Source organism: Anopheles coluzzii, chromosome 2 (genome assembly GCF_943734685.1).
Source record: "Anopheles coluzzii chromosome 2, AcolN3, whole genome shotgun sequence".
Taxonomy (NCBI): Eukaryota; Metazoa; Arthropoda; class Insecta; order Diptera; family Culicidae; genus Anopheles; species Anopheles coluzzii.
Window position 1 is genome coordinate 117,680,135 of NC_064670.1, and position 121,801 is coordinate 117,801,935.

The 121,801-nt window shown below is 45.4% G+C and overlaps 5 protein-coding genes across 6 annotated transcripts in view; 2 read left to right on the top strand and 3 right to left on the bottom strand.

Annotated features, from left to right (window-relative positions):
• Positions 1-14,372: 14,372 nt before the first annotated feature.
• Positions 14,373-74,506, bottom strand: LOC120950614 (protein scabrous). The gene is made up of 4 exons (XM_040368796.2): positions 73,168-74,506; positions 61,585-61,912; positions 28,063-28,680; positions 14,373-17,172 (listed from the first exon to the last, which is right to left on the bottom strand). Exons 1-4 carry the CDS (start codon positions 73,608-73,610, stop codon positions 16,225-16,227), a joined length of 2,337 nt encoding a protein of 778 aa, XP_040224730.2. The 5' UTR covers positions 73,611-74,506; the 3' UTR covers positions 14,373-16,224.
• A 23,221-nt stretch (positions 74,507-97,727) lies between these two features.
• LOC120950844 (breast cancer type 2 susceptibility protein homolog) lies at positions 97,728-105,152 on the top strand. 2 transcript variants are annotated; one of them, XM_040369200.2, is made up of 4 exons: positions 97,728-98,443; positions 98,522-101,900; positions 101,960-102,962; positions 103,036-105,152. In XM_040369200.2, exons 1-4 carry the CDS (start codon positions 97,777-97,779, stop codon positions 104,098-104,100), a joined length of 6,114 nt encoding a protein of 2,037 aa, XP_040225134.2. In that variant the 5' UTR covers positions 97,728-97,776; the 3' UTR covers positions 104,101-105,152. The 2 variants fall into 2 exon arrangements, with proteins under 2 accessions (XP_040225134.2, XP_040225133.2); XM_040369199.2 differs by having other exon boundaries at positions 98,516-101,900; positions 103,036-105,151.
• A 3,664-nt stretch (positions 105,153-108,816) lies between these two features.
• LOC120949505 (WD repeat-containing protein on Y chromosome) lies at positions 108,817-110,388 on the top strand. Its single transcript, XM_040366849.2, has 2 exons — positions 108,817-110,193; positions 110,252-110,388. Exons 1-2 carry the CDS (start codon positions 110,029-110,031, stop codon positions 110,366-110,368), a joined length of 282 nt encoding a protein of 93 aa, XP_040222783.2. The 5' UTR covers positions 108,817-110,028; the 3' UTR covers positions 110,369-110,388.
• An 89-nt stretch (positions 110,389-110,477) lies between these two features.
• Positions 110,478-112,970, bottom strand: LOC125906833 (uncharacterized). Its single transcript, XM_049607455.1, has 2 exons — positions 112,803-112,970; positions 110,478-112,719 (listed from the first exon to the last, which is right to left on the bottom strand). Exons 1-2 carry the CDS (start codon positions 112,832-112,834, stop codon positions 110,583-110,585), a joined length of 2,169 nt encoding a protein of 722 aa, XP_049463412.1. The 5' UTR covers positions 112,835-112,970; the 3' UTR covers positions 110,478-110,582.
• Positions 112,971-119,613: 6,643 nt separating this feature from the next.
• LOC125908431 (uncharacterized) overlaps positions 119,614-121,801 on the bottom strand; it is a 6,132-nt gene continuing 3,944 nt past the window's right edge. Inside the window, exons 2-3 of the mRNA XM_049611201.1 lie at positions 121,390-121,597; positions 119,614-121,308 (exon numbers count right to left, since the gene is read on the bottom strand). Of these exons, the coding sequence (XP_049467158.1) occupies positions 119,676-121,308; positions 121,390-121,597 (1,841 nt within the window). The 3' untranslated portion in view covers positions 119,614-119,675. The remainder of the gene's footprint in view (positions 121,309-121,389; positions 121,598-121,801) is intronic.

Here is a 121,801-nt window from a genome sequence, read left to right on the forward strand (position 1 = left end):
TTGTTGGAGTGGTGCTTTCAGCACGACGCAGGTAATTGCGGGGGAAATGTTTGACAAATTAAACATTTGTCAGCAGATTCGCTTTTACTTCCCACTGCCCTGTCTACGTCCTGTAGGGGGGCGCTGTTTCCCAATAGCAACCGGGGAACGTTAAACGTTTTGGGGTTGATTTCGATCTACAGCAATTAATTTCGATAATACGATCGTGCAAATTAAACCATTCGTATAAACGCTTGCATTAGTTCATTAATCTGCAGGCGGTGGTGATGGTGGTGGTGATCTGTGCTTGTAAGGGGGGAGGTTGAAAAGGTTGGAAAGTTCATGTTTGGTTGCATCGATGGAGTGACGATCAGTTGCAATTGTGTTTTGTATTTGTTTGTACAGGGAAGGTAATTAGGCGGTGAATTAATGGGAAAGGTACAGCCAGCCAGGGGTGATGGAACTTCTTTTGTGAAAATTAGTGAATTGCTATTTACCATATTTCAATGCACCTTTAAAAGGCTAGTGTTAATTTAAAACTTGTTTTTAGGCACAAATGAGTGTACTGTTTCGCTTCATCGTTGCTTCATATCCTGGTCACGGCACCTTACGGTTCAAAAATGTTTTTTTTATTGTCTCTTTACATTGATATTACATTGATAGTATTAAGTATGCTCTTTGAACAAATAATTTGTAAAATATTATATATATTTTAACCCAAATGGTGCGTACACTTTTTGCTGTATTTAGATGGCTTAAAGCAGCAGCAAAATTGCTTTCGCTGCTTACTTTCCAAGAGTGTACTCCTCAACATTCAAAGCATTTGCTACATAAAAACAGGTATTATACCGACTTGTAAGCCACTTCCAAAGCAAAGGGTAACCACGCACCAGAAGGACCAGTATCGTTGAAATTCCTTTCGTGTAACCTTCACCCCCAAAAAGGAGGTGAGTTTACGCGGATCTTTTCGTTTTCATTGAATGGTTTTGTGTCTGATTTAACCGTCGCGGAAGCCCCAAAATAAGCCAACAGTTTTTCTCTTCGCCTATTTTTGCGTAAAAAATGCGCAAAACAAAGTAGAGAGCAGAAGGCCAAAAAATGGTACCAATTGCGTTAAAAATACCTGTTTGAAAGGTACGAGGAGGTATATCTAGGAAAGCCCGCAAAAAAAAACAAAAAAGGAGACTTGGTAAAATGAGCTTTTTTACGGTTGAATGAAAATGGAAATTTTGTGCCATCGGTTCCAGGTTCAGGGCCGCTGGGGGGCCACTTGAGCTTACGTTTGGTTTCAGGAAATGTCCAAATCCTTTCTGTGTTTCTTTTTTCTGCTGTTGTTGATACCTCTTTGCGAAAGGGGAGACAAAGTTTCAGTCTACAAAAATCGAACTAACCGGAAATTGTTCTGGTTCAGCTGGTTAGACGGAGGGCAGAAAAACAGGCAAAAGGACACTTTGTACTTTTTTTTGTGTGTGCCGTGGAAGCACGCATTCGCACGGAAACCTTAAACGAGGACCGGCAGAGCCCGGAGAGGGTGATGATTTTCTTGATTAGATTTCCCAAACATACGAACGAGCGCTGGTTCGCCCGATCGTGGGTGCCTTTTGCGCGCCATAAAAGTACGCTGTTGCCTTTATTTTGCGTGCTGCTTTACGTACCCACGGAATGAAGGTGAAGGTAGAGGTATAGTGTGGGAGTATAGTGGTGTGTGGGTGGGTGTTTTTTTAAGAAGTAGGTCTCGACCTCAGCGTCTAGGGTGCACTCGCGTGAGCATTAGCATTATTCTACAACAAATCTTTCCGGAAAAGGAGTGAACAAAAAAACGTAGTTTCTGTCCCATCTCTCGTTACGGTGTGAAAGGCGCACGTATTGACGAAAAAGGACAGGAAGCTTTTGGGGTTGTTTCATTTCCACCCACACACCCCGTAAAAGGGGACAAAGCGTCCTCGCCCTTCAGCTCACAGGATGTTTAAATTAAACAAATTGCCTCCGAGTACAAGTCAGCGACGAGCGACGAGAGCGAAGGGATGAAGGTATCTGCCCAGCCAATAGAGGGACCATACGGCAACAAGAGTTTGTCGCTGATTTATACACTCTTCCGGGGTTTCGCTACCCTGTACGTCCCACCGTCACGATGGAAAGGGGTTTCAAAGTAGTAACGAGTTCCGGGAACGGTCGTTCCAAGAACACTCTTTGGACCTTGGTGGAAGCAACAAAACGGGGCAGCTAAATCGCCTTGTCCGTTCCGTGTGCGTGCTTTCTCCACTGGTTTCGGGAGTTTAGCGAGGGTGAGCGTACTTTCCAGGGCGAGCGTGGGATGGAAGGCGTCCCATCGGTTTCACTAGCGGGTAAGGCGATGCTAGGGGACGGCATCTTCGGTACATAAATTTAGCCCCTCGTGTCTGTTTCGGTCCCTTATTGCTTACGGATGAGTGAAATTGTGTTTTCGGCCAGGCTAAATTGTTGACTGTTCATTTGCTCGATAAATTTCGTCGCCAGCAGCACGCCAGCAGCTGGCAGTGTTGATCTGTCGAGCGCATCGGAGTAGAAGTTAGGGAGGAGTGGGTTGTGTGTGATCGTCAAACAAGGTGCAAATGCATTTAAGTGGGAGCAGTGGTATTATTGAATGGTTTTATTAGATTGGTGTGGAATTAATAGCTTAGCAAGCTTTAATTTGACGAAAACGAGTCGTTTGTATCCCGTTGATAAGATGCTCTCGTTATGCGATCTGTTTAATTTGTTAATGTTCATCGTATCCAACGATTAAACGCTTTTTGGTGTTCCAGTGCAACTTACTCTAGTGTTTGATGTTTTCTTGCTGTTGTTTTTCGTAGCACAAAATTTAAAACGCGTTGTATTCTTTAAATCCACTCATAGGGGTTTTTAGAGTTTCTCATAATTTTAGGAAAATTAGACACATTCGTGTCTTTATATAACAAGAAGTGAAGTTTTTGTGACTACGACAGCTTTTTTGGGCCACTAGGAATTTTCAATGCCATTCATCATAATCTTCACATTCAACTTCAAATATCGTTTTTGTTTGTTATGATCACCGTTCAGGCTATTGTTTGGATGCATTTAATTGTAGTTTATTTCTGCTGTCTGAAAATAAGATAAATTATGTTTGGTTTTCCTGATGGAATCTTATAAGTGTTGATAACTAAGATAATTTTCGACGTACTTCAATGCATCTGGATAGGAAAATTAATTTTAATGATGATAAGTCGCAACTCTTACCCCAACACAGGTTTGAGAAAGACGAATGTATCTATCAGATAATTCTACTCGAATAGTTGAAACTACCCGTGTCATACACACACCCAAGACGATCAACATAGTTCCATCATGGGAAAACGGGTCTTATTCATCGAATATAAAGGAATTCTCTAGCATCTTTTACTAAGCTCGCCAAGATCCAACTAATGGATCCGGCGCACTACTCATCAGGATACAACTGCGACATGCATTTTAATGGGAATCAAATTACTCTGGAGTCAAATTGAAGTTAAACTGATTAAACTACCACCGATCGTGAAATGATGTACAGAAAATATTTATTCACTGTGATAACAGGGCCTTCACACTTTAAATTGATTTTAGTATATCTTGGAAATAATGCAAATTTAAGAAGCGGTAGGGCATTGGAAGAGATTCGTTTAAAACCGTGACGAATGTTCAGAATTTGCATCTGCCCGTATAATGAATCAAAACGAAATTCTTGCCGATGAAATCCAACATATACTCCCCGAAGTATCATCCAAAGAATAACACTCATTTCTACAAATTGCAGAGATGCTTTATGGTCTATTGATTGGAAATACTCACTACTTCAAATAATGAGATAAGTGTTACATGACAAAACCGATACATAAACAGGAGTTTAGTATTTCTGAGGATAAACTTATACACATTCTTAAGAATTTCATCCTTGCCATGGTCTGAATGCTATCAATTCTGAGGAAGTATCTGTAATACTCTAGGTAGGTCGTGTTACGAAGAAATAATGGCGCTTTAATTAAGTTTTGCAATAAAACTATGTTACTCAAATGCATATGGGGAATAAGACATAGACAGCGTGTTTATACACGTTATAGGTTTCCTGGTATTATGAAGTTTTCTTCGACGAACAACACGTTTGATAGTGTTGCTATGTTGTTGAAATTGCAATGTCTTCTATACTAGTTGGTTTTGGTAACAAGCCCTCTGGAAAGGAGAAAGCATGACACGAGATTGCTCCTATTGTAACACTTCGGAAAGAAAATTTCCCCATGGGGGAAGGCTTAAAGTATACGCAAATTTGCGCAAAGTTGCACCATTAAAGGCAGCAGTGCGATTAGTTTCGGTTTCGTTGGGGGTATCTTCGAGTGTAGTTTGCTAAATACCATTGTTAGCAGGAAGAATTGAACAAAGCACGCTCTTTGCGTAGTGTAATAAACGAGATTGTTTTCAAGATTACCGGCAAATCCATGGCCCAACAGTTTGCTAAGACCGAGATCAACAGAAACAGAGCACTTCAGGGAGTCCCGGGGAGCTTTTTGTTTATAGGTTTTCCTTCCCCCAGAAACGGTCCATCGATCGAACAATAGACCTGACCTATTCCAACTCCGGTGGCCGGGAGAGGGGAATAGAAACCTCGCCAAAGACGCGACGGTGCAAATCACGATTGCATAAAATTTGCGGCACGGTTTCCGCTAAAAATCCGTGTCCCTTTAGAAAAGTCGGTCGCCCGCGCTGGAGTTAACGAAATTTTCGCACAATTTGCAGTTTCTGCTGGTGCTTTCTTCGAATGAGCGAATTTTTTGCCTCACTGTCCGATCTCCCGTTCTTTCGCTCCTCGCTGACTTGAAAATGCACGGCCGATTTGCCGGCTTTGTCCGTGGCTGAATTCTTTAGCGAAGACATCGACAATATTTGCTACGAGTGAAATTGGAAAAGTTTGGCTGAATAGGGAAAAGGCAAGGCAAACGGTGTGACATTGTGGTATCATGATTAAACTTTCCCTTCAAGCTGTCGAGAAATATCGGAAGGTACGGTCGCGTGGGCTTCATGTTCGCCTATCTTGCCGACTTTTCCTTGTTCTATCTCACTCCTTCTCTTTTTCTCTCTGTCTCTCTATGTCTCTCCCTGCCTATAGGGGAAACCGATTTTTCGAGGCGGTTTTGTTTGGAAGATTTGGCCGATTTGGAGGGAAATTTTCCAGCTTTTTGATTTCTCACAACTCGGCACTCAGCGGCACTTTTCCGAAGAATCGGAAAAATGGCAGAATGGGAAGAAGAGGCCACTCGAAACTAATCTGCTGTAAGTGAAATTCGAACTTCGGAAGTTTCCGGTGGTGGATGTTTGGGTATGCCACATTTTTGCGCAAAGCACTTCCGGTTGTGGCAAAACCGTGTGCCAGCACAATAAACTTCCCCGAGAGAACTAGTGTGTTGCGGAAGGAGGCATTTCCGACCCTTCCTCTCTGGCCTTTTCCGTTGCTGATGAATTGAAAAGCGTCACCTTTGTTGAGAGGGTGCAAAAGCCATGAAGCCAAAAATGTGTCACAAACTTGAATGTGCGGGATCGTTTCGAACAAATGTAGCAAAACGAAAATAAAAATAGAAAGATGTCTGCATCGTAAGAAAAACTCCAATCCTCTTAAAACGCCTCAACGGTGACACGGGAACGCTGGTAGGTGGGAGGAAAAATATCGGTATTATAATTACCCTCGTTGTCGGTTTATCGCCTGCTCATCAAGCGCTGAAACTTAATTAATTCTATGGTAATCTGTATAATTCGATTAAAACTAACTTTTCTTTCCGTTTTGCTTTCCGCCGGTGCTTGCTTGCCACAGCTTTGATGCCGGTGTTGTCGTCGTGAGGCTGCTGCTGCTGCGGCTGATAGCAGGAACAATGTCCATCATAGAACACCGGGATGGAAAGGAGATAGATAGAAGAACGATATTGCATTATTGCATGTATTTTCTGCCCCAACCGAGCACCTTCTCCTTGGGCACTGACGCTTCTTGCGACGTTTGCTCAGGGCGGGTTTTGTGTCATGTTACCGGCGAATTACGTACCTCTAAATGAATCACGTCTCGGCCAAAAGCAAATCATATGCAAGAGCAGGTTGAGTGTGAGCTGGCGATATTAATGCCATTATATAGAGGTACTTTTTAATGGAATTTGATGTGACATTATCTTTGAAGATATTAATAGTTTACTGTGTTATTGCTGTATGAATGCTTACTTTTAACATTCTTTCTATTAGATTAAAAATTATTTTAAAAGAAACTATGTTGATTGAATGGTCTTGGTGCAAAGCAGAATTAGATATTGTGTTTATTCATTCGGGAATGAAATTATTTTTATTGAAGTTCATCCTTCTCAATAACATAAAGAAAGGCAATTGAATGTGTGTTGAAAGTTAAAAAATAAGCTGAATAAATATTTACAAGCTATAAACCAACTAAAATATCTTTTTTTTTTCAAACTATCTCTATTTAGACCAGCAAAAGAACACAGCGTTCTTATGCTGATTCTAAGGAACTTCCATTGAAATTGAATTTTATTATAGGGTAGAATATCATCACCATAATGCATCGTAAAAGCATGCATTTTTCTGAACACCACAGCATAATTGCACCTAAAAGCACTGGAAAAGAAAGCTGCCAGCGCCTTTCAACAGAATCACCCGCCCAGTATACTGCATTCTTTTGCATACCAAAGTTCATGCAAACATGCAAGATGGAAAAATAGCTTTATGCTCGATAGTCATGTTTGTTATCTTAACGCTATGTTTGATCACCTTTGGTATTTTTTCCTCTTACTCTCTCCTTCGCTTTTTTCCTTTAAATCCGTAATGGAAAAAGCTTAACCAAAGCCTGAAAGTGACCTTCAGGCAGCAGCTGCTGTGATGGTGTGTGAATTTGCCTGCAGGAAACTCACAACCCACGCGGCTAGACGGTGGGTAGAGTGGCTGGGCGCACGAACTTCCATGCCCGAATCTAAGTGAAACACAATAACCATAAAGATAGTGAGGTTATTTGTTTACTGTATTATGCTAAAACTCAACCAGCCGTCCCCCGCCGACCGAACTCGTTTGCTTGCGAGCTTGCCCTCCCATATTGGTCCCATTCGCACTGGCAGATTGAGGTTATGGTCTTCCACACGCTTTACTCCATTGTGAGCGGGTGAGAAAAGGAGAGAGAGAGAGAGCGCACCAAAATTGGTTGAAATGTCCCTCGGTAGTCGGTAGTCACGATCGCCTATATGGCGGAACCGTATGGTGCCCTAGTGGATAAGGTAAGTTTTACGCTCATTTCGTTTGCCTTTTTTATTTACACTCCATTTTCTCCCCTCCCCGTGTTTAGTCGTTTTTCTTCGTTTGTACGTTTTTGTGGGGTTTTGTGCTCCTCACCACCGGCACCATAAAAGAAAGGGTTGGTCGTGGTAGGTGCGCTGGCTGAAGCCGAGCAAAACGCTAAGTGCGCTTTTCTTCAGCACAGTTAAGGAAGGAGAACGGAAAACTTTGCGTCTCGATTTCTGCGGTTTACTGTGCGGCAGAAGCTCCAAACGCACACATACACACACACTCACACACAGCCGAGCAACCGGAGAAGTCAATTTTTCCCACTTTGCCGCAAAGTTTGTTACGGCTTTTACTATCCTTCGGAGATTAACTTTGAAGACGGAAGTGTTGAAATTGGAGCGTTTGAAACCGATGTGCAAAAGTGTTCCCCTTTTTCCAAGCTTTTCCTCTCTTTTCCTCCTCAGCACGTGTAATGTGCATCATCCGGTGTTGGGGCTGGGTGAGGGCGAGCGGAACTGCTGCGTCTCCGTCCCTAATTGGTGGTTACAACAACCGTACAGCTTGTAGTACCAATTTCCGCCGCAAAAAGCTGGCGGAGAAATTCGGCTCATCGGATTTAAAACTCATCCCGGATGTTTAAGTCGACTGTCGCCATCCCACCACCGGTAACGATGGTGGCACACGCGTGAACGGTACACGCGTAACTTTACGCTTCGTCCGGGTCGTTCCTAACATTCCTGGGCGTTGGTTACCGCTGAATGCCAGCGTGGATGGAGGCGCCTGGTGGCCTGGTATCCGTGTACGGTGGGAACGCGAGTTCGGTTCCCCCTCCTAGAAGAAGGTGGTGATAATTTTCGGCTTACGTTTCTAATATCATGTATCAACTTTACGACTTTGCAAATAATTTAGCGTTCTCTGGGCGCGCGCGCGCGCGAACAGTGTTGTACCGCAGCGCACCGTGGGGGAAAAATAACTCTTGCTCCGTTTGTACAGTTCTGCTTGCCTGACAAGGTGGTGTGTGCAGGATTGGTAGGATGGTTTCGCGTTTGGTGGATTTTGGCGAAGATTTTTTTATTATTATTTCTATTCCTGCTTCTTTCCGTATGTTACTTTTGTGTTGCTGGGGATGCTCTCGTGGGAGGATTAGACTAGAAGGAAGTAAAGTTTATCGCTGCCCGCATTCGAGCGCAGGTACCGAGGGTAAGATAGCGATTTAAATCGCGTTAAATTTGTGCGGTACGGGAAAAAGTTTGGCCAAAACGAATTGTGTCATATTTTGAAAGGCAGCATGTAAGTGTAAAGGTGCGTGTGTGTTGGAAAAAGCAGTGTGTTTTGTGCTTGAAATAAAAATTCAAAGTACGATGAAATTAATCTGCTTTGACGCGTGATGAGAAAGCAACAAAATTTACCTTGAAATGTTTGTGAAAAGTTGTGACATTTACAAATATGCTTGTAGAGTAAAAAACGAAACGAAATGAAATGACCGGCGATATTTGTAACGCAACTAACGAAATAAATATTTTAAAACAGATATTAGTTGAATAACTAGTTTAAGTTCAAGCTGCAATTAAAATGTTAAAAATACTCTTTTTTTTAATTTTCACAATATAGAAAAGTGACAAAACTCGAAAGAACACTTTGTATGTTAGTGAACGATAATGAAAATAATAAAGATCCCAGCAGAAGTTCTTTCGTTTCAGTTTCTGAAACGCCCAAAAGATTTAATTAACTCCATCGTTTCATCCGTTTGATTACGCGCGCATACATCACGCAGAAACACACTTCATGCCATCTGAAGCAGCAAGCGCGCCCCCTGCCATATGGAAAGGTGAACAAAGAACATAATATAAAACATGAAACATGCTAATAGACTTCTCTCGCCCGGCCCTGCTCGCCCTGCAAGTTTTGCTCTCATGCGCTACGAAGAACGTAATTTAATTCCACATTATGCAGCGATCTTCGTGCGCTTGTCGGACTCGGACTTAAAAACCAATTATAGCGCACACGCAACAGCTCTCGAAGCGGTGTCGAAAAGGTGCCGAAAAACGTGCACACGGATCGAGAAACAATTTGTCTGTGTGTGTGGATTGGGGGGAAAAAAACAAGCAAAAGGAAAGGACAACAAAAATGCATCCCTCCCTACTACATTAATGCATCCACTTGCTGTGAGTGTTTTAAGCAGTGACATAATCCATATTTGCCATCCACTTTGACAGTGCTTCTTGGAGGTTTTTTGTTGTTGTTGCATGCATTAACATGTGTGGGGGTGTATGCAGATGAAGGGAAAAGGCGTTGTTGTTTTTATAGCATTTGTGTTTAATGTTTTTATGAGAGCAGCATCCATTTTTGACTCGCTTATGTGCTGCCCGTGTGCCCTTTTACCATCTTTCGCTATGGAGTGGGGGCGAGTTTAAAATGGAGCAAAAATTAAAATTGCAAAATTTGCATTCAAAATGCAACGCTAGCAACAACAGCAATAAAAAAAAAGTCACCCAGACATCACCCTGTCATAAATCATTTTCATCGCCTGAACGATTAATGGAGCTCTCGATTGCAGCAGGCGGTCGGTCATTTGTCAGGACGGGCAAAATGTGACAGTTTTAGTAGTGCCCGGACATATTGGTCGGAAACCGGGCCAGCTTGTCGGTGCTGTCAATAAAAGGTAAAACAAAACCCGGTAATTGGTGTTTATTAGAATCAGTGTAAACAATGTTTTAAGTACTCCTTCCTCCCACAGCCTTTAACGAGCAAACAGGACCGATTGGTTGGAGGTTGATTTTGGCTCGTATTTGGCTCAATGACTGTCGAGCAGGGTGTCAATTTAGCAAACGCACTTGCGCTACTCGACAGCTATCGTGTATGTAAATTGATGGAATCTTATTAGATGTCCCCCGTTTATCGGCACTCGGCAAAACGGGAAAGTGTGGATCCGTCCAACACTACGGACGCGCCACATTTGTGAAGAGGATTTGAATTCCACGGTCGGCGGACACACCTGAACTAGGGAAGGAACCCCCGGTTTGAGCGTAAGTTCGTTTGTGTAAATGGAATAAAAATGTATTAAAATTGAGTGTAAACTTCGTTATAACCCGGTAGCGTACCGAGCAACGGGTGCGATGTGATGCGGATGTGTTTTTTTTTTTGCTACGCTCCTTATCGGTGTCAACCGATAGCGAAGATTTATGAAAGGTGTCAAATGCCACCTGAACGAAATAGGTCGAAAAGGGAGAAATATAGGGAGTGAAAGAGAGACTTCCTTTAACGATTTTACCTCCATCATCAGCATACACAATCATTTCGGTGCTGTGTTTGGAAGCGTTTGGTCCTGATTGCTTTCCAGTTGAAGGGTCGCTCTAGGTTGTAGTAAACCCGGTAGAGGCGCACAAAACATGTAACAAATGATAAATCGATCTAGAGCGAATGGTGAGCTCAGCGTGCCATTGTAGTGGTGAGGTTTTTCTTCCTTCCCAGGGCAGCTTTTATTATCTCACCGAGGACTGACAGGAGTTCAATTTATTTTCGCATGGCTTTGTGGTTCAATGGTGGCGAAGTTCAGAGGTTGGTTTGCGCAACAGGAATCATGGATTTCATTAACAATCTATTCAAACTAACCGAGTGCTGTGTTTCACTCGCAGGGATTGTTTATTAGCGTCGGCGTAATTGAATATCTTTCCTCCAGTCCTGTGTTGCAGTCTAGCGCCTGGAGGTATGTAAAATGGAATGAAATAGCTGTATTAAAACATGCTCTCGTGTCTTACATTGTGAAGCTCCTGAAAGTATGCAATATTAGGATTTTTGTACAATGGTTTTGCAATGTTTTATTAAACATTACCTGTCGATTGTTTATAGCAGAAGCTGTTAAAGAGTGATTTAAATTATAAAACCCTAAACGAATCATGTTTCTTGTACAACATATTGTTGATGCTACTGAGAAATATTAAAAAACAAAGAAAAATAAAACTTTGCATACATTTAGGCAAGCCTAACTTTTTTGGAATTTTATTAGTCAATTATTTTCTGCAAAATGGTACCATTTTTTCATTGCAATTGTCTAACGACTACACTAATCGAAAGGAATATGGTATGGTACTTTCAATTTATTTGCCCCATTGAAAGCGATTTAATAGCAGTAATTGCACCCTTTTTCTCGCATTTCTCGAAAACATTTATTTAAATTCTAATCATGTCGTTTCATTCCGAAGATTTTGCTGTTTTCATCACCATTTGATCAGGCCACTACCTCTTCCCCCCCCCCCCCCCCCAGTGCCATTGGCAATTGGTGAAGCCAGCAGTGACAGATCAGAATTGAAACATACCAAACGTCCCTCCCGGAAAATAAACAAAGGCCTGCAATCGACTCCTGTACAGGGGGTTGGGCCGCTTGCGGTACCCCAAGGGGTTTGAAATCGGTATCCCCCCTCCCCTCGGTCGGGGACCCAAAGCGATAGTCCCAAAATATCGGACGCTTATAATGGGTTCAAAATAAAACATCGACCATTTTCGGGGCACAAATTAACGATCGTTTCAATAACAAAGCTTTCCGCTTAAGCCGGGAACGGTGGGTTTGGGGGAAGCGTTTTCATCGTGCTCCATGTCCTTCCGAGTATTCTCACGGCAATCCTAAGCAGTGGGCCGGGGCAATGAAAAGCCTATTAAGTTTTCATTTCCGTTCGCAGAACTAGTTTGGCATGGGTCGTCCTGGAAAGCGAGAAGCGCGGCGTGTGCTCAACCAATAGTCCCCAAAGTGACATTTGCGGATCCCTTAATGGTGTATCGTAGGGGTTTTGAGCAGTTTCGGGGAAAAGATAGCTTTCAGCGCGGCTTTGGTGATGCTTTTATTTCCTTCCTCCTACTCGTTATCTCGTTACGCCCGTTGATGAGAACATGGTGGTGGTTTATGCTGTGGCCGGTTGGGAGTTCTCTTAAGAAGATGTGTGTTTGCGGGTCTGTAAAACCGTTCAATGGCACATTATGGGGTGTTTGGGTGCGCACGAATGCGAAAGCGCGGGTGAGAGCGGATCCTGGGGTAGTTCAATAATACCGGAAGGTTTATTGTATTGGCTGTGACAAATTGGTTTTGCGACGTGGCACAATCAATCGATTGGGCGGTGGGGCGTTCCTTTTTATGGGCGACTGCAATTATTGACCGCATTAATTTGTCAAAACGAGTGTTTAAGAATCAATTTTAGTAGCCATTAAATAGCGATTGATTCAACAGGTGGAATGCTATGAACTAATGAGGCGTGAATTTTTGTACTTGTAAATTTGTCTTCACAAATGCTTGTGTGTAGTTACGGTACTTTTAAAGTGCAAAAACGTAGTAAAATGTATTTTATATGTATTTTTACTTACCATATTACAGAAATATAAAATGAACCTGATCTTTTCTTTCAGTTTTTAAGTAAGCATATAAGACGGAACATTTAGAAAAAGTTCGATAGCATTTTTATTGTTACAGTTTCCTTAAACTATTAGATCCTTATCATGATTTAGTTGTTGTGTGTTTGTTTTACTGATTGGTTGCTTCAGAAGTGGGGGATCGCTCCCCGTACTTGTTTGTCATTTGGTTTTCGTGCCCTTTATGAGTGTGTTTATGTGGTTTGTGTAACATAAGTTTGATTGAAAGCATTTCACTGCACGCTTTTTTTTACTATTTTGTCGTTTTATTTTCTTTTCCTTTTCTTTACTTTTACTTTCATTGCTAATAGTTCTGTGATGTTGTTAGTGTGGGTGTGTGTGTGTATATTGTGAATGTTTGCTACTTTTACGCACAAATTGGATCTATTGAGAATGATTTGTGGGGATGGGACCTATCGGTGTGCATGCTCAGTGTTGGATGCCGATGCTATTGTAGCATTACATATTATGTTTTCTACACGACAAAACAGAGCCAGCAGTACCGCATATCGCACTGATTGCTGCGTTCTCTGCAAATGCTGTATACAGCACGGTTCTCTGCACACAATATGGGTTGCGGTATGTACAAGGGTATCGGGGTGAAGACGATGTTGCTTTTTAAACGTAAATATTCATAATAACTTAATAAGCTTTGCATTCACTTTGCGATAAAGTTTGATTTCCTAAAACAGCTTTCTCACTTACTTGTTAATTGTTTACGCCTAGGTGAAATCATTTCAATGTACTCCCATTTCATCTGTTCAAATTCGTCCCGCTTTCATGTCACTTTTTTTTTAAATGATACAGCTTCCTTTTGTGTGTTATTTCTTCTGTTGAAAAAACACTTTTTCTAGAAGTCAAAATTCAATACGATTTTGCTAGCAGAAATCAACCATACCCAACACATAACTTTAGTGCATCAAATCGGGACGTTGACGAAATGTGTTCTCATTTTACTTCCGCCTCCCCGATCTAACAATATTTGGTACGATAGTTTTTACTTTTACTCTTTTTTGTGAAATTTTCTCCAATCGACACGACCTTACATTCCACGACCTTTTGATTTCTTTCCGCGTGGCATTTGTTTTTACATCAGCGATCTGTGATTTGCTTTGTATTTTAATTCGTCATTGGTTTATTTACATGTCTTGTGTTCGCGCATATGCTCGACTCCATTCGGTTTGCAAATCGTGCTGATTTTGTGCAGCTTTTTGTGTGTTTTACTTCCTTCCATTACTTATACGCTACTAATGAGGGAATGCGATTAAGGAAGGTGGGGAATGCGGGAATGTGTTTTGGGGTACTTTGACTTAATGGTGTTATTTAAATTAAATAAAGGAAAGGTCGTAAAAATTATTTAAAAAAAAAAAACAGAATTAGCCATACAATGCCATAAATTGTTGAATAGTTTCATGAGTTAATTTTATCTTTTCTCTGTTTGATTTGTTTGCTCACGTTGTATGAAAAACAATAGTCCAGAAGAGACGCGAAATAAAGTTCTCATTTGTGATGGCCAATGCATAAGGTTCGATGCTATTGGTCAGATTTTAATTTGTCGTAAATTCTTTGGTATTTGGTTTATCGTTCTGTTTGTGGGTCCATTTTGTTTTGTGTGGTTGTTGTTTATTTTGTTTTAGTAAAAGGTTTGGCTTGAGTCCATTGTCAATTTCCTGTTTCAAAGCAAGCAGCTTATATTAATTTGTTAAAACTACGCCGCTCCATCAATGTGAAAACGTAAGCGCCTAAATGTAGACTATGTCGTTGTTCATTCGTCTCCTAAAAACTGAAGCTTAACGCTTACGAGCTGTTCAGCTACACTGTGATAAAACTAAATCATCGCTGAAGCAGCTCAAATTACATTTAAGACCGTGAGCGAGCTGGAAACGATTCCTCTCTTTTGACGGTGCCGGCTTGTAAGATAAAAGGGTATGGTGGCGCTATAATTTATCACTCTGAAACGGCAATCCGTGTGACGACAGTAACGTAAAACCGGAACCGGTTACGGCACGGCCTGTGTTGGTAGTTTGCTTCATTCCTGCCGAGGCTGGAATAGTTACGGAAACGTTAAAAATTGGGTTTGCAGATGCCGAATGTGTGGTGGTACAATTTTTCAGCCATTATTAGCCGTTAGCTGCACATGCACACGACTGTCGACAAAATGCTGACCGAAAAGACCAAAAAAAAAACTGAACCTCCAACACGTAAAAAGGTCTTCAGATGGTAGGTAACATATGGATGAACGTGCTACGAATCGAATCCGGTAGAATATTCTCGCATAGACACACACACACACACACGGAAAAAAGCGGTGAAAAATGTAGCCCCAGGCTAGGTGCGAAAAATTGGGAAAAAGTAATAAATGGGCCTTTCCGGGTTCGCTTCTGCCCCAGACAGGAAACTTTTAATGCATCCCGAACGCTAGGAGGCTTGTGCTCCATTACCTCGTGCTTTTACGCTTTCCTCAACGCCTGGACACACAAGCCTACGTCCGCTTATAGGATGGTTGCTCCGCCCGAGCACTTTTACTTTCCACCGATGCTCGGAGGATCTTTTCGCGGGATGGGAAAAGACAATGAAGCGCGGGTGAAGCGCGGTTTGCTTTCACCATTTTCCGTTGATGTTCGGTAATTTGAAGTTCACTTTACTGGCCGCCAATCAAATCGATGCGGCGGTCCCTATCACGTGGCCATCGCCGTTCGCTACTACCCAGGATCTTGATAGTCACGGAGGCGTTAAATCATCTTTGTTCGAGCGCACGGAAAAGGCCCCGTCCCGGCGGAAAGAAAAGGTGTTGCAAGAGTGAAAGAGAAGAGAAAAAACTTTTACCCGAAAGCAAAAAAAGAAAAAACCCGACGATAAATAAAGAAAACAGTGAAAGTGAAACATTTTACCAAATTTCCTGCACGTTGACGTTGATGAATGCTACGAATAGATTCGTGTTCGTGCGTTTGGACCGGAGGCTTCGCCCGGTTGGGCAACAGCAACAACAACAAAAAGGAAGGAGTGCGAAACGAAATATACTTTGCCGACCTCAATCCAATCAACGGAGTAATCTCACTTTTCAATCACGCAAACGCAACGCGTGCCTGCTGTCCTTCCTTGGTGGGCCCGAAACGATCACGAGGGTGGGCACAGCGAGCGAATCTTTGATGGAGACCATCAATTAGATTGTACCATTTACGTCACACAATCGGCTCTAAACAGGAGCCACAAAATGAAGTTTGCGTGAAAATTGGAAAATCGATTTTGTGCGTTTCCCGAAGCAAAGAGGAAGACCGCTACCGCTCAAAAAGGAGTTCGTCGTCTGCGCTCTATCGCTCACGCTCCAATCAGCGTCTCTTTGTCCTGGTCCTGTAAAACGTCGTAGTGTGATGCTTAAAGCGAAAGCGTAAAATCGTCATTAAACGTGTGATTCCGATGACAAATCCGATGAAAGACGAGCAAGAAGCTGCCGAGGTAACCGATCGGGATGATGATTTGGGTTTAGTGGGGTTTTAAGGGCGTCAAGCATCTGCTTTCCCGGGGGGGGCGGAAGGATTAGCGACCTGCCAGCGGTGTTACTTACGCGAACGTCGGCACAGTCGTGGTACCATGCGGCCGTCGCCCTTCATCGTTGGTCTCGTGCCGATCACTCCTCGCCCCATTGGCGGGCGTGGAAGCGTCGGCGCCCAGCCCGCTCGTCGTGAGCAGCGTGGCTGCCGCCACCGGCTCCATCACCGGCAACTCCGTAACGTTCGCATCACAGTCCGGCCGGCGGGCAATCATCATGTGGCTCGATTTCACCGCAATCCACTCATTACGGGACGCATCGAACCAGGTCAGCCCCAGGTTGTAGCGGCCGTTCAGGTTCGCGTGCTGGCAGTGCGAGAACCACCAGCCACCCTCGTAGTTGCCGGCGCAGTGCGTGTTCGAGATGTCCCGGTCGACGTCTATCGCCGAGAACTGCATGTGATTTTGGTACTCGAACGCGTCCGACGCGTTACCACTGTACCCGCCCAGGTCCAGCCGGAAGCCACCGTCCCGCGAATCGATCCGGAAGCTGCCGTAATCGGCGAACCAGGTGTTGTCGTAGATGTCCTGCATGACGATGCGCAGCCGGGAACAGTTGTCCTGCGTCAGGTGGTGCAGCGCCTGGTTGCCGATCCAGAACTCGCCGGCCGGTGTGCCGAACCCTTGGGCGTACTCTTCCCACGAGCGGTTAAAGTCGACCGTACCGTCCTGGCGCCGCTGCACCGTCGTCCACTCGCCGAAGCACTGTGTCATTAGCGGGTGGTGCTGTTCGGCGGGCGCTATTAGGTAGAGGCCACCGTCGCCGGGCTGGTTGGCCGTGCCGGCCGTTCGCATCCGCTCGATCTGGCTGCAGTCGCGCGGCAGCTTGTTGATGATCGACTCGTACTCGTGCTCGACCGACTCGAGCTGCTGCACCAGCTTGGTCGTCCGCTCCAGCTCGGTTAGTGGGCGGGGCGGCACGCTGCTACCGTTGTAATCGGACTTCGAGCCGGCCTCCAGCTGCAAAATAGGCAAATAGGAAACGGAGCGGGTGAGTAAGAAAGCTACACGGGCAGTGGTAGGAACGCGGGAAGGAAAATATCAAATGTACAACAACGCAAAGCACGCAGGATTTGCATCCTGCGGTATAGGGTGAGCGAGTAATTAAATCGAGCAAAAACGACCATTTACCATTAGTCATTGCACGGGGAAGAGAATGGAACACTGCGCCCACCACAGAAAAGGAGAGAGCGGAAGCAGAGAGCAATCAGAAGAATGTTTGACGTTAAACGAGCACCGAGTGCAAAACTTGCTTTTTCCCATCGTGCACGGACGGACAGCAACAACGTTGCAGTAGTCCGATAATGAGACAGGAGGACAGCTCGTGAAAGAAGTGAATAAGCTCTTTCGGTGCATTTACCGTCCCCGGTCGTGATGGTTGGGAATAATGAACCAGTGGTAGTGCTTTGTATCATACTTTACCATCGTGCATGAGGAGTGGCAAAAAGGGAACAGTCATGGCAGGGCGGGTAAATATTTCCAACGCTCTTTCGCTTTCTGGGAAATTTACTTACTGTAAGTTGTTCATTGGATTTCTACTTATTTATTTTTTGTCGGTTTGCATGCGCAACGTAACCATCTTTGTGCGGTACGTTCCGTTTCGCAGAAACCCTATGAATGCCCACTGGAAATTCCGTTCGTGCAAGGGTCAAGTACACAAGAGTGTATGCAGCAGCACATTTCTTGGGTACGGGAACATGGGGCCAAATGGTCATGTTAAGTCATTTTACGTTTAATTTTATTGGATTAAGCATTTAAAAGGGATGTTAAGACAATCATCGAAGCTTTGACACTTTATGTGCGGTATGAAACAAATAAAAAATGTAATAGTGTGGCATTAAAACACGAAACGTTCTTTTAAATCCGCTTCATCTTAAGGAATTAAATATAATTATTTAGTTTAAAAAAACCCAAAACATGGATAAATTATGTATGATTTAAGAATTAATTATTTTAAAAAGTTTGTAGCTTGAAATATTGTTTTTTTTTCTGTTATATTTCCATACTTTTTAATTATTTTTGCAGTCAAATTGAAGGCAAAATTTTAAATTGTTTAACGTACAATTTGAAATCAAAGATCAAACGGCTCCTTTGACAGCAGGTAGAATTTAGTGTATTTTTGGTCTAACTACAACCAAATGAAAAATAAAGCTTGTTAATGTCACCATGCAACCAGACAATTTCGATTTCACACCGTGAACCGTGAAAAATTAACCAAAAACAACATGGCTGAAACATCTCACGCCTAAATGTATGTACCCAGCTGTCATCCTGTATGGTGCGATGACATTCGATGAAATGTCACAATTTGACATGACATGAATCTTCCAAGAAATCACTAAAACTTTTGTTAAATTGTTGGTTTGCGCTGTAGAACAAAGAAAATAGCAATGTAGTTTGGACTTCGCTTCACCAATTGGTGGAACGAAATTGAACGATAAAAAATAAGCGTTATGAAGCGTTACATTTCATCTGTAAATTTTATTTTATTATTTATTTTTGTCATTTTGCAAATGAATTGAATTATTGAATTCGCTTAATTATGAAGAAATCTTAACTATCACTGATCAATTCCATCAATCAGTCTGCTCATAAACAGCCTTTGCAATCATAATAAACGTGTGCAACGAATACACGTTTGATGGCATTACAGGTAACCATTTAGCCGCGTGTACCCCTAAACCCTCCGATGATATCAGCCAAACCTCTTCATTCGCTTCGTATAACATTTTCTCAAAGGAATGATGTTTTTCCTACTCTTTCTAAAATAAAAAGAACACGAACTCACCACCGGACGGGCAGGTATTGAGGCGCACGGAAGTAACCAAGTGATACATTCCTTGGTGCGCTCCGGTGTGCAGCCCGAATTATGAACAAAGTTTGCCGAAAGATAATCCCTAATCCTCCGGTTCCGGCAATCTGGGCCGAGACCAAGGGATAAGGAAGTGTTCCATGTTGCCCTCCTTTAGCCAAAAGAAACATTCCACTTTCATCTTCTGCACAGAGAATGCCGGCACACAGTGCCGGATTGCTTTCTCATGTCTCGGGATGAAACGTTGAGCTGGGAGGCTACCAGCCTTTGGGGTTTCCAGCTTACGAAACCCTTCTATACCACCTCAAAGGAATGAGTACCTGCCCCTGGATGGGGGGCTTTTGCTGCCCCTTTGCTATTTATATTGATGCTACCCACCGATGCTCGTTGCGCATACAATGTATTCCTGTTCTGGGGCGTTTTGTGAACCTTGTGAGTGTAGAGTTTCCCGCAAACTGCTCACACCCCTGCTGCTTCTGCTGCTGGCATGGCATGCTGGATGATACCAAACAGCATCACCATCACCAACGAGCCCCTTATCGACTATCCGGGCCGTAAGCTATGATGGTTCACCACCAACAGCGCCACACCTCGCACTGTACATCGGGTTTTCGCCGGAACGATCCATTGCATCCCGCTCCTTGCAGGGTGTATGTGAGCCGGTGGTGCTACCAGCACCATTGCGTGGCATTGCAATCATAAATCGATAGTGGTAAAATGTGTCAATGATGGGAAAAGCGGGTGCATTTTTGGCATCCAATCGCCAGAGATCGTCTTTTGCCCGCGCGATGGTCTGCAATTGAGTGGATCCGGTACTAGAACGCTCAAAATATTCAATTCAATTTTTCGACACGCTTTTGTTGCGCCAGAGGGAAGCGGAAGGAAAAACCGGTCCAGTGCGCCACGTTCTGCACCCAATTGTTGTACACCCGAAAATGGGGCCGTGTATGGGTCAACTCATTCCCATGGAATGGAAATATTGTGAGAGTGGTTTTGTATCGACAAGTTCCCCATGCCAGGTCGCGTGTTGGGAAAATGAGGAAATTGGAATTTAGTGTCCCGTTGATATGCAGCGGGTAAAATAGAATATGCCGATGGCTCACACAAGATAACAAAACGAGCGACAGCCATCGGCAAGCGAGATGGACCGGCACCGTACGTAACAAATGTCGAATACTCAAGCGGACTTCTCACCCACCCTAATGTTAAGGGGTGGGAGGAAGCTTACATGACAATCTCATTTGCAACAGCTGGCGTCGTTTGATTGATGACGAGCGACCATTCGAGCTGTTCGAGGCACAATCATTGTGTGCCGCTTGTGCTCACACCATCCCCATCATCATCACATTGCGAAAGTGCACTCCTGCTTCGGCACGTTGAATTAAGCGTCCGAACTTCGATTCGCAACCAAATTGAGTGACCAAAGCTTCATCCATCACACAGCATTGGGTGTCTATGTTGCATTCCGGAGTTCTCCATTCAATCAAGCTTGTATGATTTTCTAATCTTTCACCATCGATGGATGCATTTGGGACGAGCCAATCGCATCGGTGTGATGTTTCGAAGCAGGAGAACGTTTCGATACAATCCCCTCCCCATACAAATTGCATCGTGCAATATTGTGTACATGTTTTAGGACACAAAGTTCGCCGTAAGAAAGGCGTGTTTGAGGAAGGTTAATTAGATTTTTCTGTAAGTTGTTGATCGATGAGGTGTTGCAAATCAATTTGAGCCGAGCGGGCGTGTGTTTCGTTTCCGATAAAGCTGCAATTAGACTAATGTAGTGGAGTTTCGGTTGGTGTATGCAATGCTATTTCGGTAGCTAATGCTGTGCCATTACAACCGACACTGCTGCTGCTGCAATGGGGTTGTAAATTCGAAGCACCAAATTCGTTCCCGTAAATAAAGCAAAGCCAAATTTGCCTCTCAAAGTGGTGGTGCAGTGCCAGGTCTCAAGTGAAAAGTGAATCCTTATTTGTGTGACCCAAATTTTCCCCAAGCCCAACCAAGTGCGCCGGGCTAAACTTTGTGCAGTGTCTGTGGTCGATGTGGTTGAGCGAATTTGGCGAATACATCTTCCATAACCGCGTTCGTTGCTAGCAGCAAACGAAAGCAGATCTACCAGTAAAATCCCATCCTCTACCCAGCGAGCGTTGCCGGCAACGGGCTTTTCGCTTCGCGTGGCGAAAATGTAATCTCCTTGATGCATTTTCTTCATCGTGGAATTTCGCGTAAGCGCTCGTATGCAAATGCATTGCCAATGCAACACCTAAAACGCGCCGGCACCGGGCACAGTAAACAACACGTCAACTTCAAAACTTTGCGCTGGTGCGAAAACATTTCAGATGTCTCACACTGCTCTTCCCCAACCACAGCCTGTACACATCCGTTACATATCTCGCCGTGCTATAAATCTCATTTTCTTTAGTTTATTTAGTCTTCCATCTGCACCGTGAAGTACCCGAGTGTCGCTTGAATGCTTCGGTTATGGTGCAGTTGTTTTTGCATAACTCGCCCGGAATTATTTGGACAACAGAGGTAATGGAGCTCTACCTCTCTCTTTCTCTCTCTCTGTCTCTCTGTCTCTCTCTCTCTCTTTCTCTCTCTCTTGCTTAGGCAGCGTCAAGTGCCACACTTCCGAAGACGTTAGGTCGCAGCGGGACAATGTATTCACGCCAACATTGCAGTCGGAAGAAAGTGCAGTGCAAGACAGTTTGTTACTGCTGCTGCTGTCCGCATTCCGTATCGCTTGTGCGGTGAAACAATAGTGAAATCTCATCTGTCGCTAGAGCTACGAGGAGAGTGGTTTTTTTGTGTGTTCTATTTGTTGCATATTTTTTGCATGCAAATGCACTTTACAATGCACTCAATCGCTTGGTGTGATGCAGCCGCTTGCTGAAGAAGAGGTTCTGCATTCATATCACCCACGATGACAAACACACACACACACGCACACTCATGTGCATATTGCATGCACGACCGAGCAGCGTGGTTGTTTGCATACTGTTTCCGTTTGAAGTTGTGACCATCTTGTTGTGAGACGGTGGACGGTGTGCACTTGTCAGAAAGATTGACTCTCGCATGACGGTGCGGTGTCACACAGTATCCTTCACCCGTCGTGGGGTCCTGGCTTATGATGGGATTATTCCCCATATGTGTGTGTGTGTGTGTGTTGCACTCAACTCTTAACCTTACCCCGTAGAGAAAACAGCGAGAAGGCATAGTGCTTTCTAAACAAACAAAAACACTACTACGAAAGCAATTCAATCCATCAGACCACTGCCCTGCCAACAAGACGGCGAAGGATTGTGTCGAGCGTTTCGGAGCGTGGAAAATAAAAGCCAGCTCACGTCCGTCGGCTTCTTGTGAAACGAATAAAATCATTTTTATTTCTTGTCCCCTTTCCCGTGAGCGTGGGTTCAGTGTGTTTTTCGCAGCATAAAGAGTTAAAGTTGTTCCTTCCCCAAACCCTATTACTCTTGCTGGCTTGTCCTGTTTGCACATTGCTCGTAGGGATGCTTGGATGGGGCTTCACAGCAATGGCTGACAGTGGCCGGTACCTTTTCCCAGTGCGGGACTGTTCACAGCCATCGGTGCCGTGTTCGTCGCCCGCTGCCAATCATTCTACCATCAAAGCGGATGGGGCCAGGATCAAACGAAACGACTGCGAGCGATGGATTTTTAATACTTCTCCGAGTATTGTATCTACTCGTCTCCGTAATCCGTAATACGATAATACAATTTTTTCCCTTCTTCAACACTCTTGCGAACCTTTTTGCCTTCACACCGATAGACCGCACCGAACCGTACCGAACCGGCCATGGCATAATGCGTAATTTCATAATACATTCCGATTGTCCTCGGGATCCTTTCCCTGAGCCTGGCGGCAGCCTGAGTCGATCAGGTGGGGCCGGTGTGTGGTACAGCACCGCTACGGCATCGCTACACAGTGATTCGATGGTATCGCTCCGGGTCCCGGGCATAACGATATTAAGCGATCATGCATAAATTTCTTCGCCCGGTAGCCGCCGTTCCCCGCATCCCTTATTGCGCTGGGAAAATTGAGTGAGCACTACAGCACACTGTCCGTGGAAAAACGTGGTCGGAAAGCTGAAATGAATCAGCCCTTTTTCCAATCAAGACAGCCGAGGGAGATGGTTGGAGCACTCTCACGACCACGACTACACACCGACGATGATGATGATGGATCGCTTCACTGGGGTATGTATGGTGCGCTGGGAAGTTGTTCTCGGTATTGCTTTCCTCTTTGTTAGCATTACCATACCATTGAAATTAGGGGAACGGGAGAAGCTCACTTATGTAAAAGATCAGAGCAATTGGAATGTGAAATGGTGAGGTTGTCATAAGTTTATTCGCGCTTATGGAATTCAGCGGAACACGGGAAGCAGAAACGATGAATTGGAACCTCTTGCGCATCACCCATAAATCTTGGCGTGGCGTGTACGACGCGCAAGAATTACGTGCAGTTTGCTTATGGCGCTTTTCTGTGTAATTCTTCCCCTCCAAGGCACTCACCATTCTGGTACGCCAACGGTGGCAGGGTTCATTGAACAATCATCATTCGCCGAAGCACTTCATCTCAAGATCAACGATTTATCGAGATGTTGCCCTCCTTGACAAAAACTGATTGAATGTGCGTTTTTGTGTTCGGTTTTTTTCTTCCTCCGCTCTGTTATTGCTTCAGCCAAGGGACCAGCCGCAAACACAAGCACCATTCGCACACCGACCGGGGCTTGTAAGGATGCGTCCACTTGGGTGTGTGTGAGTGAGTGAGTTAAGGGTTCGAGATCTGGGCGTGATAGAGCAAGTCACACGTGAAGAAGTTTTGCTTCCTTTTCCCCGGCTGCGGAGGATTCGGTGCGGCAGACGCCGATAGCAGCACTTCGACACGTTCCGGCTCATATGGTGCACGCTTCAACACGCCGCTCAATGAGCGGGAAACGATGAATTGGCGAAAACAGCGAGGATGGCGAAAGGATGGCGCAAGGCACCCGTTAAGATGACACTCGACGCCACGGCTGTAGTGGGTGTGTGTGTGTGTACGATGAACTTTTGGCTTTTTTTTGCAACTCACACTCGATCTTTCCTTGTGCTAGATAGCGGTGTGCCGCTAGAGAATGGTTTTGCTTTAAGAAAATTGGAATTTCCTTCCAAAATTGCAAATGCGAGAATGCGAACGGATTTTCCGACAAATAATTTGCCTACGCACGTGGGCAATATCACGATGTGATAAGACATTCGGAATCCCGAAAACCGATTGCGAAATTGGAACGTGCCAAACGGCTTCATTGAAAGGATAATTCACTTCCCGGGGACAAACTAGGCGGGACCGAAGCGGTACGGGGGCCTGGGAAAGCAATCACCATTACCGCAAAACGTCACCCGTGCTTTGTAATCATGGGCCGGTTCGCAATTCAATTAAATCGACTCATAAAATGGTTTTGGGACGCAATGGCGAAGCCGAGGCTGGTACGAGATATGTATACATATGTGTGTGTCGTTTAATAATTCCAAAATTGATGAAATAGGGCCGTTTACAATTGAACGATGCAGTTAAAGCAGTGAGTACATTAGGCTCATTTAAATTACGTATGCGAAGGAGCGAATGCTGTTGGTGGTGGGCGTGAAATTCAATTGTAAGTGAATGAATTCTTCGTCGGATCAGGTCGGGTAGGCATGATTGGATGGTAGTGGAAACAACGTGTTTGGAGACGGTAACATGCTGCGGTATTGAGCTGTATATTAAAGCGTTTGCATAGACATCGCAGGAGTGCGATCGCTTGAAACATTTCAGGGGTTTTATGTATGCATTTTGCAACAACTTAGAGGACGATGAGAGTACAAAACCGTTTCCAACGAATCATTTTATGTGATGAAACCTCAATAAAAGAGTGCTCAAAGGAATTGACATAGTTACTGGTGATATCCTTTTGAGTTTTAAGTCATAAATAAATAGGGCGTTATATCCTGAAGATAATAAATTGATGTTCTAGGTTTAAAACTATAGAACTATAAAAGGAATTACACGACTTTCTGGGGTCCGCCTTCATAGTGTATACCAAAGAAAACGTGTGTTTTAGTGAATTTGTCACCAAGTATACATTTTCTGTTGAGAAACATTGAGCAATTCATGCAAAATTATGTATCTTGTTCAATCAAACCCAATTCATGCATAGCGTTTCAATGCAAATCCTTCGTCATACTCCAATTGAGACCGCAATGATGAAACGATACGATGAAGCCTCCTACCGAGCAGTCGGTACTCCATACAAAGAATTCACACGGCGGCACGGTGTGCTTGCCGTATCCATCTCCGTAGGACTCCGTAATGCGTCGAAGCCACATTTTACGACGCCCCACACTAATTTGCATCGCTACCGTACAATTTCGAGACAAATGTTTATTCCCAGGCGGAATGAATTTCCCGCCCCATCCCTCGCCCAGACAGCCCATCGCCCATCATGATGTGCTGGTGTACGGGGCAGGCGTACGTCGGTATTATTGTACCGTCTCAGGTTATCGCGCTCACCTGAGTGGAGTGCTCCCAGCGCTCAACGCACTGGGGACGGTGCAGTAGTGTCCTCCCGTGCGGTGCGGTTTGCTGCTGCCATCAATCAATAGGAGGAAAGTTATTTCAGCTTTCCAGCGATGCGATTTCCCTTGCGAAAAGCTCACTCAGGTGAGCTTGCTGTCCGTGCGACGCAGATGCGATCCTGTGCACACAGCCGTTAAATCCCATGACTGGGCCTTTTCCCTTTGGGATGCTTCAGGGCACAAAAAGTGTACCGAGCGATAGGGAACCATCCCCGTTCCCGAGTGAGAATGAAGTGAGCGAGAGATAGACACAACCACACAGCACATTCAAAAAGAATCCCGAAAGCCAAAAAACAATCACAAAGAAAAGTCACGGCGCCGATCCCGCCAGTCGACCGATGAGCGACTACACCCGGTGGACACTGGGCGTGCTGGCGAGCGTTTTTGTGTGCCGCAGCATTTCCGGCAAATCCGCGTGAAGGTAATTTAAATTTCACGCTTGTCAGCTTTTCGATCATTCGCGTTATTTCCTTCCGCACCGCGCGCTTGCGCCTCCCACCTAAACATTGTTTTCCGTTTCATATCTTCAGTTTTAGGTAGAAAGGTGCGTTTTTTGTCAGGTGTGCAATCTCATAAAAATAGAAGAAGAGGAAAAAAAAACGAGTTTTTGGGTATGAAATCACGAACCTTACAACGTTCGCAGGTACACGGAAACCTGGCCGTGTCGAACCCCGGGAAGCTGATGTTTGGCTAATGAATGTGCACACACACACACACCGTGTTTGCGGGACCGTCAAATGTTTCATACGGCCATAGCGAATCCCACCAAACCCACGACACGGCACGGCTCTGGTGTGTCGCCTAGAAGCTATGGTACGGATAAGGACGCTTGTCGACCCGTTTGTTCGCGTCGTCGAGTGCGCTCGGGAGCTGTGCATGGTTTACATGACGCGCATCGCATCGCACTGCAGCGTGAGCGATGAAGCACGGGATGGAGCATTGGAAAACATTGTCCCCTTGTAGGAAAATATCGAAACAAGTGAAGCATACCACTCTACTAAGCGCAGCGAGCTGCGGAGCTTTTTGTTGCTTCCCGGAAACCGGTTTAACAACGATCGCGCCATCGCCCTGGAACTGTTTCGCAAAGCTAACCTTGCGTCGTTGCAATGCCATCCAGTTTGGTGCACTTATAGAAACGTACCAAATTTGTGTCTGCCGTGTACGTGTATGTGTGTGAGTGCGTACATCGATCTATTGATCGCTGGAGGGCTGTGTAGTAGCGCCGAGACGATCCTTGTACCAGCGCTAGCGTTACGCGCCGTTTCGCTTGATTATAAAATTTTGCGATGAACAATTTTTCATTAAAATGTGTGTGTATGTGTCTCCGGCAAACTAACGCTCCTCAGCGAATCGATATTTCAGCCTCGTATTGTCATGGGGCGTACCGTACTGTAAGCCGATGTTGTTGCAGTAGCTTCGGTCGAGCTACAACGGCCACCGGTAAATCATTAATGGATAACAGCATAGGGGATGAACCATTTCGGGGTTGCAGCGCGAATAAGCTTTAGCATCGTGGCCCTTTTTTTTGCTCGTCGATACCGTGAGCGTTCATTTGTGTCAACTAAAATGTCAATGTGATGCCTAAAAATAGCCGACTCATCGATTCGATGCGAGATGGGCAGAAGTTTTACACGGTTTTCGGGCAAACATGTTCACACATAAATGCTGCCTTGTCGCTCAATATGTCTAAATTGCTATTCAATTTCGTCATTTTGTTTTGTACAGCAAGCATACACACGGAGCGCAATTGCTAGTGCTTCCGGGTGATGTCCGAAACAGGCGCTCTATGTGTAGCATATGAAAATTGTACCATCGAACGGTAACGTTAGCGACAAAAACTCGGACAAATTTTGTAACCTAGAACAGTGATTAAAAACTGTTTGCCAAAGTAAGAGTCTGAAAAACTGGACGTTTTTCGTATAAAGCTATTTCAAACAGCCGTAAAAGCGTTGGGTGCGTTGTCACGACAGCTGACAAATTTGACCACTTTGGAGTAGCTGCTTTTGGCCCCTGCAAAAAAGAGCTTGCTCTTGAACAACTTGAACGACAAAAGGCTATGCCATTTTGATAGAAACCGGACAGAAACTCCAGCCTAATGTTAGTGGACGTCAATAAAAACATCCATAACAGGAAGATTCTTCTGAGTTCCAAGATTGTTTGTTCATTTGTAATGAATTTCAATGGAAAAATTTCAATAAATCGTAAATATTCAAAAATATTTCAGAAACAATCAATCAATTGTGCATTGTTGGGTGCGACAAACCACGAAAACCTTTTCAACTGGAAACAAGAATGAAAACAAACACAGAATGAGTTTCAGCAATATTTCTACCGCAATTCTAAGGTCCTTGAAAACATTGAGCAAACCTTACTTTTTTAGGTTAGGTTAGGTTTCCCATTTCTCAAACCCCTCTCGAACTTACCTTCTCCAGCCGGTTGTGTGCCATCTCGCGGTGCAGCACGGCCGCGGACCGGATCCGGGCCAGCTCGCCCTTCAGCTCGTGCACCTCGCCCTTCAGCTCGTGCACCTCGCCCTGCAGCCGCTTGACCGTGTCGCGCTCCTCCTGCAGCGCGCTCACGCTGACCGCCATCGCCTGGATGCTTTTGGCCGCGTTGTGCACCTCCTCCCGCACCAGCCCCTGCTCGGAGGCGGCCTGCGCGACGCTGAACTCTACCTTGGCGATTTCGCGCCGCATGTCCGGTACCGTCTTCTCGAACTTGCCCTGTATCGCTTCCACGTCCTCGAGCAGCTCCAGCATCGAGCCGTGCAGCTTGTCCAGCCCGGCGATCTGTCGGCTGACGTTGAAGTTGGCGCCCGCCAGCCGGCGCTGCTCGATCTCGACGCTGCGCAGCCGGTCCGCTAGCCGGTGGCCGTGCAGTTCGCTCAGCTGGCGCTTCAGCACGCTCTGCTTCACCTCGAGCTCGTGCAGCTGCTGGCGGATGAAGCGCTGGTGCCGCATGCGGTGGTCCGCCTCCGGCTCGACAAAATCGATCGTGTGGGGCAGGATCGATTTCTCGTGTGGTTCCGACTTGAACGCGTCCTGTGTGTGCAAAAGAGAGCAGGGAAAGGAAAACATCATTAGTGGGGGAAGGTTCTGGCTCGCTTGGGCGGAAAAATCGCTTTAAAAAGAGGTTGAGTCCATTGGAATCCATTCCAATGCTCAGCCAAGTGACCCAAACACCCTGAGTGGAAGCGAAGATTAAATTTATACCTCTTTACGCCACGCAAATTACTAATTCAGTTGTGTGTTCCCATTTCGGCAAAAGAAAACTGGTGGCCACCAGCTAAACTAAACGTATTGACCATTTGCCCCTCCTCTCCTCGCGCCAAATTGCTTGGTGGGATGCGCACACATGGGAGTTTTGGGGTTTTGCTCTTCCCCCCAAAAATTTACAACTGTACCCGCTGTTCCCATTTTGGATAGCCATGAGTTAGCTGTGTGGGTTTGTCGGTAAGAAGGTGAATGTGCGTGTGTGAGAGCACCAGTTTGAATTAATAATTAACATTCCGTGCAGCAAAATGCGCAACCGTTGATCACGTCCGTACCGGGTTGCGTACGGGCAAATGGAACTCTCCAAGGTCGGCTGGTGGGTTGGTTGGTTAGCTGTCTTTCCCCTTTTTCCTCGTCCAACATTCCTTTTCGAAATAAAAAAAACATACACACACACACACACACACACACACACACACACACACACTTTAAATGGGGTGAAGTTTTTCGAATTTACAAAATCACTGTGTCTAAACAGGGCGGTTAGTGGCCCCGATGGGTCCCGATCGTCTGCAATGCGTTTGCCTTTTGCCGGAGCAAAACCAAAACAAAAAGAAAAGGAAGCAGTACTGGGAATGGTTCGGAATTGAATTTATAATAATGCCTCGTCCAAGCGAAGGGAGCGAAGGGATTGGTTAATGGTGGTAGCAATAACATTCGGAAGAAATGGTTCGTTTTATTATTCAGCAGGTTTTGACCTTTCGAGCAGTGGCCTGCGGCCGCAGGTCACGTGCCAGTGGCCTCGGACTCGTCTCTGCCAAGGATTTAGAGCGGGCACTGGTACCAACAGAAACATAGCAGCAACTACGCCATCGTCTGTCTTGCTTTTGCCCCTTTAATACCAAGAGAGGGGGGCCCTACCTGGAGTGAGCATTAGTTGTAAAATGCGTCCAGCTGGCTGCCCTTTTACGCCTAGTCGCTCCGGAAGGTTATTATTGCTAGTTCGGCGAACTGAAATTATACAATTACGACCGTTTTCCATTTCACTTTTACGTAGCCAAACTGAAAGTGATACCTGATGATGCTCCCCAATAGACGGTTTTTGAGGGAGCTATTTGGGCCCGACGCCCGATGTAATAAATACGCCGCAATTCGTTCCACTCCGGCTCACTAGCATTCCCTAATGAAGCAACACACAAATACCAAAAACCCGCCTCTGAAACTCCAAAAACAAGGTATACAACAGTGCTACAAATGGTGCCGGTTTGAATGCTGTGTGTAACTTCATCTCCAGCCCAGGGATGAGTGTTAATTCCGGGAAGCACAAATTCCGAAAAGCACAAAGACAATGCACGAAAGGCTCGCCAGCACAGGCGGTGGGGTGAAATGTAATACCGGCACGCGTCTATCGCTCTCCCGTCGTGTGTATGTGTGTGTGTGAGTGGCTATCCCTAGTGTAAAATAAACATTTCACATGCCCGGTATTCTACGCCCTTTTGCCACAAGGCAGAAGCAAGTCGGCAGGGCGGTATCAAATTATGTCCGTAATTAAGGCTGGTGTACTGCTCAGCTAACAACGAGAGACACGCACAGCTCCACACTTCCAGCTAGCTCGTGCAGAGGTAATGCAATGAGAAAGGGAGGATTTGGAGCTGTTTTCGGAATGTACTTGCAAATGCAGGCGATGCAGGGAAAATGCAAAATGAGCAAAATGCAAAGAGATGAAGCATTCGAGCATTCAATCAACTTAATTAGCCACAAATAAAGATTCATCTTGAAACATTTGCCAGCTTGGTTTGTTTATTTTTTGTGTACTGAGTGTGCGAATTGATAATGTACCATTTCACCTTTGGAGCAGAAGGAGCACCAAACGTGAAACAATTACAGTAATCGGATTGTTTGACAGTAAAGGAGGTTCTGTGAGTAGCAGTAGCAGCACCATCAGCAGTGGCACGTGCCGTTTGATTGGCCAAATCATCCACCGAAGTCGATTGCTAACGGGTTAAAAGCCAGCCGGTAGACAAAGTTTGACTTGGTCGGGCGAAAGTTCAACCCACGACAACGGCGAGCGAGCATCAAACAACCGTAGGGCAGAAGTGGATTGATGACGCTCGTTGATTTTTGGAATCCAATTTCATCGCCCCAGCCACTCGAATGTAAAGCTCGCTGCTTCACAGGTCGGATGTTTCACGGTTTGAAGGGTGCTTGAAGGGAAGGATTGCCCACTTTCCGTGCCCGCTTTTTCCTCTCCCATTTCCCCCCACCCTCTCAATTCGGAGAAGAAGCTGCTCGGGGCCAGTTATTGGACAGATATGAAACTATCTTTTGCGTTTGAGTTTTAGAAGTGACTTGGTCCTTTTTTCTTTCTCTCTTTACATGCCTTTGTAGCTTTGTGTGAGGGCGGTAGGTGTTAAGGATCCTTATCGATTGGGTTTGGCAAAGTGTTTTGGAAGCAGAAAACGATAAGCTTCTTCAGGAAAGATGGTTTCAATCGCTGGCTGAAAGGTCAAACTTTGGGCAGTGCAAATGCAAAACTTTAGCTCGCAGGCACGGATCGCGTGGGTTGAGTTGATGCAGAGGAACGCGAAGGAATATGCGTCCCACGCAGTGGGCGAAATGAGTTTCGTTTGCAGGTTGGGATGACCGGTTGTGCAGACGGCACGTACCGGAAATACATCTTCCCGCACGAATTAAAACCGGTGCTAGTACGAGCCGCACCTCCCTAGGAAGGCAGGTGGTGCGCGTTTGCAATGCACAAGACTAAAGCACAAGAAACTGCTGCCCCGATGACAAAATGGTGGCAATTTGGGGAACGTGCGGAGCGCAGCTAACGAGCAGATGAAAGGGCAACGGGCTGCTTCCATTACACTCAGGGAAGCAGCGAAAAAAAGGGGGAAAAACCAAGGAAAAACTCGCACAAGTAATGAAAACGTTCACGTAGCTACTTGGCCGTTGTGCCGCGTAAATGAGTTTCTTGGGCGAGTGCTTTCCTTGCCGTAGCGCCCGCAGAGGTTGAAATGGGTTTTCTGTAGCGAAAGATTAACTATTTTTTTTTACCCCTAGCCACTTTCTCCCATTACGTAAAGACGATAGAAGGGGGGGTGCAGCACCTCTGGCCTTTGGTCTTTTCTGTTTGTTCGTGGAGAAAATGTAAGAGTGAACAAAGGAAAACATATTGGCACCTGAGCGCACATCTGAGGTGCAATATGGAGGGCTTTTTCTTTTTTTTTGTTTCGCCTACCACCGTCGTTTTTCCACTGTTTTTCCTCCCCCCGCTGCTGCCCATTTCAATTTTTTACGTGTTCTAATGTTTGCTGTTTGCACAACTTCCCGGTTGCGAAAAAGTGCAACTCTGGTGGAACCATTAGCCCGCTCGTTGCCAAGTGCCATCTTTGGCTTGTGCTTTGCATCAGAGTGGTTGAAAACACACACACACAAACACACACACACACACACACACACACACACACACACACACATAGTGACCGTGCATGTGTGTACAATAATTGAACCACCCGGCGACGCTGTGCAAACCCTCCTTACCCCTTTAAAAAGGTATGAAATTAAGCGCAGGAAGAAAGATAGAGATAGAAAGAGATAGTTAGAGAGAGAAAGAGAGAGAGAGAGAGAGAGAAGGAGGAAGGATAACGAAAAAAAGAGCTGCAGACAAAGGTGTAAAGATCCGTTGGTTCACTTTCGCTCGGTGGAAACAGCAACACACCGCCACAGCAACAAGGTCCCCGTGTGGTAGGTGGATTTTGCCTAGCGAACCGGAAACGTTCGCCCGACGGCACATCGTACACCGAGCGGCTTTTGTGTGGAGCAGATTTTTGCGGTTTTTCTGCACGATGAAGCCCGGATGCGTCCTAACGAGGTTGAAAATTAGGATGTAAGGCTAGGATGGTTGCCGCTGCCGCACGGAAATAGTGGGTACGTGTGGATGAAAAACCCCTGACCGGAGGGAAAAACATTTCCACCCTTGCCTCCCCTAGGAGGTATATACTGTTATGATTGTGTGAATGTGTTTTTGTAATGTCTGTTTGCACACTTGCCCGATGGAAACCACATTTCTGGCTGCGTAAGTGGTGAGTGTGTGTGTGTGTTTTGATTTTTTTTGCTGTAATTTTCGCACAAGGTGACTCAAACAAAGGAGTTACAAAATTGTATTTGCATGTACCAGTTGGTCGGTGCAAAATTGTGCTACTCTTTGTGCGGGTAACCCCTTCTAATAGGAGTTTTCCGTGTGTGTGTGTGTGTGTGTGTGTGTGTGTGTGTGTGTGTGTGTGTGTGTGTGTGTGTGTGTGTGTTAAGACTATGAACTATGAAACTATGATTAATCTTCTGTAACGTTTTGCACCTCAAACCACTGCTGCCCTCGAAAGAAAGTTTGCGCATAAGTCGTGAAGAATTAATGCATCGCTTTTGGGGGCACGAGTGGTCGAAAACGGCAAACTTTTAAATTGAATCGTTTGCAGCAAAACCCTTTGTGCCGAAAATCGTTTCCGTGCTACCGCCCACACCTGGATGCATTAATTTATCGTTTGGGTAATGGATCGCTTTTTGTTTGCCAAAGCGAGTGTGAGAGAAGAAAAGAAAAACAGCAAAGAAAGCGGTCATACATTTGTGCGGACGTGTAAATGATGACAGCACACCGAGCATTTATTCTCGTTGCGCTACATTAACGCGTCGCACACGTCGTCGTCGGTGGTGAGGGAATTTATCATCATTAGCCCCCGGTTGGCTGCAAGTACGCAGCCAGATTGCACCGGACGCGTACTGGGCGTCTCCATCGCAGAAACGAGTACGTTCCGTGGTGGTTTTCAGTTTTCAGTGCAGCACACATGCACATCGGGTTTTTTGTTTTTAACTGCAGCTGCTTCTTCGCCCCCCCCCCAGTTGGAATGTCGGTTGTAGTGGGGGGGGGGGGGGCTGAAGCACAGTATAATGAAATTAAAACAAATCGCTTAAATTGCACTTTTCAGGTGAATAAACAAATCCGTGCGAGCGGTGCACCGAGATTGAACCGTACGGTGTGTGCTGGATTTGAAGGGCAGAGGGAATATGTGCCGGTGTGTGATGGTGGGAGCACAGGAATCGTAAGAACGAAACGAGTGAGAGCTCGAAATAACCAACCGTACATATATCACGATCACCCCGCGCGGTGGCAAGCGCACACGCCAATTTTCGGCCATTTTTCTCCACCAGATTGCCTCCACCGTCAGTGGGAGCGGGGGGAAAGGTGGCTGTGAAATGGGTCGTGTTTTTCAGCATGGGCACTCAATAATCGGTTCACGGTCGAAAAAACATTCCCGTTTGCTCCGCACACGAGGGCTGAGAAGCGTGCACTGAGCGAGGTGTGTTTGGAAGAAACTTAATTAAAAATGCAAATAAAAATGTGCACGTCCGGTCGGGGTGCTATGGTGGGATGGTGGGCAAATGCAGCGTGCTGTTTTTTCACGTACATGAAACACGAAAAAATCAAAGAACACCCGTACCTCCGCACATTGGACAGGTTACAGTGAAATAGAAACGCAAAGAATTCGGAGTCGAGTTTAGGAGCAAAGGGAAAGCAAGAGCAACTGGGAGCAATGTTAGGATTGGTCGTGCCTATGACCTGTTGTTTCAGTTGGCTGCAAACTAGATTGTTGAGCGCGGTTGAGCGAAAAGCGTTTTTGTTTTCACAGGCTGGCCCACAGTGTGTTGATTTCTAAAGAGCGCGCGCGCGCGCGCGCGGAATTTCATTTCGATCGCGAACACTCACGTTTGCGTGCTAACCAAGCTAGACATGCGGGCCCGGAACCAATCAATCATAGTGGAGGGTGATTTCTGTTGCAAGTTGTTTTAGTGGAATTTTAGAGGAGTTTGGTATTTGCAACTATTTGCTTTGTAAATACTCATACAAAATAAGAGCGCAATTTTGCAATTTCAACCGTAGCAAATTTAGCCTGTAAAAGGAACTGTTCCTTTATCATTTACATTTTTATTACTTTATAGTGTGATAATTTCGCCAGAAACGAACATTATTTCCCCTCCCTGCACAGTGTTAATGAACAGCTTTAATTTGATCCATTTAAAAGCATTTGATTTATACCATTGCACTGCAGTTTGTTGGCATGGGGCATACATTCAGGGGCATTTTCAAATGAACAACGTAAAACGAGAAAACCTCCAACCGAGGTTGGTGCGCTGCAATACCACACACTTGAAATTGTATTCCTGTTTTTTTTTCGGACGGTTTTTTTGCGCGTTTCCACGAATTTAACCAAACTGTCCGAGCACCTTTTCAATTGCTGAATGGGCTATGGGCAGTTCTTTGAAATCGGTCGAAGTAGAGCAGCCTGTCCCCATTCAAGTGGTGAGAGTTATGAGGAATTCCAGCAGCAAAAGGTTCATAGAAAGGACAGTGGGGTATTGTAAAGTTCACACATTTATTTTGCACGTGGTGTTCTTTACAAACGAAACATGAAACGCCTGTTGTTATGTAACTTACAGTTTATAAATTAATATCTCAGTCCACGCGTTTTTGATTGCATAAAGCTTATGCACGTTTTGTGGCTTTTCCCGGTAAAAGATAAAAACATGAAGCCCACTTTTGGACGACCAACAGTTGTGCAGAATTCATTTTTCAGAACTTTTTATGACAAAAACAACGGAGTTTCTGGGCATGTTGCGCAAAAGGTTTATTTTCAGCAATAGAACATACCTTTTTCATAACCAGTCCGTTCATTTTGTCTTATTTCTAAGAAACGTTTGATGAAAATGGGTTCGTTTGTTGCACGATGAAAGCGAACGGAATATGCTTTTCTGCTTATAATGTGTCCCTCGTGCCATGGCTGGCGCAGTTTGGCAGTGTGGCAAACGAGATTTCTGTCCTCATTGGTGATGTGTGTGTTACAGAAATTTGTGTTCCCCATTTTAACCCTTCACGCCCCTGTCGATTACAGTTCACTGGGAAAAGGTGCATAATGCTAACAAAAACCTCAACCTTCAAAAAAGAAGGGAACAACAAAAACTAAGCTCGCTCTTGTACCACCACGTAACGTGGCACATCTCGTGTATTGTCACACCTTTACCCTTTCTACGAAACAAGACTTGGAGCTCGCTCGGGAAGCCTCTTGCAAGCTAGGGAAGCTCAGGATTATCCTACGAAGCTGCACACTGCAGCTTGCTGCTGTGGACGGATAGCAAAAAACGAGGATAGCAGTTGTGTGTTCGGTTTGCATTACAGCGTGCTTTCAATAGGGCAGCGCGTGTCGTACCGGCAAATGCCTTTGAAGTTCTTGCTCCTACTCTCTTACCCCTCACGTGCCCGTTGTGTGTCAGTGTGTGAATGGTTCGCTTTATGGTGGTCGGAGCACGGAACACACTTATGCCCTCGCTGCTAGATGCGCTCGTGTAAATGACACCGACCGAGGCAAACGGATCGCCGGAATGATCCATACATGCAAAGGAGATCGGTACTGGGGTTTGAATGCCGGTAGATGACATAGAAATACACACCGGAGAGGGAGAGAGCTTTGTGGTGCTTTTTGATGCTGTGGTGCTGATCGCTTTGGTTGCAACAGTTTGCAACCTTTGGAGCGAGCAGCGTTTGATGTTTTTTAGTTTTATTTCCAAAAGTTAAAAGATGTTCGTATGTTTTCAAGTGCTGCTGGAAAGCATTCTACCGTGTCTCTATTTTTGTTAACCCATGTAACGATTTTTAAGTGTTTATTCACCGTTGCGTTACAGTGTGAACGCTCACGAGGGTTAACCCTCCAAAGAGAAATGTCATCTCCCGGAAGGCAATCGTGTCCATCTATGTAAGTTGCATCTTATCGCAAAAGGTTACATACACAAGCACCCCTGTGTGTGTGCGAATGGCCAGTGCAAAAGCGATCAAAATATCGCTCAGAAAATGACACCCACATGGCCCCACATGTCGAAGCAAAGGGATAAGCTGCCAACGTTTGCACTGCGTGCAAAAGCGAGACGATGGAACCGAAGTTGGGGCTGAAAGTTCAACCCATTAAACGTACCCCCGGGAGCACTCGGGTGGACGCAGCACGGGGCCCGTGGGGCATGAGCGGTACGTATTGAATATTTTATCGAGGCTGCATGGATTTATTTGCTCGCCTGAAACGATGCACCACACTAATCGGTTGCACGCGGGGAATAGGGTATGGTGTGGGCAGCATGTTTATGCGGAGGGTGTGCTGTTGTCCTTGTGGTGCTTGGGAGATGGGCACCAGATAGCCAGATGGTTGTTTCAATTTGTCGTAACCGGGAAAATCTCAGCCCCATCTTACCGGTGTACAACCGCCGTGAGGTGTCAATTGCAAAGTGCAGACGGTTCGGTCATGGTCAGCTGTAAGCTGTGTAATATCTCCCCTGGCGTGTGTATGTGTGTGCTGGAAAGCGTAAGAAAGTTTACAATTCCAGGTAATCTGGATAGGTGGGTTAGAACTCAATTCTACCGTGCAGGCAGCTAGAATTGGAAATTGGGGCAATGGTGTAAGGAGGATCCAGGAAAAAGCAAACAAACTCCCTGTGCTGGCATCTTCTTCCAATACGAACCGTGCCCGGTAGGTAGTGTTTCGTGAACAAGTTGTCCGGTTGGGTAGCTTCCCATCTAGGAGCTAGAAGCTGGCTGATTACGTGCATACCTTCACAGCACAACTGGAGGCAAAACTAATCATAGCGTCGTAAATAATGTTTGCACAAAACTTTTTCATTTCCAGCTCCGTGCAGCACGTGGCACGCTTTTTTCTTGTGCCGCACCCACCACCCTGATGAAAGCAGTCGAATGCTGTACAGTGTGGAGTGGGGAGAAAAGGCCACATTCTCACTAATAGTTGCATATTGACAGGGCTCAGGACGCGTTGCAAAGTCGCGCTTGTTTGTGGGGCGTGCAGCAGCTTGCCTTTTGTTGCGCGTGTTCGCGCTTTTCTCTACTGACCGGGACACTTTTTCCTTATCGATAAGTGAAGAAGGAAAATAATAAAGTTACGCCTGTGACAGAGAGCTGCAATGCAAAACTGTCCGGTGCAGTGTCGCCCCGGGTCACTCCAGCGGCACCAGCAGCAGCCGGAATCTGGCGCAGCCGGTTTTCCGAAGGTGCTTACGACAATAATAGAAAAATGGCGGATATAAATTGGATAAAATGTAATCGAAAAAAAAGGCGAGTAAAGTGAGAGTTGTAGAGTATTGGATTTTCTCTACAAAACACAAACACACACACTAACACACAAATATAAACAGGTACATCCTTGAGCAAAGGGAACACACACACAAAAAAAACAGAGATTACGAAGAAAGCGAACGACCGTCTGGATGATCCGGAAATTCAATTTGAAAGTTTTCCGGCACTCTGAAGCCCGCGGGAGTTTTCCCCTTCATTTTTTGCTTCATTTTCCCCATTCTTAACCCTGCAACGCGGCGTGACGGGTGTCCTCGCCGCATTCTTGGCGTGCTTTTTTCCGATGCCAACGCCGCTTCAACGCTTTGCATTCATGGCGGTGTGTGCAGTGTTGGCTTCGTTTTAGGCTGCACGAGTTCAATCCTGCTGCGTGTATTGCGCTGTGTGTTCTGTGAAGTTTCGGTCAGTGTTGTGAGACGAGAGAGCAAGCGAGAGAGTGAAACATAGACCTGGCGTAGGAGTTTGGTTAGAGAAAAAAAAAAGTTCCAGCTCAAACGGTCTTGCCAAGTGGTGCGCAGTGACCGAAAAGAAAATGTTGCATGAGAACGGGGAGTCAAAAACAAAAAAAGGGCACAGACAGAACGCAAAGAGATTGATTCATGCAAGGTTTCGTGGGAGCGGATGGGAGAGGATTGGATAAAAGCAACACAAAATGTAGACATTCTGTCTCGACAGCAAAACAAAAAACAAAAAGCAGAAAGGCTGAAAGTGTACGTAGCCACACAAAAACAAAGCCCAAAACTGGAAACAGCCATAACCCACGCGGTCAGCACCGGGTGAGGTTAAAAACGGATAAAATTCCATAAGGTCACTTGATGAAATAAAAGCTCCGAAACCGAAACCGCATACGTTGTGTGATTGGAGTCGTTTTTGTTCGTGGGTGCTTTCGGCAAGAAGCTATTTCGAGCGTCCTTCGGAGAAGACAGATAGCGCAAAATGCGTAACATGGTGATTGGACGGGGGCTTGTTTCGAGGGAATTGATTCGGAAAAGCGTTTAACATTGGGCTGAATACTTAGAGGAATTTGCTTTGTTTGGCCCGCCAAACCATCAATGCTCGAACGAAGATCGCACGTGCTAAAGCTTTCACCCTGATTTGTTTTCATGCCACTCATTCATGCTTTATTCATCGCCTTCCCAAAAATGGGTCGGGGTTTCTTTCTTTTCTGGGTTTGGGGGAAAAAGAGTTTTTCGCACAACCAACCCCCCCCCCCCCCAGAGCTGAAAGTAGTGATGGCGGTAGTGGTAGTATGAGCGGTAGTAACCGCCCGGTATTCAGTGTGAATGAATTGAGTTGACACTGAATGACGCCACTTCGCCCGAGTGGAGCGAAAGATAACAAACAAAAACGAGATACCGAGTGCGAGCCGGCCGAAAAGGGAGCCGACTGTGTCAAGCTAAAGAAGTGGTTCCCAGCTATGTGTGTGTGTGTGTGTTTGCATTCAAAAAAATGGAAAGGATTGCCCAACCAAAACACAGGAAGCGCACAACGAACGAACGCACCGGCCAGACAAACAGACGAACGAGAAAATGAATAAGTGAGCAACGAGAGCGGAAAAAGGGAAAGCAAAAGCACAAAAAAAAAAAAAGGGTCAAATGAATTGGGCTCCGAGGTTTGGCGAGGTTTTTTTTTTTGGGCCATCAGCCCTTCTGTCCTTGCTGGACGTAATGGAGCGATAGCAATGCTATCGCTGGAAGTGGGAGGAAGCGGTGGAAATTGATGGTAAAAAGCTAAATGATCTACATCACAGATTGCCCGGGCGCTGATGATGGCGGTCGGTATGGCCTCACCGGGTCGTTGGTACAGATGAAAACGAGACCTTATTGTTGATTTTTCACAATGTCTCTCTTGCATATTTCTCTTTCTCTCTCTCACACCCACACACACACACACTTGCTATTTGTCTTTTATACCTCTGTGTTTAGTTTCTATGTGTTTGCAGTGTCCTTTTGGCTGGGGTCAGGCAGGACTATGGGAGGCAAACAAAAACCTGCCACAACATTTTACGAAAATGAATCTAAACCCACACACGCGCTGGTCACGAAAAGAAAAGACCCCCGGGAAGTAGAAGAAAAAAATGTCTTCATTCACGACGAACGTTCGTCTCGGGATCCCTCCGCCGTTTCGTTCCAGTGGTTGGACTTATTTATTTTACCTCCGGAATGGCAAAAAATGGGTCAACAAATGGGTTTTTAGTTAGGGGTTTAAGTGTGCAGCGAAGGAAAAAGGTTCCTGTGTGAGTGTGAGTGTGTATTTTTTCACTGTCTGATTTGTAACCAACCACAAAACATTCACACACAAACTTACATGCACATACACAACACACAAGCACAGGTCATCAGGTTAATTGTGGAGAATGGTAGCATTTTTTTTTTGTATATTTTATACACATTTCTCCCAGTTACAAGTGTTTGAGTGTTTGGCGTGATGGTGTGAGGCTTCCTGAGTGCTTAATGGGTGCGGAGTACTCAAAGAAGCAAGACTTATGAGGATTGCAAACGACGCTAAGGACGTTAGAGAAGGGCAAATTTGGTGAGAAGTGAGCCAATTTTAAACTTCACCACGAGAGATGGTGCTTGGCCTGGAGTGGGACTAATTTGTCAAATGAGTTAGTTTGGAGTGTCTGGTTTTGGGAAAGTCGTCTTCTGGGTGTCGGCGAGAAGGGTGTTTGAAGTGCATTGCGGCAATGTGTGTCCTGTTCTGGCAGAGCATTTAGTATTTTAAGTAAAACTTGTGGTACAAGTTTTGAGGAAGTTATTGTGTTATTAGTTATTATTTATACATATTTGTAAATAATACGACAAAAAAGGCTATGAGGCTAATTTTGATGTTATAAGATTCTATTCTTTATTATGCTTTATGCCTAAAACGCTTCTATCTTCAATGTTTATCTTAACGTTGTTGATGTCATTACCATAACAGCATTACATCCAGAACCAGTGCAGATAAAAAGTGCAGAAAAAAGCTGTTACGTAAAACTCGAGCAAAGTTCTCACACACTTCCATAACCCATAATCTCTAGGACGAATCGTGTACGGTCGGCTCAATCTCATTGCATAAGTGCCGTAGACCATTACGAGGCATCGAAAGTGGCAAACCCTCGACCGCACAGGCAACCTATCGCTCCATTCTTTCCTTTCTTTGCTGTGCTTTGAAATAGACGACAGAAAAAGAAAATCGCCTTTCTAAACCAAAATCCCCAGAAAGCCTTCCTGACAATCGTGCCAATCCAGGCCGCTCGGATCGAACCGGAGTTTCGAAGGCAAAATGCAAAACCGATAAATATTAAATAAAGCTATCACTGGAAAGGAAATATGTGAGCGTGTGTGTGTGAGTACGGACGACACGAATCCCCGGCCCGTTGCACCGTTGTACTTGTCGGCAGTTAGGCAATGGCGCGTTTGCTTTGCTTTATTTTGCACAAACTGGAATGGAAAAGTAGGAGAAATAGGGTTATCCTTTCGATGTTTGTTTTATTCATGGGGATTTTACCTTCCATCACCATCACCACGGGACAGACTGGCAGGCAGGCTGGGGCAGAGAAATAAAATCTCGAGTCTCGGTTCGCTCTTGCATAAATACAGCGAGGCCGAAGCAAAATATATGCAAGCCACCAGTACTGGCAGATCCCACTGGGGCGGAGAGCGTGTGAAGGAAGCTCTGGAAAAGGATTCTGCCGTAAAGATGGCAAGTGAACGAGCAGAACTTGATGCACCACCACTCACAAACAAAAAAGAACAACCACGAAGGACTAAAAATACAGCAAAATGAGTTGCGGTGAGTGTTTGTGTGTGTGTGTGTGTTTGCGGGGAAGTGAGAAAAAGGAGAGAGTTGTACAAATGTTGCAATTTTCACAAGATCCGCAAGACAGCGTGAGAAAACAGTTGGCCACACTTTTTGTGGTTTTGAGGAGCAGGATTTTTTTCTTCTTCGAAGTTTGTGTAGTCCAAAAGGGAATCCGTCCTGGAGCTCGTTTTCACACCGCAAAAGGGGATGCAAACACACGGGCAGATGGGAGCTTGCTAACTGACGAGCACAAACCCGAGAGCAGCTTCTTGTAGGCCGCACCGTACGCAGCATAAAACCGACCGCAAACATCGTTCGATCTCTCGCCCAAAGTAAGGTGTGTAAAAACGGATGGAAGTTGGATTGTATATGGGACAGCACATCCTTTCAAGTTTGGCCCGGGGTTTGGCCTCTTTTTTTCTCCTGGGGAAGCAGCACCCCACAAATAAGGTGCAATAAAGAGTGGAAAATAACGAGAATCGAGAATCGGAAGCATTGGGGTCCAGTAAAATGTCCTGATGTTGATTGTGGAATGAGGGCGAAAAAAAAACAGCATTGCCGTTTCGTTAGGTTAATGCAACCATTTCCCACCACATTCGAAAATGGCGACCTCACACATGAAGGCCTCGTCTGCTGCTGCTGCTGCTGTGCGGCAGAACACTGGGAAGCCACGGGGCACATTTCCCAATTCAAAGTCGTTCACAGGGACATAAATAAGACGAAGAATGAGAAAGGAGGGAAGGGCATTTTCCCCTTCCACCTCGCTGTTAGAACGATGTACGAATGGGATCGAGCAATCTGCATGAAGATGTCCTTTTAACATGGAAAACGAACTGAGAGGGGGGAGGGGACAAGCGACCGGAACAGCAACAACAGAAGGCGAAACAATTTTTACCGCAACATAAACGAATCGAAATCATCATCGAAACGCGTTTTCGCAAGCATTCGAATGGGTGTATGGGTGTGTGTGTGTCAGCTTTTTTATGCTAAGAAGCGAACCCTACCGTTCAACGTGGAGCAGAATACACACGCATGTGGTGTCGATGATGCGCCCTCAACATTGTAGAATCAGAAATGGTGAAGGCTGCTTTTTTTGTGTTCGTAACAAGCCATGGTGGAGTACGACGACACGCCGGCAACATAACTCGCACTTCGGCACGGCAGGGACCGAACCTTCTTCAAAAGGCATACACATTCTCTAGACCCGATGGTGTGTGGTGTGTGATCCTGTGACCATTAGGCAGATGCCTGGTGCGTGTGTGTCTGCCTACGAGGAAACGCGCAAACGGCAGAAAGGGAAAAGAATTTGCGATTTGCGTTCAGCCAAACCGACGACCTCAAAAGTTGGAATATAAATGATACGCATTAGCATAAAAGATATATGTACATCATATGCTGCTCGCTTCCGCCGTACCGTAGTCGCCGGGAAAGCTTTTCGCCTTTTTCCCTATGTTGGGTTGCTTCGGTTGCAGGAGCTTTTACTTCTGCCAGTCGCTCTTTCGCGTTCGCCGCCTGTTCCGTCGGTGGTTGCGGTACTTGTGGGTTTTTGGATTTTGCATTTTATTTTCGATCCAGCCTGTAGGGAGGGCGGAAATGGCACGGGCCACGTAGTGGTAACGATTTTTGGGGGCAGCGAGCTAATAATTTTGCCACTCTTGCCACGGATCCACGCTCGGTGGTGGTCGTCGTCGTGTTGCTTCCTCTGTGCTTTCTGGGGAAAAGGCAGACGAGAGAGAGAGAGCGTGCGTTCCGCTGCTATCTTCATTATTGCCACCGTGAACACATTACCATCAAAGTCGGCAGTCGTCATCATCAAGCAGCCGCAGCAGCATCGTGGGTTGGTTCATCAGTTCCCGTACTTTTGCCCATTAGTGTCGTCCGAAGGGGACGGGCCCCGCGTACGGCTTTTGGGTCGTAAAAGCAGGGGAAAGAGCGTACGATGCTGGTACAGAAAGCACCGCACTTTGAGTGAAAAGCGATTTGTTCGAAAAAATGGAACAATTTTCTACGGTACAGGTTGCCGTTGGAGTGGGAGACAGGTAGAAGACAGCAGGACTAAAGTGCATCGATTTGAGTAGGATGTTTTTTTCCCCTCTCTCCATAAGATGGGTTTTCAATGCGAGCCAAGCAATGTGTGGTGCGTTCGTTAGTGAAACGTTTCAGAGAGTTAGAGAGAGAGAGGGAAAAGGTCCATCAGCATTAACTTTTATATTTACGTGATTTTCGATAGCAAAGATGTTTGGTAGAGTAACGATTATGAAGAGACGTATAAGAGAGTATCCAAAATGCTCAAGTTTGGGGCTTTTTTAGCGAACACGTTTTGAGAATAAGGAAGTTTATAGACTTACGCTTAAGATTTCATTCCTTTATACTATCTTTAATTCCTCTCATTTTTTTCTTCTAGACCCCCGATCTAGTCTGAGCGTACTTTGGTGTGTGGTTGAATAAATACGCCTTTGACTATGCAGCACGCTTAACAATGCGCCTTAATTTATGCAATTGTTTATACATCATTTGTTTTATTTTACAAAAGTAATTAAATGTACCATTTCTTCCAAGAAAGGAAATACGTTTTTTGCTGTTCGCTGACATAATTCTTGTATTGCTTTTTAAAACAGCCTAAGACAGCATTGAATGACCGTTCGAGTGTTTTTGCAAGATAGTATAATTAACCGCTGCATTTAATTTATACGACCAACAACCTAAATCCCCATCAGAACCCGCAAGCATCGTAGTTCATCGAACTAGTTCTTGCACAGAATTTAAAGCGCTTTATAGATTTTTAAATGCATTTCCCGTCCATTGGTCACGTTTATCCGCAACTCCAGCCAGACTTACCAGAAACTCACTCACAGAAAAAAAGGAACCCGTTCAATCTACCAACTGATTCCAATATATCGATACAGATCGAACTAAAACGAGTTCACGTAATCATGTGTTCGTGACGCCCGGTAATCGTACCAGCGCGGGCAAAGAGTCGGGAGAAATAGTTCCACCCTCCCAAGAAAACAATTCCCAAGCCGCAGAAGAAAGCATGCGGTTGCGTTTTTTCACCCCAGCAGACAATTGCACCGACTGATGGTTCGAGCGTGTGTCTGTGTGTGCGTGTTTGGGATTGTGCAACATGCCTCCTGCCGGGTCGTGCACCGAATGGATTTCACTTGTCTTCATTTATTTTTAACCGGCGGGAAATCTAATTTAAAACAGAGCCAAGATAAGGACTATGTGGGTGTGGGTGTGTGTGTGTGTGAGTCAGTGACCAAAGAAAACCTGGCCAGCCTCAAACGTGACTCCGTGCACTGGTGCAATGATGGGGAAAATGCGAAGGCATGGGCGCCATTTGACGGGAAGGAGACTAATGCAGTTTTCTTCCATTTGAACGGAGGGAACGAAAAACGAACAGATTGCAAACGTAGAACGGGGTCGAACGAAGCGGCACCAGAAGAGCTCTGCTTGTGTGTGTGTAGAAATAAAGAAAAATTAGACAGCAGAAAAGGGACCGTTTTTGCTGCGACTGTAAGGCGAAAAGCCATGCCAAGAGGAGAGAACTAGAAACAAAAGAACAATAGGAAGCCGGATGGAAAGCTGAGAAATGCCAACCTGAACAAGCCACTAGTGATCGGAGCAGAACCTCACACACACACACACACATACGCCATCACGAACAAAACAAGAACGACAACCAAAATGGAAAGTCTTGCACCGTGGTTTATGCTTTGGCGTTGCCGTTTTTCTTTTGCTTTTGCGTTCCATTTGATCGACCGATGTTTTGGGGTTTTGTCGAAATGGAAAACAGCACATTCTAGGTCGTCTCGTGCGTTGGTATGGAAAAAAATGGATGGCAAATTTAAGGACCTTCCCATCCTGACTCTTCACTCCAATCCGATACAGAAAGGGGTGGCAAGTGTGCGCCACATCGGCCTTTGTTTCCCAGAGTGCAGACGGAGAGGCTTGCCGCGGCCTCGTTTGCTTTTATTGGGTCTTCATTGATTTTTATGCCACAGCCATTCGCAGACAAACGCGCGGTGAGTTTGAGTATTGTAATAAATTCGGTTGAATAAAAAAAACAACCTCCTCGTGCACCATACTAAGATAAGAAAAGGAACAAAATCAACCCGAAAAAAATACAACTTGATTGGATAAGTTTGCCGGTTGGTGGAATTTTATCGAAGCACCAAAAAAGGCTCATAAATGATATGATGCTTGTTAAAACCGGCACACGATAAAGCGACCGTCATAAGTTATCCGCCCTCCTCTCCCCCCTCCCTCCCACCGCTTCGTGGAAAGGGTTTAGCTTTGTATTGGAATTTTTATTCGACTTTGATGAACATTGGCTGGCAACGGAACCGAATTTTGGCAGTGGAATTAAATCATAAAATTAAATATCGATAAAACGCCGCACCGTGCACGCCAGCGGGCAGCAACACTGATAGGCTATTTATCGGCTGATTTACCGCTGCACGGCGTTTCGTTTGCCGTTGCATGTTTAGCTTAATTTGCTTTCAATTGTGCAAGATCACTCAATTTTCTAATGCAAAGTGACATGCGAAGCAGGGAATACGGAATACGGGTGTAAATAATGTACCTTCGTGATTTGGAGCACAAAACGAATGAAATAAAGCAATTTGATACATTTTCTTTAAGCTCATTGTTTGATATTTATTTCCCTTTTAAGCCTTCTTTTCAATCGCGCTGCGACGGCTGTTACAATGTGGCACGCAATTATAATTCCATTTCCAAGTTTAAAATCTTATCAACAAGCAACAATCTCTGGAGCGTCTGGCAGCTGCTACCGCGCGGTTAGCGAAGGGCAAACGACCAACTGCTCATCTGCTTCGGGCACAGTGCGAGCCTTACATCGGACCCAAACTCTCGAAAAGGATTTAAAAATGTTCCCAGAAACTTAATCAACCGGCCCCGGGGCCACAGGCCAAAACCGGTTCGGCAAGCGGGCGCATGTTTGAACGCGCGAATAAAGTACGACAGGTGTGCGAGCCCGCCTTGAAGGCCAACCACGTGAATCGTGAATGAAAGACGCGTCCATCCTGCTCTGGAAAGGATATTACGCTTGTAAGAAACGGAACCGAAAGCAGAAGAATGGGAGAATAAAGTACCGGTCAATGGTCCTCGAAGGCTTCAGCTGGTGCATCAACAGCAGCAAAAAAAGCTCCAAAAAAACCGGGAGCGTCGTGATAAGCGAACGGTGATAGCGAATTCTACTGAATGTTGGTGCTTCGTTGCTTTTGCTTCGGAATTTCGATATGCAACCACCAGCTGCCCAAATTGCATCAGTACACTCAGCACAAAGCAGGGCATCCTTCTTTCTTCAGCGCTGCGGGGCGAGTGTCTTTCCCGAGGACGAAGACATCGATAATGTAACGAAACATCTCCATACGATAGCTCCACTCCACTTCCGAGGTCATTAAAATCTGGCCGTCGGATGTAAAATGGGCACTTGGGCTACGAATAACGAGCTCGGTTTGTGTGCCTGTGGGCGTGTGTTTTGTGTATGGTATTGTTGGTTTGTATGGGTGTGCAGGTGTGGTCCCTTCGGGATGTCTTATCAAGGAAACGATGTGACGTAGAGGACAAATAAAGAGAGACGAATGGCCCGACGAAGCAGAAATGGAAGCAAACGAGCCAAAGCAAACATGCTCAAGTTGGTACGTTTATGCAGGGTTCCTTGCACAACTGACAAAAAAGGCGTTTAAGATGTGTTTTTTTAATGATTATATGACAAATTTGATTTATATGAAATTTGAGATCATGCAATGTATTGGAAAACTTTTTTATATATTCTTAAATGAAAATTAATTAACCTTAATTCATTAATTTAAATATTAACATTATTTCGACTTCACCTGTATTTTCAATATATCATGTATCGATAGATTTCGTTCTCAGGACATTTGCTTCCTATATATTTAGCCTTATCCTAGACAAACACGGTTTAGAAAAATTATGTGAAACTAATGAAAAAATAAATGAATGAAATAAAATTTATATTTTACCGTAACTGAGTTACATGATAGTTGTTATCTTCTTTTTAGTGTTTCAGTTCATAATCTTACTAAAGAGGAATTGCATTATTTATTTATATGGGAAATATACGTTACTCTTTCTAAAATGAACAAATAGGTTAAATGCACCAACTTGTAGTAAATATAAACTTCAGAAGAAAATAAATACTCAAATATCAAAAATTTATGATTTCACTACAAACCGTACCCATTAAAACCCTGCACACTTTGCACGGTACACTGGTACACACGGTACACAAAAACTGATACACAGCAAGCGATGCATCACATGCATCACAAAATGCAATCAACAAAACTTTGCTTTTTTCCTCATCCCATCACAACCTGTGCATAATATCGAGGCGCAGCTCTTTTTTTCTTCATTATTCTTACCCATTCGTGCTTTCGACGCGATAAGGACGGTTTTTTAGCGAGCGAAAATTCATCGAAACCAGTTCCGATTAAAAGGCGGCAGCGTGCTGTGCGTCTATCTTTTGAACTGTTTTTTTTTTCGCCTTCTTTCCCCAACTTCCTGGGCCAATTTTTCGGGGCCCTTTTTTACCTCGCTCTCTTATGCACAGAAACAGGTCGCTTTTTGCTATCTTGCACGGTTCGGTTTGCTCGGAACAAGATGTGAGACGAATGATAAAAAATTCATCACCGTGTGTGCCTCCGCGTTACGACTGGTTTTTCGTGTTTTTCATTTTCTGCTTCCGCTAGGATCCCAGACCAACAACCGAGGCCTTGAAGCAACAACAGTTCTTCCTCCCCATCTATAGCAAGGGTTGCAAAAACCAAAACAAAACAACCAGCCCAAACCCGCAAGACCGTTTATGATGGGGATGAGTGCCTTTTGTGCTGTGTGCTGTGTGTGTTCGTACCCCTTACGCGTGTACTTCAACGGCTTTTTTTGTGTTGTTCGCTTGGTTTCGGTACCATACGCTGCGCGTTCGTGGCTTGCAGAATTAATTCCACTTCTTTTACCCCAAAGCAACCGGTTACCTTCGATGTATGGGCCTGGTGTTTTAGCCCGAAAGTTGGACGATCCGGAAGCGAGTAAAGTGCATCCGAAGTGAGCGTGTCTCACCGACGACCCGGGATCTGGTCAGCTTTTGACCGTTGCTCGGTTTCGGTTGAGTAAAAACAACAAACACATAGCACCGGGAACGGGGGAAACAGCAGCGGGTATGGCAGCAGCACGCGGTTTCGGTTCGGTGCATCCGGCTGCTGCTGCTGCTGCTGCTGCTGCTCCGGATCCGGAACAACACCTTCGGAAAAGTTCCACCGTTTGCATAAATGAATGTATGAATGTATGAATAAATTATCGTAACCCATGCATATGCGTACCGCAGCCTCTCTGGGGGTCGCTGGCGTGCCGACTCTCTGCCCAGCCGTCTTTTGCCGACGGGATGAATTATAAACTGACTTTAAACGTGTATGGGTGTGTGTGTGTGCCGGAGAATATGTTTACAGCAAAAGAAAGAAAAAAAGCAAAACAACAACAACACGCATCCACAATGTTGTTCCTTGTCTCCTTGTTTTTTTCTTTTGCAAAGGTTTTTGGGCGCTTTATGCCGGCGGTAATTTACATAAGACACCTGAGCGCCCCTGTAATGAGGTGTGCTAGTGCGTGGCACGCATTGGGCAACGTAAACAATGTCGAGCTTGATTACAGCGCACCAGTGCATGCGGCGAAAAAAAAATGGAAGGATTCGCTTAACGCTTTGCTGCACAAAACAGGCAACGAGTTCGGGAGTGCTGGCTGCAGTGTAGAACTTGCGGACAACCCCACAAGATGCATTCAGTTTCAAATCTTAAAGCTAGCGGCGTGATGCTTTAAAACGACGAAAAATCAACCCTCAATTTGCTACCTTCCTCATTACAAAGCGATTATAAAGTGTGTGTTTGTGTGTGTGTGTGTGTGTGTGCTCACAGCGTCTCTGCCATTGACGTGGTGTGCTGCCTAGCGTCCACACTAATTATCACATTAAAATTGTGCCGACCCTGCTGCGGAAATGTTGAGAGATAAATCGTTCGCGAGCTTAGCAACGACGGTTCAACTTCAGAAGCTTCAGGGAAACAGACCCTGAAACAGACACAAATCTTGATCGCTCTTTTTTTTGGGTTGGGTCGAAAACAGAAGGCAAATTTCCGGTGACGGGGGCAAGGCTGTCCGCGCGCGGGCAAGGTGTGATCCGTTTTTCATTCGCGTCGGCAAGATTAATTACCTGATTGCGAATGTCCGGAACGGTGCGCTATAGAGGCTATAGAGAGCGCATAACAAAGTTGAGATAAGCAAAAAAAGCAATGCGAAGAAAGAAGAATCTTTCGCCGTAAATTAGATTGGTCGCTAGATCCACCATCAACGGCGGGAATTGCTTCATCGGAATTGATTATCATTTTTTGTTGTGCTGTGTGTTGAGTTTTGTATGATTTTTTTCCATCTTTTGGGGAATGGTTTTTACGGTGTGTGCGGTTTTACGAGCCTTAATCGTGCAATTATTCAGCTAGATGTGGTAGGCACTCTTTTTTGTTTTAAATGGAGAGCATGAGGATCCAATCCAAGGATTGAAAATCCATCAATTGGATGTAAAATACTATTAAAACAGCACCATTGACTATAGGAAACGATGTGCTTCGGCTAATTAAAACAGAAAAAATGTGTTTAATTGCGATTATTTATTTTTATCAATGCATAGAACAATAATGAGCAATAATTTACATGTAATACTAAATCAATAAGGAATAAATTAAACATTGGTGATTACATTTGCGTTACACAAACCCCACAATTAGTAAAACATAATTATGGTCAATAAAAAGTAATAATTTTCTAAGCAATCGATTTAATTTAAAATTTGAAAATCTTTGTATAAGGTAATAATCAAAATCAATTTAAAGCAAAATCTCAACTAATTGCTTTGAAACAGATTCTTTGTTTTTTTTTCTCAGATGCTTAAACGTAAAACATCAAAATCATCTAAATTGCGTAAAACACACTACATCCTGTCCGACTCAACTGCTACGATTTTTTTAACAAAAGCACCTGGCTTGTGTGTGCGTGTTATTATTCCCTTAAAAGGGCCTGTAAAAGCAACAACAACAAAAATCCTCCAAAAACCAGCTGGTTGCAAACTCGTAAAGCATCGGATAAGCGAACGAGCTTAAGCCGCTTGATAATCCCAGCTGCTTCACCTTTGTACGGCCATCGTCTTCTCGTGCTCCCGCTTTCAACAAATCTAACTCGCACGGGTTCATCGGTTTCCACAGGACAGGAGCCGAGCGCGCCACAGAGGAACCGAATTGAGCCGTAGAGGCAATCCTCTTAAATCGGAACGGTTCGGGGCTTTTGTGTCCGGAGCCCGTCCGAAGGGCTCGAAAATCATAAAAGAACAAGCGAAGGGGAAGAGCAGAAATACACGCACACAGACAAAAAATGGCCTTCCACAAGATCACCTGCCTGTTCCCGGACGCAGCAGGTTTTGTGTGGAAGGCTAATCATGTAAACCCAACGAGCATAAAAGCATCGGTTCTTGCTCTCTCTCACTCTCATCTTTCGTTGCCGCACGTTCAAACAGCACTGTCGAAAATAGTCAAAAATCGACCCTTTTGCCAGTGGGCGCACGATTTGGAGCGCTTTGAAAAATGGTACCTGCCCGATAGGTGCAGCTGCTTAGCCGCTGCGATGTGTGATGGCAGGAACTCGGTTTGCTTTCGCCAGTGATAAGCCGAAAGTTGGGCAAAAAGGTGGAATCCCAAAAAAAAAAAAAAACAGTATGGAAAGGTACCATTTGGCATGCGGACACCTTTGTCCAAGGGCACTCGGCAACAAACTCTCGGCAGCTGGCCCCGGGGTCCCGTGTTGCCGAGGGTATCGGGCAAAGGGAAGATTAAGGAGCAGGTGATATTTCATCCCGTTCGCCCGGGCTCAAATGACGCAGTGGCAGTGAGTCGCGGGAGTCTATTGACCTAGAGTACGAAAGGTGGCCAGGTGGAAAAAAAAGCAAACGAAGGTTCGATACAAATAGAATATATTAGTGCGTGCGTGCGTGTGGTGGTGTGTAGCACCATCCTGCACCTCCCTCTCCAGCATTTGCCACCTGCCAGCAAAACGTTGTAACGTTGTCGACGCAGCACGTTCGTAAATCGGTTGAGTGATTTGATGACTTTACGATGTAGTATATATTGGGTTCGGTACACGAATGGGCGGGAGACAAAATACGACAAAAAATAAATAAAAGTGTCCGGAGTGGAATAATTTTGTGTGTCGTTTGCTGTGGTCCCCTTCCTGTGGGTAGGATTTTCCACCCTACAAAATGGTGGGGGGGGGGGGGATGTTGGGATGGGGTTGTTTAAAGAGAGACTGAACTATGTAGGGAGGGCAAAAGGAGACAAAAAAGATAAACGATTTTGTGGGCGGTTTTTCGCACCCATCGTGGTTCATTTTTTAACGATTTACTGGTGTTGCGGGTCGGATTGAGGGTTATTTGATCGTTTTTTTTTCTTTCTGTGCGATGGAAAAGGTATAGATGGAAAACAATACAGAAAAATAAATGCATGCAAAACGCGATTGAACGACGGGGGAAAAAAAGACCAAAAAACAAACACAATCCATTGGACCGTTGGGGTAGAGGAAATCAATTTAACGATCCGATCGGAATATTGATTATATTTGGGTGCCCGCCTAATAACGTCACACGATCGTGTTTGGTGCGTTTAATGGAAATGTCCCCGGCAGGGATTGCTGTAGCTGTTGTTGGCGTTCTAGTCTAGTTGCAACGTAACAATTTAAAGTTGATTTTTAATGAAAGACTCGTGACAATTTGCTAACATTGAATTATTAAAAACAATCATGATCGATTTGAATTGAAGAATATTTGTTTCATGAATTATTTATTTTTCATAATGGTTTTGTTATTGAATAATTAACTTATGAAGCAAACAATTTTTTTAATACGTTTTCATCATCTTTAGACAAATATAACACATTTTTAACGAATCTGACTCACGTGAGTGAACTGAATTAACTTTTACACAATCTTTCATTTTTTAAAATAATTCTATGAAATTTTTCTACCATTTACATTTTCAACCATTTTCTGTTTCACTTTTTTAACATTGTTTTTTTTCCATCCTCATTCTAATCCCAACTCATTCTGATTTATTTACTCTTTAAACGGTTTGATCGGCATAAATGTATATGAAAAAATAAGACACGCAGTTTGTACTTTACCCCCGTTTTCGGTCCAATAATATTTCCCCTCAGGAACAACACTCCTAAAAATTTTCCAAGAAAATATACCATTTCCAGCGATTGCGGGCAATGGCGGAAAGTCACTCAACCGCGGTGGCATTTTAGCGTAATTGATGAATTTGATTTGAAACCTGGTATCGATCTCGGTGGAAGCACCGGATGCTAACGAATGTTGTGTGAAACAAAAAGAGCAGAACACATCCGTCGGCCCGCGTTCCGGTTCCGTGGGGGAGCTACACTGTTTGTTTCGGGAGGGCAAGTTTGTATTTTTCTTTCTGCCAGCTTGCCGTTTGCAAAACAAACTCGTTGATTTTTACGTGGAAACATCGGCCGACCGTCAGTAGCGCCACCCGTCAACAGTGTCTCGTTACCATAATTGATCTCGAAACTTAACGAATCACCACTAGGAAACAGCCAAGCGGTTCCCAAAACTTTATCAGTGTGGGGACAGTTTTCAGTGAAAAACAAAACAAAAATCACCCTGCATCGATGGGGTGGAATGGAAGAATTCGCTTCGATGCTACGCACAGCCAATGACCCGGGACCGGGGTGCAAAAAGGGTTCGGTTCAGAGTGCCTGCAGGCCCTGACAACCGTCGTCCAGGGTCTGTGGCCTGTCCTCGTTGCGTACAGCGAAGTGCGAAACGGTGTCGCTAAAATCGCACCAAAAATACCTCCAGTAGCAAGAAGATACTTCTACTGCGATGGTTGCTTGAGAGCGCCGAGAGCCCCAAGCCGGGAAGCTGCCCACTCTATGCCTTCCGAGCCTTAAGGATTTCCGCTCGTTTAACTTCCATTATGGTAAACGTTTGCATGCCGCGGGCCGTCCTTGGCAGGCGAGCAAAAACGGCCGAGCGAAAATCAATTTCAAGACCATTTCATCTGCGCTGTGTACGCCCGAAAGAAACACGGTGGCAACAATTCTCCCCCATGCAGGCCGGCGTTTCACGTCATACCAGCGCAGCCAAGTCCATACCGTGTTGTTTTGTTTCCCTTTTTTGCCCACTTAGTGGGACTTCCTTTGCTTCGCGCAGTGAAACCCGTAAGGCTTTCAGCAACGAAAAGAAAAAAGCGTGCCAAAACGAGAGGAAAGATCTGCGCAAGCTTTTCGAACCATTTTCTAAGAGCGGAGACTCGTTCCGCAATCCCTCCCCTAGGGCCTATGTCTCAAAAAGCGTTGGCTAAACAACGCAAATGTACGGCTTCCCCCCGCAGTCCAACTCGCTCGTTTGCTGCTGGCGAAATATTCTAATTGACTGGAGGAAAATTCTTGCATCCTGTCCGTCAAAACGGCAGTCAAGTAGTCAGTCAGGCGCCTGTAACCTCTTCCGGTGCCAACCTCGCCACCTTCCCACGTGCTGGCAGAGAGAGAGAGAGCGCACCCACGGATCTCAAACGGAAAACCACGGTCGCAACAAAGCGAACCAACGACCTGCTTCCTTCCCAGTTCCAGAGGCAATTGCTCGGTTTGGAGGCAGCCGGAGGAACCACGCATCCGCTGCTGAATGTTGAGTGAGTGAGTGACAACGTTTAGCGCTGGTACTGGAGATACGAGGCGAGGAAGTTAGAAATGAAATGGCAAAACGATTGGGAGCAAACGACGCACCAGGACGGTCGGACGGACGCGGTAATTTGTGTCAACTGCTGAAGCTCAAGCTCTTCTTACACAGCTCTACTACACTGCCCGGAAGCGGAAGCACTCTAGACTCTCTAGCCCCGCGAAGTACGGCGGGGCAAGATGGCTTTAGCAAGAGTGGTGCTTAGGAGAAGGAGGAAGAAGAGGAAAAAAGCGGCACGGGAAAAGCGTGCGGATTAGCGGCCATTTTTGCTGCTCTCCCGCTACACGCGACCATTTGTTGATGGTTTAGAACGCGATGGTGGTGGTGGTGAAAAGCTCTATTGTAGAATCATTGTTGTCACTAAATGCTTGTTGACTTTTATATTCCTTTTGCTCCACTCTCCCCAGCTGGAATGCTTCCAGCGTAGAACGTTCGGTGAAGTGCCTGTCGCTGAACGCTGAAAAGTGGGGCTCAATCTTTGGCAGATTGACGCATTTTTCAAGACTTCTTCTCTCTGGACAGGGGAGTAGGAGGAATGTTGCTTTTTGTGGGGTGTTTTTTTTTGCGCACGAAAGATTACATTCTCTCGCTCGCTCCAGCGTCCGTTGCGAAACGGTTGCTTTATGCCACGTGCGCGCGAGAAGAAAAATACGCCGGTCGAACAGATGTTCATTTGATGGCGTGCGATGTGCGCCAGGCGGCCGGTGTGGCGGTGACATTTTGGGAGGATCTTTGGTGCGCGTGCTGTTATTGAAATGAGCGCTTTCGTTAGAGCGCTGGAATGTTGGAGCAAACATGCCGGGGTTTGGATTTACAATCTCGTTAGCCGCTAGCCGCTAGCAATGGGATGGACAATGGGGAAGGTGGTGGATGATCGGAGGGGCAAAGATAAATTCATTATCGTACCACAGTGCCGCTGATGTTTTGCTGCGGGGTACAGCCGATGGCTTCGGCGTTTGAAATTGACAAATGAACAGTGTATGTGCGGCATCATTTTGCGGCAAAAACACAGCTGAGCACGTGGCCCGCGTACACAAAGCAAGCTGAAAAAGAAGGTTTTAATATGTACCTAGGAAGATGGTGGGTGATAAGAGAGACAGAGCACTAAAGGAGGCAAATTATGAAAGATGCTCAAGCTGGGTTTAACATTGTTGGTGGTATGTTTTCAACAACATGGCGTGGTTCCTCTTTCGTCCTTGAAATAGATTAATTTTAATGCTCATTTGAGCCAGCAGGTTGAGAGTTTGTCTTGGTCTATTTAATACTATCTTAAAATAGTTGGATTCGATTTCAGAGACTCTTTTGTTGCTATTAGCACGCTCGGCAATAATGGACGACTATGCTACAAGAACGTGCTTTAACCGACTAATGTAGGAAGAATTATACATTAGAAGCTCCCATATAAAAACTCTTTTACAACAAGATGAACCACTCGACTCATTAGGGATTTGAACGCAGAGCTACCGTGTTATGATGTCACCGGCTTGACGACTATACCATAAGATCAGCTGCCGATGGAAACGCTGTAAACCCAATAAAAACGAAGTCCAACAAAGCATCCTAACATTTTAAGGACATTTTCATGCTCATCGGACAAAAAGCACATCAAATACAGTCACAGATATAAAGGCCAGATTAAAAAAAAGTGTAATTAATAACGTTACCATCAAAATGAAGACATTTCGTAATTTTTAATACCTTATTTTTAATGACATATTGTCTCGAAATATCCCAATAAGCTCATAAACACAAGCTTAACCACTTGTTTACGGTTATAGGACACTCATTTACGGAAAGTTGGACAAAAACACTCTCATTCTGCACCGTTCTAGCAACCTAAACCTGCAGCTCATAAAGCGAGACGGTACCAAAATCCCAACGGGTAAAAGGTGACTGCTATTTACCATTGAACTACCACATTTTAATGGACGAACCACCGTCGAACGGGTACGCGGCCCGCTCACTCTTTATGAATCGTTTCACCTTTGCGCAGTTGAAAAAGTGCAATTAAATTTCACTCCAAATTTGACATCCATTCCACCATTTGAACGTAGCCGAAAACCCAACACAACAAACAAGGGAGCCCTCTCCGTCGCTGTGCTGCGAGATTTTCACGCAGTGTTCACACATAATTTTCGGGCAAAAGCACGAGCGCTGTTTGAAAATGGAAGCAGCCAGACGGCCGAAAGCTTTTGAACGATCGGGGCCATAATCATGATCATTACCATACCTAATGACCGCACTCGCGGGGCACCCGGGCACGACCCATCAGAGGTTGTAGCACGGGCGCGTACCTAAATCAAAACCATCTATCTGCACTGGCAGCAGTAGGTTCTGTCGATGCGTTGATGATGCCTACCGACCGGAACATCTCGCTTTTTTTTTTTCTTGTGTCGAGGGTTCATTGCGGGTACGTCCGGAAATGAAAAACAAAAACCCAGTGGTACGTGTTGTACCGTCTGCCGACAAACGCCACATACGCCACGTGCGCGGTATTAAGTGCGTGGAAAATGTGTTTTTTTCCTTCCTTTTATCGTGTCAGTACGGTGTCGCTTATTTTAATTCCGTTCTTTTATGCGGCTACAATCAACACAAACAGGTAGAGGTCGGTGTGCCGTGGGCATTAGAAGAAGCTAAGAAGAGAATGAATTCATCAAACTCAAAACAGGTGCCGACAGTCCTCGCTCGAGGTTCAGGATTTTTTGGTAAACACAAAACAAAACGTGGGTAAAAATTGTGGCTTTAAAGGTCTTTTTTTTATAAATAGCGCTTGCTCTGTATCACGTAACTTAGAACGCGATAGGAAAAGGAAAGGAAAACAAAACGAGAACGACCATAATGTGCATCACAATGGCGGTTACGGCGGTTGTAACGTAGTGGAAGTAAATAATCAACTCCACGCGCTGCCAACTGCCATCCTGCCAAGAGGCGCAGGACCCGTCGGCGGTCTGCATTACGTGTGACGCACCAAAGCCCACAAATGAAGCACGAAACTACGCAGCCTGGTCCCCCCATGCACATATTTTTTTCTTTCTCCCTCCTTTTACTTTGACCGGAAAACGTGCTCTAGTCGCTGAAGCGTGAAATAACGCCTCTCCGGTGCCTCTAGGCGTGCCGCCTCGTACTGTAGGTAAATTTCAACGACGTCATCGTCACGTCCTTTTACCACTGGGAAGGAAATCTAAATGAGAAGCAGGGGCTGGGGGTTTGGGGAAGGTACAGCGGAAAAACAACGTTGTTGGGCAGTGGATGGGGGCTGCCAGAACGGGGAAGGGTCATAATTAAGGGAAATTTAATTTATGCTCCAATACATGAAACATTTATCAACGGCTTTTGCTTCGGGAGATCTACCCAGCTCCCTTCCCGCCTGGAGAAAGGGGTAACAGTCTGGGTAGGGTACTGTACATGTGTATGTGACTGGCCTATCCTTAATTTATTTTTTCAAACGCACTACACATACATCCACCGCACAGAATGCAAAACACACGGCGATGCTAGGTTCTGGGCCGTTGCTTTTTTAGGGAGGCGTTTTCCAATGGAGCAGTTTTACATGCCACCAGGATGGTTTGGTTGGGCAGGTCACAGAAGGGAATGGGGACAAAATGCAGACAGAATTTAATAAAACGAACGGTCTCTCCCTCTCTCACTCGCTCGCTCTCTCTCTCTCTTTCTATGAAACGAGGCCTTAGACCGACCCTTCGCTTAACAACTAGCAGGGCGGAAACATCCGTTATCGTTTGGGAGGAGAAAGGCAATGCTAATGGACAAACTCGCCCATCGGGTGAGTCATCGATGGCGGTGTTTTGTGAGTGATGGATGACCAGAACAGAGGGAAACCTCACTTCCTAAGGTGTGGTATGTTTCCGAACGCCACCTAACGCTATCAGCAAGGACCTCACCGGTTCGTAGAGTGGTCGGGCGGAAGCGACACAACACTTAATGGCTAAGCTTTGCTGGTTAGTGTATGGTTGTGGTTTCTTCGACCTGGTGACGTTCGCTGATGGGTCAATCGTGTTGAACGAAGCAGGGCTACCGTTACCGCCTACACATTCTTGGTTGGTTTGATCAATTTTCACACACTAAGCAGGGAATCTGTTTGATGTTTGGCACGTTGCTCATATGCTTCGATCGATCGATTGTTCTTTTGAAGAGCTACTAAGTAAATGGTTCTGTTTAAGTGCCATTTTAGTGAGAAGGCAAAAGTAAACGGATTGTAACAAAGTGTCTGGAAATTGCAAATCTACATTGGAGCGCAATTTTCCAGTAATTCTTTGATGCTATATATAATTAATAAACAATGTTTAACATTTCTGCTGTTCTCAGAACGAAGCACACAATTAAAACGCCAAACAAATTCCCTCCAAAACCCATAATAAAACACATTTACACTCTTTATCCCCCCCACGCCAGCCCACACACAAAATCTGTGCGGAGGTGTACTACAAAATCGTGCGTCGTTCCCCTGGAAGGACACCTTACAGGTCGTTACACCCACTGTTAGCTCTCTAGCCACCTTAAAATAGCACCACCAGACTGCAAATCCAAACGATAATTTTATTAATCCACACTGGAGAGTCGGGGTGGGAATGCGCGTCATCGTTTTCCAGGGCACACACCTCTCTTAAACACCGTCCGGCTTTGCTTGGTAATACCTTTTTTGGAGCACGAAATTAACTCTCATTTGTCTAGAAGCACCGTTTGAAGTATGGTTGACCCAGGTACGCAGAAACGTCGAGGGGATTGTGGTTCTGTCTTTCTCTCTCGCTGTGCAGAAATGCCATTTCTTGCCAACGTTTGCGACCACACAATCAGCAGGGCCACTTGCCCTACGAGATAGATTCTCATGAACGTAGGATTATGGTAAGGCTATTTCCAGAAGCCTACGCACTCCGTTTTTCGGAAACTAACGCGCCACAGTTGATACATTTTACACCATCTATCTACGACAGTGTGCGTCGTTTTTCATGCCAGCACCGGCTCGTTGATGCTCGGCTGGTGGATTTTCGCCCTTGTTCGCCGGGCTCGGGCATTTTGCTGTGGTTTATTTTCGTAACGAGAAGGATTTTCAACGATGCCACGAGAGGGCGTGAACGTGATAAGTGACTAGAAAGTAAGTAAATGAAATGCCTGGTATTGCCATTTCTCTAGCTGCTATGCAGTGCGGGTTGCATACATTGAGGGAATTTTAGACACTTTGTGCAAAAGTGAGCATACTCATACAACAAACCACCTAGATGTATGCAATCCGCGTTACATATTCTCATGTTTAACGATTTGGAAATCTGTTTAGGTTATTTTCGAGTAAATGTTACATGTAATGAATCAAACTTGTCTTTTCATGCATCCATTCCTATTGAAGTTGTACACCGTGAGCTCCTCTTCCGTGCAACAGTTTTGAAAAGGGATCCCTTTACACCGAAAGCTTTTCGCAACAACTGCGCTCCAATTTCACACCTTCTACTGGATGCATCGGAAAATGCCTCCCCATCCCGACAAAAGCACACAAAGTATCACAATATAGTAATACTTCCCCCCGCTTCGCAGCCTCTACCCTACTGGTGGGTCGGAAAACCACACCAGTGGAACACGATCTCGGATGCCTTACCATCCCTCATGTTTCCAAACCTCACGTTACACTGGGGCAGCGGAGGGAAGGGTTCTGTAGAACTTTTACTAGCAAAATGTTACTTTTAGCACCGAAGCGTACCGGGATCCCGGAACACGCAACACGCTTACAACGGTGGATCACTGTTTCCCGAGCGCGGTTCCATATACGCGCCTTCACCATGCTTACCTTCTTCTTTAATGGGCACGCCAGCACAAATAAGGTAATTCTAAACCTGCCGGCAGCATAGTTTGTTGTTATAATCATAGGCTGCGTGCAAACAAAGGAATCCCGGTTCGCTATCTCTTGATATGCTAAACGGTACAGCGACCAACGGCGAGGTGTAAAGTGGTACACACGATGGTACACACCGTCTCGCCATCTTTCTGCTACAAGGTATGCAGATATGGTATCCTTCGGTAGGTTCGTCCCTGCCCAGGACGAGGCCGTGAGGTCGTGCTTTATGACGAGGTGTGTTACCATTTGCTGACTCGTGGTTGTGTCGTTTTTCTTCCCATCGTGCCCGGACGGTGTAGCTAAAAGGGGGGATCCGATTTGTAAGGGTCATGTTTCACTCATACATCCGTATGAATAATTTCTCGCCCGCTCACACACACGCTCTTGGCCATTATTATTTGCCAGGGTGTAAGATTACTTGAAGGTGGCAGCAGTTGCGAATGTGAACAATGTGGCGAAATGAAGGTGAAAAAGTCAGTGCGATAAAGCATCATTATGACGCACCCGATTGCTTTAACCGTACCCCTGTAAGGGACAAGGGAAACGAGAGGGGCAAGAATCCCACCAAACTCAGGTGGTGATGGTTGTGCTTTATCATCGACGAAATTTCTTCACTCGAATAAATTCACCGCCGTAGCAGCAGCAGCATCAGCGGCAGGACCATATTGTTCCTCACGAAATGATAAACTTCCAGTGAGTGGAGAAGATTGGCGGAAATGATCATCAGTCACTTCAATAATGTTCATTTCTCTTTGCGTTTCTGCCCCATTTCGCCCCCCCCCCCCCCCATTCCCCCTTTTCCCGGGAAGCTGTGAAGTGCAACAGCTCAATTAAGTAGGATGAAAGCGACGGTCCTGAGACCATTTCCCGGAAGAGCAATAAGGAAGGTGTTCAACATTAAGGGTTATTTATTGTGCGTTGGCGTTGCTCCGTTTCAAATGGAAAATGGTTTCTCGGTAGAAAAATTGCTCGCCTAGAAGTACCCGTTGGCCGTATTTGTCTTAATGGCCCCCACGCCACAATAAGCCTGCTTGTCTGGGAGGGCAAAAAGAAACGAGTAGAACGCTTTAAGAATAGATCCGTACGCTCGCTTACCTTCTCGTGTCGCATGTTGAGACTGCGCCTGATATCGTCCGCACTCTGGACCGCCTCCTCCTGCAGCTCCCGCACGAGCACTTCCGTCTTTTCCTGGCGCGAGCGGAGCGACTCCAGCTCCAGCTTGGCCGTACCGAAGTCGGCCCGCAGCGTGCTCAGATCCTCCAGCAGCTGGTTGCGGAACTGGGCATCCTTGGAGCCGCCGCCGAACGAACCCTGCAGCTCGGCCAGCTCGGACCGGATCTCGGCTATCGATTGCGAGAGCCACTGCACGGTGAGTCGCTCCTTGCTCGGGGAGTTTGTCTCTCGGAGCTGATTAACGTCGGCTCTGCAAAAAAAAAAAAAAAGAAAAGGAACGGAAAGCATGAAGAAAGGTAGACGAATAAAGCACAATCATTTTTCGGCAACGGCGAGTACCAGTTCGTGGAATTAGACCGTTTGGGGTACAATTAAAATTTAACGCAAAGCCCGGGAAAAGGAAACTGTACCAGGAGGGGAAGGAAGGGAGTAGAGTGAGGGGACGGTGCCAGAGTGTTATTAATTATCAAAATGAGACCAAAATGGTTAATATAAGTCGGGGCAATAAGTTGCGAGTCAATTAGGAAGGATTTTGTTCGTTAAGTATCTTATTGCGGTGTTGCCGTGCCGGGTGAAAGTGTTGGGCAAACCCGGATTTCTTGGAAACGCTGCCTGCGGGATGGTAAACAAATTCTAATCTGTTAAAGATTTGTTGAAACTTTTGTTACGAATGAACCTTTATTGAAGTAGGAATTATTTGATTGCTTTATATTTCCGGCAGCAAACCAATTAGTGAGAGACGCTAAACATGCTTTACAGATTGCAGCACTTTAGGCGCAAACTATACTCGGTTGGCAGTATTTTCGCCTAGAAGAATGCAATTTGAGCAACAATTTAGTTTACACGCTGCTTAATCAATGCTAGTCACGATTTTTACTTCATTCCACAAAAAATCCGTTCTATAAAAGTTTCACGTCTCAAGTGCATTAAATCAAACACCTGTTAGGCTACACATGTCGTTTCCAGGAATGATTTGCTGTACATGTTCATGATATTTGTATTGAGCATTTCAATATTTTTGTTTGTTTGCTGAGTAAATAAAGCAACATAACTTCACGCCACATTTCCCTAGAACTTTCCAGCCGACACAAGGGACACGACGATAGATACGGCTATCACCATGAAATAATTTCCCTCCAAGGCCACAACCACCCACAACCCTGTTAAATAATCAAAGCTATTCCGAGGCACCAAACTTTGCTCCATCATCATCGTGCTTCGGTGCAAACAAACGAAGAAAAAGCGAGTAAGAACGGGACAACAAAAAACGGCCAAACCCGGCTTATTCATTATCAACGCAATGGCGAACACATTAACGCGCTTTTGGTATTTTTTCCAGCTTTCAAAATAGATGGTACAAAAAAAAAAACGAGAACTGGAAGAATGCTTCCCCAACCCAGCACGCGCCCACACGCGCGCTTACGTTTGGCTTGTTATCGGGCGGAGGCGAAGAAAAGCATCGGGCGCCTCCTCCGGAGGGGAGAAACCAGTCCACGCGAAACTTGTGGGCTTGAACCACGCGAAAAGAACATTCCGTGAGTGATTTGGTTAAGTTGTACTTTTGCTTTCCCGTTTATTTGGAGAGTTTGAGGAGGGAGTTTTTTTTTGTGTATGCGAGCCTGTTGGTTTCGCCATTGAACACGCAGCAAGGCCTAAGTAGTAGCGGTAGGTCACGCAAAAATCGATAAGAGCGTCGAGGAGGAGGTGCACAAATTACAACTACACCTTCGCGCCCAACCTATACCTCGAGCGGTTGTGTTGCTGCTAAACATTCGCGAAGAGCCTGTTGGCTAGTGTGTTCGGACCTTTCGGACCGGGGCGGAATCGATTGTAGTGTGATTAGCAGAAATTCTTTCTTCATTAATTGGCATAAAAAATGCAAATTAAATGACCTGTTCGGATGGGTGGTGATGATGGAGAAAACACGGCTTTCCCATCTCTCGGGCTTTGTGTTATCGTGCGTGAATCTTCTGTTGCGTAAGTAAGCCACGGGGTACGCTTGTCTGGGTTTGGAAGAACAACTGGTCTGCTGTTTAAAAATAAATAGAGAAAAAAACACATTCTCTTCGTCTGCTGAACGTTCCTTGGGCACGTGGTTGCGTGCCAAAGGTAGATGGCAATGTTTTGCCATTCGCCTGTGATCATGCAAACAGCCAAATTCAATCACCGTTCGTGACCGTGTGGGTGCTCCGCAGAAAGAGACAGAGATAAAAAACGACCCACTGGGTAGATTTTCCTTCTGTTCTTGTGTGTGTATGTTTTTGCAAAACCAAACAGCGTTTTTTGTTATTATTCTTTCTACGACCCACTACAGAACTTCACCGCGGCCAACAACTTGGTCTGTTCGAAGGACGTGGATTTTGTTCACGGGAAGGTGCAATGCGGCTTGAGAGGGTGGAATGCTTAATGTGTTTAACTTTCCTTCGTGTGTGCATTATGGGAGGCAGAGCGGTAAACCACGAAGCAGTAGAAGAGCTTGCATTGAAACATACCTACCCTACCTCATCGTCTCATGTCAATAAAGGGCAAACATTGCCAGACGGTTCTGTTCCAGAGAGCGGGTTTTCCAAAGAAACCCCAAAAAATCCCAACTCGAATCGTTTGACTTTGTGCTGCACTTCCATTTTGCGAGCGCGTCTGGTTTGTGTTTGTGTGTGTATGTGTGTCTTCTTTTCATAAGCCTATTTTCTTGCCTTTCTCCTCCTCCCCATCGACAACCAAACTACACCACCAGAAAGGGAAAGTTCTTGAGCCTTTTTCTTTGCGCTTGAGCCTTGCAATCAGACACGTGGCGTTGGCCTTTCGAACCTACCGTGTTATGTTGGTGCAAACCGATACCCTTCAATGTTTCTCACTTTTTTTCCCCCTCGCAGACAAGTCTGCGCTGTTGGTCGGGGTTAGTTTTACCAGCCCCTAATGTGTTTATCAAGCCAGGCCTGATTTCTTGGGCGCCTCCGTTTGCGGAAGCCGTACGGGGAGTTTCACACTCCGAACCGAGCAGAACGTCCGGCAGTAGAATGAGGGAGCTGGGGGACAGACATTGAGTAATAAATGAAAGGCTTATTACATGCTACTATTTCCCCCTCTCTTCCCTGGCATATCTGTTGGTAAAAGGTCGCAACTAAACAAGACAACATCGATACGGTTCAGCTAGGGGGTTGGCCGATTTATTGAGTGTTTGTCGAACGTTGTTGCCCACGCGTCGTATTGGCCCATCGATGTTAACGCTTCGTTTTGAACGGGTGGTCCACCATAATCTTGTCCGGAGGTTTCCAGATGAAAAGAAGCGCTGCTAGGCTTCACCTTCCCAAGCTCCATGAGAGCTTGGAGCCCCAAAAACCCAAACAATTACCTGGATCTTTTACCCGGTCACACGGGACAATCCGTCGCTGCCGTCGCCGCCGCTGAAGGATGATTGGATGTGTTAGCTAAGGTCATGCTTCCCTGAGGTTAAATGGAGTGTGTCCCACTGCTGCTGCTGCTGCTGCCTGCTCTGTCTTTGCACATCCGTGAAGCTAATTCGATCATAAAACATCCCCAAAACCAGCGTGTAAGACTGACGAAGCAGCAAAGGTCGCAGGTTGCCAGAAAAGACATTTGCCCCGCTGTACTGTTCGCTGTAAGTGAAGTGGAGAAGGACAAAAACACATAACCCTCCAGCAGCGTGATTCGTCCTACCGAGCCACCCAACCCGCACGCCGAACCAAGACATGATAGGGTGTTTTTCTTCGCCGGTTCTTTGTCGGCCCTGCTCTTTGCCGATTGCCGTAGCGTGGTGGCTCACGTGCAAACGTGTTTACGAGAGATATCCTCCCAACGGATGACACGGAGAAGCTGATGGCTTTACGGCTACACAACCGAGAATCGTTTGCTACCGTGTACCGGTGTCCCCAAAACCCGGAACCCCACCCGTTCTGTTCAGCTTACTGGTCCCTCCGGGGCCGGTCTTGGTGCGGTGAGATGCTGCAGCAGACGAAACAGGGGCTATAAAAGCAGTGGCGCACGTATCCCCGGACCCGGACCCGGTCGTGGTACGTGGGACGGTTAGTGTATGTGTGTGTGTGTGAGTGTGCGCGTCTGACAAACGATTGACATATTCACCGGGACTAAATTGGCACCGATTGGCACCGGTGCTAAGTGCACGTGCGCCAAGATGAGCTGAGCTGCTTTCACGCATTATACGCAAAACGTAGGTACGGCGGAGCTGTTCGGTACGCCACCGTAGCGCACCGACAGCCCAGAAAATACACACAAAGGCTCAAGATGACGTTAACAGCAGCGCACAGACACACAGGCTCACAGTAACAAGCCCTATACCCTTTCTGTCCAATGTCCTCATATATTTTTATTAAAGTCCCCCAGCGGGTACTGAGCAATGCTATTACTTTTATGCTCTCTCGTTCGGTCCCCGCTATCTTTTAGAGTGTCAGCAGCAGCAGCAGCAGCGGCATAGTAGATTGAGAGTACTTTTCCACGCTAGTTTTTACCTTCATGGAACACAAACACACACACACAAAAAGGAAGTTATGAGATGACATTGGTGACCTTTGGTCACCGAGGCGCACCACGGTGGTGCCACCGTACGCATTGAACCGGTGCCAGCCAGTTTCTGGAAATCCTCGTCCGTGGTGCTTCATGTTTGATGAGTTAATTAAAATGCAAAGCATCGACTTTCTGGTAGGGAAGCGAATGAAGCCATTTCTTGACCGGTGTCCGTGGCTCGTGGGAAATAAGAAATTTCGACACACAAATGAATGGTTTCGGAACTGGACACGAACATGTGTCCCATTGCTGGGTTGGATGGACTGGTTTGTATTCGCTTTCGGGTCGAGGACTGTACGACGTTTGCACCAGCACGGGATAAAGCAATCGTTAATAAGTGTGGGCAATTATTGTGGAGGCACTGTAAGTTTTGTCACTATTTAATTATAAGGCTACCACACCAAAAAGTGATAGTTGTTAATGGCTCCATCAAACGAGGTACGATTGAGCTGAGAGAATGTACCAACGAACCTCGAGCCGTTGGAAAGAACGTCCTACTGCTCACCAAGGGGCATCGACAAAACCTTGCACTCGAAGTGTCCGAGCGGATCAAAATCGCATTCCTCATTGCCACCAGCCAGCCAGCTACGAAAACGTCACCAACGTCCTAAATCCCATTTTCCAGGATTTCCGGGCGCCGAACCGAGTACGCAGTTACTGAAAAGTTAAGCGCTGTATCGTCCACAGCCCAAAACCCGTACCGGACAACGCTTACGACCTTACGGCTTTCCAGCTCCTATCCGATCCGGCGTACGTGCCGTGTACGTGCGATTTGTTTCGGCCGATCACCGGGGTCACACACACACACAGCACCGGCAGAAGAAGTCACCATCGTAAACGCTCCACCAGCAATCGATCATTTGCCTCCCGGTGGGGAAACCACTTTTTCCAACCGTGCACGTTGCCGGGGCCATTTCTTGCGACACTTGGCGAAGAAAACGAATGGCAGCAGCAGTAAAATATACCATAAAAAAAGAAGAGAAAAGAAACGTCCTCTCGTACGGGAAAAGCCCGTCAAGGTGGCTTAAAACCTCGTTACCCACAGGTTTGCTGCAAGTGGCATTACCGCAGCAAGACAGAACCGTAGCTTCCGGGCGCTCGACGGACTAACAGTTGCCGACTGCCATGTCCTGGAGCACCGGTCCCGAGCAACGTGCAGCAGCAGTCTAGCATGTGTGTGTGATTTTTGTTTCCTCTTTTACTTTTTCTTTTTATTGGTTGCTGTCGCTTAGCTCCTTCAAAACGCACCATTTCTGCAAGATTGGTCGTTAGAGCTGATTGGCAAAAAGGATCCCGCTGTTGGCCGCTGTTCACTGTTTCTGCCATCCTGCGCTGGTGTTGGCATTGCCGCCGGCGGTTCGAACTTCGGCAAAATGTACAGACACACAGGGGTCGGTCCACACAGAAACCGGGTGAAGCACATCAGTACCTCGGCGCTGGCAACACTGCCTCGTTTGGGCACAGAAGAGCTTTGGGCAGCAGGGCTACGACATCGTGCGTTTTTTGCCGCTGTTGCTCCACCTCGTTGGTGGTGAACGTTGTCGAGTCGAGGCTTTACAGTGCAGGCACTGTACACACGAGCCCAAGCCCAATGTGGCTATACGGAATCGAAACACGGTGGCACGTCGTTCGGGATGGCCTCCAGGTAAATGATAAATGTATTCGCATGTCAGCAAGGATTCGGGTTAAAGTAAAGCTCGCCGTGCTTTAACCCCAGTGTCCTGGTGGTTGTTTGGTTGGTTGGTTGGTGCGCAAGGGGGAGAGCGGGTGAAAAAAAAAGAATGTGCTCGATGTGTGCCGTTCGCCAATGGGAATATGGAGGGTATATGTTCGAACGCGCGACACAAACCATGGCTAAAGGATTTAGGTACCACCGTAAGACCGGGGGCTTGATGGCAATGGCAAACGATTGACGGGCATGGACAATGGACGACTTGTTTGCAGGTGATGGATGGCTATTGAGGCGTACGGCTTTGAGATTTGCGATTGGTTCGCATGCAAATGTCCTTCCTTGAGCGTTGCGTGAGGGGTGAAGTGGCTTTTGAAGTTTTTTGTTGTACTTGTACTTTACTGCCTTTGTGTGTTCAGCAAAGAGTGTTTGAACATTTTTAGTGAAAGGTTATTTTCAAATTACACCTCCAGCTTATATTACGCGTAATTTTAGGCGGTCTTACAGTATCTTCAAAAACAGTGCTTTCAAATATTATCGTATTTTTTGTACATGTACGTTTCTCCAAACATAAGAGTACTTTTAACATATACCTCTTTGATTCAAATCTTGAAATGTGCCGAGCTTCCCATGCTTAGAGCTTGTAGATTTTTTAGTATTATGCATGATACATTTTTTAATGGAATTATATATGGTGAACATGGAAATATGCTTTTTGGCATAACGACCTAACGCATTCTTGCTGGTTTTGTTGGCAGCAGAATACAGTCAGTCCTTGTTATGGGGAATCGATACCTTCCGGCTTTGTAGAAGCCAACGTACGTGTCGAATAGACCACCTGGCTACTTCGGCGGAAGACATGCATTATTCCCTTTAGTTTACAAACAAGCACAATAGTTAAATATAATCGAATTGCAACATTTGAGCAAAACACAAACTAGCTTTTGGAAAGAAAATGTTCTAAAACGTAATACAAATTCAAACACTCGTATATGAAATCTATTACTTTGAGTCACACCGAATTTTCTGATTACTTCAAAAAATGTTTTTCTGATATTATTACCAGTTCTACTTAATAAACAAAAAATGAGTGATAGAAATTAAAAACATTAACTTGACACAATGGCCTAATTAATTTCAACGTTGATTATTGCCTTAAAGTAATAGTTTTGAATACAATGGTGCTTCTAGAACGATGGTGTGCAAACATCCGTAATCGATCGCAGTAGGAAACGGGCGAGAGAAAATGAAACAAATCAAATAATTTAAATAGTTAGAATAGAAAGAGAGCACCTTCTACCCGAGTGGCACCCGACTAGTGCTAAATCGTGTAATACTCCTCTACGTTCAATCGATACACGTTCTCGTGCATGGGGCAGAGACTTTGAGGCCTCCGTTCCATCGCTAGTCCAGCTGAAAGTATCGTTCATGATAGCAGGCCCGATCGTTCTCTCTCTCTCTTTCCAGGATGACACTGGACAGCTTTGCTCTGTACACCAATATCGAGTGCAATTTAAATACCCCGGCCCCGACAACGTTTGCTTATCGGGAAAGAGCGCTCGTAACTTCTCACCCCGTGGCGATGAATGCGTCCATATCGGACGGCATGCAATGCAGGCGGGCGCTATAAGCTTTCGGTACAGGCTGCTCCCGTTCTTTCTTGTTCCATCACCCTGTGCGACCGGCATGCTGGGGAACAACATCCTTTACGCAAGTTGCAAGTTGAAGAACCACTTCTAATGCCGCTGTCGCTGCCATCTATCTATCTATCTATATATATGCTCAGTGTTCGATTGTACAGCCACACAAAACGTACGGAAACGAATGGCCCAATGGTCGATAAAATGAATTGATCCGCTTGGTAGGGAGCAATTTGTTTCTAATGGATATAAATGTACCGTCGATTAGCTTTAACCTCCCGACCGTTTTTCTCTCTCTCTCTCTCTCTCTCTCTCTCTCTCTCTCTCTCTGCTCGCGGCCTCCCAAAAACCCATCCCGGTTTCGTTCGTTTTTCCGTACACTTTGTGAATCTGTGCGGTACGGTGACAATTGAATTGGGACGCAACACGGGAACGCTGAATGGAAAGGTTGGGAACGGGCAAAGGGATTACTGTGCCTTGTCGCGCGCAGTAAAAAGTCGTTCATGTTGGAAAAGCAGCCACACAAGAAGTCAACAGCAACAGCATAAAAGCAAAGCCCTGGCCAAAGAGAAACGATGGCAACTTTTTTTGCCACTTTTCCACCGAGTCTGGTGCGGTCGAAGACTGACTGTTTGGAAAATACTTTCTCATTAATCAAACCGGAAGGGATCGTAACCTTCATCACGGACTGCCACTACTAAACTGTTTGTGTATGTGCGTGTGTTTGTGTGCTGCCAAGGTTGACTGCTGACTTTGGCCGTTTGTTCGAGAGAACGGGAGGTTTTTCCCCTTCCCGGGAGCGAGGTTTTGGCATGTTCTTGGCAAAAGAGATTAGTGCATGAAATGAGTTGCGAAACCATTAATTAGAAGGCACTGGGAAGGAGCGCACGGAGCAGTACGGGATATGGTGGAATTGGGTGCTGAAGTTGCGGCAGTCCTCTTGCAATGCACAGAAGAAAGGTGGCTCCCGCTGCCGTTTTGTGCTCTTTCACTTGAACCTCTTCTCATTCATCCCCAACAACCAGGGAATTATTATCGACTTTTAATAAAAATCACACAACACATTCTATGCGCATTTGTACAGAGGTTCACAAAAGCTTTACAAAAGCAACGCGGGCGGTACGTGGCACGGTGGCTTGGAGGGGGCAAAACCGACTGTTTTCGGTTTCGTTTCGGTTACCGGTTGGGTGCGTTTAGCCGGGGTCCTTCATCATTTATCAAAACTCCGAAGTTCATTCGAGTTTGAAGGTTTGGGAAATTGCAAATTTTTTGTTGTTGCTGATATTCTTGTCGAGGGGGAGAGCTTCTGTTCTTGTACACGGGTGCACGGGTGCGTAACGCTTTCCTGCTGCGATCCCGGGGAAACGGGGTAGAATAAATTGATTGATTCGTTATTTGACCGTACACCCATTGTGGGTTTGTTGTGGTGTGTTATGGCAGATTTTTTTTCCTTTCATTTTTTTGTGGCTGGGATTTTGGGGAAGCGAATGAAAAGTTTGAGATGGGATGGGGTTTGCGAAGCGGAAAAATTACGCTTTGAATACATTTCAATGAGCAGGAAATGTAATTTAACTAGACGGGGCTTTGCTGGGGGGTTTATGGAAAGATTAATTGTTAAATGATGATTCTATTGTAAGTTAAGAATAGCGATCAGTTTGCATTGTTTATTTCAGTGTTATTTGCAGAAGATTTCTTTAGAAGGTATTTGTGTTTTGCTTTCAAGAATCAATTTTCAGTCATGCGCTAGAGCTTAAAAGATTTTGGACTTCTAGTGTTTCTTAAAAATAAGATGCTAAAATAATGCAACATGCTCTCTTTACTTAGTCACTGAAAGCCAAGCCCATAAGTGGTACAGGCAGGCCTTGACCGACAACGGTTGTTGAGCCAAAGAAGAAGAAGAAGCTCTCTTTAATGATTTGAACTAGTGATAGATAAAGTTAGCAAACATCCGGAATCGACTACGATCCGACTCCGATAGTTAAGGAACCAACTCCGGAAGGTGGGTCCGACTTCGATTCAGGTCGACTCTGATCGACTCTGGAGGACTCGAAATGACTCCGACTTCGGAAGACTTCGCATAACTTCGGACGACTCCGGAAGACCGATTCCAGATTCCAGAACAACTCAGGACCATTCCAGATGACCCAAATTCGGGCGGAATTAGTGGTTCCCATTTCGCCGGTATCACAATCGGACTAACAATAGTCGAAGTGGAATCGGAGTCGTGGGCACGCTCCAGATAACACATTTGAACTAATTTGAATTATAAGAATCAAGATGATGAAGTCCCAAGGACGCCAAGGATTGCAGAAGGTACAAAGCTAGAATGTGGAAAAAATCCGTCATAATGTTACGACCGACACGCTGGTAAAAGTGTTGAAGTTATCTGGAGTTGAAGTTTAGCTGTAGTGGAACGATCTCATAGTCATGCATTGTTCGAAATTCGTTTTTCATCTTGATTGAATTCAAAACATTTTGGCAATTGTGATGTTCTTAGAACTAACACAGCATACGCTTTGAACCTCTTGCCTCCTCACAGGGTTTCTTGCATGTATTAAGGAAAAGGTGATTGGTTTACATACTTTTTGGATTCGTCCCGCGATTTATTGGGCGTTATTCAAATTCTTCATATCATTTGTATTGAGTTTCAATGGGACAAATGCAATGAATGAACAATCTTCAAATATATGGAAAACGGTGAATAAATCGTGAGACAATCTCAAAAAATTGCGGGAAACAACCAAAAGGCCATGGTAAAACGTGTGCAATGATCGTGAGGAATATCACTTATTTCATGCATCCTTCTAATTACAAATAATTGTGTAATATTTTTTAGAACCAAGGTTGAGATTCAAACACAAACCTAACGCTACACGTACCACCGCATCTACTGGCAGCTCTATTCAGCCCGTAGCTCGATTATAATTCCAGTCGTTGTTTTAATCGTCAAATTAGCGCTCAACACGCAACTTCTGGAAGACAGCTGCACCAGCGTTCCCCTGCAAGATTTATTCATCGCTTAAATTATTACGACACTTTAGCAACAGTTAAGTCAGGAAATTCAAAAACTCACATAAAATTTAATTGTTATTAACTATTGCACAACTTTCTTTTCGTGTTGTTTTTGTTTTTTTATGATGCTCTTGCTGCCAAGACCCGATTGTGGTACATTCCAATCCATTTTATGGCTCATCAGTACACTCCCCTTCCGGTTTCCGAGCAATCCTTCTCCCTTGCCATAGCAAAAGTGTTTCCGTTTCCTGATTCAGTTTCAGTCACTGGTGGATTATCTGCCATCTTACTCTTCCCACTGTTAACCGCCACTGCAACCACTGCCAGAAACTTTGGCAGTGGTTTTGGAAAGCGAAACGAAACTTTCACGCTCATCCAACTCATGCTCGTTCGGGGCGGGCCCGTCCTTCAGCCTGCCGGCTGCAGTACGGAAGCGATTACTAATTAAAGTTTTCCTGTGCTCCTTTAATTTTCCTCCGCTATCACCCAGCGCAGAAGTGCATCTTTTTGCTTCGAACTTTGCTTGAAAACCCCGTTTTGTCTATCCCTCCCTATCCGGTGTATATGTGGGGCATATGTGAGTATTTTAAACCGCAAACCACAGCCCACTCTGTCTTTCTCTCTCTCACTCCATCTGCTTACCTCAGCTGATCCAGCTCCTCGCGTATCTGGGCGTCCGTAATTTCGGCCGCGTTCTTGCGCACGTACTTTTTCAGGCCGTTCTCGAGCATCTTGTAGTCCTCGCGGCGCTGGTAGGTGAGCGCATTCAGCTGCTTCGACAGCAGCCGCACCTGATCCTCGAGCGTGAGCGCATCGAACCGTTCGCTGTCGGCGTCGGGAAGGACGCCGGTGAGGACGCCACCCGGTAGCGCACTATCGGTCGGACGCGTTGGTAAGTTCACGTTGGACGCTTTATTAATGTTACTGCTGCTGCTGCTGCTGCCGCTACTGCTCGGCACGCCCCCAGACACTGCACCGTTCAGGGCAGTGGAATGGCAGAACGGTACCGCTGCTAATCCAAGGATAATCACTACCGACACGAATGAATTCACCATCTTGTGTGCTTTGGGAAGCATTTTTTCCATTCGCAACTCTCACCGTGTGAGATGTAAAGATAAAGTGGCAGGTAAAGGTTAAGAGAAGGAATGCTTCTTCTTTCACACACCCACACACACTTGTTGTACGTTTGCTTGCGGCGTTAAATTTGTTGCATATATCCGGGCGCACAGTGCCGCGCACTTATTGCGGAAGAAAAACACTATCCCACACACGAAACGCGATTAGATACATACACACACGCGCGTACACACAAACACATAGGATACTCACAACAACAACAACGAAAGGATGCCCCACAAATACGTTGTTTACTTTGATCCGTGAGCGTGCAAAAGGGAGGATGCGTTTCCTTGCTTTGAAGCGTTATTACTTGCGCTTCGTTCCGGTTTCTTTATCCTTTTGCTTGCGCAAAAAGCAGCGCAACGCGAACCACGGCGAAGAATTAAGCAACGAAAAAAGCAATCACCTACACACACACACACACACACACACACACACACTCGCTCTGCAATGTAACTGCAACCTGTTAAAGCTTCGTTCACTGCTATTTATCTTTTTTTTCTCTTGCTTTCTTGCTCACTCGCTCACTCTCGCCGTCACAGCAGGCGAACCAGCAAGGATACGAAAATGGCAACGAAAAACCGGCACCGATCACGGTTGCACACGTACATAGCAGCGTACCGCACACACACACTTACACTCGTGCTGCAATATGCAAACACTCACACGTACACTGCACTGCACAACGGGCCCGTCAGCTCGTACGTTACAGCGCGGAGTGAAAGCTTTTCACCCGTTCGATCGAACGCCTTTGCATTCCGCGGTGTAGCTGCGTAAAATGGACGTAAGTTCGATGGGGAATTGGTTCAGTTGAACTGCACACTTCGCACACGATTACGAATTACCAGCACTGAACAAAAAATAAACTGTAAAAAGTAAGGAGAGGAATAAATAAATGTGAATAGGGACGATGCGTTTGATTGGTGAGTAAATTGTGAATTAGTGCACCTAACGGCTGCGCAAACCCAACTGCTAGCTAATGCTAGTAAGGGGAACGAGGAAAGTCACCCCCATCTTTCGCTTTCATTTGATTGCCTCCAAACATTTACACATAAAACGATCCGTTGATGAGTTCACACCTTCTGCAAAAAAATACTCTTTGGAACGGTTGCATACATTTATGATGAAACAGAATGAGCGTCGCGGCACGTAACACGTTGCAAATAAACACACCGTGTGCTACTCCTGTACGGTGAACAACCGTTGAGGGACGTCGCTAGAAGAGGTTAGTTAATTTATATTATCTTTTACATACACCGGGCTCGTCTGTTGCCAGCTACTAAACCGTACAGCGCCGTTTACAATTACGTGCCCTCCATGATGGAAACGAAGCAAAATTAGTCTTCGTGTACTACCAGAACAAAAGAAAGAAAAAAGCTTCATTTGCGTACTCCCTCTCCGCAGCTTGAAACGCGAACGTGGTGCGGTTCGGGAGATTGTGTTGTGAGCTTAAAATAATAATACCGACTTTTCCACAGCGCTCGCAGGTTGTTTCGACTGTTTGTTCTAGTGTTTCTTGGAAAACCACTCCATAAAAATGGAAAGGAGTGGGGGTGTGAAGTTGAAAGCTCACCTCAAACCCACACACATGGCGGACACACACACGCACACACACCCTATAGGGCACGTGCAGACACATCACAAAAGGCATTTGAGAGTGTTTTTTGTTTGTTAGGTTGTTGCTCCTCTTCAAATTACGGTGTATTACGGTAAAGAGCAATTCTCAGCTAAAACACACACACACCCTCCATTAACCACCTCCAATAACAGGCTCAAATTTGGTCGCCTGTTTTAACGTAGTGGTGTTTTTTTGTTTGTTTTGGTTTTATTTTGCCAATTGTTGAGCTTTTTCAAACCTGCCATTTGCTGTCGAACTTCACAGTCACATTTAAATTGGAGGATACTCTAAAAAAGCTAAAAAAAAAACAACAACAAACGAAACAGACATTGAGCATTGGGAAAATTCAACAAAAAAAAAAAAAACACACACACACACAGGCGCAGTGGATGATAAATTTTCAATTAGCATCGGTGAAACATTTGTTAGTTTATTTTGGTCGCCACATGGATGCGTTATTTTCCATTCACATTCGGTGCTTTTTCCACGAGTTGTTTTGTTCTTCTTTTGGGCCGCTGCTCGGCCGTGCTCGATGTCAACACTTTTCCCATTTGAATAGTCACAAAAAATCAAAATAAAAAACGACCAGTCTGCGTGCGGTTCGGGTCGAAAAATTGTTATTCCAATGATCGGTGTGGTTTTTCGCGTTGATAAAGTTCGGCGATGAAAAGGCCCCCGTTTGCAGCGACGGTGCATACAGCAGGGACAAGAATAACAATGCGTTTGTGCTTTGATTTGGTTGTGGGTGAAGAAAAAATACACCAAAAACGGTTCGAATTGTATCGTGATGTTTTGGAAGAGCAATCAAATGAGCGTGTGTGTGTGTGTGGTTTTTTGAATGGCGGGTATTATTTTAAACAATTATGATAGTACATGTTTGGACGTATGTTATTTTTATGAGAAGTGTCTTTAATGGATTTAAATGATGCCTGATTGATCATTTAATTAGGAATAATTAGTGTCAATATTAAAAAAAAATAATAGCCTTGTGGAGTTGGAGTTGAATGAACCGTTAAAACACTCATCTGTACCAAGCACATGAATGCACCTCTTGAATGCTTGGAATATTCATTACATGCTTAATTTTGTGTCCACATTCTTCACCGATGCTCCATTAACAGAGTTCCAAATCTAAGAGATTAATCCAACTCTCGCCAGTGCACTATTCTTCGCTCTTCTGGCAAACTTTTTGTTTATTTACACCGATTTTCTTCACTACTTTCCAACGGTCCACTGCACTGCAACACGGTGTCTTTTCCTCGTTCTTTTGCGATTCATTCACAAGCATGCAACGAAAAGCCTCCGGTCTCTTCTCCGTACGACATAACTTTATCCTTCTCCGGCTCTCTGGGGCGGTACACTGCGCACTTGTAGTTACCGAAACTTGATTGATAAATATTTAATTCTACCCCGAAAACCATACGGAAACACTTTTATCATCCTTTGCTTCGGACGTTGAACCTGCTGCTCAAGCTCATGGTGTGGTGGAAAGTACATCCTTTTTCATTAAACTTGAACCGGTTTTTGCTGCCAATGTGCTGGTTTGTACGTTTCTTTTGGTGTGTACAGTTTTAAGCGTTAAGCTCATTGTCAATGGCAGCGAAAAAGAGGAAACTGGGATAAAAGCGTAGCACACGAAAAATAGAGCAACGGAAACCAGCACCGTTTGCCGTTATCAGTGCAGCTGCAAAACTTTCCTTTCACACGACACTTTTGAATGCAAAGACACACACAAAGACACTCGAACAGGTCGAGAAAAGGATGGCTTCGAAAAACAAACCCCCAAATACTCTCCCAACTAGTCACGACCGTGAGAGATTTTCGTTGTTAGTAGTTGTTTATGCAAATAAAGCATTTCTCTTCCTTAACTTTAATACCTTTTTTGAAAATCTCCAACACTTCACACTATAGCAACACTATTTATGGCGATTGTTTAGTAAAGTTTTAATCCATTTTCGCTTTGTCTCTTATTCACTCACAAAAAACACACACGTTTGCACTCTGGATTGCCGCGGTTACGTTTTGCAGCTAGGCGTACGAATGATCCTACAGACTACTGACGGGTGCACGCTTTGCAGGACGACCCTTTTGCGACGACCGGAGACGTCCGCTCGGTACGAGAGATGCTTTCTGTTTGGTTCATTTGCCGCCGCGATCGGTTGTTTTTCTTCGCGCGAATCAACCCCTAGCGAGCGGGAACGAACGCTCGGCTGGTGCTGGTGTACAGGTGCGCGCGTGAGAGAACCATCGCATGTACGCACTTCATTCGCCGTGCCGGCAGTTCATTAATGCTCCTTGGCAGGGTTCGTCGCTTTTTTGTCGGTACATAAATTGAAAATCAGCAATCAAAAATTAATTTACACAAAACAATAAAATTTTACAAATAAAATAAAACATCACCAAAATTACTTTTACATTGAAATTAATGAATTGACGTGTCATTATATTCTTACTTACTTACTTATCCGGCGCTACAACCGCATTGCGTTCTTGGCCTGCCTCAGTAGTGTCCGAAACCGTCATTAAATTCACAATTAGATAATTGTCGTTGTTTCCATCATGGTTTTGTTGCTTTTTTTAATTAAAAAAATAATGTAGGTCAATTGGCGTCATTCACGTCTCTAAATCAACTACTACATAATTCCAAATATCTACGTTTTTAAGCAACTTCTTCTTGTTGTTAACGTATTCAAGTGAACCTCGGTTGACTCAAAGTTGTGCTTGAAATTATGGTAGAACATGGAGACTCGCGTAACTCGCATGGACTTCTGGAGACATTCGCGTAACTCGGATTTCCAAGTAAGTCAAATATCACGTTTTACAGCCAAAATATGCTTGGTTAATAATGTGATTGAATTTAGTTCATTGATGAAATTTATTACTTATTTGATTCAGTTGGTGCACAAAATTCGGTAATATCTGCCTTTTTTAGTGATTTTAAACTTATCAATAAAAATGCAAATTATTTTTCATTTCACAATTTATGTAGAACCGTCCCCTGTACAAAAGTTGATTATCTGGCTTTAAGCTACTAATAAAGTCGCGAAATCCAGTTTAGGCATCCATGACCGGATACATCGAAAGGCCACAAAAATAAGAAGTGTGTTTAGGTAACATTTTTGATGATACTAAGATCACGTGAAAAACAGATGTTTAATGTTGTCAATATGTCGCTCGTAATGTGTCTATTAGGTTGTTTTCAGATGAATTTGTATTCAGAAACCTTCAGTGACATGTATTAGCATTTAATATTACATGTTTTGTTTTTAAACGCAGTTTATGTTCTTTTGATTTAGATCAACTAAACAAACAACGGGTCGGTCCCGAAGTACAGTCGTCAACTCGTACAACTTAATAACATGTCCGTCAAAGGTTTAAACCACTTATGTATATGTAAAGTATCGATCCGGTAAAGCCGGTCATGACGATCCGCGTATGATGTTACGTCAAATAAAAGTAGACGAATCTAGCAAATTGTGAATATCTAGAATCTAGTCCAATGCATCAGCAATTATGAGCAACTAATAAAATATAGTTGATGTATTAATCAAATAAATTTTAAACATTTCAACCATAGAACAAACAAAGATTAACCCAAGCATACGCATTGCATGCAAACCCTGTAAAGGATGCTCTCCGTTACCGTGCACCAGACCAGAAATGAACCATACCAACCAGAGAGCGAGCACACCAAAGCGAGAGAATAAGAGCGAACGCGTCTGCGATACTGTTTGGAATGAACGCCGTTCGTGGCGATGTATGCGATGTTTTTACCAAAAGCACGTGGCAGCGAATGGTTTATGCTCTTCAGGAGAAAACAGACATGCATGCAGTTTTTTTGTTTGCTTTTTGCTTCGGGCAACAACAGGCTACGTAAGAACTCGGCATTAATTATGACAAAGTATGAAAGCACAAAAAATAATGTATTCCGATATAACACGATTACACGACTGTATGTTCTTTATATCTGTATAAAAATGAAGTTTTTAAATAATTTATTCTTTTTCTTCTCTGAAATTAAAAAAAATGACAATAATTTTTTTAGATTGACGTCTTATCATCTTCCGGTGAAAAGCAAAACAGACAGCGAGATTACAAACCCCCCTTACAAAGCTTCATTCCCACTGCATTTTCCCGCGTGAGCGGTGCACCAGCGGAGCAGAGTTCATCCCCTTTATTCCATGTGACTGCATCAGAAACTGTGACTGCCACTGCACATCGCAACGGATGAAAATTCTCTCGACACGTCACCAAAGGTTTTCAGTACGTTACGCTCTATTCTGGCGGAAATTCCCGCAACACCTCGGTGCACCATAATCCGGAAGCCGGAACTTACGCATGTACGATTTTCTCAGCAAAGCCAAAACAAAGTTACTAGTCTAGGCCGGCAAAGCAAGGCGTCATTTTGAATCACCTTTGCCATATGGGAAGGACCCCCTTTTTTTTGCTTTGCTACGTGATGGATGAATTGTTAAAAGTTTTTCTTAGCGATGCCTGCGGGCTGCTGCCTGTGACGCATCCTCGCTTTTTAGGACTGTCCCACTGCGAGTAAAGCTTTAGGAAAGGTTGCTGCTTGAGCTGGTCGGCACAATGCGCTGCATGCAGTGTGCTGTGTTTTCATGCGTACAATTAAAACGGGCTTGGCTTGGAGGAGGCTTTCCCGGAGGACAAGCAAGGACTTTACCCCTGTATCCTCTCCCGCAACGGTGCGTTCTGTTACCGTCGATTAATTTACAGCACGTTTCTCCGGCTTGAAGTTCACCCTTCAGTCTGTCACACAGAACCGTGCAGCTTTTTGCTTTGAACGAAACGTGCCACAAACGTGAAGACTGAAGTTTAGAGAGGGTGTGCACGCGCGTGTGTGTGTGTGTATGTGTGTTGGATTAAACCCGGTCCTAGCAGGTGGCAGTATGGCGATGTAAAACCAAACGCTGAGATGGCCCCGGAGGCTATGGCGGAGCCCTGTCTGGAGCAGGCTCCAGACCTGTGTCGGAAACCCTTATCAAGCGTAAATTGAAAGGAGAACACGAAAACGAACCCAGGTTGACACACGCACACACACACACATACACATAAAACACATTCTGAAGGATATACTTAGTGTCCTGTAGAATGCAAAAAACGAGAGACAAAGAGGGAGACACACCAAGAAGAAAAAAACACGTCGGAGATGTACTTGTTGTTTTAAGTCCCCTTTCCGTACGCCGGTTGTGGCTTCTGGCTCACGGTCTCCCGACCGTAGGGGGGGGGGGGCAAAGTGAACCGGAAGGCACACGTGATAAACGGAGCTCGCGGCAGTTGCTCGTAAGCCGTCTGGCTACGAGGGGCCACAAATAAGCGAACGGAAATGGAGGGAACGGCTCCAGACGGATCAGACAGAGTGCAATGAATTAGTTTGTTCAAGGGCAAACAGTGGAGCAAAAACGCCCCTCGTCTCGGCACACCGGTAAGGATCTGTTTTGCAACTCTTCCGTTTTTTTTTCGTTTTCGCTGGTGATGCTTCACTAAGGCTTTTACATTCCCCATGGTGTTAATTTGTATGTGTATGAAATGCAACTGGATCGAGGGTTGAAAGGGGTGAAAGGAGCCACATTACTTTTCTTTTTCTCTCCCTGCCCACTAATTATTATACCTTCGTTAGGGGAGATAGAGACTTCTTCCATCGCGTTTTCAAGGCGAGTCATGCTAAAAGTGTTATTTTAATGAGCTTCTGCTGGAGCGCAAAGTGGACGAGTGTCATGAAGGTTACGATACGAATGCGAGGCGCCGCAAGGATGTAATGCATTAGCCTGCACAAAGCAAGCATCGTGAGCAGGGAAATGCAATTTTTATTCGTCTTTCGATTTCCGGTCCCTCGTAGATAGGAACAGCTACGCCTGCACATATGCTTGATGTGTTGTGTGTTGTCTAAGCTTCTGGGATCCCGTTTCTTGTAGGCGCTTGTTCCAACCCTTATTTGCCAACCGGATGCATCGCATTTGTTTCAAACGCGATCCGCGTTTTTGTTTTTTTTTTCCTTTTGGCGGGAAGGATTCGACTGCGCGTACCTTTTTATTTCCACGGCCACGCAACATATGGCCTTCTGCAAGATGTGTTTTTTTTTCGGTGCACAAAAACGACGCCCGCGGTTTGGGCCCTTCCCCCAGAAGGTGTATTCTAATTTGCAAAGCGCAAAGCAAAACAGCACAAAAGCAGCCAGCATGTCGGCTTCCGAAACGGTTGCCGGCGTTGGTTTGCCAGTGTCCCCGAGGACAATGGGTTCTGGCAGCCTTCCGAATTTCCGGCTGCACAGTTGGCTGCAATTCCACAACAGATACACTTTTTGAGCGGCACTCACAGCCTTTGGTAATGTTGTGCGAAGTACGGTCCCGAGTCTAATTCGGCGTATAATTTTAATCATTCTTTTCAAAAGGGCGAAAATAAAGGACCTGTAAAGGAAGGGCAAAACGGATGGTGAGATAAGTATGCACAGCAATGGGACAGGTGGGAAGCACAGGTAAAAGGAAATCGGATCTTTGCTGTAAAGATACTCCTCCGGTGAATGCGTTTGCCACGCGACCCGAGCCCTTTGAGGTTGTGCCGGCGTGCCGGGGGGAGGTGCAGGCAGAGGTCCTTAAAGCTGGGCTGGGTGACTGGTAAATATACTTGTACCGCTTCGTTTTGCACCTTTCACCAAAGCGGGGTGTTTTGGTGGGTTTTGGGTAAAGCGATCGAGTTACGCATGGAGATGGGTTTTTGTGTGCAACATAATTCAGTCGACTGTCAATTAGTTATTAGGGTTTCCAATTTTTGCAATGGTAAAAGTTCTTGACATATGGAACAATCCGGTTTTGTAGAAAACACACTTCAGAAATTAAAAATAGTGTAATTACTCCAAATTGTTTGCAAAAAAGATTAACGAAACCGCCTAAAAGTATGCAAAATGTACTTCAAAACACACATAATAGAACGATTCCTATTATTGTAATGTTTTCTTCACAATTTAAACAAATATGTTAGCATTCTTAGATGTCAAAACATAAAAAAAATGTTTGCCCTTGTCTCACTTACAGCTTAAAAATAATTCCTTACTGCCTTCGCTACAACGCAAATACCACCAAACCCTACTTACGCTCAAATTTATAGCAATCCTTTGCACGAATTCACTGCCCGAAGATGGTACCATAAGGATCCACCAACTGGTCGGTACTTGTCAGTATTTTACGCCTCGTCGCCTGTACCAGCAGCATCATCTTGTGAGGTTCGTTTGCGCATCGTCGACCATAGGCGAAAAAGCAACTCAATTCGACTGCCTTCCTTCGCCTTCGTTCGTGCAACCGCCACATGTTGCAGATATTCGATCGAACCATCATAACCATTAAAATTAAGAAGTTAAAAAAATAACGAACAAATCATAAAAAGGAACTGTGAAGCTCTAGCACACACACACACACGAACAGTGTCTTCGTGCGCCGAACATCTGTCACCCGGTTTTGCAGCAGAGGATGGCCTTCCGATCGATGGCGAGGAGCCGTGGTCAGCAGAGTCGTGCAGAATGGTCTTCTGGTTGTTGTTTTACTCTCGTTTGTGCTCTCTTTATTCTTCCTCATTTCTACGACGGTGTGGAGGTTTTTTGTTGTTGTTGTTGTTGTTGATCTGTTAGTACAGCGTCTCGCGCTTTTCGAAACGGGGCAAGAGCCCATAAAAGCGGGTCCCTCAGTTTCCGTGCTTTCCTTCTGTTGCTCGGTGTTGCTCCTTTGGCCGGTTGGTGCCATGTGCTGTTGTATGCTTGTTTTTTTTTGCTGTTGCTGTTTGTTGCTCGCTCTTCGTTCGGGGCTCGTTTCAGCCGTTACGTGTTATCTGCTAGTTGGGGCTGCTGCAATATTCTATGCCATTGTTGGGGCATATGCGATGGGGCATGTTTTTATTTTGAGCGTTTTTGTTGTTGTCATTTTTAAGTCGGTTTCATTTCGGCATTACCACGTTTCGGTTGGTGTGCTGTTATTGATTTTCCCCCCCTGGCGCATCCGATGGCACTGGCCAAATAGTTGACCGTATGATGCGATATTAATGTAGCGGAGCATATTGTTGAAGTATGAGTGGCGCTGGCGCTAGTACAATCGGATCGCAAATGCTGTCTCTGGTGACAGTAAATTGTTTTTAAACGCTGCTTGATGTGAAGGGCCTCTTCACACGCTTCGCATTAAATTGGAAGCTATGATGGTGCTGGGCTGTGATGAAACAGACGACAATTAATTACCTAACGGAAATGAGATTCTTTCATTATAATTTAGGTAAAGTGCTAGCACATATTTTCAAACTTGAACGTTAAAAGCATAAAACAAGGTTATTTTTTATTTTGCATAAAAAAGTCTACATTTAAAAGATAATGGCTAGAAGCACTCAATGTTCATTCATTACCCATTCTACTTTGCATAGAAAAAAAGGGAATATAAAAAATGTGCCACAAAAAAGTGCTCTCATCGGGGCGAGGCTTTCATCGTCACTTGTGTCTGCAACATTAAGGATGCGAAACCTAAATTTTCGATAACAGGTTTTGACATTTCTGTTACCAACCCATCCGTCCCTAGTCCAAGTTTATACTTTCTTTCCACCAACGGTTCGGTGCCGTTATCATTCCCCAAAAACATGCAGCAGTGAACTGAGACTGAGGGTAACTTTTGTACCTGACATTTCTACCTTCACGCAGAGAAAAGGATCATAAGCAACCATCAATCATGACCGTGGTGCCACCCTTAGCTACCCAGCTTCTTTTATGCCTCTCTCAAACACGCACACACAGTTGAACGAGAAAACGAACAACGGGCTCCCCAACCCCAGGGCGGTCCCTTAACCACGGTCCGGATATGGTTCGACAGGTTTTGATTGATACACGTCAGGGCGAAGCGAGCACACTGGAGCACGATAAGCGATAATTGCCTGAAACGTTTACCGTTCGAGCTGGTACGGTTGGCTAGCGTAAAGCAGGGATGAAACAAAAGCGCAAATATATTTCATAAATGTTATTATTCGTGTTTTATGGTAAGAAGGATTTTTTTTTTTGGGAATTCAGAATATTGTGATAACTAACTAGGAAGAGTCTCAGGGTATTTGTTCGGCATACACTGACTAGAACACTTTAAACAGCATATAAGCATGCAAAAAACTTTGAGGAAAACTAGTTGGAAGATCATTATTATAACTTGTAATGTAGAATTACTTTACAAACATCGAGAATGAATATTTATGGCGAACGTTATACGAAGCGTTATATGTGTTCTGATGTTTGAAGATATTGAAACATATTCACAATGTAGTTTGAGGCCATACTTGGTAAAGATCAATATCGAGCATTGTGTGCTACTTCATTATCGTTGGTGTAGTGTTAGCGTTCAAACGGATTATCAGTCCTACGAACGTCTCATCTAAAGCTTGGTCTAGCGAAGCCAGTGTAGTGGTTAAGCCAAAAATCCTGTTGGCTGTACACACCAGGCACTTTAATGACTTTAAGTGTTATATATTTTTCTTTACTTTTTAGGGTAAAAACACCAAGATCACATTAGTAGAACAATACAAGACAACATAATGTAAAGGCCGGGCTACATTGATCGTACTCGCACGCGTAATTTTGATTTTCACTAGCGCATCTGGCGGCGGCTGGTGGAAGCTTTTTTTGGTCGTCGGGGGAAGGGTCGTGCCGGATCTCAAATTTAAGTAGTTTTTTAACCGTTTTTCGATGCGAAAACGACTGGAATACTTGCACAACATATTTATCTATCAATTACAAAGCTTTTTCAGTCCAGTTGAAGTAAAAAACAAGGAAAAATAACGTATTTTCTGGAGCAGTCCCAAATTGTTTGGCAAAATGCTTCGGTCAGCCGCCGCCAGATGCGCTAGTGAAAATCAAAATTACACTTGCGAGTACGATCAATGTAGCCCGGCCTTAACTAAAGATAATAATGATTTTCATATGTTTCTCAGGCATATCATAAAGTGCATGGCTTTGATTAAAATGATCTAACATAACACGAAATTCACTGTATACGCACTCATGCATCAGCATTGCACTAATACAGAAAAGTGAACAAATTTCACATCCAGCCGGCAGCCTCAGCTAACAATTGCTTCTGTCTTTTACAGATGCATCAACCTTCCGCGTGGAGCAAATTGCATTGCACCGTATCTTCTTTTAAATCGATTTCCGCCCCAAACCATACGACCGATCTCAAACTTTTGCAAACTCCACACTATCGCAGCTCGCCCTAATACCTTCATCCGCATCCCACCATTACACATTGTTATACCGATACACATCGCTACAACTTTACACGGCTGCTTGCAGAAAATCAATCAAAACCACACCACCTCCCTTCCGCCCGTTCACCGTGTGCGAAGTGTTTTGCCGGATTCCAACTCGAAATGGAAAAATCAAATTTACTCACTGAAAATCGGCAATCCCTGCACATCCCTGTGGTGCGTCTTTGCCTGCTCTGGATTTGGGATACGAGCGTGTGTGTGTGTGTGTGTGTGTAGTTCGGTTAAAGTTTTCCCCGTTACTTACCGCATCAAGTGGGAACGGGTATGCAGTTTCTTCGGCGATATTTCCCCCTCCTAGAAGGTGTGGTGCATTCGAACTCGAATCCCGATGGCACAGAAAAGCAGTGTGAAAGTGATTGGTGGAATGGTGAGAAGTTGCTAAATTTAGGTGAATTTTTCCTTTGCGCGCCAAGCACGCAGCACGAACTAGCACCCTACCCCTCTCAAGCAATGGAATAAAACACAAAGCTCCACTCGAACCGTAATCTACAGCTGCACTTAGGCGAATCATTTGCACTTTCGCCTGTGAACGTTTGCAGCTTGCGAAACAAATGCTCGATACGTGGCCATTTGCGCGATGGAGAATGGAGCAAAATGAGGAAATGAAATTAATGGAAAGAAGAAAAAAAAGGGCTGGATATGAGCCCGCTTGTAGCTGCGAAATGGAACTTGAGCAAGGCAGGGGGGTTAAAATGTTTGGCAAGTAAAAGCTGTTTAAGTTGTTTGCCTTCGATCCTTCGGAAAGGTGCGTTTACTGTAGGGAAACGTTTAAATGAACACTTGAGCGTTTTAAAGGTACAGCAATCGCCAGAAGGCTGATGAAACTGTGAATGATTGAAGAAACACGAACCTATTATCACTTTTGCTTTTCAGCATAGAGAACACACTCGCCGGTGAAAAGAGTGATTTAACTTCCCTTTTTGCCTGACTCTCAAACACCATTCATGATGTTCGAACTCTCTTCCCAGTAGAAGTTTAAAGAAACTCCCCAAAGGAAGGACCCACACCGAACCTTTCGTGTGAGATAATGCGGGTAATGATGAATTTTATTGGAATCGCCCTTTTCTTTTCCGCTGAGTGCGCGACCAAGCGTTGGCACTTGGAACCTGTTCAGTACGATGTGTGGTGAGCGAGGAGCATAAGCGCCCGTATCAAGCGTCGACCAGGCGCTCGGAATTTATGACCAGCCAGTAACCAGCTCGCCACTGGCAGAGCAAATCAAGTCCATCGAATATCCTTGCTGCTGCTTAGCACTGAGAGGTGTAATGCTCTTTTTTGTACTCAAAGGTCCCTTTTGCTCTGTCTCTTTCGCACACATACAGACACACAGGGAAAGACACTCTTTCGCACAGGCACATGAAGGGAACATACATCAGGTCTGATTCAATTTTGAGGTGGACCCCAATTTCTGCTGAAAATTTTACGACAAATGGGCCGAGGCGTCTTTCTCCCCAACTCATCTTATAGTGATGTTAGTAAGGAAGTTGAAACAAAGCAAAAAAAGCTCTTGAAGCCCAAACTACCCGCTGGTGATCAGTTGAGGCCATTTTGCAGCAGCGTAAAATTTATGGACCATCTTTTTTCATTAGAGACATAAAACTCCGGTCTCGATCCGGGTGACGATCGTGTATGTGTTCGTTGGCGTGTGCGCGTGAGTTTTTGCCCTTGTTCACCATTTGGAATGGGATGAGTGCTGACTGCTGGCCTACAGGCAGATACAAAAAAATAGTGGAATGGGATCGATAATGAGATAGGATAGGGGTTGCGCGAGTTGAGCAAACTTTCCCAAACAAGGTAGTGGTGGCAGCTGGTGGTTAATGGGATTGGGTGACCATGCTGGTTGCTATGGGAAGCATATCCTTTCAACGATCGTTTCCAATACGATCGTGTGGAAAGATATGCTATGATATTTAAAAGTGAGAAGAAAGTTTGGTTTTTTTTCAAATATTTCTTGTAAAAACTTCTTTTGTTTTTTAAATTACTCAGTAAAACATGGCAAATGAACGAGCAAATCTTTCAAACACGTTGGAATTATTCATTATTCCTTGCATTTGATTCTCTGAAACCATCATTCAGCATTTTATTTTTTTGTTCGTTTCTGTAATAAATTCGTTTCTTGCCCGTGTACAGCTGTGACCAATATTACGTTTTCCGCATCACAACAAAAAAGCAAAAACCCTCTATAATTTTAAACTTTTCTGAACGAAGCAAAATAATATTGGGCCACAGTAACTTTCCACCAACTTCTTGCCCCTCCTTCCAACCCGAGGACGAGAAAAGGTAGTTTCAGAAAATTATTTGTCATAAAACAGTGCGGTTTCCCCTAGGGCATTAGGAATATGCGGATTCGTTGCGTCAGCTTGTCCGGTTGTTTCCAATGTTCTGAAGGATAGGGGAGGAAAGTTTGTATGATTTGTAATAATTATGAGTCATGAGACACAAATGAGTCAGTAACGGATCGGCAAGAGACACTAAAAGGGACGGCATAATTGTTAGTTATTTTGTTCGAGCCAAACTGTTTTATGCCACGATGTTAATGTCGCTTTAATGGCGTCAACAAAATAATGAGTAAAATGAGCAAAATGATGCTAAAGAAAAGTTTGCATTAGTTACGCATGAAATAATTACTAATCTCAATAAAGTTTCAATAATTTCGTTAAAAAGCTCATTGTTTGCAATCCGCCTTTAGTTATGCAATTCACACGACACAAAACGCCTTTTTGTTATGTATTTGGCATGTGTAATGAGACCTAGTACATCGCTGAGTAGAAACGATTTGCAAAAAATAACGAAAAAAAAATAAAATTGTACAATATTTCGATTACAACATGCACTAATGATGGTGAATAATTCTAAGCACATGTACACATGTACAAACCATTACTTCCAGCAAATTAATAATTACGAAACCAAAAGCACACCCGTCACAAAAAGCGTCACGTCTCCGACCTGTCAGCGAATGAATTGAAGTACAAACAATCAGCAGATCTCTTCGGAAACCTCAAAACTTTTCCTGTTAAACGGTCTATGGAATGACAATTTGGTACAGCTTTTTCTTCGATTACGTTGCTCCCATTTTCACTTTCGCGGTCCATTTTTTTGCCAAAACTCATTTAGCGCCCGATTGTCGTTCCCGAAAGTCGTTAGGAGTCGTTTATGGCGTCACCTAACCGTCCTGCGCTTCCTGCCTCACGCCGACAGGCTGAGGTGTGCGGTGTATGTGTAAGCCTAAGCGTTTTACTTAATTCACGCCCCATAATCCTCTAATCAGCGTGTCAAGCGTTTTACCGCCGCTCGGTACGGTACCATCTCACATGGCGATGGAGACGCAGCGGCAGCGGCACATGTACCGCATGTTTCTTGTACACTTTCTTTGCACTGGCTGTAGTGTAACCGTGCCTCGGTACTTGAGACAGGAAAGGGCGTTAAACTTGTTCCTTTTTCTTTTTTTTCCGCTGCTTTCATGCTTGTGCCGCTGCTGCTTCTGCTGCTGCTGCTTAAGGACATAAATGATCCGCAAAATGAGTTAATTTAATTTAAACTTTATTGCAACAAATTAAATCCGCTTGCTGCTGCTGCTGCTGGTGCTGCTGCTGCTGCTGCTACAGCTTTCCTATTTTCAGGGTTTCTCCAGCACACTGGATGTTTTACTCTGTGGCACACTGTGTACAAGTGGTGCAAAGTTTTTCACCCTGCCCACCTCTACCAGCGAGTTCTTTAGCGAAACTCCCGAGAAGCAATCCCGCCCCATTCTCTGGCAAGTGAATGGGAAGCTACAACAGTGCGGTATTTGTGTAATGTTTTCCCCTCTGTCTCTCTTTTTTCTCTGTACATTTCATCTTGACTTTATGCCACAGCTCGAAGCTTCATCTGCCGTTTGGAATGTGCCTTGTTTTGTTTTGTTTTCTTTTTTGACTTGCCCACCCATTCTCGGCAATCGGCTCCGGTGGTGGAGGTGCAGCTCCTTATTACATTTTTGTGAATTCCTTTTTATTTTTATATAATTGGCCGCTTGAGCAGAGTCGGCAACCCTCAAAGCCTTTGATGGCTTGTTCCGGCTTCCGGGTTAGACCACTTCATTGGGTGAGCTTCGTTTAGAGCACATTTCTCCAATGCTTACTTCCCGTTCGATACGTTCTACGAAACCCCATCGTGCAGAATTCCAACGATGGCGGAGAAACTTAAAGGAAAAAAAAGGATGCCATATTATGTACGCGTGTACCCAAGAATGGACTGGCTGAATTGCTTAATTTTTATCCGTCTTTGTGCGTTGTTGAAACTGATGCAGTTTATACAACAAAATAATTGCTTGTAACGAGTTGTGTTCAGTTTTGTTCCTTCGTTCGCTGCTTACGGGTCAAAGGGAAGGACGGGGAGGCTGATGAAAGATGGCGAAACTGTGTGGAATTAATTTGGTTCCGAGGTAGATTGAAATGTTGAAAATAGCGATGTTGTAACGTTTCCCCCCGGCAGCACGCTGGATGGACAAGAACATTCTTTGCAGATTGTCAGAGAAGACAAACAGTTGCTGTCCATTTTCAACATTTTATCTACAAAATGTCTTTGTTGGTCCGATACAGACGGCACATTTTTTCGAACTTTCGTGACGTTATGCGACACCTTGACACCTTGTAAAACCCGTACAGCACACCTTTGTACCAGAGACTCAAATAATAATAATAATAATAATAATAATAATAATAATAATAATAATAATAATAATAATAATAATAATAATAATAATAATAATAATAATAATAATAATAATCATCTTGTCCAAAAGATACCTGTACATTGTAAAATGACTCATATTTGTTTAATTTCTGGTTAAACTAAGATAATTTGAACATATAAGTCCTTTTGTGAAATTTTACAAAATGGTTGATTCTAGTAGAGTCAACTTAAATCAGTCAAGCACGGCGGTCAAGGAGGTGGTTCCATTGTACAGTCGTCAAATCGTACGATTTAACATGCCCATCATGGGTTCAACTCTCATATGGACCATCCCCCTGTAGCAACGACTGACAATATGCGGCTGCGTGATACTGAATAAAGTCTCGAAAGCCTGCGTTGGCCGGTATGTCTCCGTAGGACGTTTACGCCAAACAGAAACGGCAAGCACGAGATATTTTTGATTTGCTAATTGCATAAGAAAAGGCGGATAACCTTACTGCCGATATTTTTTATTCGGCAACTCTGTAGCGATACGTTCGTTTTTCTTTGATCAATTCTATATCATCAATAGTTATATTTGATTTTGTTTAAGTTAAGTAAAGTTAGATGCAGGTTACATTAAAAGAAAACAGTAATTTTACAAATTTGAACAGATTTCATGTTCTGCTGGCCTTGTAAAATGACATTTTATAGTGTATACATTTAGGCGCGATATTCCAAAATTAAATTTAATTTAAAAAAATGCCAGTGAGTAATAATATTCTATCCCAATATAGTAATTAATGTGTTTATTTTTAAAAGAATCATGAAAACACGCTGGTATTTGTCTAAAAAACAAATAATGTACCCTTTTCTGCTTGTTCTATGCTGATAAGATCAAAAGCTAAAATAAAACACACGAGAGCACAATGAAATTTCTGAGAAAGAATGATAAAAAAAGGCTGAAAATTTGATAAATGTGTGTGAAGATTGCAAAATAGCATTACATTAACCAACCAACACTGCAAAAAGTAACACTGAAACAAAAAAAGCAATCATCAAAATATGAAAATACAATCAAAAAAGGTCTCCTTTGCCGCAATGCCGACCAGTGCTGTGACATCTGGTTAGTGTTTGGCAGTAACGCTACTTGCTTTATTTTTTTTGCAGTCCCTTTTCCGTTCCGCTGATACAAAAGGTTGCCTTCAATTTTAGGAAAACCCTCCAAAGACCCGGGTGGAAGCGCATGTGCACCGGTAACAAAAAAAAAGGGTAGAGACGAACGAGAAACACTCGGTACAATAATCTGATAATTGGATGGCTTCGAATTGCGAAGGATGAAGACGAAGCAGTTCTTGAGCTTGAGTCGAGAAACACCAACAAACGGCAAATATGAAGAAAATCAAGTGAAAATATGTTGCTACAATAGAGAAAGCTCTCGGCAAGGGGGGCGAAGGACCACAAGCTTTTGGGTGGTGATGAAGCGGAAGAGGTAAAGCACAAACACACACACACGCACACAAATAAGGAAGACAAACAGAACATACAAAAAAAACAAGACAAAGTGTAAGGTTTTCGTTCGGAAGTAACCAATTCGATATGAGCTCACGTACCGAGGCTGGGCGCACCTTCGGTCCGGGGTTTTGGGTTTATGTATTTGTGTGTAGAAGTGTGTGTGTGCATGTGTCTCAAACTTTCATTATTGCACTTTATCCTTTTCAATTACGAAGGGATTTTCCGGCCAGGAAAATGGACGGTTTAAGAAGCGATAACAGCAGGAAACCCCCTTTTCCGAGCGGTTGTGCTGGATGTGTTACCTTCGCCAGCGGAAGCCCGTTTTTCTTCTTAAGCCTTTTTCTTAAGTGAAAGCACTTGAAGATTTCGTTCGCCCACCTTCCTCCGACTGTCTGCCAGAGACTCGGATGAAAAGGATGGATGCCTGTGTGCCTACTTACCTTTCGAGCAGATTGTTTCAGCCTTACGGCCTTAAGGTACACCCTGGTACCGGCTTGTTTTGGGAAAGATTAAACCATAAAGCTGGTAGCGGGAGCAACATTATCGAAACAATGGGGTTCGATGGGCCGCCCCCGGGTTTTGCATGTGTGCTTCATGTGTTCTCTTCATTACACGAAACCCGTATGCTGCATTGGAATGAGGGAAAAGGGTACAAGAAAGGAGGTCGGATTAGTCGAGCGCGTAAGCGCTTATGTGAGTAAATTATCGAACCATAGTATAATTTTGTTTGACCGTCCCTTTTGCATACCAGAATGTATAGAAACACAGAACGGGTCGAAAAAAAACGGTGTACCAAACGAATCAAACGCTTCACTTGTGCCGTGGTTACGATTTTCCACGGCATTGTGCATTTTTCACGCGTGTACGTGCAGGCCGCAACCGATTTGTTGCAATTTCCCGTGCGATTTCCCGTGCGGGCTTCCCCGGGTGTATATTGTCGCCACGTGGTTTATACATTTTGTATCCATTGCGCTTTGATTTCGCGTTGCATAATTGATGGTAACGCGTGTACGATGGTAGAAAGGAAGCACCGGACCGGTACCACGGTCCGCCCTTCCATGGAGCACATGGTTAGAGATTTGTACTATTTCATTACATTCCAGCCATCGGCTGGGGAGCTTTTTTGTCTGTAGTTTTGTGTTTGTGTAGAGTGAACAAAAAACCCCCCAAATCAGAGTTCGCGCTCGTAATCGAAAACCACAAAGCACGCTACCCGCTGTTGGTGATAATTATTGTACCAGCCCACACTCACGGGCTGTGTGGTTTTGCAGGGGTGTGTTTATCTAAACGATGGGGTCATGGATATTTGAAGAACTGACTGATCGGGTGAATGCACAGGACCACACGCTAAATGTTTTATTAAATTTGCTTGTGTCTTTGTGCAGTTTTGCATAAGTGGTTTTTTTCTGTGTTTAGTAAATAGTTCCTGTGTTGTTTGTTACCATTTTTAACAACCACTATGAACGGTATTGCATAAACATGTAGCCGAAGCAGTGAATTAAAGCTGATAGCGAATGTAAGCTTTAGTTGTTGTTTGATGAATGAAAGAAATAGAATAAGCTTTAAATAGTTTCTAATCATAGGGAAACCAACTCACAAAGGCTCCTTTAGTGTATAAGCAAAACCTAAGGAATTAGAATGAATCTATACTATGTTTGGACGTTAGTAGAATATTAAGAATATGATTAAGGATCAAGGATTAATTAAAAACGAAACTGAACCAATCGAAAGGCTCACCAACAGTCGAAAAACATAAACAATTGTTCAGTGAAGTAAAGCCAACAAATAGGAATTGCAATCTACTGAAGTCTGTTAGTCTTCAAAGACACATGAAATGTAGCATACGCTCTGGATGTGTTGGAGCAGTGAATTTCAACCTCTATCATAGTTTCCTCCCTTTATGAAAGATTCTATTCCAAACATTTGCAAACATTTTTTATTATTTGCAACAAGATCGAGAATTATGCAATGTTTGAAACATGTTAATAGGATTTAGGAATCCTCAATATTTCAAAAAGATGGTGCATCGAAAATCTGCAGACGAGACTCCAAGAAGTGCAACGAGGTAGGACGCAGGACCATATCCGGACACCGGACAACGGAACTGTCAACTGTATTCTTTCAACAACCAAGAGACTTTAAGATGATAATTCTGCAAGATGTTTGGTCCCAGACTGCAGCTTTGCCAACGTCAGAATGCCTGGTTCGCCATACAACGAAGCAAGTTCATCCTCCGCCTACAGACTCCATGCACGAGGGAGCCGCCTCCGGGAGGCGAACGCCAAGCAGGTGTTTTGTCTTCAGCGCATTGAGCATCAGAAGAATCCTTGCTGATTCATGTTTCTGTCTAATGTTCGCCGTAAACACACCGTTGCTATCGTTCTGACGATGATAATTCTATTTATAACTCGATAAACAAACTCACGAATGCTTATATAAAAGTTTAAAGCTTACGTTCATGATCGGTCAGGCTTTACAAAACTTGACAATTTACAGAATCAAAATGAACTCTTTGAAAATAGGATCTGAATGGCCAAGAGCGCTCTTGAATTTATTACAGAACTCGTTAGTTTTGATTACACATATTATTTAAAATATTACTTACCAAGCAACATCTACTAGTACCTCCAAAAAGCTTAAAAATCGATCTTGATTGTTAAAAAGCAAATATTGCAAACGTAAGATCATAAAAAAAACCTCCTGCCCGCATATGCAAATTGGGCACCCTTCACTGCAGAGCAGATGTTCGGCGCACGGATTCGGTTGGCGGCAGCACAGCAACATATGATGATCCTTATCACGTCATTTTCGAAGATTCCGTGCACCACTTAGGCCTTTATGTGTATATTGCTATGTGTGAATGTGTGTGTGACCGTGTTCACCATACGACTGAGGACAGGTGTTTTACAGCCCCCACAGACAAACAGTAAAAACATGATCCCCGGCGTACCGGTTGCGTTATATTTTATGTCTTGCACGGGGCAGTTTTTTATTCACCGCTCTCCGATTTGATCGTTGTGTTATTTTGATCTTGTTTTGAGTATCATTTTCTTTTTCTCTCTCTCTCTCTGTGTTGACCGCTCCTGGACGAGGATTTGGCGCACAGCTTTGTTGGCAAATCTGCCGATGCCGGTCACCGGCAACACAGTTGGCAGCTGGCAGTCAGTTTTATTTTTGTTGCTTTCGTTTTCGCTTTATTTTCCGCGACCGTGTGGCTACCGGAGGCCTTCCTACAGGTACGCCCCTCCATCTCGTACGGTGCGCGGCGTAGCATGCGGGTTATGCGATGCATTCACTAATGAACTTAATATGCATGTGGCACCAGGTGCTAACCTGTGCGTCTTCGCTTAATTATTCCACACAACCACAACGGTCGAGATGGGCTGCGGCTGCACGCCGTGCGTGCCGTTCGCGGGCTTCTGTTCGATGGGGTAGCAAAATCAAAATGCATCTTATTATGCAACCTTATCCTGACCGTGAGCCCCATCGTCCCAAGCCATAACAGTAACATCTGCCGTCGAAAGGGGCAGTGTGTGTGTTGTTTTTTTGGGATTCTGTTTGGTTTTTGCAGTTTTGAACTTTGCTTTGCGATAGTATAAAAAAGTGCAGCAGCAGCAGCAGCTAAATGTGAGGATTATGAAAATGGTTTTAGAAGGTGCTTTTGTAAATTAGTGCAGCGTGTTTCCTGGGGATATTAAGATAAAGAAGAATGCATCCATTAATTTGATTGCTATGGTAAATTTGTTTTAAACTCAGAAGCAACTTCCGTGGACAAAGACGATTAACGTTAGTCTTCCTTGGGTAGATTTTCGAAAATTTATCACGTTACAAATTAGGCTTAAATCCTTCTGCGGACAGAAACAGATGCTGAACTCATAACGGCACTGGGACTGTTATTACACCCATTCCGTGGCTGTAGTTGATAAAGAACCCATTCTTGCACTGAAACTGACGCTGAAGTATAAACGTTCCGCAACTGATGATGAACTCATAACTGACAATGAACTCTTATTGGTCCTGATAATGAACCAATACAGATGCTGGAATCGACCTAGAATCCATACCTGCGTTGGAACTCATGTTGAGCTTAAAGCGGCTCTGAAACTGATCCTGTACCAATGCCGTTTTTGGAACTGATACTGAATCTATGAGTTCTTGGACCTGAAACTGACCCAATACAGGACTTGTCATCAATCAAGAATCCACACCAACTCAGAGACTAATGTTGAATCCATAACGGTCCTGAAACCGAACAAGAACCCATGCCAGTCATGGACCTGATACTGAACCTATACGGGTCCTAGATCTGAAACTGTTTCCATACGAGTCCGGAATTGTTACAAGACCTTTTTCGATTCCAGAATGAATCGTGAACCTGTTCCAGTCTTGGAACCGATCATGAACCCATTCATAGCAAATCACGCGGACAAGCTGTGCAACGAATAAATTGGCTTAAATATACGGTGCAGGAATTTCACGTATACATTTTGATCTTTTTATACAACATTGGTAAGATTGTTGCAAATAAGTTATTTTTTCGAAATCAAAATAAATTAATATGCTTTGATTTCAATTTAACAATATTAGTTTCTATTATACCACCATTATACCAGTTAACGCTCGTTTTGAACTCTGTCGAGCAGTGGATGTGCACTGATTCGAGCTGCTCTGCTCGAATATCCGTCACGTCAAACGTCAAAGCAGTTTTGGCGGCTGATATCAGTGTGGCCAGATTATTTAGGCGGTTTTCGGTAGGCGCATCAAAATTTTATCGGTAGTTTTCGGTAGGTTAAAACTCGAAACTTAAAAGAAGTAAAAGCGAAAGAAGTGTTAAGCGGGATGGGAGGGGGTGCTAATGCGGAAAGTGAAAGTTCCATGTCACGAGAATATGTATCCTTTATTTAGGATTTGGATTTAATTTGGTTCAGGGGTTACACAAATGAAGATTTTTCTGAAGTGTCGATCTGAAAATTGGAATTCTAAGCCAAAGAAGGACTAAGATGCACATTTTCTTCTTAATGGTGGCAAGTTCTTTTTCTGGGGCCTCCACGCGACCTTAGAGCCGCTGCAGTAAAAAAGCTACGAATTGATACCGATGATGTTTTTTTTTTAAATCGTGTGGGATTCTGCTGTACACATGATAAACTAAATAAATCCTGCTGCGGAGCCATAATTTAACATGATAAGTTAGTAAGATTGACGAAAATACAGTGAACCCTCTCTTATTTGAGAGGCAATGGGACTGTCGAATAAGAGGGGTTTTCAAATTACAGAGGTGAAAAGTGAATGAAAGGTCCATCCAAACAAGAAAGAGACAGATTATTTAGTATGCAGCCTTAACTGTTGCTATAGGAAACTGCGAACAGAATCGCCAATTTGAGCACACATCTTTCAATAACCATGGCAACACCATACACAAATAAGAGGGGTACAGATTTCAGAGGTTTTCCAAATTAAAGGAACAAAAATGTACTGGAAATCAAGGGACTGTGCAAAATGTTCAAATAAGAGAGGTTTTTCAAATTGGAGAGGTGTCAAATAAGAGAGGGTTCACTGTATTTTAAGGTATTTACAGCGGCACCCACAGTCTGATGACAGCTCCACAGTACGCTTGCAACATTCCCCTAATCGATTGCACAACTCCCCTAAGTGATTGCAAACATCCACAGCTTGCATGCAATATTCCCCTACCGATTTGCAACATTCCCCTAAGTGATTGAACTATTCCCATATATGATTCGAAACCCTGTATCTGTGAATCGGTATACGGACGTCACACGAGGCGTAAACTCAAAAAGTTTACGTTTGATTTGTATGGGAGTGCGTAAACTTCCTGTCAAAAGACTTCAGGGTTGTATGGCTGAAATCCAGTTTACGGCACAGTTTACGCATCGTGTGACGTCCGTAGTAGGCATATGAAAAATCGGTAGGAATACAGATAAATCGGTATTTCTGGTCACTCTGAACACAACAAAAAAAAAATAATAATAATAACAAAACAATCTCAGTTCCCGCACAAAAAGCGCACTGTTTTCGGGTGCCCCCAAACGATGGACGAAGTGCCGGCCAGTCCGGTCGCAGTAAAGCGCAAGAAATTCCGCCGGAAACAAGGTCCACTGTTTAAACGTGCCAAGAAAGCGTCGGCCGGCGAAAGTTTCGCCGACGATGGATCGTCCTACGAGCAGCATTCGGAATGTGCGAGCGACCTTCATGTTACCGAGGCGGAGTTACCAGAAGCGGCACGAAAGCTGTCGACCTTTTACTACGACGAGGATGTTGAGCAGTTTGAAACGGTGCAAGCAAATCCTCTGGCTTCGGCAATACTGCTGGAAAAGGCCAATGCCATCCCGGGACCGAGTAAAGTGCTGTCACGGCAGTTTGCTGCCTGCTGTACTGAACAGTTCCTAACGGTGGCCGAGCTGGCCAAACGGGCTGGAGATGATGAAGAAAGTGATTTTGCGCCACCGCAGGAGTACAAGGCACAATCAACCATAAAGCCTCACAACTATAGCTTCACACAGATGGAAATTGATACACAAATGATCGACCTATTTGAGGCGGCGGATCTGTTGACCGGACCGGGCATAGAAAAGCAGCCACCGAAATTGCCGCTGCCTCTATCTGAGATTCTTAGAGCAGACACTGATGGGAAGGATACAGTTCCGTCGAAGCTGCTCAGCAATACTTCAATCAACGAAACGTCTATCAAACGTGAAGGTGCTTTTTCCTCTATTATACCTTAATTTATACACTTCTTTATACCCCAAATGTTAAAATTGTTATTTTTAGTTATAGAACCAGATGCTGCTCCCGATGAGCGAAGTATAGTGCAGCGAATATTGGACGATTTTCGGCTCGAAGATAGCGAAACGTGCTCCATGGAGGTAGACCTATCCCTCATCCAATCCGAAAGCCTGCGGCGAAGGTTAATACAGCTGCGAGATTTAATCACCAGCCCGCCGAAACCCGTCAAGCGCGAACCGACCTGCCGCCAGTATGGCCGAGCCAGAGAGAAAAGAGAGAAACTGTTAGCTCGTCGGTTAAGCTACGACACGGAAGATTCATCAATGGCAGGGCAACCGTCAAGCGATGATGAGTCGGAAACGAGCACGATCCGTAATTCTAACCATCACAGCGATACTGAAACATCAATGGACGGAATGGCACTGAACGAAAGTGTGCTAATACAGGCAAATCTTACACAACTTTCCGCTTTCTTTTCACAAGCCATAACTACTAGGCAAGAAGATGGCGAGTGTAGGGAAGAGAAAGCTCGAAATGAAACCAAATCCACTTCGCTCGACGGTGAACCAGCGTTTCACGGGTTTTCTTCACCGATCTCCCTTGCCTCCGATAGATCGTCTTCTCCCAAGACGGTTGCGATAAACTTTGCCACGTTGAGTGAGTCAGATGAGAGCAGTTTTCTATCGGTGGACGATAACCATGCGGAGAGTGTGAGTGAACCAATTACGATGGAACAGTTGCTGGACGATGATGAGGATCTGTTCATGCTGGCGCACCCTGCGGAGGAGAAAGAACCCCATGCATCGGATCAGAAGCGAGTGCAAAAGATAACTGAAGGGACAAACGCGACTCCCATAAAATCCGACGGTAATAATAAGGTACATGGAAGGGTTAATGCTTCTTTGGTGCCTCACAGTGCTAACTCATACAGTAACACAACGCGCGATGCTTCGGTAAATGATTCTGATGAAGTGTTACTAAAAGCTCAAGCAATGTTCACAGAAGAAGAAGTCAAACAGAAGCTTAATCACCTTCAAAATGATTCTAGCATAAGGGAATCGTTGCAGGAAAGTGTTGAAATGAAGGCCGTTCCAAGCGTAAATGCAAACAACGCAGGAAAAGCTCTTAGGCGGAGGATAGAAGAACCTGTATTTTCCAATCAACCGTTTAGTGGAGGATTTAGTACGGCTGGTGGCAGCGCAATTGCCATATCGAAAGAAGCGCTCGAAAGTGCTCAGAAAATGTTTGCCGAAGAGGAAGCCAAGCTTCAGAATGAGATGCACGTAGACGATTCTAAGGCACCGTTGGGAGCAGCTTTTAGTACAGCTGGTGGTAAATCGATCACTGTATCGAAAGATACCATCGAAAAGGCGCGTAAAACGTTCGAAGAGGATGAAAGAACGATTGGCAAGGACATTGTGGACGATCCATTAGTCACACGGGAAGGAAACCCCTATCAACCGACATTCTTGGGAGGTTTTAGTACAGCCGGTGGCAATACAATTGCTGTCTCGAAAGCGGCACTCGCATTGGCACAAAAAGCGTTTGCCGAAGAAGAAACGAAAATGGAACAGGAAAACATCACCACAGCAAATGAAACTTCATTTGGTGATGGTGGTTTTAGTACTGCTAGTGGGAGCAAGATTGCTGTATCGAAAAGAGCACTCGAATCGGCTCGCACCATGTTTGCGCAAGAGGAGGGGGAAGGCACAGATCAACCCCAAACAACAGGGGATGGTGGGTTCAAGCCACCTGCTATGGGATTTAGTTTTAGTACAGCGAGTGGCAATAAAATTGCCGTGTCGAAAAAAGCCCTTGAAAAGGCACAGCAAACGTTCGAAGAGATAGAATCGATGGTGGACAATGCTACCGGCGTTGAAGCAGCGGGCTCTTGCCAGGAGGTCAGCGGTATGTGTATAGAAAATGAAACGAAAGAGGTCAGAAGTAGTGACAACATGCGACCAGTTTCTAAGGGAGCTTTTAGTACAGCGAGTGGTTCCTCAATAGCTGTCTCGAAAAAGGCTTTAAAAACAGCACAAAAGATGTTTGAGGAGGAAGAATTGAGCAGAGACAAAGAGAACCAGCCCGGAAATATGACTAATGACTCCTTCGGTGGTGGATTTAGTACAGCCGGTGGTGGCAAGATATCTGTTTCTAAAGAAGCCCTCGAACGAGCACAAAAAGCATTTGCCGAGGAGGAAGCTTCCAAATCGGCACTAGAAAATACTGGAAACCGAAACTCTCCCGATTTCGCGGCCAGTTTTAGTACAGCGGCTGGTAGTGCAATTGCAGTCTCGAAGAAAGCTCTCCAAATGGCACAGAAAGCGTTCGATGAGGACGATCTAGGCCCGGTGGTTGATAAGGAAAACATCACAGGAAATTTGCTCGGTGGCTTTAACACGGCAAGCGGTAGTAAAATTTCCGTCTCGAAAAAAGCATTGGAAAATGCAAAGAAATTCTTCACCGAAGAAGAAGAGGAGAAGGTCACGGAATGCACTACAGTAATATCGAAAAATGCTTGTGCTATCGATCATGTTGAGGAAAGCGTAACCTCTTTTCCTACGTTTAGTCGAGCGAGTGGAGCTTCCATTGCCATTTCGACCGATGCGCTTGAGAGGGCTAAAAAGTTATGGAATGAATTCGATGAAGCTGAAAGCAAAGAACCTCTTCCTGCTGGTTGCAACGATGCTGCAATAAGTGACTCGGTGCTTGGAGAAAATGCACCCAAATTGGAGGAAACTCGCCACAAGCGCCGCCTATCGCATGCGCACGATGAACCGATACTGACGCCGAAGAAGAAGCTGCGCTCAAACCATCTCCATCCACTTGTCCCCTTCCAAACCAGTACGCCAGCATCGGCCGTAGGTGAAAGTGTAAGGCCCACCACAAAACAGACGAAAGAACCAACCCCACAAGCACACGATGTCGATGCGTTTTTCTCGCAGTTGGATGATCACGAGTTTCAGCAACTGTTTTGCGTCCAGCAAATGGGTAAAAAGCCAAACAAATTGCTGTCCAAATTTGACCAATGTTCCGATGCGATACCGGCCAAACCGGCGGCGAAAATGCAACCTGCCGGATCGGATTGGGACGATAGCTTTTCCGAGATACTGCCCAATCTTCCCGCCTCGGACGAGTCGGATGGGAAGCGGCGGTCGGTGCTGGTAAGCCACCTGCCACCGGAGCATGTACAGCAGGCACGAAGGGAGGAGCTGGAAAAACAGATGCAATACATTGCAAGCAAACCGGCAGATGCGTGTCGGCCACGGTTGTTTGAGTTTTGTAGCCGAAAGCAGCAGAAGAATCGTGTCGCAATAAGGGAGTATGTTGGTGGTGCTGTTCCCCGGACGGCGGACGTGTTAACCGCAGCGATGAATGTCACGCTGGAGAACGTGTTGGAGTTTCGCTTTAATGTGGCGGAGTATTACGGGTAAGTTGAGGCGCATTTTGATGGCATTTTAGGCGCTTAAATGTTCCATTTGTTTGCAGGGAATCGGTCAGCATCAGCAATACTGCGCGTATACCTCTCGGAACGGATGGGAAAGCGGGATGCTTACTGATGGACGCAAACTCCACCATAGGCGTGGAAGAGATGCGGTGTGCCTTTCTTGCAGCCCCGGGCATTGATCCGCGGCTCGTACCGCAGGGATGGGTTGAAAACGCATGGCGCTGGATCGTATGCAAGCTGAGTGCGTATGAGCGCAATTTTAGCACCCATCTGCAGGGTGCCTTATCGCCGGAAAATGTCTTCCAACAGCTACAGTACCGGTATCACGTCGAGATCGATTCCGCACGCCGGTCCGCCCTGAGAAAGATGCTCGAAAAGGACGACATACCGAACCGCCGGATGGTGCTGTTCGTGTCAAACATCGTGCACAACGATGCAGCATCCGCCGTCGGAATGGGGCTGGAACTGTCCGATGGATGGTACAGTGTGCGAACCGAGATCGATTACCCACTGGCGGCGGCTGTTCGCGCCGGCCGTATCGTCCCGGGCACGAAGCTAATGATACAGGGCGCGGAACTGTGCAACCACAAGGATGGCTGTTCGCCGTTGGAAGTACCGCTGGACGTGCGGTTAAAAATTGCCACGAACGCAACGCGCCGTGTCCGGTGGTCGGTACGGTTGGGGTACTATCACCATCCCGTACCGTTCCTGATCGGGTGCAATACTATTCACGATCGCGGCGGACTGATTGCCCGTGTGCGAGCGCTCATCGTGCGCGTGTATCCGTTAATGTACGTGGAAAAAAGCTCGAGCGAAGGGCAGGGATCGGTACTGCGCTCGGAGCGGATGCAGCAACGGCACAGCCGCCGGAACGATGCAAACCAGCTGGAAAATCTGCACAAACTGTACAACCGCGTGCAGGAGGAAATCGAACGGGAGCGGGCGGCCAACAGCGTGAAGCGCAACGTGCGCGTGACGGAGAGCACGACGGCGACCGAGCTGCAGGAGTGTTTGGAAAATGGGCTCGACGTTTCCTTTCTCGACGTAAGCAGTAACGAAAGAGCAAAATGGAAATGGTTCCTCTTTTTGTAAACATTTTCCCCCTTTCTTTTTGTAGTTTGAACTGACCCGTTCGCAGCAGCTCGTCATTGAGCAGTTCCAGCAGCGACAGCAGGAGCAGCTGCAGAGCGAAATCAACCGACGGGTGAAGGCCCTGCTCGCCAAAAGCACCATCCGGCCGACCGTTACCGCGCTGCTGAAAGTGCGCCTCATGGATCGTGCCCAACCGGTACGCTCGTTTGTCCTCTCGATCTGGCGCCCGACGGACGATGTGCGTGGTTTGCTGCAAGAGCAAGCCTACGTGGAGTTTGGGAATGTTACCGCCAACGGGACGAAGAATAATGACGTCCAACTAACAGCACACAAGGCCACCACGTACCGCCGGGTAAAGGATGATCTCGTCGTCGAACAGCAGGGCCACTCTAGCAGCCGCGCCGTCACACCGATCGGGTCAATCGATGCGGCTAGCTTCCGTCCACCGTTCGGCGAGTTCGACACGGTCGGGGTGGTGGTGCGCGTCGGCCCGGCCGAAACGAAAAAGTTCCAATCGATCTACCTGGCCGACACGGCCATGAACCTGCTGTGCATCAACTTCTGGCACGGGCTGGGCGAGTACGCGTACGACGACGTGGTGCAGGAGCGGCGGCTACTGTGCGTGTCCAATCTGCAGTGGCGCACGTTCAGCCGGCAGCCGGCAGTCGGCGTACCGCAGTCGTTCGCGACCGAGTACACCACGTTCACGGAGCAGCACGCCCGCCACGGCCATCTGCGGGCGGAATGGGACCGCTGCCAGCTGCAGCTGGACGCGATCGATCGCGATCGATTCTTCGAGCAGTGTGCGGAGCGGCTCGGCGAGCTGGTGGCAGTGGCAGGGAGCAGCACCCCGAACGTGGGCACACCGTACGGGCAGCGGTCGGTTAGCCGGTTGCCGCAGACTTCCACCCCGGTTGGGGTGGGCAGCCACAGTGCGGCGAAGCGGAAAATCGAAACACTCGCATCGATCTATCCGGCCAGCCCGCCGAAACTGTCGCCGATTGTGATTGGGCGCAATGCGACTCTTCGGCGGGGGTTTAAAACGCCGGCACGGATGGAGGAGCGCGAGAACCACCCGGGTGTGAGTTGAGGAGGCGGTTAAAGCGAAGTTGTTAAAGCTGTCGTCCTGCTGGTGTAGCCGTGTCGTAACGGGGGCCTTTCTGACTTAACTTCTGAATACAGTCCAGCTTGACGATGCGTTTGTTGCGAAGTTGTCAACGTTTACACAAAAAAGTATCTCGTGTTAGTACTCATCAAACGTTCCGAAATTCAATTCAAAGCCAAAGCCAACCGAGCTTCGTGGGTACATGCTTCAGCTAGGGCTGCTTTTATTTGCGCCAACAGCATTGCCATTTGATGTAGCATGCCTTGGTTTTGTTTGACTTTACAGCACGCAAACGCCCGCCCAATCGCCTTGGCACAGCCTTCCGCAGGCAGAAGCCCGACCAAAAACGGGTAAAAGTTCGTACACCAAACCACACCACACATTCACACACAGCACCGACTTCTCTAAACTTCCCGCGACAGAACCGCTGGGGCCAGCCTGCGCTCGTACGATGCTCTTTTAATGTCTATCTATTTGTACTGTTGGAAAGTTTTTCTTTTTCCCATGCGGTTGGACGGGGAAGTAGGGACAGTGCAGGGAAAAGAAATCGAAGACAAATACTAAACACGGGGACACCGAAAACCCTTGGGCTTCGGTGGTCGATACATGGCTCGTTGGCTAGGTTTGCGATGCTGTGTTTGTGTGTGTATGTGTGGTGATCAAATATTGGGTCATGGTAGATGGGACAGTTGCTCAATCGGCCACATTGGCTGGCCGGTGGCTGGCCCATTCCGCCCATTCCGCTCGATGTCTGTTGTCCGGGTTTCGTAATCGATCGACCAATCGGACCAAAGTTGAGGTTCGTTGGTTTTGTAACGGGGCGATGCGGTTGTGGCTGCAGCAATCAATCAATGGCCAGTTGGCGTCAGTACGAACCGCTTACCCCTGGCCCCCGTCTGTGGCAAGCAGCTCAACGTAATATTTGAACTGACCCCCGGGTGGGGAGAGTTTTAGAGTAGGAACATATTCGACTTCCCCACCGTACACTGCTTTGGCGATGGGGTTGTGGTGCTAAGAAGGATTTCACGAACAAAAAAAAAACACACACACACACACAGCTCACATGTTAGTGGTTCGAGAGGACAAATAAAACTTTTCTAATAAACAAGCTGTTGAATTCGGATCCTCTTCTCCTTTTCCGTCACTGCCCATTGCTGTCATCCTTCCCATGTCAGCAGCCGGCCTTAAAGCAAAGGCGACCGGATGGCACAGAATTAGCCGCTCGGTGAGTTGTCCTGGGGAAAGGAAATTGCAGCGCGTCTCCATGGTAACGCGGTTTAATGAGATCGTCTGGCAGCCGACATACAGAGCCATACGCCATATTGGTTGTGCGAAAGCTGTTGTTACTGCTTGCACCGAAACGTTTAATGAAAATGTTCCTCATTAGTGTCTCTGTGCGTGTTGTGTGTCTTGCTGTGTGCTGCTCGTTGGAAAATGGAACGGAAATGTAACACATTTCTAAGTGAGTAGTGAGTTTTTTCTTCACTGCCTCGTGCTAAATAAAGCAATTCTGAGGTAGATCTGGCTGACGCGTAAGGATCGTGCCGCTCGCTCGTTCATCTTCTAATGGGGGGAGTGTGCTTATTGCATGTGAATTCGGTATAAGTCTTTGGCTCCGAGATTGTACGTGTAGGAAGTGGGGGCTTGTTGTTTTCTTCTCTTTTTTGAAAGAGGTACGTAAAAAAAAAGCTTTTCCAATATATATTGAGTCCAGTGCACATTCGTGACTGGTCCCGTGCAATTGGATGCTGACTTCATGAAATGTGTGTGTGTATGTGTGTGGTTTAAAATTTCCACTTTCAAGGCAGCTTGTCTTGTTGTGTATTTTCTTCTCTTTTTTTTAACGATTAAGTTTATTTATGTCCCCTCAGATCTTCTTTTCCTCGAACGCGATCCAATATCAAAAGGCGTCGACGCGCGGCCATGATGCTCTTCCTTAGTATTGTGCATTGCCACTAAACTATCTTCGGCCGAAATACCGAAAATCCAATAAACGTTCAATAAATTCCTTCTCACATCGGTTGTGGAATGTTGACACGGAGAGAAAGGCACCAGCCCACACGCGCTTGGCGACGGATTGCAATTTATCATGCCGCGCCCGGCCCAGCCTGGGGAGAGGGCGTGTGCGCCTGAAGGTGTTACCGGCGTTGGGTTGGATTGCTTGGATTTCGTCGTTCCTGTGAAAGCTGTCAAATGTCAGGCCCCCGCCCCCTCCACGGGGTTAGGGTGACACGCGTAACAACGGACTCCTGCCAGGCTAGGGGGCCGGTGCATTCCTTCGCGATGCAAACGAAGATGGCACCCGGTGACAGTAGTTGGTGCATTTCCCCGGGCTACATGAACAGTAGGTGGCTTGGTAGGTGGGAAATTGTGAGTTTTAATTAACTTTAAGCGATCAAGTTCATACAAAAAATGGAGAAAAAATGTGTCCAAAGAGCAAATGAAATGAATGAAAAAGGAATTTACATTTTTATCCCTTTTGCTTTGTGAAAAACTTTTTGCTCACCCCTTTTTTCCAATCAAATTGTGCATCCAAACCCCCCCCCCCCCCCAACCCTTTTCCCGAATCACGACATCAATGTTTCCTCAAATTTGTGTTTTCTGACTTGATGGTTTATCCCTCCTTCCCCCCCCCCCCCCCCCAGCATTCTGTAAAATCCGTCATTACTTCTGCACCCCCAGGGCTGGTTGAATAAATTATGTTTTCCTTTCCATTTGCATCGAAAATAAAGTATTTTTCTTCTTCTTCTTCTTCTTCTTCTTCTAGTGCTCCTTGCTACAGACATGCTAGATGCGCCAGCATATCAAAGACGAATCGCATCGCTCGAACGGCGAACCAAATCAGGAAAAATCAATCTCCGAACTGATCCAGCACGTGGAATGCCCCATTGCGCCCCTTTGCGCCACAGAGTCGTCGCTCGTTGAAAATTAAGTTAGGAAAGTTCAAAAATTTCCTCCACCAACAAGATAGTTGAGTTTCTTCCCCTTAGCCGTCTTTATCTTTCTGTTCTTTCTATTTCGTACAGATATTACTTCCTCGGGCGTGTCGTGGAAACAAACTTGCCAAGGCAAGATGGTTTTTGCAGCGGGTTCAAATGGCACAAGCTTGCTGTAGAGCAAAGTAAATAATGCACTACCAACACACATGCACAGTGCACTGAGCAAAAGGCGATGCTGTTCGCGATCAAGCGTGTAGCTCTCTCCGCCCATCATCCAAGGAACCGTTGGGGAGAGTAAAGTGCTTGCACCACGGATTGCATTTGCATCGGATTGTTCGGTGGAGGGTAGAGCCAATTACGGTCCAGGCGAGTGCACGAGCTTTTGGGTGAGTGTTTGGGCACAGGAGGGTTGTGGGGGAGGGACCATTTGCCATTTGAAAATGTTGTTTTTCGTGAGTGATTTTTTGATGCATCGCGTTATTTGATTTCAACTTTACTTTTAGGAACAAGCGCAACACACTTGCAGCACTCGCACAAGACGGCAGGGCCGGGTGTTGGTGATACATCCACACGAAGGTGAAACATCCGGAATCCATGTTGCTATCTGTGGTTCGCCTTTCCCCGCGGGGGATTTTAGTAAGCGCAGCGTGCGCATCGCAGATGTAAGTGTTTGCAGTATCCTTAATGCTTGAGCATTTATTTTTCCATCGTCTGCATTTCTTTTATCCTGCCGCAACAAACGTCTTCCGCTCAGCGTGTACACACACACACACGTATGTGCGAGCGAATAATTAATGATAGTGCGGTGGGGGTGTTGTGAAAAATTAATAATTAACGCTCGTTTATCACGGTTGACAGGCAGACGACGAACCCGGTAAGCCGCGGTTGAGTACACACACACACACACACACACGTGGCCAGCTGTTAGGGGTCATCCGGGAAGGTAAATGTTCGCTTCGATTGTTGGTCGGCGAAAAAACGGTTCGGAATAATTTATCTCCGCGGTGGTGGCGTCGTCGACGGCGCGCCTTGGGCATTAGTTCATAATTCGTGCGAAGTTCGCCGTGCCGTGAACCATCTGACGCAGTGCACATCCGTCTCAGGGTTTGGGGGCTGATGCGGATGACGCTGGTACGCTATGCTACCGCGTGATTTACGGTTACGCTCCGGGCGGACCAGCAACGCACCACGGTGCGATCGTGATTGAGTTACTAATCCGGAAATGAACATGGGACTTCATCTTTCTCGCGCCGGGCCGGGCGAAGATGCCAATGTACCTCAGCAATGCGGAATGGGCACTTCTTTCGGAGTTTGTGGACGCGTACGGTGTACGGAGGAAAGTAAACGTAAAGGATTCAAAACATTTTGATGCTAAAAAGTTGAGTCTTATAGCAGTGTCAACAATTTATTCAAAGTATCAAAGAATGAAATTATAGTTTTTTAATTAAAAGGCTTAACAACAGGCAAGGATGTGTCCAAAGGGAGAATTTGAGATGGTACCAGCCTATACCCATACACAGCTGGATAGTCAGTCCTTACTATAGGTTCTTTCGAGGCTTGAACCCACGACGAGCATGTTGTGTTGTTAAGTCGTGCGAGTTTACGACTGAACCACGGGACTCGCACAGGCTTCTTCTTCTTCTTTGGCACAACAACAGTTGTCGGGCAATGTCTGCCTGCCTGTACAACGCGTTAGGCGTGGCTTTCAGTGACTAATTGGCTATTGGATAGTAATTCCTACGTCCATTCGCCTGTGCAAATGGGATTGAGCCCATGACGAGCATATTGTTAAGTTGTGCAAGTTGATGACTGTATCACGAGAGCGGCCTAAAACTGTTACAGGCTACTGTAACGTAAAACAGCTTGAATTGGATTGATGAACAATGCGACAAAGACAAAATACCGGTAAGCTGAGGACCCTATCAGTGGTAGAACATCCACCAGAGAATCCAGAGTGTGTATTAATCGAAGATAATAATTTAAAAGGTCCAGAGGTCCTCTCGCGGTGGGCTCAGTACTTTGATCAATTACTCAACGACCATTTTAACGAGCAGCTAGAGGCTCCACTAGCAGATAGTGTCATGCTACCTAGCATCGACGAAACCCAAAAAGCTATACGTCGGTTGAAAAATAACAAGTCACCCGGAACCGACGGAATGGCAGTTGCACGATTAGAAAACAAAACTCATCAAATTATTACTGAGGTGTGGTATAGCGAATCTCGATGCCTTGTAATTGGAATCTCGGCATCATCTACCTCATATACAAGAATGAACCTTCAAGATATACTTGTCCCGCACGTTTAAAAGGTATTCGGAAACCATCAAAGAGGATTCCGAAACGAAAAATCAACCACTGATCAGATCTTCATGCGGCAGATCTTGTAGATGATAGAATATAGATACAAAACGAACCATCTCTTCATTGACTTCTAAGCTGCATACAATAGCATAGCCAGGGTACGTCAGGGTACCAACGTCACTTTCCAGATTCCAATCTATGCTAGACGTTTCAATAATGCCTTATTTTCTGTATTCTACGACTTATTGAAAGCATCGCTCACAATATCTACATTTACGGCAGAAAAACCGGTCTAGGCGATCCGTGCGATCCAGTGACACTGAATTTCCTTCGGATGAATAACTTACTACTGTTGTTATTTTTCATAGTTTTACCAATAGTGCTCTGTAACTTACCCTGGGTAGCTTGGCAACACGGACGGCCACCCTTTGTTTATCTATCTACATATCGAATAGCTTTACTGCGACTGGTTTGCATTTCGATATACGGTTTTGTAAACGGTCTGCGGTATCTATGCATGCGCTGATATTCAACAAATTACGCTGTCATGTTGCTATGGAATCCGATTTCGCTCGTAGCCATCCATTTGTAGAATTCTCATCAGACCGTACGTGGCCGGTATGCTCGGTAAACGTTCTCAGTCTGGCGGGTGCAGCTCACCGAGCACGCAACAATGAGCGACGGCATTAGGAGGACACGAAGCGTTCAGCTGAAGTATCTTGCTACGCTGCACCAGATCGGTAAACCGCTGGAGGAACCGATCATCGGTAGACACTTCAAGCTGCCGGAACGGCCACGGCCGGCTGAGCATCCCGTTTTCGATATGTCACTGCTATATGTAAGTATCTAATCTGACGTCGAATTTCAAGCATTGTTCTACTGAACTGTATTTGTAGATCCCAATCTACTGTCACCTGGTTCTGCACCCACCGGAAGAGATTGCACGTCCCGCGACACCGGAGTTGATTACACGGGCGCGTATGGAGAAGACGCTGGAAAACTGGCTAGACTGAGAGTGGATTTTTCCCAGCTTTCAAGGGCCATGTAAGTGAAACAGTTCTCAACATCCGTCACAGTGATTTCGGGGTGTGCATGTGCCCAATGTGAATCGTTTGCAACTGAAAAAGTTATGTCTTTTTATTTTGTAAAAATAGCATTCGAAATTTAGAATATTTCCGTTACATGCTTGGCCCAAGTAACATCATACACACACAGGTGCTCTGCATACTACTTTGTAACGCGACGCGTATCTGGATTGCGGTTCTTCTTGGCCTCTAATTGCTTCACTTTTTGGCGCTTCTGCGACGTCTCCTGTCTCAACTCAGCCTGCTTTGCCTTCTTATTATCCAACTGCTTCTCGAGCGCAATGTTTTCCTGTTCCAGGTCCTCCGTTTCCTTCTGCTTAGCATCCGCCTCCGTGCGGCGTGCCTGCGTTTCGCGCAACTTAAACGCGTGCCGCTCCTTCAGATGGGTGAACACTTTATTTAGATTATCGCTCGAGCGCGCTAGTCCATCCTTCGGCAGGCGGTACCGTCGCAGATTGGTATCGATCTCGGCGTGTAGCCCCTGCAGCAGCTGCTCCTGTTGTATCTGCTCGTTGGTTAGCTGCTGCACCTCAGCCCTCAGCTCGTTGACTTCGGCCTCGAGCTGTTCGTTACCCTGCAGTGGCACATCACCCTGCTGTGTGATGTAGTGGGACAGACTTTGCACGCTGTTGATGGTATCTGTGGCACTGCAGCGTCCTTGTGCACGCTGCAACTTCTCCACCACGCTCGTCAGGGCAATGTACTGTAATAGCCGGTCCAGATACGGCTTGTCACTTTCTTTGCAGCAGAGACCCTGCTCGAGTTGGTAGTCGATCTTGCAGTGCTGGTCAGCATCGTGTACTGCAGGATGGGCTACGTTTCTGAAAAGTGCACGTAAACTGTTACAATCCCAGTCATTATGCGATAGTGTAAGATTCTTTAGCGTATGACTGGTGCTAAGCTTAAGCGTCACGATGGAGTTGTGGTCAAGGTAAAGGTACTCCACCCTATCAAACTGCGGCTGGTTACGTTCCACGTGCAGCAGATGGTTGTGCGACAGATCGAGCACTTTGAGCGTTGGGATGGGTTGACCGTAAAGATTGAGCGCCACAAGGTGGTTGTTGGAGACGTACAGTCGCTCCAAGCGCTGCATTTTGACAAAGTGTTGGTAAGTTATCTTCTCCAACTGGTTGTAGGAAAGATCCACGTCAACCAGTCCGGGATAGTTCAGCAGCCAGGCAGTGTCAGTCAAGTTGTTGTGTTGCAGCTTCAGAATGGTCAACTCCACGTTGACGGGCCCGCGTACGGCGTTGATGCTATTGTGCGATGCGTCTAGCTCTTCGACCGCGATCGGTATGGCAAGCGTAGAGAGCAGGTTGTAACTGACGTTGACGTGGAAGAGACTGGGAATGAGAGAAAGGTCAACATGCGTAAGCCTGTTGCTGGACAGTTGCAGATTTTGAAGCGCTGTAGTCGCTTGGAAAGTGTCGTCTTCGATGCGCTCCAGGTTGTTGTTTGACATCGACAGCATGCTGAGCTTGGGTGTGTTGTGGAAGATTCCGCGTGGCAGGCTGGTTAAATCGTTCCGTTCCAGCACAAGCACCGTGAGCAGTGGGACGTTCTGAAACACGTACGGTGGCAAATATCGAATCGCATTGAATCCCATGTACAGCTTCTGAATTGTGTGCGCGTAAGCGAACGCGTTCGTATCGATCTCCTCTATCTGCAGGTCATTCAGATTGAGCAGCTCAACCTGGCGGAAGGAGGCGAGTAAAGCAGCGGGCAGTTTGCGCATGGTAGAGTTTTTGAAGGTAACAATCTTCTGGTTGTTTAGTGTTATATCCTCAAAGCCAAAGTATACGTCTTGCGTTTGCATGTCAATGTGCACATCGTAGAACACACAGTCGTACTGCAGATTACCCTCAATGCATTTGTATTCTAGCTGTCGTGGTCTTGCGTTGTAGCGTTGCTGACCTCCGTAATTTGGCTGACTTCTGTAGATTGTCTGACCTATATGGGTTGGAGTTCCGTACGGCAGCTGCCCTCTGTTGGCTGGCAGACCTCCGTTGGCTGGCAGACCTCCGTTGGCTAGCAGACCTCCGTTGGCTGGCAGACCTCCGTTGGCTGACTGACCTCCGAAGTTTGTGTCTCTTGTGTAGGTTGTGTGACCTTGTGTGTAGGTTGTGGCTGGCAGACCACCGTTGGCTGGCTGACTTCCGTAGATGTTGTATCCGTTCACATGGAAAGAAGGTTTGGTGGTCGCAACAGGCTGCTCTTCCGTATACCAATAATTATTGCCCCCAACAGCTGCAACACTACCACATGTGAAGAAAATCACACTGCCAAAGCAGCAATCGACAAAAAAGAAACACACTGTTAAGTGATATGAAGTAATACGTAAATGTACACTGCTGACAATTACCTGATTAGTGATACGGCGCGTACCCAGCACATTGTGGTACTCAATGCTCGAAAACTGTGTTTCTTCCTCGAATGATGGATTGAAACTGAGCAATCATTCCTGCGGTAGAACTAGCGTAGCACACTGAAAGATGAATTCGTTACGGGAATTCCCAGTGATAACGGCGTCCTGAAAATGAAAACAAATGTTATGATTGAGTAAATTCGCACCAACGCGGCCCAGCACTTGCCGGATTTTGTGTTTATTTTAACTCACTACAGTCTGGTGTGATTTTCGAGGGCAAAGGTCGACCGTACAAGCTGGGACCGATCCAACATGATTGGTTGGGACAGGTGTTTGGAGACATCTCTTACTGTTGAGATTCCGAAAAGTGTAGTGATGGGGTAAATGTGCGACAAACCTACTTGTATTAGCACGAACTGTTCTCAGCAAATACCACCGAGAATGTGTGAGAGAGATAAAGAGAGAGAGAGGGAGAGAGTGCGTGTGTATAGATGTGCGAGAGGTCTTCCACTCGCGCAATGCTGATAATGTGCGATCGGCAGAGGCTGGATGCACAATATTGAACTTTGCGGGTCACTTCGAAACCGTTCGCAGCACCGGGATTCCCAAAGCAGCAGAATGAGCAGTTTAGTTGTGATTGCTATTGAGCATGGTTTTTTTGAAGCTGCAAAAGCATTTCACCATCATCTGGGTGACCGGAAACTTGGGATGTGATGTTCATGTTTAGATTTAAATATCTTTTACCAGAGAAATAATAGCCAGTTCGTAACAACACAAAAACAAAAAATAAGAAAAAATGGCTTCATTGTTGCAGGTGCGGCTTACGAAAAAGCACTTCGTCATGGCATGGCACCCGGTAATAATTGTCCAGGATGCTCGGACCCTGGTTGTATCTGGTTGTAGCGATCTGCAAAGCAATATCTAACAGGTGAGCGAACTTGTTCTTTCGCTCCAACATCCAATGTCAGCTAATATACACATACCTGATGACATCGTCGGGTTGACGTTGGGTATGATGAATAAAAAGGAAATGGAAAAAAGTGTATCCTGAGATGTTTGTTATCAATACAGAAATTCATCCAAAGCGCTATGCTTAATAGCTGCATGATAACCATCTTCTACATGCCCATGTTTCTTTCGGTTCGGTGTTCAAAACTACCTCGTCGGTTCGCAAACAACCCAAACTAGTGATGGGTTTCACTCTCCGCGGCTCTGAACGGGCCGCAGCTATTATTTGATTTGATTTTAGCTCCGGAGAAAACGGAACCCCCCGAGTGCCACCCTTACTCCGATTCGTTCAGAGTCTTTTGGAGTTCGGAGATTGGCGTCCGAGACGTAGCCGATCGATCTCGCAGTCGTAGACGACCTGTGCAATGTGTTTGTGATAAGGTATTACATTTTGTTTTTGTTTTTCTTTCTTCACTTTGTGTGTGTATTACACAAGCAGAGCTTTGATTGTAACACTGTTTTAAAAATACATCAGCAAAGCTTTATTAAAAAAAGTATGTACATAATTTTGGCCATCTTTCATACCAATGCGACTTAGTCATTGTGGCGCTGTTGTTAAGAAAAAGTGTTACAATGAGAGAATGTCGACAGTTCAATTTGGAAGATTGCAACTGTACGATGATGTTCTACTACGAATGGCGCAGATATCGGCCTACTTCAACTCGTGACGACACCGACTCCCGACGACTGTGTGTCCGGATTTTGATTCTGGAGACTTTTCCGACTAGCGTCGAATTTATACCGACTTTTGAGCAATAATTCCAGCACCTGTTGTGGATGTTATGGTATAACTAAACTGCCCCAGACTAAATATGCGCGATAAAAACCTTCCAGCCGGTCGTAGTGTCTTAACTAGATCATTGACGTAGCAATTGATATAATTAATTTTTTATATACTAATTGTGCTACAATTATGCTACTTTATTTTACAGTTGCTTGTCATAGAAAATAAATTAAATAAATAATTGTTTAATGTTCCCTTCCTAATCCTAATCACCTTCCTAATTACCCTCGCACACAGGCCAGAAGATATGAATTAACGCTTCGCAATACTCATACTCATAGCACAGAATATACTTGATCCGAAATCATACCTGTTCCCACACCCCTCTCCCCCATGTGTACACTAAACCAACCTCACTTTTCGTTCCCTGCCTCTTCGTCATATTCCTCGAACGAAGCAGTAGCGTCATTGCCTTCCGGATGCTCGCCCGATTCCTGTCCATCCACCGTTTCCTCTGTCCCGCTCTGCACTACCACTGGTTCAGCAGGCCGCGAAAGGTTCGCCATCAGCTCTCCGAGCCGGCTGCCGAGTCGCTCCAAATCTCGCCGCAGCATATCGTTTTCCGCCCGCAGCTCGCGCACCTCCTGCTGGAAGTGCGTCTCGTGTCGGATGCCCATCTCGATCAGGTACCGCATGTCGACCACGTCCGTCTCGTCCGAGCAGCATACGCGATGGACGGCCCGCTCCGCCCGGCAGTCGCCGTGCCGGATGATGATGCCCCGATCGCGCAGCTGCTTGCCGAGCGCCGCCAAATGCCCGCAGCCCCACCGGTTGTCGTCGATGACGATGCTGCGGATGGACGGCATCACCGTGCGCACCTGGTCCGCCTCCATGTAGTACAGCCGGTTGCCGTGCAGCCACAGATGCTCCAGCTTCGGAAACGTCCGGAACATGCGCACGTGCACGTAGGTGAGCGCATTGTTCGACAGGTCGAGCCGGCGCAGCTCGGCCAGCGGTCGCTTCAGCCCGTTGCTGATCCGGCTCATGCCGATCCGCTCGAGGTCGAGCTTCCACAGCCGCTCCATCCGGCCGAACTGACCGAAGTCCACATTGCCGAGCAGCGGATTGTTCTCCAGCACGAGCACCTCGAGCGCAGGCAGGTTGGTCAGGTTGGCGAGCCCCTGCAGCCGGTTACCGTCCAGGTACAGCTCGCGCAAGCTGTTGGACGCATTCCCATCTAGCTGCACGCTCGCGATCCGATTGCCCCCGGCGTACACCTTCTCGAGCAGGCGGGTAATCTTGAGCGACTCGAGCGAGCACCGCCGCACGTACAGCTCCCGGATGTCGTCAAAGTTCTTGAACAGCGACGGCGGCACCTGCGGGAACTTGGAGTTGGCGAACGCGACCCGCCGATAGTCGAGGCTGCTGGCCAGAAAGTCGGCCCCCTTCACGTCACTGCCGAGGTACACGTCGTTAAACACGCAGAAGTTGTCCGTCCGCGGCCGGTACATGCTGTCGAACAGGTGGAACTTTTCGTAGTTACAGATCACTATCTCGCCGCGGGCCATCTCGAGGGACAGTTTCGCACCGAACACGAGCAGCACCAGCGGTACCCACCGGTGCAGTACGCCCGATCGCCGTTGGTCCACCAAGTACGGCTGCATCGCTTCACTCGGTTCGCGCGCGTCTGCTCGGCTGAAGCACGGGCATGTTACTGGGTGGGTAGCAGTTGCCCACGGGTCGATCCGGTGGCCCCGGCGACAGTCACCCAGTGTGGGAAGGGAAGCTGGCCAGCTGGCCAGCACTGTCCAGTGGGGAAAAAAGCGAAAGCGCGCCGCGCTCAAACCGCTCGAAAGTGGCGTGACTCTTTTTTGTCGTCTCCCACGGTTTGATGTGATTTACATCATCGCGCCTTTCGCTGGCGGAGCGTGCAGAAATAGGGAGAAGGACAGCGGATCGGGTGGCGTGGCAACACAGGCCAGGTTCAAGTCCAAGTATACCAATTGTTTGTGAGCAGCTAGCCGACGATAGTGTAAACTGAGGGAGTAAGGGGTGCAATTTAGACATTGTTTAGGTTCTGCATCATTGTTTGGGCGTTTTGTAGTTCTTGCCGAGAAGATAGCAATTGAGGTAAGGTGGTGCAATTGGTACTATTTTCTCTTTTAGGGAAATTTTGGAGCTGATTGGCTTGCAATTCACTTTTCTCTTTTTATGAACCGGTGTTTTTGTGTGTGCGTATTTTGGTATTAAACCATTCCGTTGAGTTGATGTTTTGCTTACCTTAGTATATTCCATCGAATCACTCACCGATCGGCTTGTTAGGCCGTTTCATTGATTGATGTTTTTAAGATTTAATGAGTCACATCCACAAACTACGTAACACAGAAATATAAATGTTTATCGCGGCAAATCCTCAATGTAACAATATGTCACGTAAAAAGTATTTGTTATTCTTTTCCCTTCATATGTAAAAAAATATCTTTGACCTTCCTTTGATTCTTTTGCCTTTTCAAAACTAATGTATTTGAAATTCTTATGCTGCTTAAACTATTTTTGAAACTTTTTAAAAAGGGTCGAAAAAGACGTTGTTTTTTGGGCTATGGGGTAAGAGTACCACCCGTATGGGGCAAGACGGCCACCTGGTTAAAATAGATTGATTTCTTATACAATTAGATTTTTTAATGTTTATGTAACTAGTGTATGTATTCCAGCATGTCTTGAGCCATCAATGAATTCTTTTTGACCACCAACTGTACCACAATATAGTTTGTTACTGTTCTGTTTTTCCGGGGTGGAATTCGCTCAATTTTGAAACTCAACATAAAACAATTCAAAACAAGGGAATAAATCGTTTTATCTATATACAATTCGGCACAGTAAACCTAGTCCTTGGAACGTAATCAACTGTATACACAATTGACCATTTAAGTAAAGTTTATATCGAAAAAAATGCTTGGTGGTAATCTCGCCCCTATGGCACACTTGCCCCAAATTCCGCTAGTATCATCCTGTGCGCGTTACGTAATTTATGGATGGACGTCGTAGATCATCAATCAGAGCTGAGCGCAAACGGTGGTCCGAGCTGGTACTTGCCGGTCTTCGTCTTACCGTACCGGCGCAATGACTCGAGCGTCACTAACTGGATCGGTAACGGCGATTCGATACACTTACCGGCCTCGCTTGCGCTACCGTGGTGGGGCGAAAGAGAAAGATCCCAGGGTCCCCCTGTCACCGGCACACGTCATACGTATTGACACTTTCACTGGCTTATTTAATAATTAATGTACGGAAGGTATAGCCCAAAAGAGCTAACCACGGAAGTGTACACGCTTCTTTCTTTCTTTGGTGAACTAGCGGAAACACACAAACATCCACTTGCACTTGCGATGCATGATCGAGATAAGCTGCCTTTGGCAAAAAGGGAAATATTTGGGAACAATGTACAATTTGGGATACATAGTATCGAATATCTGATTTACTTGAGCAATAACCAAAATTAAAGAAATGCTCATGTTAACAATTGTATTTGTTGTGCACCACGCTTGTTGAGCTTCACTAGCTAATGCTTGTGCTAGTAGTTCACGTTAACGTTTATTCTGAAAAAAAACAAGAGCATTAACAGAGTGATTGGACCGTAAGGTCTTGGATTAATGAAAGAAATATTCAACGAAACTTGTGAAGTCTCTAACAACCTTCTATAATACCGAAAAAAATTCCACATGTTTGTATTCGGTCGCCATATGGTAGCTTTGAACTCGGGCTGGCATAGGTTTTGCCGAAATAAGCAGAAATGGGTTGGATACTGTTTCGAAGCGGACTTCTCGACACTTGATCGTTCAAGCGTTTAGAATTTAGGGGCCATTGAGAATTCGATAGATGGAGGAAGGGCATAGTTCTGTACTGTATATAACTATGCCCTTCCTTCATGAACTATATTCAAACGAATCTGATTTGCCATGGTCGGAGTTGGTTTTTATTGTTTTGCGTTCTCAAATCACCTCTATCCTGCAGTAACGCCTGCTCTGATATGCATTTTGTGCGTTTTGCTTGTTTTCAATAAGTGTATCACAAATGTTGCTGTATGAACGGTGTGGCCTGAACTCTTCCTTTTGTATGATCTGATTTGCTGAGTGTGTTACAACGAATGTGTTGCAATAGTTTCCGAAATGTGTTACAATGTATCTAAACATTAATGTGTGTATTTTAATAGGTTCTATATAGCAGCCAAGTTACAACGGTATTAATTCTCTTGCGGACCAAGCCCATCATTACTAGAGGAGAGTGTTGCATATCGAGTTTGAAATAAAAAAAGCTTTATATGTAGAAGTTGACAAGGAAATTGTTAATCGAATGAGTCATTAAGCCGACCTTTTGGACATTTAGATACATTATAACCGTAAAATATTGCAATCGTTTCTGGCGGATACCTGTGTAGTAAATGTCTATTTTGTCTAGTGAGTCATGTTATAATAGATCTCAGGTGTGCAAGATTCAGAATTAGCGAATGTTATTAATTGGGGATTAGGTATCGCACAAGATATGTATTATAAATGGTTTGAAGGGTTATGTGTAACAAATGACAAATATCGATTTAAGTTTTTTATTAAATATTCATTTAAAATTTAAATCATTTCAAGGATTGATCTCACCGAAATTACTATGATTGAAGACTCTTTCAACAAGAGCTTCGATTAAAGTTTTAAATAGTCAAATTAAAAATGACCTCAATCTTCAACACAAATTAGACTATGAGCTAGACCATTTTTCGGTTCCTTTTCTCGGGACCCCTCGAGATCCCAGGGTCCCATGCGGCTGCTTAGTTTGTGTACTGCTCAATCCACCTCTGACCGCACATATTCACCGGAATGATTTTTGCACGTAGAATGTCAGGTGCATTTGAATCTTAAGCGAGTGTTTCAAGAGAGATATAATCATTATATTCTATCGAATATTTTAATTCATCAATTGGTTAAATTAAAGAAAATCAGTGAGAACAAATAAGTTCAAAGTCCTTTTATTTCATAACCACTTTCAAAACAATAATCTTGATCCATCTTTGTACTGCATTAAGAAAAACGACGAATCTTGTGTGTTTGCCGAAGGAGAAGCATCTCCAAGTATGGTACAGTCGAACCGCCCTAGATGGGTCTGTGTTTGCTGAGCTTTGCGAGTAATTGCTTTATTTGTTGACGCTTCAGCAACGTCAGCTGTCTCAACAGAATCTGCATTGTATTCTTATTATCCAACTGCCGCTCAAGTGCAATGTTTTCCTGTTCCAGGTGCTCCGTTTCCTTCTGCTTAGCATCCGCCTCCGTACGGCGTGCCTGAGTTTCACGCAACTTAAACGCGTGCCGCTCCTTGAGATGGGTAAACACTTTATTTAGATTTTCGCTCGGGCGCGCTAGTTCATCCTTGGACAGGCGGAACCGTCGCAGATTGGTATCGATCTCGGCGTGTAGCCCCTGCAGGAGCTGCTCCTGTTGTATCTGCTCGTTGGTTAGCTGCTGCACCTCAGCCCTCAGCTCGTTGACTTCGGCCTCGAGCTGTTCGTTACCCTGCAGTGACACAACAGCCTGCTGTGTGATGTAGTGGTACAGACTCTGCGCGCTGTTGATGGCATCTGTGGCACTGCACGGTTCATTTTTACGCTGTTTCTCAACCACGCTCGTCATGGCGATGTACTGTAATAGCCGGTCCAGATACGGCTTGTCACTTTCTTTGCAGCAGAGACCATGCTCAAGGTGATAGTCGATCTTGCAGTACTGGTCAGCATCGTCTACCACAGGTCGGGCTACGTTTCTGAAAAGTGCACGTAAACTGTTACAATCCCAGTCATTATGCGATAGTGTAAGATTCTTTATCGTATGACTGGTGCTAAGCTTAAGCGTCACGATGGAGTTGTGGTCGAGATAAAGGTACTGAAGCTTATCAAACTGCGCCTGATTATGTTCCACCCACATCAAATGGTTGTGCGACAGATCGAGCACTTTGAGCGTTGGGATGGGTCGGCCGTAAAGGTCGAACGCTACAAGGCGGTTGTTGGAGACGTGCAGCCGCTCCAAGCGCTGCATGGTGACAAAGTGGTGGATCGTTATTATCTCCAACTGGTTGTAGGAAAGATCCACGTCGGTCAGTCCAGGATAGTTCAGCAGCCAGGCAGTGTCAGTCAAGTTGTTGTGTTGCAGCTTCAGAATGGTCAACTCCACGTTGACGGGCCCGCGTACGACGTTGATGCTATTGTGCGATGCGTCTAGTTCTTCGACTGCGATCGGTATGGCAAGCGTTGAGAGCAGGTTGTAACTGACGTTGACGTGGAAGAGACTGGGAATGAGAGCAAGGTCAACATGCGTAAGCCTGTTGCTGGACAGTTGAAGATTTTGAAGCGATGTAGTCGCTTGGAAAGTGTCGTCTTCGATGCGTTCCAGGTTGTTGTTTGACATCGACAGCATGGTGAGCTTGGGTGTGTTGTGGAAGATTCCGGGTGGCAGGCTGGATAAATCGTTCCGGTCCAGCATAAGCACCGTGAGCAGTGGGACGTTCTGAAACACGTGTGGTGGCAAATATCTAATCACATTGAATCTCATGTACAGCTTCTGTATTGTGTGCGCGTAAGCAAACGCGTTCGTATCGATCTCCTCTATCTGCAGGCCGTTCAGATTGAGCACCTCAACCTTGTGGAAGGAGGCGAGTAAAGCACTCAAAGTGAAAGGAGTCAAGTGCATACTTTTGTAGGATAGCTGTCCTCCGTAGGTACTGGCTGAAAAGATCATACTGCAATACAGTAACCAACAACAAAGAAACACTCTGTAAGCGATATGAAGTAATGCCTAATTGTTTGATGCTGAGCGTTACCTGATTAGAGATACGGCGCGTAACCAGCACATTGTGGCACTCAAAACAGAAAAACTGTGTTTCTTCTTCGACTGATGGATTGAAACTGTGCAATGACACCTACGGTAGAACTTGCTCAGCCGACTGAGAGAAGAATTCGTTACGGAAATACCCAGTGATAATGGCGTGGCGTGAAAATGAAAACAAATGTTATGATTGAGTAAATTCACTGTCATAGTACTTATCGGTGTTTGAGTTCACCTCAGTCGGATGTGATTTTAGAGGGCAAAAGAAAACAGTATTAGTTTAGTCAATCAGTTTAGTCGCTAACATGAAAATGAATATAATTAGAACAAAAAATGTTAATATAAGTATGACCATGCAACCATGCAATGGCTGAAACATTTCACGCTCAAATGTATGTACCCAGCTG

Bases quoted from the DNA above. Each gene is read 5' to 3' on its own strand.
- LOC120950614 (XM_040368796.2), bottom strand. From the start codon at position 73,610: ATGGAAAAAATGCTTCCCAAAGCACACAAGATGGTGAATTCATTCGTG. The intron at 61,913-73,167 runs GTAAGCAGATGG...TTTTTTTTGCAG, and splicing joins GAGGAGCTGGATCAGCTGAG to AGCCGACGTTAATCAGCTCC. The intron at 28,681-61,584 runs GTAAGCGAGCGT...TTGCACACACAG, and splicing joins TCAACATGCGACACGAGAAG to GACGCGTTCAAGTCGGAACC.
- LOC120950844 (XM_040369199.2), top strand. From the start codon at position 97,777: ATGGACGAAGTGCCGGCCAGTCCGGTCGCAGTAAAGCGCAAGAAATTC. The intron at 98,444-98,515 runs GTGCTTTTTCCT...TGTTATTTTTAG, and splicing joins AACGTCTATCAAACGTGAAG to TTATAGAACCAGATGCTGCT. The intron at 102,963-103,035 runs GTAAGCAGTAAC...TTCTTTTTGTAG, and splicing joins TCGACGTTTCCTTTCTCGAC to TTTGAACTGACCCGTTCGCA.
- LOC120949505 (XM_040366849.2), top strand. From the start codon at position 110,029: ATGAGCGACGGCATTAGGAGGACACGAAGCGTTCAGCTGAAGTATCTT. The intron at 110,194-110,251 runs GTAAGTATCTAA...CTGTATTTGTAG, and splicing joins TCGATATGTCACTGCTATAT to ATCCCAATCTACTGTCACCT.
- LOC125906833 (XM_049607455.1), bottom strand. From the start codon at position 112,834: ATGTGCTGGGTACGCGCCGTATCACTAATCAG. The intron at 112,720-112,802 runs GTAATTGTCAGC...CTGCTTTGGCAG, and splicing joins CGCGCCGTATCACTAATCAG to TGTGATTTTCTTCACATGTG.